Source organism: Phyllobates terribilis, unplaced genomic scaffold, assembly GCF_046119375.1.
Source record: "Phyllobates terribilis strain yellow unplaced genomic scaffold, ASM4611937v1 Scaffold_5__5_contigs__length_657084704, whole genome shotgun sequence".
In the NCBI taxonomy this organism is placed as follows: domain Eukaryota; kingdom Metazoa; phylum Chordata; class Amphibia; order Anura; family Dendrobatidae; genus Phyllobates; species Phyllobates terribilis.
In genome coordinates, this window is record NW_027362765.1 from 59,874,214 (window position 1) to 60,018,392 (window position 144,179).

General features: G+C 44.9%; 1 protein-coding gene across 1 annotated transcript; it reads right to left on the reverse strand.

Moving 5' to 3' along the window:
- Positions 1 to 3,864: 3,864 nt before the first annotated feature.
- On the reverse strand, positions 3,865 to 112,164 carry LOC141271451 (uncharacterized). The gene is made up of 22 exons (XM_073681522.1): positions 111,836 to 112,164; positions 110,005 to 110,154; positions 109,696 to 109,875; positions 109,498 to 109,621; positions 109,317 to 109,414; positions 106,727 to 106,817; positions 86,478 to 87,561; positions 80,042 to 80,084; positions 62,087 to 62,164; positions 61,850 to 61,993; positions 61,541 to 61,720; positions 61,334 to 61,457; positions 61,156 to 61,253; positions 57,765 to 57,867; positions 55,495 to 56,488; positions 10,504 to 10,558; positions 10,266 to 10,412; positions 9,957 to 10,136; positions 9,750 to 9,873; positions 9,572 to 9,669; positions 7,986 to 8,088; positions 3,865 to 6,744 (listed from the first exon to the last, which is right to left on the reverse strand). The coding sequence occupies exons 1-22, from the start codon at positions 111,932 to 111,934 to the stop codon at positions 5,834 to 5,836; spliced, it is 5,208 nt and encodes a 1,735-aa protein (XP_073537623.1). The 5' UTR covers positions 111,935 to 112,164; the 3' UTR covers positions 3,865 to 5,833.
- Between the last annotated feature and the right edge of the window lie 32,015 nt (positions 112,165 to 144,179).

Genomic DNA, 144,179 nt, shown 5'->3' on the forward strand with positions numbered 1-144,179 from the left:
TATTTCTTGTGCACTGCAGCTATTCCGCAGCGTTGATCCAGGTTAAGGCAAAAAAAAAACATGCGGTATAGGCCAATTTACATCATTGAGGAAAAATTCACTTCCCGACACCAATCTGGCAGTCAGATTAAATCCCTGGATTAATTAACTAAGCATAAGATGTAATTTTATTGTTCTCAAGAAAGGCGTCCAGGCCTCTCTTGAACTCATTAAGTGAGTTGGACATCACCACTTCCTCTCCCAGAGAGTTCCAGAGTCTCACGGCTCTGACCGTAAAGAATCCCCTTCTATGCTGGTGCAGGAACCTCCTTTCCTCCAGACGCATAGTGTGCCCCCTCGTCTTTGTCACCATCCTTGGTATAAACAGGTCAGTGCACGAGGGTCCATTGAACGTCCTGTCTGCTGCTGCTGTTCTTACAGATATTTCTAGACATAGCCCCAGGTATCAGGGGCCAAGGCAGACAGGGTATGTGACAGACTGCAGTGCATGATACAGAACAAGAGGGTCCATTGCATGTTCAACTTCTGACTGATCCTGCAGTGACAAATATTTGTAGACATAGCCCCAGATATTAGGAGCCAGGGCTATTATTTTTTTTTTATTTGCTTAAAAAGAAATCACAATTTTTCTGCTTCATTTGCTTGTTAGCACTGCAGAATACAGCCAGATCTTTTCCATATTAGAGCGATAAAAATCCAGAAATTTGTAGTGAACGTGGGAAATATCCATTTCCATTTTGTTGCAGTGTGTCAGTGAAGCTATTCAAATGAGGTTGCTGTGAAAAATAGTATTAGTAAACTACAGGCCCGCTTTTTAAAACCGTGGTTCTCCGTCAGAAGTATCACATATAACTGCATTCCAAAATCAGCCATTTATAGTGAAAGTGGAAAATATTGTCCTCCATTTATAGATTGTAGCAGTGTGTCAGTGTACACCATTTTACAGATCCTTTGCTTGTTCGCAGAATACAGCCAGATTTTTTTTTAGTTTTATTCATTACAGTATTGTGGAAGCAGAGGAACTTTTTTCAATGATCAGACGCACATGATCCATATGACTGCAATAATAATAAAGAAATTTTGTGGAGCGTGCCAAATATTCCACTCCATTTAAAGTCAGCCACCAGTGTTTTGTTTATCCAACTGACACTTGGTCGCTGACAAATACCACACTATTAAGCGACTGCCTGAAACCGTGGGCATCAGACATTATCCCATGTGACTGCCCTAATAATCCAGCAATTTTTGTGAGCGTGTCAAATATTACACTCCATTTAAAGTATTGTAGTTGTGGGTTCAAACCCATTCACAGTTGTCCGCTGACAAATAGCATATCTGTGAACAATGTCAGAGTATTACGCCACTTTTACGGACTGACAAAAAAAAAACATACAAAAAACAACCTAAATGGAAAAATTAAGAAACATTCTTTCCAGGGTAATGACTTGTATATAAGGCCAAAGAAATAAAAAAATAAAGTTATGGACTGTCGAAGACATTTATGCAACCAGAATGAACACTCATCTGTAGCTGGTGATAATACCACCTAGCGGCACCTGTCCCTATTGTAAATGCATCTAATAGTGTTATTGATAGGGAGTAGAGCAAAGTGAAAACCGCAGACGCGGTGGACAGAGCTGAGCAAAGCAAAAACCGCAGACGCGGTGGACAGAGCTGAGCAAAGTGAAAACCGCTGATGGGGTGGACAGAGCTGAGCAAAGCGAAAACCGCAGACGCGGTGGACAGGGCTGAGCAAAGCGAAAACCGCAGACGCGGTGGACAGAGCTGAACAAAGTGAAAACCGCAGACGCGGTGGACAGAGCTGAGCAAAGCGAAAACCGCAGACGCGGTGGACAGAGCTGAGCAAAGCGAAAACCGCAAACGCGGTGGACAGGGCTGAGCAAAGCGAAACCGCAGACGCGGTGGGGACAGGGCTCTGTACACACAGAACAGACTAGAAGGGAAAGGTAGAACCAGATACCCACAGGGTACTTGCAGAGAAGTAGCGAGTGGACCACAAACTCACAAACGGAAGTACAGTGACAACGAGCAGGAGTTAGGTACGAGTTCAGACTCTGCAGAAAAAGGGAAAGTACGGACATAGAGAAAAACAAAACAGGCTAGGAGAGTATTCAGACAAGAACAGACACAGCAGCAAGATACAGGAGCGGGTTCACACAGGCCTGGAAATACAGCCTCCAGGATAGGCAGAAGACAACAGGCTAGAAGATAATACAGACTGGACACAGTTCAGACACGGGAACTGATACCGAAGGCAGGAAACATAAACGTGACCTGGCATATCAGTGACCAAAGGCCAACTGACAGAACACAATGCTCAGGCAGGGATTCATTGGAGCAGCTGGGTTAAATACCAGATGGCAGACAGCAATAGGCTGAGGACTTCTCCTCTTCTCCCAGTACACAAAAGGGAAACCCGTCAGACTCTGGGGTTGGTGAGAATTTTTTAGGGCCAACCCATTTCTCACCCGAACAATCGAGGTCTCCGCCCCTCCCACAAAACAACACAGAGTTCCAGCCTATGATAATTAGGTGCAATAAATCCGGGACCAGGCTGACCTTATGGGACTCAGTACCTCGGGCTGTCTCAGTTACAACTCTGGCCACCGAATAGTCTTTAGCATCCCTGTGAATGCAGAGGACACCAACCTTCTTCCCAGGGATAAATTAGAGAGGGAGTGTGGCCCTCTTGAGGGTCACCAAACTCCCTGAATCTAGGAGTCCAATTATTTGCGGGCCATTCACTTTTACAAGACAAGCTTGGGGCCCCTAGCCGAGTGGACAGTCCACATTGCAAGCTGGATATGTGTAGAATGAACACCAGCGTCCCGTGCTACAGTCCATTTGCTCGGTGGTCAGGGGACAATGGAAGCTATATGACCTGGGCTGTGACATCTCCAGCAAATTACATCCCCCGATGAGGCCCTTGGCATGACCTCCGCCGCCTCCTTGGACTTTTGACACTCCACCCCCTTTTTAACCTCCGCCCCCGAGTATAGCGTGCGTTGACTACCCAAGGACCCGTCGACCCCATTACCTTTCCACCAGTCCGACCAAATCAACGGCGTTCTGGGGATCTCCCTGGGCAACCAGTCTGCATCGGGCTCGGAAGGGAGTGCACGAACCGGTCCATCACAACTCGCTCTACCATCTGCACTGGTGTAGAGGACTCCGACTGTAACCACTTTTGGACGAGGTGCAGCAGATCAAACATTTGAGAGTGAGGGGGATTGTCATGGTGATATGCCCATCGGTGGACCCGTAGTGCCCTGAAAAACATTGTCACCCCCAAGAGCGCCAAAATTTCTGTTTTCAATTTTGCATATTCTTTGCGCCCTGTAAGACCAAATTATAGTAGGCCTTTTGTGGCTCCCCCGTTAAATATGGCACCAGGAATTCTGCCCACTGCTCTGGCGAGAGTTTCTCCCTTTCGGCGACCCTTTCAAAAACGGATAAAAAGGCCTCTATGTTGTCACCCGGGGTCATTTTCTGCAAAGCTCTCCTCAACATCTTCCGGACAGAGAAATCATCAGCTGACATTGGGGTCGAAGCTGCCGCTGTGCCACGAATCGCCTCTGTGAGTAACTCAATCTGCTGCTGCCGGTTCTGTTGCATCAGCAGCTTACTTGTCTTCTGTTGTGCTAGCTGTTGCTGGAGCTGCTTGACCAGCTCCTTCATTTTGTCTGAATGCTGTTCCATTCTTATAGTTGCCTTTGCTCAGGACATGAAGTCTTTCCACAGCTGTCACACTTGCTTCCTGGAGATCTTGCCTGTACTTCTAGCAACAACTGTGGTAGATCAGCTCATTCGGCTGCACAAAGAGGTAGACACAAGAACAATGTCTTTTTAAGTCTTCCACTGGTTTATTAAAAGGACTGCATAAAACCAGTGCAACGTTAGCAAAACAAACACGGCCTCCCGGGCCTAACAGTGAAACAAAAACATATCGTATGGCACAGTCCTTGTTCCGACGGGAATCCGCCCGCTTCAGGAACAATCAACACAAGGTTCAGCTTTCCTTAACACGAAAACACAGCTCCAGAACTTGCACCTCCACTCACCCACACTGAATGTTCTAGAAAGATGGGTATTTATCCTCTGGACCCTACAGCTGTTCAATCATCCTAGCACTAAACATGGCTGTTTAACCCCTCTCAGCACTTAGGCTATGTGCCCACGATGCAGAAATGCTCCGGATTTTTTCCTGAACATTTCTGCATCTCCCTGGCAGAAAAAACGCATGCAGATTGTATATGTGTTTTCCTGCCAGGGACATGCGGATGTGAAGCGTTCTTCACATGCATTTCCGCATGCGGGTTGTCAAGCGCTTTCCAAGCGATTTTAGCATCACTTGGAAAGTGCTTGACAACTTGGTCACACTATATAAATCCATGCAAACTGCACGGATTTATATACTGTGACCGTAAAGAATACCAAAAAATAAAAAAATAATTTATACTTACCTTCCGATGGCCCCCGGAGTCTTGCTTCGCTCCGTCCTGGCTTGCCGTCAGCTCGCGGTACACTACACTGAAGGACCTGCCGTCACATGACTAAATGACGTCAGCGCAGGTCCTTCAGTCCACCGCGAGCTGCCGGCAAGTGAAGACAAGGAGACCGGGGGCCTTCAGAAGGTAAATATAATATTTATTTTTTATTTTATTATTTTTTTCACAGGTTCTATGGTACCTGGGTCCAGAGGAGAGTCTCCTCTCCTCTACACCCGGGTACCATCCGCACATTGAAATGCATGGAATGCGCATCTACAGATGCAGTGATACGTAATCCATGCGTTCCAATGCAAGTCAATGGCGGCGAAAACGCAGCGCTTCCGCAAAATAATTGGTAGTGCTGCGTTTTTTTAAGCAATGATAACCCGCAGCGGAAATCTCCGCAGCATGTGCACAGCACATGCGGATTATCATTGGGGAACATGGCAGGCCTTCTACCATGCATTTTTTAAGCGTTTCTGCAGGGTTTTTGCCACTGCGTAAACGCTTAAAAAACGCATCGTGGGCACACAGCCTTAGTGTGCTGGAGCATTTTCCTAGGTTTATATTACTGAAGCTAACAACCTCAGTGCTACATATCTCCCCTCTAGTACTTTGCCAGTCACTTTGTCACACTATATTAGGGGCACTGTGAGGGCGTCATACTGCATTGGTGGGAATACTTGAAGCATCATCGGGAGGTATGATTTTGACATCATATTGTATTGGGGGTATTATACTGCACAATTATAGTAGGTGGGGACTATGAGGACATTATTTTTTTTGTCTGTGCTACAATACATTTACCTCTTCCCTGTCTTTAAAAGTTAGGAGGCATGCTCTCTTTGGTGACTGCACCTGTGCGCCATAAACCCGCCATGTAATTGTTTATTTTGTAATTTTGCTTTGTGAGGGCAGGCAATTAATACTTTGACTATGGTACCCCAGGGTTTATATGTAGGCTCCTTGTCTCATCTAATTAATAGATCAGCCTTTAAATAGACAAAACTAGTTTGGGATTGGATGGTTGCTTCAGAAACTGTCTTAATCATGTATAGCTTCTTTTCTCCATTGCAGATGTCAAACTGAACAGAAGAGAGCAGCTCTGGACAATCATTTTAAGTTGTAGCTATGCAGTACATATAAATGATAATTATTCTATATACTTTGTTCATATATATCTGTTTTATTTAAATACTAATTATTTTTCAATAATATGGTGATTGGTAATCATATATATTTTCTAATCATAGTTTAGTTCTCTAAATTGTGTATTCTTTCTTTCTAACCTGTATTTTTTTCTTGTACATGTCCAAAAAGGACTAAGTTCCTATGTGAGATCTTTGATGTCTAACAAGAGATGATTTTTCTGTAAAACATTTCCCACATTCTGAACATGAAAATGGCTTCTCCCCTGTGTGAATTCTCTGATGTTTAAGAAGATGTGATTTCTCGTTAAAACTTTTCCCACATTCTGAACATGAATACGGCTTCTCTCCTGTGTGGGTGTTCTGATGAGCAACAAGATGATTTTTCTCTGTAAAACGTCTTCCACATTCTAAGCATGAATATGGCTTATCCCCTGTGTGAATTCTCTGATGTGAAACAAGGTTTGATTTCTGACAAAAACATTTTCCACATTCTAAACATGAAAATGGCTTCTCCCCTGTGTGAGTTCTCTGATGTGTAACAAGATAAGATTTCTCTGTAAAACATTTCCCACATTCTGTACATGAAAATGGCTTCTCCCCAGTGTGAATTCTTTGATGTGTAACAAGAATTGTTTTCCTATTAAAACATTTTCCACATTCTGAGCATGAAAATGGCTTCTCCCCTGTATGACTTTTCTGATGCGTAACAAGGTATGATTTCTTTGTAAAACATTTCCCACATTCTGAGCATGAAAATGGCTTCTCCCCTGTGTGAATTCTCCGATGGGTGACAAGCTGGTAATTTTTGCTATAACGTTTCCCACATTCTGAACATGAATATGGCTTTTCCTCAGTTTGAATTGTCTGATTTGTAACAAGGCTTTTGTTTTGCATATTGGTCTTTGATGCCACTGAAGAAAGGACCTGTTGAAAATGATCAGATGATGGATCTTTACTGTGAAGGGTCAGAGGTGTATCTGGGATAATGACATGCTCTTCAAATGTATTTGATGTGAAGCCATAATCATTTGCAGAAAAATCTGAAAGTATCACATATCCTTCTGATTGCTTGGTCCAGTCATCTGCCAAGAATAAAACTGATTTTATTATGTTTTCAAAAACTTGAAATTATATTAATAGTTACATTATTCTATATTCTCGTATAAGACAGTAGACAAAAAAAGGGACTATTAGATTACGATGTTAGCCCTCCAGCATGTGCTTTTTCAATTTTTCCACTTCCCTATTGAAGCCATCTTCTTGATAGGCACAGTGGAACACGAGCATATCACCAATTGTTTCAAGTTATATAATTTACTGGGTTAGTAAGTCAGTGCTATTAAGTGGTGTCCATCTCATACCCTCCCTGACAACTGCATGCAGTCTAGCACAGAGGAGGGCATGTGGGAAAAGTAGTAGCTTTGACGCAAGTGTAGAGTTTTGTGTTATTATTATAGAACTAAACAGAGCATCCAAGAAAGTAGGTAAAGTCTTTTTATATATTTTTTTAATATATTTTTTATATGTGATGGAAGTATTGATTTCCATCACAAATATACAAATATGGAAGCACTGACAGATCTGAAAAATAATTGAAAAAGTGTCCTCTACAAGCCATGATTGCCAGTCCCTGGTTCTTCCAAAGATCAACTAGCTTAAAGTCTATGGACATGTTTGCACAAAAAAATTAGTAACCAGATGTGACTAAATTTCTGAGGTTATGTTATTTTTGTTTGTATTTTGTTGCATTGAGCTTTCCTTTTTATAACAAACCTTGTTTTTCACCTCTAATTTTTCAAACTTTTTCCTTGGGAGGTATTTCTCCAGCGCTGTTCACATGGTAGGTTTTGATTTCTCATGACCTACCAAAGCACAAGCTTCACTCCCTCCTTCTCAACTTTCTTAGATTGTTATACAACCTAGTCCACACACTGCCAGACTGGTATATGATTTGTCCTCTTCCTCAACCTTCTCTCATCACCTGTGATCAGCTGTTCACATATTCACACTGTGGAGTTCTGCGCCATAAAAAAATGGCACCTGATGGTCCACAAGGAAAAACTTGCAACACATAGTCTATATTGGTTCAGTTAATGGACATAAACTGAGCACACTGTCCAAGTATCTCTTCTGCAGCAGCTTAGAAGTGTGCTATGACTGCAAAGGATAGATGTCTATACAAGTGTGAATAGCCTACTTTTCCTTTAAGGGCTAAATCTTAAATAAATGTGTACAAACAAACCCTAAATAATTAAACATAATTCTAAAAGTCAGGGACTGAGCAGAATCTGTGACTTCTCGGTATTTAGTGGTCACTACTCACCTGGGTAGTCATATGTAGGAATCTCCTCTTTACACCGCTCATCACCCCTCCCATATATCTCTATTGTATGAATATGGGGCAAATCTTCCTGCTGAAACAAATACTGTAAAAGTCACAGACAGATGGAGAAGTCGAAAAAAATAATTTCTAAGAAGAGATAAAATCACAAATGAAAGCAGTAGTTATCACATAGCTCTGAGTTTCCGGTATAAATTTAACCTGTCGCCTCCAAATTCTAACCAGCGGTCTCTATAACCTAAAAATTGTGAGAAGATCCAGACAAAATCTAATGACTATGATCAGCTTTATCCAGTCATCTCCACAAAGTATAAAACGTACACTGAATGGCCACTTTATTAGAGACACCGATAAGCTGAATGGCCATTTTATTAGAGACACTCATCTGGTAGCATACTGCATCTCCATTGGCTTTCAGAACCTCAGAAATTCATTGTATTATAAACCCCACTAAGTGATTAAATAGTTCTGTAGAAATATTGGCCCACGCCGACAGGATGGATTTTTTCAGTTTTGCACATTCGATGATGGCACTGACATGCTCTGAACAACCTGTTCTACCTCATCACAGAGATGTTCTAAAGGATTAAGAGCTGGGGACTGTGAAGGTCAGGGAGGCTAGCAAAACTGTTCCTGGAAGCAATCTATGACTATATGACCCTTGTGACATGGTTTCCTTCTACAATACGGTAATCAGTGGTCATGAAATGATAAACTTAGTTGACCACAATTCTTAGGTAAGCCCTAGTGTCCAAACATCCGTCCACAGGTATCAGATGTCCCAGTCTGAGCCCAGAAAACATTCCCAGTAACATTACTCCATCTCCACCATCCTGAAATGTTGACACCTGACAAGAAGGGTAAATGGATTCAGGCAGCTTGCTTGAGCCAAATTCTGATCCTGCCATAAGCATGGTGCAACTGAAATTTGGATTCATCTGACCAGACAATGCTTTCTACTGCTCAGTTTTGCTATTTTGCTCTCTTTTGTCCAATTATTTTTTTTACTTTCCATTTCACTTATAAAGAAGGGCACTGAAAATTGTCATCATCTGCCGTTGCCCATCTGTGCTAGGGAAGAACAAGTGCACTTAGACATGTTATTTGGACAATTGCTTCAAATATTAGGATTGTGCAGCACCAGTTCATTGGAACAATTTTTGATATCATCCTTGAGAAATTTACATCTACAAGATCTTGTTTCAATAGAGGTTCTTTCTCAATCACAACATTCCTAGTATAATCTTGACACTATTTCATTTAAAAAATCCATGAGGTATATAAAATACTGCCCGCAGCCAATCTAGCACCAATGGCCACGCCTTATTTGAAGTTGCTCAGATCACTACATTTTTCCATTCTAACAAATTCACACTGAAACTAATAATTTTCTGCTGCAATCTGGGGTCGTCGGTTTAGTTTCATTACCAGAAAGCTTCAATCTTGAATGAGCCGGTGTCTCTAATAAATTGCCCATTCAGTGGTGGATAAAACAAGAATGAACACAAGATCTTCACAGCCTTCTACACATCATAGGGGAGATCTCATTACACCTTCTCTCCATCTACCTGAGGATCCTGAGGAACATTGGGATTTTCTTGTTTACAGTCCTGTGGAAGAAGAGGACGGGGACATCTCTCTGGTGTTGTCCTCTCCCTGGATAGAACTGTAGGAAACACATACAGGGACTGAGTTCACAAACAGATAATTATAGGCAGTGTCTATAATTTTATTTTTGTCTTTTACCTGGTGATGTGAGGGGCTGGGGAACCTCTACCATGACGTCCTTGTACAGATCTTTGTGTTCTTCTAAATACTCCCACTCCTCCATGGAGAAATAGACGGTGACATCCTGACACCTTATAGGAACCTGACACATACAATGATACAGTCATCCCCTTGATCCCTTCAAATTGTTACTGTAAAATGTCCCAGCATTCCCAGCAGTGTCACCTCTCCAGTCAGCAGCTCAATCATCTTGTAGGTGAGTTCTAGGATCTTCTGGTCATTGATGTCCTCATGTACCAGGGGATAAGGTGGAAGCCTGGTGATTGGGCTCAGGGGTCTTCCCAATTCCTCAGACACAGGGGCGTGACAGCGCTCACTAGAGGTCTTCTTGACTACTGTGTAATCCTGGTTATGGAGAGACACATTAATACATCTCACCACAGACATTTCCAGAGTCCTCACCTCTCCAGTTCTGTCCATCTGTTATTCCCATAGTTAAGAATGATGTAATGTGATGTCATCAGAATCTCTCACCTCTCCAGTAAGCCGGAAGAGGATCTCTAGGGTGAGGTGGAATATCCTCTCCGCCATCTTGTCCCTGTCCCTATCCATCCTTGATGGGTCAATCAGGAAAATTTCTATTATATAGAAGATCTCCACTGAGAGGATCCGATATTGTAGGGACCTGAATGGGGAGAAGATGACGATGTAACATCATAAAGATCCCATGTAAGATGATATAATTACTGGAAATAATATGCAGAAAACCTACGGTTAGATATAAAGTGTAAATGTTGTTCTCTTTTCTTGTAATCAGTGTAACATCACTTACAAATAATGATGAGCAAATCTATTAAAAACAAATATATTTTTTTATTAATTTTACTTACTGCGACAGCTAACAGACAATTCCCTATACTCCTCCTTCTATATCTGTCCTCTGCCTTGGACACAGTCGACCACTCCCTCCTACTACAAATCCTCTTTTCCCTTGGCGTCAAAGACCGTGCTCTGTCCTGGATCTTCTCATAAACGCACATTTAACGTCTCCCACTCTCACACTACCTCATTAACCGCTCTCTCTCTATTGGTGTCCTTAAAGCTCTGTCCCAAGACTCCTACTCTTCTCAAGCTATACCTTTGGGACAACTCAAAGTCCCATGGCTTCCATTACCACCTATACACTGATGACACTCAGATCTACCTCTCTGGCAAAGACATCACCTCTCTGCTGGCCAGAATCCCAGAGTGTCTATCAATCATATCCTCCTCCTTTCGCTCCTTAAAACTCAATGTAGACAAAACTGAACTCAAACTTTCCCCCATCTCATCTAAACCCCCTACCAAATCTATTACAATTAATGACACTGTGATCTACACAGTACCTTGAAAATATGTAAGGGCAATGGAAGTATTCCTTCTTTTCCTGGAAATATGACAATCCACAATCAGATATAGAGTGCTGGTTTATTGTCAACGCGTTTCAGAGTCACACCGACTCCTTCTTCAGGAACCCATACATAAGAGCAGTATACAACAGACAAACATGGTTAAATAGTAAATACATGAAGAAATTTAAAAAAGGGCGCCAAGGTAAGGGGGAGGGGAGTACATAGTCATATGTCATGAAACAAAACAGATACAGTAAAAAAAAATCCCTGTTGCAGTGTGTGCAAACTTGGTCAAAAACTACAGAAAACATCTAACCTCTGTAATTGCAAACAAAGCTTTTTGTAGCAAATATTAAGTTCTGTTTTTCTATTGTATCAAATACTTATTTCATGCAATAAAATGCAATTTAATTATTTACAAATCATACAATGTGATTTTCTGTTTTTTTATTTTTAGATTCTGTCTCTCACAGTTGACGTGTACCTACGATAAAAATTAGAAGAATGATGAAAGGTGTCAGTAATTCCGCGCTCCTCCTTTAAATTAGATTATACAGGATCCAGTCCTTTTGTGATAGATTTATTCCTTTGACAAGCTAAAAACAGACGCATTTCGCGGACGTCCTGTCCACTTCTTCAAGTGTATAGCTTAATCGGTTCAGGACAGCCCACTGTACATAGACGTCGGCGCTGCCTGGGCTCTGTGCAGCGTCGACGTTTAAAAACGGTGGGTGGTCCCACAGCGCTCAGGACCCCCAGGGTCCTGCAAGCGCTGCGGTTCCGGTGCAGAGCGATAGCTCTGACAGGGGACATCATCAGGACCTGATTGGATCAGGTCCCAATGATGTTAACCCTTTGCTATCTTCTATATGCCGCGATCTATAGTGATCGCGGCATATAGAAGATAGTGAGAGGAGAGGGGGTCGTCAACTTACCTCTCCGACGGCCCCCTGATGCCTTCCAGGACCTGCCGTTGTTATGGCAGCTGGAGGTCACATGACCGCCTCCGGATCTGCCATATATGGTGTCCTGCTAGGCTCAGCCTGCAGCTGAACTCTAGCAGGAGACAGACAGTGTAAAACTGTCAGCAAAGATCTCATCCAATGCAATACATGTCTATTATATTGCATGAGATCAGTGATTAGAAAAATAAAAATTAATGTCCCATACAGGGACTAAGTAAAAATGTAAAAAAAAAGTCAAAAAAATGATTTCAAACGGTTAAAAAAAAAAATCACAAAATAAATAAAAATAAATAAAATATTAAACCAATAAATCCGTATATTTATGAAAAAAACAAAAAAGTACACATATTTGGTATCGCCGCGTCCGAAACAACCCGATCTATAAAACTGTCACACTAATTAACTCCTTCTGTGCACACCGTAATAAAAATAAATAAAAAACGGAGCAAAAAACTATGCTTTTTCATCATATCGCCAAACAAAAAGTGGAAAAAATGCGATCAAAAAGCAAAATGGAAATAAAAATGGTACCGCTGAAAACGTCATCTTGTTCCGCAAAAAAAAAAGCCACCATACAGCTCCATCAGCCGAAAAATAAAAAAGTTATAGCTCTCAGAATAAAGCGATGCAAAAAAAATATTTTTTCTATAAAATTGTTTTGTGTAAAAGCGCCAAAAAATAAAAAACATATGCAGTAAGTGTAGTATTGCTGTAAACATACTGACCCGAAGAATAACGCTGCCTTATCACTTTTACCACACGCAGAACGGAATAAAAAAAAACTCAAAAAACAATTCCTGAATTGTTGGTTTTTGTTAATTTTACCTCCCAAAAAACGGAATAGAAAGCGATCAAAAAATGTCACGTACCCAAAAATGGTACCAATAAAAATGTCAACTCGTCCCGCAAAAAACAAGCCGTCACATAACTCTGTCGGCCGAAATATGGAAAAATTATAGCTCTCAAAATATGGCGATGCAAAAACTAGATTTTGCAAAAAAAAAAGTGTCTCTTAGTGTGTGACAGCTGTCAATCATAAAAACCCAATATAAATCTGGTATCTCTGCAATCGCACCGACCTGAAGAATAAAGTAATCTCATCACTTATACCGCACGAGGAACGGCGTAAAAAATAAATAAAACCAATTCTTCATCTGCTACTGATTTGTTTATTATGTCTCCCAAAGATCGCAGAAAGGCTCTGCTCACATTTATCCTGCGCTCTGCGCTGAGCACTTACACCAGAGTTTCCGTGTAAATCTCTGAAATACGTGATTCAGACGGAACCCATGACGGAAGATTCCCTGTGATGAGGCAGATATAGGACACTGTGGATGCCGTCTGGCCAGTGATCCCACTGTGTCAGTTTTTTTAGGCGTGCATAAAAGTGCGGTTGGCCACAGTTTTGTGTACTTCTGAAAAAAAGGACACCACTAAACAGAGGCCAGACGGAGTCCAGAGTAACTCTGCTGCCTCATTACAGTGAATGGATCCCACAGGGGTTTCATCTGAATTACATCACTTGGAAAATCAGATGGAAACCCCGATGTAAGTGCTCAGCCTCGAGCGCCGGATAAATGTTACGTAAAATGTTCCCAATAAAAGCTTCAACTCAGTCCTCAAAGAAAGCTAGTCCCCACTCAGGTAAGTCATCTGTTAAAAATATTCCAAGTTACTGGTAGCAGAAAGGCTCTGGAAAAGTGAAATGGCCCTTGCCCCCCAAAAGAAATTCAGAAAATGTTGTGCTCCCAAATCCAAATGCCTATTCTACAATAATTTGTTCTCCAATTGTCAAATAGCGCTCCGTCCCTCCCAGATCTCGCCATATGGCTAAGCGGTACGATACAGCCACATATGGGGTATTGCCACTTTTAGAAGAAATTGTGTGACACATTTCGGCACCATTTTTACCCATTGCCCTGTGTGAAAATGTAAAATCTGAGGGTAAAACATTTTTTTGTGGTAAAAATATAATTATGTTTTCTTCACTGCCCAATGGTATAAATTTAAAAATTAAAAAATACTCACTACTTCCCTAGATGAATTCCTTGAGAGGTGTAGTTTACAAAATGGGGTCACTTGTGGGGGTTTCTGCTGTTTCGGCATGTCAGCGACTCTTCAAATGTGACATGGTGTCTGCAACCTATCCCAGCCAACATAGTGCTCCTTTCTCTTCCGAACCCTGCCGCACACCAAAGCAGTGGTTTTCCCCCACATATCGGGTATCGGCGTACTCAGGAGAAATTGCACAACAAATTTCATGGTGCAATTTCTCCTGTTATCCTTATGATAATGCAAAATTAGGGAATGAAAAACATTTTTTGTGGGAAAAATGTGAACATTTTATTTTTACGGCTCAATATTATAAACTTCTGTGAAGCACCTGGGGGTGCAAGGTGCTCACCACACATCTAGATAAGTTCTCTAAAGGGTCTAGTTTCCAAAATGGTGTCACTAGTGGGGGGTTTCCACTTTTTAGGCACATCAGGGGCTCCCCAAATGCAACATGGCGTCCCTAATTATTCAAGCAAATTTTACATTCAAAAAGTCAAATGGCGCTTCTTCCCTTCCGAACCCTGCAGTGCGCCCAAACAGTGGTTTTCCCTCACATATGGGGTATCAGCGCGCTCTTGGGAAATTGCACTACAAATTGTGTATTCCTTTTTTTCCTGTTACACTTGTGAAAATAAAAAAGTTGGGTCTAAAGTAACATTTTTGTGAAAAAAAGTTAAATGTTCATTGTTTTCTTCCACATTCCAAAAATTCCCGTGAAACACCTGAAGGGTTAATAAACTTCTTGAATGTGGTTTTGAGCACCTTGAGGGGTGCAGTTTTTAGAATGGTGTCACTTTTGGGTATTTTCTGTCATAAAGGCCCCTCAAAGTCACTTCAAATAAGATGTGGTCCCTAAAAAAATATTTTTGTAAATTTTGTTGGAAAAATGAGAAATCGCTGGTCAACTTTTAACCCTTATAGGTTCCTAACAAAAAAAAATTTTGGTTCCAAAATTGTGCTGATGTAAAGTAGACATGTGGGAAATGTTATTTATTAACTATTTTGTGTGACATATCTCTCTGATTTAAGGGCATGAAAATTCAAAGTTTGAAAATTGCAAAATTTTCAAAATTTTCGCCAAATTTCCAATTTTTTCACCAATAAACGCAAGTGATATCGAAGAAATTTTACCACTATCATGAAGTACAATATGTCACGAAAAAACAGTCTTAGAATCAGGGGAATCCGTTGAAGCGTTCCAGAGTAATTACTTCATAAAGTGACAGTGGTCAGAATTGAAAAAATTGGCCCGGTCACGAAGGCAAAAACAGGCTCTGGCGCGAAGTGGTTAAGAGAGGTTAGCAGCAGGGAACATATATACACCATGGTAAGTGCAAAAAAACTGGCACCAAAATGCCAGCAGCTTTTTTTTAACAAAACTTTACATATTCCTTAAAACAGTGTGTCTGATAGTGTCATTAGAAGGACACTCATAAAAAAGTAATGAGAGTTGTATAAAATTGAAATATACTTAAAATATCTTCCACATAAGTTATAAAGAGTAATATATATATATATATATATATATATATATATATATATATATATACACAGTACAGACCAAAAGTTTGGACACACCTCATTTAAAGATTTTTCTGTATTTTCGTGACTATGAAAATTGTACATTCACACTGAAGGCATCAAAACTAGGAATTAACACATGTGGAATTATATACTTAACAAAAAAGTGTGAAACAACTGAAAATATGTCTTATATTCTAGGTTCTTCAAAGTAGCCACCTTTTGCTTTGATGACTGCTTTGCACACTCTTGGCATTCTCTTGATGAGCTTCAAGAGGTAGTCACCGGAAATGATTTTCACTTCACAGGTGTGCCCTGTCAGGTTTAATAAGTGGGATTTCTTGCCATATAAATGGGGTTGGGACCATCAGTTGTGTTGTGCAGAAGTCAGGTGGATACACAGCTGATAGTCCTATTGAATAGACTGTTAGAATTTGTATTATGGCAAGAAAAAATCAGCTAAGTAAAGAAAAACGAGAGGCCATCATTACTTTAAGAAATGAAGGTCAGTCAGTCCGAAAAATTAGGCAAACTTTGAAAGTGTTCCCAAGTGCAGTTGCAAAAACCATCAAGCACTACAAAGAAACTGGCTCACATGAGGACCGCCCCAGGAAAGGAAGACCAAGAGTCACCTCTGCTTCTGAGGATAAGTTTATCCGAGTCGCCAGCCTCAGAAATCGCAGGTTAACAGCAGCTCAGATTAGAGACCAGGTCAATGCCACACAGAGTTCTAGCAGCAGACACATCTCTACAACAACAGTTAAGAGCAGACTTTGTGCAGCAGGCCTTCATGGTAAAATAGCTGCTAGGAAACCACTGCTAAGGACAGGCAACAAGCAGAAGAGACGTGTTTGGGCTAAAGAACACAAGCAATGGACAATAGACAAGTGGAAATCTGTGCTTTGGTCTGATGAGTCCAAATTTGAGATCTTTGGTTCCAAGCACCGTGTCTTTGTGCGACGCAGAAAAGGTGAATGGATGGACTCTACATGCCTGGTTCCCACCGTGAAGCATGGAGGAGGAGGTGTGATGGTGTGGGGGTGCTTTGCTGGTGCCACTGTTGGGGATTTATTCAAAATTGAAGGCATACTGAACCAGCATGGCTACCACAGCATCTTGCAGCGGCATGCTATTCCATCCGGTTTGGGTTTAGTTGGACCATCATTTATTTTTCAACAGGACAATGACCCCAAACACACCTCCAGGCTGTGTAAGGGCTATTTGACCAAGAAGGAGAGTGATGGGGTGCTACGCCAGATGACCTGGCCTCCACAGTCACCAGACCTGAACCCAATCGAGATGGTTTGGGGTGAGCTGGACCGCAGAGTGAAGGCAAAAGGGCCAACAAGTGCTAAGCATCTCTGGGAACTCCTTGAAGATTGTTGGAAGACCATTTCCAGTGACTACCTCTTGAAGCTCATCAAGAGAATGCCAAGAGTGTGCAAAGCAGTCATCAAAGCAAAAAGTGGCTACTTTGAAGAACCTAGAATATAAGACATATTTTCAGTTGTTTCACACTTTTTTGTTAAGTATATAATTCCACATGTGTTAATTCCTAGCTTTGATGCCTTCAGTGTGAATGTACAATTTTCATAGTCATGAAAATACAGAAAAATCTTTAAATGAGAAGGTGTGTCCAAACTTTTGGTCTGTACTGTATATATAAAGAGTAAAAAAATATATAAAACAGTTTTTCGTAATATATATAGTAATTCAAACCCGTCGTTCCTTGGAATTATATGCCATATCAAAACAACGTCCATGGTTAGTGCCTCTAGACCACGGAGGTATCTGATAGTTGGTCGACATTATTTAGTCATTTTTATATTTTTTAGGAGGGATACAACTGTATGAAAGTATTAATAAGGATTAGCATAACTAAAGTGTATGTTCATGGTGTAACTCTGACCAGTTTATGCATATGCTTCCTATCTTGTTCGCGTCCCTATTGTCAGGATGAAATATAAATATGCTTCATGTCACCAATAAAGCCAAAGCAGTGATTAAATTAAATTAACCGCATCAAGAGGAAAGGGTATGATAGTATTTTGTGCTCCTCCTAATATCTAATTTCGCATACTTTACTATCCCGGATAGTAGGGATAATGAAAATGGGTACTCAATGATCCCGTAAGTCAGTTGGATATACGACGGAATCGCCTCTTGTGCAACGCGTGTTGCAGTACCAGTCAGCAAAAGCAAATACTTTGCAATTCGCTTTTGGCATATACTCTAAAACGGTCAGCACCATTTTACACATTTCAAAGCACAGCAGAATCACATGATCTTGGGTGAGGTCTGGAAAGCACACCGCCTAGCCTAGCATAGAGGCACATGGCTCAGCACATAGGCACATGGCCCAGTCCAGCATTAGGGCACGCTATACAATCCAGCACAGAGAGGCACGTGGCCAAACCCAGCAGAGAAGCACAAGGCCCAACCCAGCAGAGCAGCACAAGGCCCAACCCAGCACAGCAGCACAAGGCCCAACCCAGCACAGCAGCACAAGGCCCAACCCAGCACAGCAGCACAAGGCCCAACCCAGCACAGCAGCACAAGGCCCAACCCAGCACAGAAGCACAAGGCCCAACCCAGCACAGAAGCACAAGGCCCAACCCAGCACAGAAGCACAAGGCCCAAACCCAGCACAGAAGCACAAGGCCCAAACCCAGCACAGAAGCACAAGGCCCAACCCAGCACAGAAGCACAAGGCCCAAACCAGCACAGAAGCACAAGGCCCAAACCAGCACAGAAGCACAAGGCCCAGCCCAGCACAGAAGCACAAGGCCCAGCCCAGCACAGAAGCACAAGACCCAACCCAGCCCAGAAGCACAAGGCCCAGCCCAGCCCAGAAGCACAAGGCCCAGCCCAGCCCAGAAGCACAAGGCCCAACCCAGCACAGAAGCACAAGGCCCAACCCAACACAGAAGCACAAGGCCCAACCCAGCACAGAGGCATGTGGCCTAACCCAGCACAGAGGCATGTGGCCTAATCCAGCACATAGGCATGTGGCCCTACCCAGCACACAGGGCCACGTGGCCTAATCCTCCTCTTCCTTTTCTTATCAATAGCTGTGCAGGAGTGTATCCATAGTGCAGACAAAAATGGAAACAACAAGAGCTTCCCCATTCTGCTTGAGATTGTGGCCTCATGCCTCATCTGATGGCTGAGGGACATCTATTCAGTGAGGTGTTGGCCACTTGACAAGAAAAAGGAGAGGCCAGAACCATCCAATCCTACCTGTGTCCATATAATGGAAGTTTAAAAGATCTAACTTGTCCTCGCTCTAGTGTACCTCTCATGCAGCGGTCATCTGTAGGGACAGGAAAAACACTGCATGCTGTGGGATTGGCCTTTTAACCTCTCTTTTTCCTGTCCCAGCAAATGTAAAGGAGGACAACATCCTGTGGTGCTGTCATGAGGTACATCCTGGAAAACAAACCCTCATCAACTCCATGTCGACTAAAAAATAAAAACATTATTTGTCTCAGGAAATGGCAGCATAACCTAAGTTAACATATTTTTAGTATCCTAGTACCTCATTATAAAACACACCCCAGACATAGACAGCAGAAAATAAGGAAAAGATGTTTCTTACCAATTATAACGTTCCTCAATGTGTAAAGAAGTGGAGGGGTCAGTAAATCTAATTTTACGGCAGTATGATAGAATAGGGAGGTACTAGACCTGTTATTAGTATCTCTCTGCGGCATGCACATTATGGACACTCTGTAGAGCACAAATATACACAGCACGAACGCATATGCAGAACATGCACACTGAGCTCTACTGTATGTATGTACATACACATATACACAGCTCTGCTACACACACAGCTCTGCTATGTACACCTACACATACATAGCTCTCCTTCCTACACACAACCACAGCTACCAAGGACATAAAGCACCCATGAAGGTCTCAATAACTTTCTCCCCTACCCTGCATTGATCAGATTGATCAGTGTCGGGCAGGACAAGAGAGAACTGTAATTCTCTCAGTGATGTGGAAGGATGCAGTGAATCACGGCGGTAACTCGTATGCCACCTCAGCGCCACCCTATTCACCCTGGTCACAGCACCGTTTCTCCTCTTGTCAGGTCATCTCGTTTGAGTTGCCTTTTGCAGCACTTCTCTGCACTGCTGCATCAGCATGTAGCTTCCATTTGACCTTAGGGGGACGTGGGTGGTTTATGCAGGAAATTAATCCTGCGGTATACTGCAGAGATAATGTTCCCCAGCCTATCCCCTGCCAGAAGGCTCTATATTAGGCAGCTCCTCCCATCACTCTTTGCCTGAACATTGGTTCCTAGTTAGTTTGTCTGCCAGTGTCCTGATTATGCATTTGTTTGTATTGATTCTACTATTATCGACCCGGTTTGTATACCCGTCCTGTCTGACCTCGGTTTTGTACTCTGATCCTGTGCTACCTGCCCTGAACTCGGACCATCTGACTACGCCTCTAGTCTTGTCCTCCTGTACCTCGTACTCACGCCTCAGACACTAAGGTCAGTTGCTGCAGTCACAGGGACTGCCTTGGAGTGGTACCTGGTGTCTATCGGCAACCCAGCCTATCCTCACCATCAGAGGCTTTAGTGAAGACCCGAAGACACTTAATCACGCCCCTCCAGAGTAATTTCAGCCCATGACGCAGTGGGCCTACACCCACCAGCATTACATTGTGTCAGTGTTCTCCTCGATTACAGGAAGCTGTCTCCAGACAAAAAAATATTGCATACGTTAGCAAGATTTTTGTCTTGCTAAAAAAAGTGCATCAAATAATTAAAAAATATATATTTTTTTACTAATTTCGGAATGCATTAACTCCACTAAAATAGTAAAAATAAAATGATTACAAGTTTTTTTATGATCATAATGGTATTGAACTGGAGTTTCATGTTACTAGGGTCACTTCTCTCAATTAACTCTGCAAAAATGAAACTCAAAAACCAATGGCGTAATTGTTTCTTTTTTCATCATTTTACCTCACTTGAAATTTTTCTATATATCTTTAGTACATTGTATTATAATGTGAATAGTTAAAAACAACAACCCATCCCGCAATGAACAAGTCTGTATACGGTTATATCAACAGAAGAAAAAAAGAGGAGGAAAAAATGAAACCACAGAATGGAAAATTGGCTGCTTTCTTAAGGCCCCGTCACACTTAGCGATGCTGCAACAATCCCGACAACGATATGACCTGTCAGGGATCGTTGCTGCGTCGCTATGTGGTCGCTAGTGAGCTTTCAAATAGGCAGGCTCACCAACGATCAGGGGAGCAGCGACATCGTGGAAAGATTCTTTCCACGATGTCCTGCTCCTGGTTACCAGCCTGCTGCTGAAGCAGGAGCAGGCTGGTAACCATGGCAAACATCGGGTTTTTAGGGGCACACGCGCACCTAGTAACCCGTTGTTTATCATGGTTACCACTCTGCTACAGTGAGCGGGAGGTTACCACTCACTTTAGCAGGCTGGTAACCATGATCAACATCGGGTTACTAGGGGCACACGCGCACCTAGTAACCCGTTGTTTATCATGGTTACCACTCTGCTACAGTGAGCGGGAGGTTACCGCTCACTTTAGCAGGCTCATAACCATGATAAACAACGGGTTACTAGGTGCGCGTGTGCCCCTAGCAACCCGATGTTTATCATGGTTACCAGCCTGATCGCTGCTCCCGCTGGTCACACACAGTGATGTGTGCTGACCAGCGGGAGGGCAACGACCAAAAAATGGTCCTGGACACTTTGCAGCGATCAGCGACCTCACAGCAGGGGCCTGATCGCTGCAAAGTGTCACACATAGCGACATCGCTGGTGAGGTCGCTGTTGAGTCACCAAAACCGTGACACAGCAGCGATCTCGCTAGCGATCTCGCTATGTGAGACGGGGGCTTTAGGGGTTAAATATTATATAAAATCGTGCTCACTGATAACAGAGAGTTAAAGGTCCTTAAAGCATACCTTTCAGCAGGATTTTGCTAAGTAAACTAGAGGCAGTGTCATGTTGTGGCTGCTGCACTGATTAATATGATACCTGAGGTGAAGAAATCCGTTTTGTGGTTCTTGTGTAATCAGTGTTTGCAGCTTTGAGCTAATGATATGCCCATGCTCCAGGGTGGGACGTAGGCAGGGTCTTTCCTTGGTGCTCTAGGCCAGATCAGTAAGATAAGACCTACCTACAGGCCGCCCTAAGCACATGTACAGGTGCATCTCACAAAATTAGAATATCATTAAAAAGACAATTTATTTCAGTTCTTCAATACAAAAAGTGAAACTCATATTATATAGTCATTATAAACAGAGTGATCTATTTCAAGTGTTTATTTCTGTTAATGTTGATGATTATGGCTTACAGCCAATGAAAACACAAAAGTCATTAAATCAGTAAATTAGAATACTTTATAACAACAGCTTGAAAAATGTTTTTAAAATCCAAAATGTTGGCTTACAGGAATGTATGTTCAGTAAATGCACTCAATACTTGGTCGGGGCTCCTTTTGCATCAATGTTTCGTGGCATGGAGGCGATCAGCCTGTGGCGCTGCTGAGGTGTTATGGAAGCCCAGGTTGCTTTGATAGCAGCCTTCAGCTCGTCTGCAGTGTTGGGTCTGGTGTCTCTCATCTTCCTCTTGACAATACCCCATAGATTCTCTATGAGGTTAAGGTCAGGCGAGTTTGCTGGCCAATCAAGCACAGTGATACTGTTGTTTTTAAACCAGGTATTGGTACTTTTGGCAGTGTGGACAGGTGCTAAGTCCTGCTGGAGAAAGAAATTTCCATCTCCAAAAATATTGTCAGCAGAGGGAAGCATGAAGGGCTCTAAAATTTCTTGGTAGACGACTGCGCTGACTTTGGTCTTGATAAAACACAGTGGACCTACACCAGCATGACATGGCTCCCCAAACCACCACTGATTGTGTTGGAACTTCACACTAGACCTCAAGCAGCTTGGATTGTGTGCCTCTTCACTCTTCCTCCAGACTCTGGGACCTTGATTTCCATATGAAATGCAAAATTTACTTTGCATTTACTTAGTGTGTCAATGACTGCCTTCTGGACATCTGTCAAGTCAACAGTCTTCCCCATGATTGTGGAGCCTACTGAAACAGACTAAGGGACCTTTTTAATTGCTTACGAAGCCTTTGCAGGTGTTTTTTGTTAAGTATTTTAATTTACTGAGATAATGACTTTTGTGTTTTCATTGGCTGTAAGCCATAATCATCAACATTATCAGAAATAAATATTTGAAATAGATCACTCTGTTTGCAATGATTCTTTATAATATATGAGTTTCACTTTTTGTATTGAAGAACTGAAATAAATTAACTTTTTGATGATATTCTAACTTAGCGAGATGCACTTGTATGTTCCTCATCATATAGACAGCCCGACAGAGAGATAAGGGAGGGCCTGTGGGCAGATCTTTTCTTGCTGATCTGGCCTAGAGCACCAATGAAAGACCCTGCCTACAGTCCCGCCCCAGATAACGGGCATATCATTAACTAAAAACGGCAAACACTTATTACACAAGAACCACAAGATGGATTTCTTCACCTTAAGTACCATATTAATCAGTGCAGCAGCCCCAACATGACACTGCCTGTAGTTTACTTAGCAAAATCCGGCTGACAGGTTCGCTTTAAGGGACAGCACAGGAATCTCAATTTTAGTTTTGCTGTAAACTAATAATAGTAAGCAGGGTTGCGGAATCGGTAAGCCAAACCACCGACTCCAACTCCGACACCACAACTAGGACTCCACAGCACTGCCTCACTACTGAGCATGTACATAAAGTGCAGCACAGATTCATCTAAACTAAAAGCCTAGATCCTTAGATCAGGAGCATAACAGACATTTATAGGACATTTCATAACTTTCCCAAATTCTTATCAAAACATTTACAGCACATCCTGTACTGAACTACTAAACCCAATTTATTATATATTTTAGGAGTCGGTCCATTTTATACTGACTCCAACCCCACCAAAATGGACACCGACTCCGACTCCACAGCTCTGGTAGGTAGTGGTGGATTGGAAAGACTGACAGGATGACAACTCTATTGTTCTCTCGATAAGACAACGTAAACATGACAAAGACATGGAAATATGGAGGCGAAAGTCTCAGAAAGTATTATCACTTAACTAAGATCCAACTTTCACAACATTGGCAGCAATCTCTTGACATATTGTCACTGATCAGCAAACCAGCTTTCCCACCTAGTTGAGTCATCTGAGCTACCATGATCATCTAAGTAGTGGAAAAGCTGCATAACAGCTCAGTTGTATGGTGTGATCTACCATGGTCATATAGCTCCTAAGTGTTGTAGAAAGGGCATCTTATGTACATTATAAAAATCAAATGCACTACATCTGAGCTTTCTTTCATGGACAGGGAGCACCACAAAGAGCAGAATACATTCGATTAACACAATGACAAAGCTTCTTACAATATGCCACAATTTTGTGTTAAAGGGGTTACTTGGACATGTTTGACCTTGTTAAAATAAAAACACCTATACTCACCTCCTGTACCCGCACCGTTCCAGCGGTTTCGGCACTTGCGTTCCTGGGTCTCATGTGACGTTCTGTCACTTGAGCCCTGTGCCCAAGCAGTGCTCACGCCACTGTCCCCTCCTTCAGAAGAATTGGAAATCAACAGAAAGTGAGGGCTGCAAGATGCTCTCTCACTTCCTCTTGATATTCGATTTTTCGTAATCGGGCACTGTGATGCCAGCGCTGATTGGGCACAGGGCTCACGAGATGAAAAGATGAGCGAGCACTAAAATACTCGGCTGCTCGTTATTCGAAATGAGCAATTCCTAATGCTCGTTTTGAGTAACGAGCATAATAGGAGTTAATGAGAAATCAAAGCATTTTTCCGGCAGACCCTACAAGCAGATCTAGGGGACAGTGAAAATGTTGAAAAGAATGGAAAAAGTGCTGAATGGTAGGAGAACAGCATGGGAAAAAACCCTGGAAGCATATCTGAGAATCAGCATATCCATATCGCTGCTGAGAACAATGGTGCCACACTTTTACTCCACTTTAAGGACTGAAAATAAAACATTCAAAAATCAACGAGAAATTGGAGTTTACAGGAAAAAAATGTTAAGAAACATTCTTTCCTGTACAACTACTGGTATATGACAAAATTTAGAAAGGATTAAAAAAAATAATTTAAGTAAACCAAAATTTCATTTTTTATTAAAAATTGGAAATTTCAGTGTAATTTATGAAGGAAGCAAAAAGTGGCAAAAATTACGGACTCAGATACACCCTGTATTATACATAAGGGAGGGCCTCATACACATTCTGTTCAAATTATCATGTAGTGGTACTCCTAAACTCATAAAGGCTGTGCACTAAGTGCAAGGCCTGCCAAGAATTACAAGCAGGGTCATCCATACACCCTTCAAGGAATCAACTGTAGTACGTCATTTAAATATTAAGAAAGTGTAGTTGTGGTACATTTACACACACAAAGGTTATGCGCACAGTGCAAAGCTTACCAAAACTTACAAAGCAGGGTCACCCATACACCCTTATTATTCCATGTAGTATTCTGAGTTGGATGGAGGGGGCACCATCCTGTATGGTGCACGGGACTGTGGGGGAATCATCCTGTGTGTGGGATGCGGCACCGTGGGGTCATCATCCTGTGTGTGGAGTGTGGCACCGTGGGGGCATCATCCTGTGTGTGGGGTGCGGCACGGTGGGGGCATCATCCAGAGTGTGGAGTGCGGCACCGTGGGGGCATCATCCAGTGTGTGGGGTGCGGCACCGTGGGGGCATCATCCAGTGTGTGGGGTGCGGTACCGTGGGGGCATCATCAAGTGTGTGTGGTGCGGCACCGTGAGGGCATCATCCAGTGTGTGGGGTGCGGCACCGTGGGGGCATCATCAAGTGTGTGGTGTGCGGCACCGTGGGGGCATCATCCAGTGTGTTGAGTGTGGCACTGTGGCGGCATCAGCCAGTGTGAGGGGTGTGGCACCATGGGGGCATCATCCAGTGTGAGGGGTGCGGCACCATGGGGGCATCATCCAGTGTGTTGAGTGTGGCACTGTGGCGGCATCATCCAGTGTGTGGGGTGCGGCACCATGGGGGCATCATTCAGTGTGTGGTGTGCGGCACCATGGGGGCATCATTCAATGTGTGGGGTGTGGCACCGTGGGGGCATCATCTAGTGTGTGGTGTGCGGCACAGTGGGGGGCATCATCCAGTGTGTTGAGTGTGGCACTGTGGCGGCATCATTCAGTGTGTGGGGTGCAGCACCATGAGGGCATCATTCAGTGTGTGGGTGTGGCACTGTGGGGGCATCATCCAGTGTGTGGAGTGTGGCACCATGGGAGTCATCATCCTGTGTGTGGGGTGCGGCACCGTGGGGGCATCATTCAGTGTGTGGAGTGTGGCACCGTGGGGGCATCATTCAGTGTGTGGTGTGCGGCACCGTGGGGGCATCATTCAGTGTGTGGTGTGCGGCACCGTGGGGGCATCATTCAGTGTGTGGGATGCGGCACCGTGGGGGCATCATCCTGCGTGTGGGGTGCGGCACCGTGGGGGCATCATCCTGTGTGTGGGGTGCGGCACTGTGGTGGCATTATACTGTGTGTACTATGTGTCGTGTCCTGTCCTTCATAGCTGGGGGGGAGGGGGGATCCACATCATAGGAAAGGAAAAAAGTTATGCATCTTACAGCACAGCAACACAGAAACACCTAAATGTTCTCAGCACTGAGGGGGTTAATAGTAATGGGGGATCTCCACATACCTCCACCTGCAGAGCCGCCACCACATATATGGCTGCTCTGTGCGCACAGGACCTGTGATGAGGTCACAGGAGGGGAGGAGTCAGGGGTCACATGATCAGGGGCCTCAGTGGATGCAGGACTCTGCTGTGCTGGTTGTCATGGTGCTGGATGAGGGGTAGTTTCTGTGTGGGGTCAGGAGGGGTTTACAGGGGGGATGTAGCAGAGCCGCGTGTGTACGAGGTGTACGGAGCGGAGCCGCGTGTGTACGAGGTGTACGGAGCAGAGCCGCGCGTGTACGAGGTGTACGGAGCGGAGCCACGTGTGTACGAGGCGTACGGAGCGGAGCCACGTGTGTACGAGGTGTACGGAGCGGAGCCGTGCGTGTACGGAGCGGAGCCGTGCGTGTACGAGACGTACGTAGCGGAGCCGCGCTTGTACGAGGTGTATGGAGCGGAGCCGCGAGTGTACGGAGCGGAGCCTTGCGTGTGCGAGGCGTACGGAGAGGAGCCGCGCGTGTACGAGGCGTACGGAGAGGAGCCGCGCGTGTACGAGGCGTACGGAGCGGAGCCGCGCGTGTACGAGGCGTACGGAGAGGAGCCGCGCGTGTACGAGGCGTACGGAGCGGAGCCGCGCGTGTACGAGGCGTACGGAGCGGAGCCGTGCGTGTACGAGGCGTACGGAGCGGAGCCGCGCGTGTACGAGGCGTACGGAGCGGAGCCGCGTGTGTGTACGAGGTGTACGCAGCGGAGCCGCGTGTGTACGAGGTGTACGGAGCGGAGCCGCGTGTGTACGAGGTGTACGGAGCGGAGCCGCGTGTGGACGAGGTGTACGGAGCGGAGCCGCGTGTGGACGAGGTGTACGGAGCGGAGCCGCGTGCGGACGAGGTGTACGGAGCGGAGCCGCGTGTGGACGAGGTGTACGGAGCGGAGCCGCGTGTGGACGAGGTGTACGGAGCGGAGCCGCGTGTGGACGAGGTGTGCGGAGCGGAGCCGCGTGTGGACGAGGTGTGCGGAGCGGAGCCGCGTGTGGACGAGGTGTGCGGAGCGGAGCCGCGTGTGTACAAGGTGTACGGAGCGGAGCCGCGTGTGGACGAGGTGTGCGGAGCGGAGCCGCGTGTGGACGAGGTGTACGGAGAGGAGCCGCGTGTGTACGAGGTGTACGGAGCGGAGCCGCGTGTGGACGAGGTGTACGGAGCGGAGCCGCGTGTGGACGAGGTGTTTACGGAGCGGAGCCGCGTGTGGACGAGGTCCGCAGAGCGAAGCCGCGTGTGGACAAGGTCTGCGGAGCGGAGCCGCGTGTGGACTAGGTCTGCGGAGTGGCGCGTGTGCGGAGCCACGCGTGTACGAGGTGTGCGGAGCGGAGCCGCGCGTGTACGAGGTGAGCGGAGCCGCGCGTGTACGAGGTGAGCGGAGCCGCATGTGGACGAGGTATGCTTAGCGGAGCCACGTGTGTATGAGGTGTACGAAGCAAAGCCATATGAGTGGAGTGGGCAAAATAAATATTTGATACATTGCCGTTTTTGCAAGTTTTCCCACCTACCTGTCTCAGACTGTAGTGGTGATGTCCCAAGTAGAACAAAAGCTGGACATTAGCGTATGGCATCTGATGTGAGACCTTTGGATGCGATATGCTAATGACACCCGGCTCCAGCTCTGCTGCAAGTGTGAGCCAAGTGTCAGTGTGCTGTGCTCCGATCCTCTCGCATGAGAGAATTGCAGCACAGCTGCGGAGTAGACTGAGAAAGCAATTTCTCCATCTACTTTATTGCCTGCGTCTGCGGGAATCGCACTTCACTCAGGTGACATCCAAGTGCAGTCTGATGTTTCACACGTAATGCTAGACTTGTGTGGGCGCATGTGATCCAATTCTTGCAACATGCTGCGATTGTTTTCTCATGTCAGGTGATTATGGAGGCCATCTCTTCTGACACGGGCTCCTTGCTCACATAGCCTTTACATAACTTGGAAATGTGTTTTGAGTCATTATCTTTTTGCAACTCAAATGATGGTTCCATAAAGTGCAAATCAGATGGGATGTCGTCGTTGCTGAATGCTGTGGTAGCCATGCTGGGTAATTGTGTTTTTAATATGGAATAATTCACTATCCTCAGGCGTAAGCAAATATTTTCCCAAGGGGCCACATGAGAAATTGGGACTGTTATGAAAGGCCGAACCAATAGGCTGAACTATTAGGGCTCGCTCACACTTGCGAATAAATCAGACAAGTGCAATCCTATAAAAGATTGGATTGCACTCTGCCCAATGTTATACTATGGGGCAGCTCACTTCTGCCATTGGTTTCTCATGCCGATTCGGTAGAACACCGTAGAAAAGGGTATGGATCTCAGATGGTAATTTAATTCAATTCCCAGAAATCTAAACAATGACGGAGACAGCCCTCTTTCTTCTTCACGAAGAAGAACCCTGCCTCCACGGGCGAAGATGAGGGTCTAATATGTCCCTTCTCCAGACTCTCAGCAATAAAATCCTTCATGGCTTGTCTCTCAGGGCCAGAAAGATTTACAGTCTGCACTATGCTAATCTGTTCCTGGGGCTGTGGGAGAGGGACCTCTCCCTGCCAGATCAGCGGACATCTATGGACCACGTCCCCTTTTGGACGCGCTACATAGATGATATTCTGCTGATCTGGCAGGGTTCTATTGAAGGCTTGAAGATATTCATGCAGTCCCTTAATGATAATGACATGAATATACGTATTACCTATACATGGGATAGGGATGTAGTGAATTTCTTGGATGTGGCTCTAACCAGAGATCAGGACAATTTTATAAAAACAAATATTTACCGTAAAAATACCTCCACGAATGTGCTGCTCCATGCGTCATCCTCCCACCCTCCTTGGGTGATACAGTCTGTTCCCATTGGACAGTTTCTGCGGCTACGCAGACTCTGCTCGGATGATATGGATTTTGCCAGACAGTCCGAAGATTTGAAAAAGAGATTCTATGAGAGGGGTTACAGTAAACGCATGGTAAAAAGGGCATATCATCGTGCCAAATATTCCAACAGACACGATTTGCTCTATAAGAAGAAAAAAATTTCAAAATCAGTAGATAGACCAAGATTTATAACTGACTATCATGGCCAATTTGGTCGTATGAGGGAATGTTTGACTAAAGCTTGGCCTATCCTCCTAACTGATCCTGTTTTGTCTAAAATTCTTCCAGATCGTCCATCCATTGCTGTGCGCCGCTCTAAAAATCTTCGTGACTGTCTGGTACACAGCCATTATCAATTTCAATCTGGGACTGCTACTATTTTTGGTGCTTCTAGTCCTGAGTGTGGAAGTTTTCCATGCGGCCGTTGTGTCGCCTGTCCGAATATCGAATGTACTAATACCTTTTCTAATGCTGCGGGTACAGTGACTTATGTCACTGGAAGTCGTATTACATGTACCTCACGGTTCATTATCTACTACGCCACATGTCCTTGTGGACTAATCTATGTGGGTCTAACTACACGGCAACTTAAAGTAAGAGTTAGGGAACATGTGTTGGGGATTTCGGCGGCAGTCGACTGTATGGATCCCTCCACACTCAGGACGATACCACGACATTTCAAACTCTGCCATAACTGTGATAGTTCACTACTGAGGGTGAGGGGGATTGACGCCTTGAGGATTGGTATTCGTGGAGGTAGACTTAGTCAACGTCTAGCTCAACTAGAATCCAGATGGATCTGGAAATTGGGCACCGTACACCCGCATGGGCTGAATGAGAGTCTCAGTTTCGCTCCGTTTCTTTGATATTCCCTCTACCTAGTACATATCATTTGTATTTTTATGTTTTTTATTTATTCTAGTTTTATTATATATTATTTCCAGTTCATCCATCATTTTGGTCTGTGAACTTTTCCTCTGGTGGGTTGTGTCCGTACTATATTCGTTCTACTATCGATAAGTGCTTGTGGAGGAGAAGAAGGATTCATGACATTGTCGTACAGCAGTCGCCAAGGCCTATATATCTTGTTTTTATATTGTGAACTTTGTCTAAATGAATTATTGCATCTTGTATCATTCCCATCCTTTAGGTGATTATGTATTGTGATGTGTGTGGTTGGGTCCTCTATATGTGTGGTTATTGTTTCTACCTGCTGGATAACATTGTTATTGTGATTTATTGACATAGCATTACTGTGATCATGCACCTTGTACTAATATATAATGCTATTTTGTCCATTATGATTATGTATTTTTGATAGGTATTTTATACAGTGATGATGTGCCAATGTCGGGAGCAATTTGACACATGTGGTGAGGTCCATGGTATGTGTAAAATTGTCCCTATATTGATATATATTGCGATGCATATAAGTATTCCTTTTGATGGGAGATCTTTACATTATGCTCTACCACTGGATGAATGTGGGTGATCTTACAATTGGATACCTTAACACATATATCCTTATTTACTATCCCTGGGATACTGTGGCAATATTTAGATGGACCTCTAGTTAGGCTTGAGGATGTTTTACCTAAGGTGCGGTACCCAGGACAGGTACGTGCAGGCGCTCTCGGTTGCTGAGGTTGGCTCGCGCTGTCCGGCGTCTCTATGCTAGGACCTGCGGGTCACGTGGGCCCGCGTGACTTATGGGAGGTCCTTCGCATGACGCCGGCATCGCGGGTTGCCGAGGCAGCGGAGACGCCGGGCGCGTCATTTGATGTCCGCCCACACCCTCCTATTGGCCAGAGATAGCTTTTTAAAGACACACCCCCGGTTTGCAACCACGCCCCCTGAAGAAGGTAATGCCGAAACGCGCGTCGGGGTGGACGCGCGGTCCACATGTGAGCATTCCTGCCGCCAGCCTTCTGTCCAGGTAGTCCTTACTTCTATATTATATGGTTACTGACATGGGTATCTTGTTTACAGTTGGGCAGCACTAGCTGACCACCAATGATACACTACTTGGACTTATACAGTAGAGATCTGCTGATCAGGAGCACTAGTGTTTATACTATATTTTGGTGGGTGTTTCACATGTGGACTTCTGTGTCCATTGAGCATGATGGTATTTTAAGATATTTTTTGTTATGTACGTTGTGCACTGTTTCTGCCATACTATGAGATGTATTCTTTTTATATCATATATTTAATAAAAGCTAGATTTTATGATTAACTACCTGCTGTGTAGCTTTGATCGTATTTTTTCCTTCGTTGTATATAGTCTGCACTTTGGTAGTTTAGCTCCGGGGTCAGGCCTTTGGTCCCCCCCTCCCTGCACATCACAGGTCCCTTTGACGTGCGCTTTTTTTCCCCTCACCTCCTGGCGTATGCGCAAAGCGCAGCTCACAGGGAGCGCGCCTTGTTTCCTCCCGGCCCGTTTGGCTGAGCACAGCGCAGCAGTGCTCTATTGCTCAGGCACCGGGGAGTCAAACGTGACTTCCCAGCGCCTGCACAATAGAGCACTGCGGCACTGTGCTCAGCCAAACGGGCCCAGGAAGAAACAAAGCTCGCTCCCCGTGAGCTGCGCTTTGTGCATGTGCCAGGAGGTGAGGGAAAAAAGCGCACGTCACAGGGCCCTGTGACGTGCGGGGAGGGGGTAAAATATGGTCAACGTGGACATAGGCTTAGATTTGGTGGAATAATAAGCAGATGGGCGGGGATAGATTGGCATCCAGGAGACACCATGCCTGTGAAATACAAAGGATATAAAACTACATGTAGCATCGGCGTCTCTGCTTCCTGACAGGCAGAGACGCCGTTCCCCTGGCCCGGCGTCTTCCGGGTCCCCTCCTGCTGGCGCACACAGCTTCCCGGGCACTGTGCTTAGGGCGCGCGCGTGCGCTCCCTCCCTCTCAAAATGGAGGTGCCCATGCAAGGTTGTAGCTTTGTGTACTAACGCTGCTTCAGCCCTCAGGTCCCGCTGCTAGCCTGACTACCAGTCCAGTCCGTCAGCCTGACTACCAGTCCGCCAGCCTGACTACCAGTCCAGTCCGCCAGCCTGACTACCAGTCCAGTCCGCCAGCCTGACTAACAGTCCAGTCCGCCAGCCTGACTAACAGTCCAGTCCGCCAGCCTGACTACCAGTCTAGTCCGCCAGCCTGACGTCCAGTCCACCAGCCTGACTACCAGTCCAGTCCGCCAGCCTGACTACCAGTCCAGCCCGACAGTCTGTTTACGGTCCTTACCCGCCAGTCTGTCTATGGGCCAGGCTTGCCTGCCTACCCAGGGAACATACGAGTTCCCTACCGTGCCTACCAGCCAGCCTACCCTGAAGCTCCTGCCAGTTACCCGTGGTGTCTGCCTGTCCGTCTACCCGGATCACCCGTCAGCCTGCCTGCCGTGCTCATCTGCTGTACCGGTCAGTCCCTGCCTTCTGACCCGTGGGAGTCACCTGTTCTCATACAAGGACTGGTCCAGAGTAGCACCTGGTCCCTCTGCTCGGTCTTTCCCTGGTCACGGAGTCGATTGAGCCGCCGTGCGACCTTGGTCAGTCCGAGTTGATACCTAGTTACGCCCCTCTGGTCCCTCCTTGCACCAGAGCACAGAGGTTCCACCACCCGGATGCGTAACACTTCATTTCTCTGCTTTCAGACCTCTACCATGGGCCATACAGGTATGTATAGATTTACTTTTCTATACTCTGTATACCCATGGTAGAGGTCTGATAAGTTTAACTCCAAAGTGGTGACAAATTCCCTTTAACACACCAGGGGGACCAGGATATGTTCTTTCTCCTTGTCTAGCCCTGCTGCATTTTTGGACTAACAAACAACCCTAACAAATTAATGGGGAGTCCCCCCAAGTTACTACATACCTGGCTAATATTGGCAAAAAACAGCTCCTAAAACACTGTCTAGATCCCAATACTCCCCCTCCACCATTACGGAACTAATACCACAAATGAAGCATTACATGGAGGTAGAACAACAAGATGCCCTATATAATAAAGAGAAGCAAGCAGGCAAATTCCTTCTAAAATGGAAACAGTTTATTATAAATTGCTGTTCAGTAGAGGACAAAAGGAAAATGGTAGAACCCTTTACATCTACAGCATGGTATATACTAGAAGATCTCAAAAATAACTTAGGTCCACTTCGTTTAACTTAAAATGGAGAAGAGAAAGGTGAGGAGAACAATCAATGGGCCAGGACTTCTCGCATAGATATAAATGCATTCATTATCCATGACGGCTTCAATGAGATATATGACATACTGTCAACTAATTCATTTTGTTGTTTGTTGTTATACCAATTAAATATGTGAATAGAGTTGTTATAGACCCAGTCTGCATACGGGCACTCTTACCTATCTATGTACCAGATTAGATGTATGTTATGTATTTGTGTCATGGAAAATCAAATAAAAATGATGTTGGAAAAAAAAAAAACGCAGGTCAGGTCTCTGTGGAGACTGCAGAAAGGGAAATGTTTCAGCCGTTCTCATGGCAGTAATCTCACCACTCAACAATCTCTCTGGATTGCCAATCAGCTATCGGATTATGTTTAACCAATCAGGGTAAACCCAGTACAATTGGAGTGGGAAGGCCCTCCAGAACATAACAAGGAATTACCTCATAATGAACAGATCCCACCCTCAGTCTTATACTATGTACAATCTGTGTCAAAGCGTTCTGTGCAAGTGGTGCTGAGTCAATGGCATAAATAGGAATGGGTTTAGCTAAAGTACAGCAAGCAAGTCAATGAGTTCTCGCAAACTCAGCATCAACCATGCTGACTTCAGCTCCACTGTCTACAAACACAGAAATTTTCTCAGTCCTGCTCTCTAGCACCACCTCTCCCAACAGGACAAACCGAGAACTACAGGTAGAAGACAAACTTACCCCTTGATCATCCAACTCCAGACTCCCAAGGGTTAGTCAAGTCTCTTTTTGCTTAGGAATCGAGGGACAAGCCCCAATAAAATGTCCCTTCTTCCCACAAAAGAAACACCCCCCCTTTTTCTTGCAGATTTTAGGGGAAACATACGACGCAGAAGCACCCCCTAACTGCATGGGTTGCTCTAACTCCACAAGTACTGGTTCACCCCCCAGGCAAAAGGGCATTGCTCTGGAAAGAGGGCTCAGGAGAAGGTGGTCTTACCCACCTATCCCGCAGGCATCTATCAACACGCATAGCCAATGACATGGCAGCCTCCAAGGACTCCAGGGTTTCGTACACTGCCAAAGCATCTTTCAACCTTTCTGTAAGGCCCTGACAAAATTGGCTTCTAAGAGCCGGGTCATTCCGTTTGGTATCGGTTGCCCACCTACGGAATTCAGAGGTATAGTCTCCACTCACTGATTCCCCTGCTGAAGGTGGCGCAGCCTGGATTCAGAAAGGGAAATTCGGTCAGGGTCATCATAGATGAGAGCTAAAGTCCCCAAAGACCCTTCAACTGACTGGAGACAAATAGAACCCTGTGGCAAAGAAAAAAAACAGGATTGAGGATCTCCTTGCAACAGTGAGATCACAATCCCCACTTTCTGCTCCTCATCTCCAGAGGAGTAAGGACGAAATTTGAAATACAATTTACAAGCTTCCTTGAATACAAAAAAACTTGTCTCTACCTCCCGAAAACCTGTCCGGGAGGGCAACTTTGGGTTCAATCTGGACCGACCTACCCGCAGAGTCCCCAAAAATAGTAGTCTGCTGCCGTTGCTGCTGAACCTCAGATCGAAGGTCAGTCACCTCTAGTGACAACCTCCGCAGCTGCTCTGCCAGCACTGAAGCGGGATCCATGAACCAGGGGAGAGGACGGAGAAAAAAAAAGTCACAATTTTTTTTTTATTACGTATACGGCCGGTGATAATGTGACGCGAGGTGAGGGAAAGCCTAAGTGCACAACAACGGGTAGAGGGGGAGGAAGCCCAAAGACTAGGGAAAGGGAGAGTGGAGACCCCTAGGCAGATCTGTCAACACCCTGGCTCCCTTAACGTCCCTAAATAGGTTCCGTACCTATCGCCGAGTAGGAAACCTAATCCCTGACTGCCCCTAGCGATAGGCCCTAGATAGGGAGGCGATGGGGTGAGCACTAGTCAGCCCCCACTGTAACTAAAGACAAACAGGTAGACAAGGGAAACACTTAGCTTGGGAAGACGCCAGAGAGATCATGCCAACTATCCTCCAAGCTAACTCCAAGAAGACACTAGCCGACTACTAGTACTTCAAGCCTGGACTGAGGAAAATAGAGCTATCACTGGTGACTCTCTGGAGAGACTGAAGGTATTTAAACAAGGGTGTGTCAATAAGCAGCAGAAGGTGCAGGTCACTAGAGGGAGAAGGACATCACTACACTACAGAGATGAAAAGATGCCTGCAGAGCCAAGTGCAATGACCTTCTACAGTTGGATCCAGAATGACTGTCTGTCACACCTGACACACCTGTGACAGGAAACCACAAAACTCTATATAGAATCTAGAACTTAAATTCAATACAAGAGACAAACTTCAAACAACGAAACTTCCTAAGGAAACAATTTTCACAGTGGTACCATAGCTGCTGTCATGTCACCTCTAAAGGAGATTCTATGCTGATTCACCACTCAGTCCTCAATTCTTACTATAGTTTAAATTATAGAAAAAACTATGGCAAGATGCTTGGCTTTTTCCTGAAAAAAGGAAAACCGTTTGGGTGCGCTGGCATCTTAAAGATATCGTGTGCGCAAACCCGAAGATGGTTTTTACTGAGATGGTAAAGAAGATCAGGAAAATGGGTCAGCTTCATCTCGTTCTAGTTCTTATTTGGAATACTAAAGAGAACATCCCATTTGCATTGAGTACGATGTGCAGTTGGTTACAAAGCATGAGAATGCCTTCCATCAACTCTGGCGGGAGGTTGAAGCTCAAAAAAGTGACCTTCATAAAGTCTCAGAACATATCAAACCCCTTTTAGGCATCAATTCTGAGAAGGGCTAGTGAAGTCATAGATTTCTGTGCTAGGTGTATGGCATGGCGTAGACACATACAATGGTCTTTGCTTTCTCTCCCCATCACAAATACCCGAATGCTCAACTTTGACCAGAAATGTTTCTGCTGGCCCGATCACCCTAGCTAGTAAAGCAAAAATCGAACCCAAATTCTAGATATGGGTGAATTTATTTATAATTCTTCAGCCAGGGCAGTAAAATATGATCACGGTCAGGAGTCCTGTGAAACTCCTTGCCACCTGGCATTCCCAGTTCTTTTCATTAGCTGGGGTTGTGCGACGTGATGTGTGCATTACATTGCAATGATGACGTTGCGCCAACACTGTTAATCAAGAGAATCAGGAATGCCGGAAGATAAGGGGATTTGTAGGGCTCCCGTTCAGCGGTGAAAAAATTCTGACCTGGCCAATGCACAGAAGTCCTGAGAATCGATTTTTCCCATTTTTAGTTAATTGCGCTCATTAATCATCATCCCCAATTAGATAAGAAATTGGTTCTGGAGTACATGAGGTATGAATTATTGCCATGAATCAACTGTTCTGGATCAACTGCTTGAATTTAAAATGCATATTCTACCACCCAACTCAACCCACAATAGAGAGAGGAACTGACAAACCAGCCACTGAAAAGCTTTTCTGGTTGATTATATTGATGTTATTCTCTTACTTTTTATGAATACATAACTCAATGCTTATTATTTTCACAGCCTGAAATATTTGCTTTATATTTTGTAAAAATCTGTTCTTAAAACAGAATTGAGAAAAATAATTGAGGTACTTTCTTCAAGCCCTCTAATCAGCAAAGGCCCTAGCTACATTTCTTAAAAAAGGATGAATTCTATACTATTATCACTGCTTTAAATAAAGCAATTTCTATGGTTATTTTTCAGCAATTCATTAAGATCCTCTAGGTCTAGAACCTCATCCTCAAATATTACTGCCTCTCCTAATACTTTCCCTGATGTAAGACTTTGTGAAAGATCTACAGAAGAGATTGAGTTTGGGAGTTCATTTTTAGATCACTGCAGTTGGTCTCTCCTTAAAGGGAACCTGTCATGTCCTGTGTAGTATGTAAACTGCCCCCAATGCATTGTTAGTGATGCAATGTGCATCATTAACATGCTTTTTCCATTAAAATTGGCACAAATATAATGTGTATAAACCATTTTATATATTTAGATCCTACCTGTTCGTTTAGCCATAGGGGTGTGATTCCTCGCATTTAGTCATGGTTGGTGCCGCCCACGCATTTGAATACTCAGTGCTCCCGAATTGCGTTGACGTAAGTATCCGGTGCTTGCGCAGTATTTCTCATCGCCAACCGTGCTTGTATCTCTGGGAGATGCTAGTGATGAGCGAACGTGCTCGCCACTACTTGGTACTCGCCCGAGCATCATGGGGCTCGACAAGCTTGGCGAGTATTTCCGGGTTGCTTGGACGGGAGTTTGGGTCCCCGCCCTGCATGCTTGGTGCTCTTTAGAGAGCCAATGAACATGCAGGGATTGCTTGCCACGCACTGTAATGCCGTAGCCATGTTGATTGTGGACATTACAGTGATTGGCTAGCGTCATCAGGTGTGTATAAGACCTGGCGCTGCTATGTTCGTCACAGTCTACCCCGGAACCAGGCAGAGTAGGGAGAGCTGCTGCTGAGTCAGGGTGAGATTTGCGTGTTTATAGTTAGTATAGGTATTCCACAACATATACACTGCTGAAAAAAATAAAGGGATCACTCAAATAACACATCCAAGATCTGAATGAATGAAATATTCTCATTAAATACTTTGTTCTGTACAAAGTTGAATGTGTTGACAACAAAATCACACAAAAATCATTAATGGAAATCAAATTTATTAACCAATGTAGACCTGGATTTGGAGTCACCCACAAAATTAAAGTGGAAAAACACACTACAGGCTGATCCAACTTTGATGTAATGTCCTTAAAACAAGTCAAAATGAGGCTCAGTATTGTGTGTGGCCTCCACGTGCCTGTATGACCTCCCTACAACGCCTGGGCATGCTCCTGATGAGGTTGCGGATGGTCTCCTGTGGGATCTCCTCCCAGACCTGGACTAAAGCATCCGCCAACTCCTGGACAGTCTGTGGTGCAACGTGATGTTGGTGGATGGAGCGAGACATGATGTTCCAGATATGCTCAATCGGATTCAGGTCTGGGGAATGGGCGGGCCAGTTCATAGCTTCAATGCCTTCATCTTGCAGGAACTGCTGACACACTCCAGCCACATGAGGTCTGGCATTGTCCTCCATTAGGAGGAACCCAGGGCCAACCGCAGCAGCATATGGTCTCACAAGGGGTCTGAGGATCTCATCTCGGTACCTAATGGCAGTCAGGCTACCTCTGGCGAGCACATGGAGGGCTGTGTGGTCCTCCAAAGAAATGCCTCCCCAGACCATTACTGACCCACTGCCAAACCGGTCATACTGAAGGATGTTGCAGGCTGCAGATCGCCCTCCACGGCATCTCCAGACTCTGTCACATCTGTCACATGTGCTCAGTGTGAACCTTCTTTCATCTGTGAAGAGCACAGTGCACCAGTGGCGGCTTTGCCAATCCTGGTGTTCTGTGGCAAATGCCAAGCGTCCTGCACGGTGTTGGGCTATGAGCACAACCCCCATCTATGGACGTCAGGCCCTCATACCACCCTCATGGAGTCGGTTTCTAACTGTTTGTGCAGACACATGCACATTTGTGGCCTGCAGTAGGTCATTTTTAAGGGCTCTGGCAGTGCTCCTCCTGTTCCTCCTTGCACAAAGGCAGAGATAGCGGTCCTGCTGCTGGGTTGTTTCCCTCCTACGGCTCCCTCCACATTTCCTGGTGTACTGGCCTGTCTCCTGGTAGCGCCTCCAGCCTCTGAACACTACACTGACAGACACAGCAAACCTTCTTGCCACAGCTCGCATTGATGTGCCATCCTGGATGAGCTGCACTACCTGAGCAACTTCTGTGGGTTGTAGAGTCCGTCTCATGCTACCACGAGTGTGAAAGCACAACCAACATTCAAAAGTGACCAAAACATCAGCCAGAAAGCATTGGTATTGAGATGTCGTCTGTGGTCCCCACCTGCAGAACCACTCTTTTATTGAGGGTGTCTTGATAATTGCCAATAATTTCCATCTATTGTCTATTCCATTTGCACAACAGCATGTGAAATTGATTGTCAATCAGTGTTGCTTCCTAAGTGGATAGTTTGATTTCACAGAAGTTTGATTCACTTGGAGTTATATGCTGTTGTTTAAGTGTTCCCTTTATTTTTTTGAGCAGTGTATATATCCATCTGAACTAACAGTCCTTTTGAGGACTAATCCAGCTGCATATATTCAGTGGTGATAGCAGGAGTTAGGCAGGCAGTGTACCTGGCAGACTGCAGTGCATATAGTGCACGATGGTCCATTGAACGTCCTGTCTGCTGTTGCTGTTCTTACAGATATTTGTAGACATAGCCCCAGGTATCAGGGGCCAGGCCAATCTTTTTTTTTTTATCTTAACTCTGGTTATTTGCTTAAAAACCAATGTGACAGACTGCAGTGCACGATCCAGCACAAGAGGGTCCATTGCATGTTCAACTTCTGATTGATCCTGCTGTGACAAATATTTGTAGACATAGCCCCAGATATCAGGTGCCAGGGCTAATTTTTTTTATCTTAATCCTGGTTATTTGCTTAAAAAGCAATCCAGAGTACACAAATTTCTGCTCCATTTGCTTGTTAGCACTGCAGAACACAGCCAGATCTTTTCCATATTACAGCGATAAAAATCCATAAATTTGTAGTGAACATGGAAAATATCCATTTCCATTTCTCTGCAGTGTGTCAGTGAAGCTATTCACATGAGATTGCTGTGAAAAATAGTATTAGTAAACTACAGGCCCACTTTTTAAAACCGTGGTTCTCCATCAGACGTATCACATATAACTGCATTCCAAAATCAGCCATTTATAGTGAAAGTAGAAAATATTGTCTTCTATTTATAGATAGTAGCAGTGTGTCAGTGTACACCATTTTACAGCTCCATTTGCTTGTTCACAGAATACAACCAGATTTTTTTAGTTTTATTCATATTACGGTATTGTGGAAGCAGAGGAACTTTTTTCAATGATCAGACGCATGTGATCCATATGACTGCCATAATAATACAGAAATTTTGTGGAGTGGGGCGAATATTCCACTCCATTTAAAGTCTGCCACCTGTGTTTTCTTGAACCAATTGACACTTGGTCGCTGACAAATACCATACTATTAAGCGACTGCCTGAAACCGTGGGCATCAGTCGTTATCCCATGTGACTGCAGTAATAATTCAGCAATTTTTGTGAGCGTGTCAAATATTACACTCCATTTAAAGTATTGCAGTTGTGGGTTCAAACCTATTCACAGTTGTCCGCTGACAAATAGCATATCTGTAAACAACGTTGTGAGAGTATTACACCACTTTTACGGACTGACAACAAAAAAAACATACAAAAAACAAGCTAAAATGGAAAAAATGTTAAGAAACATTCTTTCCAGGGTAATGACTTGTATATAAGGCCAAAGAAATAAAAAAAAATATTTATGGACTGTGGAAGACATTTATGCGATCAGAATGAACACTCATCTGTAGCTGGTGATGATACCACCTAGCGGCACATGTCCCTATTGTAAATGCATCTAACAGCGTTATCGATAGGGAATAGAATAGATTTTAATTTTTTGGGGGCAGCATCAGCAACACGCAATATAAGGCAATAATACCTGGCTGGATCGGTGTAATACTCTATCCATACTGCGATACATCACCCGTAGAAGAATTTCAGATAAGACAGTTAATATTCTATTTATATCTATATCTGGACCTCGTTTTAACTGTATGAGGCATTGTCCTCTTGTTCTGGTGTTCATTTGAACCCAGCTCTTTTATTGTATTTGTAGGAATTTTGTCTAATAAAACTGTGTCTATTTTTTCCAAATGATTGACTTTTTGGATCTTTCTATGACTCTTATTTGGTGCGTTGTAGGTTAGTAATATTCTAGAATATAGAATCTATTTGAATTGTCATTCCCATTATTAAGGAGTGTGTCTCCTATACTGTTATTGCATATGCAGAAATTTCAAGGGCTGCCAAAAATTATGACGAACTCCAATACACAGTTGAAGAGACGTAAAAAAAAATAATAAAAACACAGTAGGATCTTTCTTTAGTATAAAAACCAGACTCGCCAATATAACCTCAATGTAATCACATTGTTCAGCTCCTGGACCTCCTCCTCCTCCTTGTTCGGCCTCCATCTCCGAAATGACCACTTCAGTCACAAGCTGGAAGTACTGCAGCACTGCCTTGGCCAAGAGGCTGTGCTGAAGATAACATGCTTAATGCTTAGGTGACAAACCGCCCAGCACTGCAGAGTTGTTGAAAGCTGTAACACAGCAGCCTGATCTGTGGCTCTCACCGCTGAGCATACAGCCAGGCATGGTCGTGTGTGACAATGGGCGGAACCTGGTGGCGGAGAAATGACAGCCTGAGTATATACGGTTTCCCTCTATGCCAGTCCTTTCACCGAGCTAAAGAATATGGCTGTGGTGACATACAACTCTCACCGAGAAGCAGTGTCAGACTGAAAATCATTGGGCCCACCAGAGGATTTGATTCTGAAGGCCCACTTTTCTCCCCCGCTCAAGAGACTCATAGCAGCTGAAAAGTTTGCCAAGAAGCAGCCCTGGCTAAGAAAAGTCTGTGGGAAGTTTCCTGGACACTCTATGGCAGCTTTTTTACTGAGGGGGAAACCCACGCAAACATGGGGAGAACATACAAAATCCTTGCAGATGTTTTCCTTGGTGGGATTTGAACCCAGGACCCCAGCGCTGCAAGGCTTCAGTGCTAACCACTGACCCACTCAGTATCTTCAGCTCTTTTGTGACAAACGAATGTATTTGGGCAGCCACTCAGTCTACCGAAAAAAATTCCTGAGAAGGAAATTGTGGATGGCTTCGCTACTGGTACTGGGGGCACTGCTAATACCATGGCGTCGTGCCATAGTTCACTAGAAATATTCCAGGCTAATTGGAGCCAAGCTGATTCCCATAGAAAAGTACCAGCAACAAGCTAAGGAGATGGTGGCCTCTATCATCATCACAACCTCGACACTATGAACTCTCCTGAAGGAGAAGCCAGGGCCCACCGGAGGAGTCTCCGGTTCTCTGGTGGGCCCGTCCAACCCTGCCGAGAAGCAGCCCTGGCTAAGAAAAGTGTTATGCTGGCGTGTCCTTTAATAAAATAAAATAAAACTTGAAGGACACGTCGGAGTCCACTGGACTACAGAGGAGCTGCAGCAGCTGAGTCCCAGAGGAATGTTCAACTAAGCACAGAGAAAGAAATAAACTAGTGTGTTATGTGCACACACCAGCGGTAACTAAACAAGGTACAATGCTGGGAGTTAGCAACACTCCAGAAACGAAACTAATAAACTTCTGTACTGCAAGACACCGCTGTGCAGTGCAGGAAAGATCTGGCAGCATGAAAACGCCTGAGCACTAGATGGCGGCGTATAGAGCTGCAGATAGCTGCAGGCCAGGAACTTAAGTTCCTAAAGAGGTGGAGGATCTCTGCAGCACCCAACACATGGGTGGAAAAGTGGCAGTGTGACCACACATACAATAGCAGAGCCCTGGAATGCTGGATCGGTAGCGAGAATGCCTCCGTGGCGTGGACACCAACCGGTGAACCGACACGGTAGAGCGTGCTGCTCACAGCATTCCCCTAGCCCTGATTGATGGCTAGGATGACTAGGGAGCACACAGCAGGAACCCTTGACAACGACTCTCACACACTGCATTTACTGCCAGAGACCTCACCCCAGGATAGAAAGAGACAGACTAGGCACAGGCGCGAAGCCCACAAATACACTAGAGACACCCCCAGGACAACCAACCACGCTGTGCGAGACAGCAGGAGGCGTGGCTTAGCGGCACATGACCACAAGAGGGTGTGGCTTAGCGGCACATGACAGCAAGGGGGCATGGCTTAGCGGCACATGACCGCAAGATGGCGTGGCTTAGCAGCACAAACGCAAAAACCACACTTAGAATCACTAGAACGGAACCTAAATGCTGACAATTACTGACCAGCAGGAAAGGGCCTGGCCGGACACCGCGAGAAAGCCCTTCTCCTGCGTACCGGCCTAACAAAAAGTCTGTGGGAAGGTTCCCGGACACTTTATGTCTGCTTTTTTACTGTGGCCTGGCTCCAGTGAGATCTACCATCCCTGGACACATTCACTTGTCACATGTGTGTGGTTAGGCGGTCCTTCCCACTAAGTGTACTGGGGAGGGCACAGGTAATGTTCTGGGACCCGTGCTTATGGAAGGTGGGAACGACATCGGGAGAAATAGTGGCTGCTGGGGACCGAGTATGGAGACCCGGTCGCTGCCATGAGGTTGTGGAAAGCTTCCGCCTCCACGACCCTAAAAGGCAACATTTCAAGTGCAAGCAATGGTCCAGAAATGTGGCAGTTTAGTATTGCGGCCTGTGGGTGGGTGGTTGGCTCCATACTTGCACTTGCATTCCAAGTAACAGAAAACTAAGGAAATGGATGGCCTCATCATCTCACAATCTGCAAGGTTTGCACTATGAACACTCTTGATGGATAAGCCAGGGCCCACCGGAGGAGTCTCCAGTTCTCTGGTGGGCCCGTCACATCTGCCAAGAAGCAGCCCTGGCTAAGAAAAGTCTGTGGGAGGGTTCCCAGACACTCTATGTCTGCTTTTTTACTGTGGACTGGCTCCAGCAATCTGTAAGATTGCAATCTATGATCCCTTCACTGGCAGAGACTTCAGTTCAAAACTGTAACCATGACATGCAAAGCCATCCACAACTTGTCTACTCCATATATCTGTGACCTAGTCTCCTGGTACATACCTGCACACAACCTCCGATCCTCACAAGATCTCCTTCTCTACTCCCCTCTTATCTCCTCCTCCCACAATCGCATGCAAGATTTGTCCCGTGCATCCATTCTATTCTTGAACTCTGTACCCCAACATATCAGACTCTCGCCTACTGTTGAAACCTTTAAAAGGAAACTGAAGACCCACCTCTTTCGACAAGCCTACAACCTGCAGTAACCCTCGCTCTACCATACCGCTGCACAACTAGATGTACTCTCACCTACTGTATCCTCACCCATCCCTTATAGACTGTTTGTGCGCCCTCATGGGCAGGGTCCTCTCTGCTCTTCTACCAGTCAGTGACCTCTTTTCACATGTAAAGCGCAATGGAATAAATGGCACTATAATAATAAATAATAATAATTATACTACTTTTCCTCAGGGTCAATTGATGGCACTTTCCTGGTGACTGCCCCTAAATTGATGTGTTTTGCCAGCTTTTGGTCCCGTTTGAAGATGTTGTGTATGCGTTTGGTTTTGGCACCCATTGAATCCAATGGGTTCCGGCAATGTTCAGCAAATATTCAACAAATACATTGGCGAATATTGCATAAACAGCGATTGTAATCCGAAACGAATATTGAAATATTTCCTCTCCTCTAATCAGAAACACCCTTAACAAAAATAATGTAGGTGTTGCATCACAGTCACCCTGGTGATATGGTGGTGGAGGATGAGAAGAAGGAGGAGGGCGACATAAAATAGAACAATTCCTTAAGGGGATACCCATGTCTGGGTGTGAATGGGTGCATGGGAATAGCCCCCCAAAAAATAACCACTGGATTTGAGTTTATGTTTGATGCTATCATCTGGTGGTGTTAAGAGAAGTCTGACCCAATCCAGCCCTTGTTCATTTTTATAACAGTCAGCTTATCAGCATTTTCAGTTCACAGGCTGATGCGCCTATCAGTTTTATCAGTTATAATGCCCCCGGCGGCACTTTTCCCTCCTTGTCAGAGTACCATGTGTATCAGGGCCTGGGCGTAGGGAGAGTCTGAGAAAACTGTCTCAGACCTTTGAAAGTGTTCTCCTTGGTTGTCCAATGAACTGTCTGACTGTGACCTCTGCCGCCAGTGTTGTTAGATAGGATTTTTTTTGGTTATAATTCTTCAACAAGAGTCTGAACTTAATATCTCCAAAAATGAACTCCTTCAGTTTCCTCCCTTTACTTACCTACCTATACGTGACTTTGCAATTTCCTTTAGGTGGTGCCACCATAACTCCCACTCAGCACGTCTGCTGTTTTGGAGTCATATTTGACACACAACTTTCCTTTATTCAATGTGGAAAATCACTCACTCGCTCATGTCACCTGCACCTTAAAAACATCTCCACAATTCGACCTTTTCTCACCTTTGATACTGCACAAAATCTTACTGTCACTCTTATTCACTACTGCAACTCTCTTCTGATCAGTCTCCCTCTAAACAAACTGCCTCCTCTCCAATCCCTTCTGAATGCAGCAGCCAGGGTCGTATTGCTATCAAGCCGCTTCACCAACGCCTCTACCCTATGCTAGTCATTGCACTGGTTAGGTAGTTCCACAGTTCTGCACCAGCCTATATCTCATCCCTCATTTCTGTGTATCACCACTCCTCCGTTCTGCAACTGATCTAAGACTGAATTCTCTCGTGCCGTGCCAGTTTTCTGTAATGCCCAAAACGCATACAACGCGATAGTCATGGTAAAGGCAGGGGAACATAAAGTCGGCCATATGTGCCAGACTGTCAACAGCCAAGACTTCCCTTTTCTCACCAAGAGTACGACTGTGTCTCTTCCTCCTCCGCCTCATTATCACCCAATCCACGTTGAGATGAGACTTGGCTGAGTAGCATCACCATGTATAGTTTCTTGCTCCTCCTGCAATGCCTCTTCTTTAATTGTGAGCAGCGAGCGTTTCAATAAACAGAGAAGCGGGATGGAGACACTAATTATGGCTTCATCGCCGCTCACCATCTTGGTGGAGTCCTCAAAGTCAGACATCCATGCCCACCAATCAGCTCTTATGTGCAGAGGCTGACCTGAATGCCGACGGACGTGTTGAAGCTGGTACTCAACAACTACTCTCTGCTGCTCAAAATCATTCCAAACATCTGCAATGTTGATTTCCAACACATAGTCACATTGCACACCAGTCGGTGAGCTGGAAGCTGCAAATGCTGCTGAAGCCCTGCCAGGGTGGCAGAAGCTGTAGCTGACTTTCTGAAATGCGCACACACACGGTGTACTTTCACAAGCCGCTCTGGCAGATCCGGGTTGATTTTGAGAAGCCGCAGAACCACTAAGTTGAGCACATGGGCCAGTCATGGTACGTGTGCGAGCTTGCCTAGCTTCGGAGCCGCCACCAGGCTCTCTGCTACAGCTTTCAACAACTCTGCAACGGTGTGCGGTTTGTCGCCTAAGCATACAGTCCTGTTTATTGCTATTGGCACACACGAAGTTTAAGTAAATAATCTGGAATATGTCCTGAAAAAATGAATCAAGTGATGGAGATGGAGGCTGAAGAGGAGGAGGAGGTGCAGGAGCTGTAGAATGTGGGGGCAACCCTGATTGACCCGGGGCCCGCAATCCTCTGCGTTGGGAGGAAGTGCTCCGTCTCAGGGTCCCAGCTTCCACAATATTAACCCGGTGGAATGCGTCAGTGAGATGAATCGTCCCTGGCCACATTCACTTATCCACGTGCTTGTGGTTAGGTGGTTCTTCCCACTTAAGTGCGCTGGGGAAGGCACGGGTAATGTTCTGGGACCCGCGCTTCTGGAAGGCGGAGATGATACCAGGAGCAATAGTGGCAGCTGGGGACCGAGTATGAACACACGGCCGCCGCCACCATGAGGTTGTAGAAAGCTTCCGCCTTCACGAGCCTAAAAGGCAACATTTCAAGTACAAGCAAACAGTCCAGAAATGTGGCAGTTTAGTATTGCATCTTGTGGGTGGGTGGTTGGCTGCATACTTGCGCTTGCATTCCAAGTAACACAAAGCTAAGGAGATGGCAGATCCGACCATCAAGAATAATTTGGTTGTTGTCTAGGAGACCGAGCACAATATTAACCCAGTGATGCATCAGTGAGCTGTACCATCCTTGGCCACATTCATTTGTTCATGTGTTTGTGGCTAGGCGGTCCTTCCCACTTAAGTGCACTGGGGAGGGCACGGGTAATGTTCTGGGACCTGCGCTTGTGGAAGGAGGAGACGATACCGGCAGAAATAGTGGCGGCTGGGGACCAAGTATGGACACCCGGCCGCTGCCATGAGGTTGTGGAAAGCTTCCGCCTCCAAGAATCTAAAAGGCAACATTTCAAGTGAAAGCAAGCAGTCCAGAAATGAGGCAGTTTAGTATTGCGGCGTGTGGGTGGGTGGCTGCATACTTGCGCTTGCATTCCAAGGACTGTGGTAGGGACAACTGAACACTGCGAAGGGACAAGGACGTGGACGGTAATGGTTGCAAGTCTGCAACGACAGGTGCAAGGCGGGAGGCATCTTTGCATGCACCATGGACAGGCGATTGGCGAGCATGCATAACAGCGGAAGAGGCAGTGGTTTCACCCGCAGACACTGTTTCTGGACCTTGGTGTTCGGCCCAGCTAGTCGGATGCTTTGCTGTCATGTGCCTGAGCATGCTGCTGGTTGTCAGGCTGGTAGTTTTGGTGCTCTTGCTGATGCTGGCCTGGCAGATGTTGCAAATGGCCTTTTTGGGGTTACCTGAACAGTGTTTAAAAAAGAATCAGACTCGAGAAGACCTAACAGTTGTACTGGCAACTTCCATCTTGTTGGTGTTCCGGGGTGCAGTTGCCCACCTTGTGTTTGTGGCCACCACACTGCTTGTTCCTGCCTGTTGTGGTGCTATGCCTCCCTCCCCTTGTGTGCTGCTGTCCTTGCTCTGCATGTCCCCTTGCCAGGTTGGGTCAGCGACTTCATCGTCCATTGCTTCGTCTTGCATTTCCGCACCCTGGTCCTCCTCCTGACTTTCTGTCCATTGTGTCTCATCATTATCCACCTCTTGTGACAGTAATTGCACTTTCTCACCGTCACCTTTGGGTGATCATGGCTGCTCAAATCACTACATGCGACCTTCTGTTGCCCTGCTCAAAGCTGGCTGTCGAGAGGCCCGAATCAATTGATGGAAAATTAAACAGCTCTTGGGGCAATCTTGGACTCTAATCTCTCCTTCAAACCACATATCCAAGCTCTTTCCACTTCCGAGCAGACCAAGCGAGAGGCCAGGATCTATAAATGGAAAGATGAACAAAACAGCTATTCCGAGTGTCCAAGTGTGGGATCAGTTGTCTCAGGGCACTCAGAATGGAGGGAGGAAGGAGGATCAGGGTAAGGAAGATGCAGACTCCAAGTAAAAAAAATCTCCTGGATCCGCACACTCTTCAACCACGAATCTACAAAAACACTAGTGCACGCCCTCATCATCTCCCTTCTCGACGACTGCAACCTCCTGCTCTGTGGCCTCCCTTCTAACACTCTCGCATTCCTCCAATCTATCCTAAACTCTGTTGCCCAACTAATCCACCTGTCCCCTCACTATTCCATGGCCTCTCCTGTCTGTCAATCCCTTCACTGGCTCCCCATTGCCCAGAGACTCCAGTTCAAAACCTTCAAAGCCATCCACATCCTGTCTCCTCCATACATCTGTGACCTAATCTCCCGGTACTTACCTGCACGCAACCTCCGATCCTCACAAGATCTCTTTCTCTACTCCCCTCTTATCTCCTCTTCCCACAATCGCATACAAGATTTCTCCCATGCATCCTCCCTTCTCTGGAACTCTCTACCCCACCATTTCTGACTCTCGCATACTGCTGAAACCTTCAAAAAGCACCTGAAGACCCACCTCTTCCGACATGCGTACAACCTGTAGTAACACTGGCTCCACCATACCTCTTCATGACCAGCTCTATCCTCACCTATTGTATCCTCACCCTATTGAGCCTTCATTGGCAGGGTCCTCTCCTCTCCTGTACAAGTCGCTGTCACATTTTTGATCAAGATTATTGTAATTGTTTTTGCGATTTATACCCCTTTTTCACATCTAAAGCGCCATGGTATAAATGGCGATAAAGTAATAATAATAATGTGGTCCAGACTCACAGCTACTGAGACTGGACCATGTGGAATACAGAGTGGTGGTGGTGGCAAACTGACTGGAAGCTTTATCTGCTATCCAACCAACAACATTTTCAAACTGCTCTGGCTTCAATAGTGGTGTTCCGCGGCCCCCTAGAAATTGGGACAGGAAGGTAATTCGAAATGAAGTGGGTTTGTTGCGCTCCCTCAGCAGGGACAGTTTCATCTTGCCCACGGCCGCTGCGTGCACTATCGCCATCACCATAACGTCCACTTCCCCATCCCTTGACACACTCCTTGCCCATTTTAAATGGAGTTTAATATTTGTCATGTTGCCAAAAATGTCTGTATTATTACTGCAGTAATATAGGATCACGTCTGATGACCACAGTTTTAGGCAGTGACCTGGGAGTCAGAGATGCTTCCAGGGTTCTTCCCCATGCTGTTCCCATGTCTTTTCAGCACTGTATGAATGTGTCTGATGATATCTCACACACCACAGGGTCAGATAAGGTAGTAAAATGTTAAAATGACATTTCCAGGTGAATGCATTTTACTCCGTTGAAAGCAATGCAAAAAAGCATCAAAAACACTACGTGTGAACATAGCCCAAGGTGTGGAGGAGCATTTTTGTTTTTGTATATTTACTTTGCCTTATATACAAAGTCATTACCCTGGAAAGGATATCCTTAACATTTTTCCCAGGAAAATTCATTTTGGTTTAGTTTTTGTATGTTTTATTGTGGTCCGTAAAAGTGGCGTAATAACTCTGACAACATTGCTGACAGCAGTGACCTAGGAGTCAGAGATGCTTCCAGGGGTCTTCCCCATGCTGTTCCCATGTCATCTGAGCACTGTTCCCATCGATTTCTGCAATTTTTAGGCACTCTGCAGACTGTCCGGGGGGTGGGTGGGGAGGCGCCGGAAAAATACTCGAGTTTCCCATAGACTTACATTGGGCTCGTTGCTAGGCCCGAGCACTCGAGCATTCCAATCTGCTCGACCCAAGCAACAAGTACCCGAGCATTTTAGTGCTCACTCATCACTATTCTTAACTGATCTCATCAAGTGGCATACTGTTCCCGGCAGCAGACCAGGTGGCTGAAATGGGGCCAGTAAGCTAGGAAAACCTGTTTTCGAACAACCCTGCTTCGTTTCCCAGTTTCAAAATTATTTGCATCCTCAGGAGCAGAGAGTCATCATTCATTCTGTGCAACTGGAGCGATCATGCCACTAGATCATGAGGGCTGGGTGCAGCCTCAATTCACACATAGCAAAGACCAGAGCAGCGCATCATGTGAATGGGGTTAGGTGAGTATTTTTTTATTATTTCAGTGCATTTTAATATGAGGCGAGGAGAAGCACAAAACTATATTGAGGAGCACACTGAAATGCTCACTCTGTATTGCGAGCACTGTGGGGATTTGGAGTACTGTGGGTCCATCATACTGTATTGGTGGGTATACCGGCAGCCTGATGCTATTGTGGTAGATCGGCTCACTCGGCTGCTCATAGAGGTAGACACAAGAACATTGTTTCTTTAAATCTTTCACTGGTTTATTAAAAGTACTGCATAAAACCAGTGCAACATTAGAAAACAAACACAGCCTTCCTGGCCTAACAGGAAAACAAAAACATAACATATTGCCCACTTCAGAAACAATCAACACAAGGTTCAGCTTTCCTCAACAAGAAAACACAGCTCCAGAGCTTGCACCTCCAGACCCACCCACACTGAATGCTCTAGAAAGTATTTATCTCCTGGACTCCTCCCACTCTACAGCTCTTCAATCATCCTAGCACTAAACATGGCTGATTAACCCCTCTCACCACTTAGTGTGTTGGAGCATTTTTCTAGGTTTATATTACTGAAGCTAACAACCTCAGTGCAGCACATCAATCCTCTAGTACTTTGCCATTGACTTTGTCACATATCCCCCCCTCTGCCCAAAGCCGGGTGTTTTGGCACCTTCAGTTACCAATCAGGGAAGTGTAGACAGGGCATCTACATTACAGTGCAGCTTCCCAGGCCTGTGTTCCACATGAATGTTGAAGTCCTGTACCCCTGAGTTTCAACTCTTGGAACGCCATCTCTACTTCAAGAGACCATTTGGGCATTAATGTCTTCATGCCCTAAAGAAGGTCAGTCAGGGGTGCGTGTCTATCATGGCGAAATTTGGGATACACCGCTGATCGTAATCCCACCATTCCTAGAAATGCTCGAACCTGTTTCTTGGAGACCGGTTTCAACCAATTTTGGATTGCCATCACATTATTCATTTGTGACTTTACTTTGCCTCTTCTGACAATGTAGCCCAAGTGTTTTTCCCCATGGCACACTTCTTTGGGTTTGTGGTAACCCCCCCCCTCTCCTTCTTCAGTGCATCCAGCACAGCCTGGACTTTCTGCAGATGACTTCTCCAATTCAGGCTGAATATCACAATATTGTTGAGGTAAGCTGTGCCATACTTTTTGTGAGGGGCTAAGATCGAGTCAATGGCCCTCTGGAAGGTAGCTTAGGGCTCCTTGCAGCCCGAACGAAATTCTGGTATACTGGAAGTAACCATCAGGGGTAGCAAAGTCAGTCTTCTCCTTTGCACTTTTTCGAGAGGATTTGCCAGTAACCTTTTGTTAGGTCCAGGGTGGTGATGTATCTGGCTGACCTTAGTTTCTCTATGAGACCATCGACGCGGGCCATCGCATACGCATCACATTTTGACACATTTAGTTTCCTGTTGTTACAAAAACGCGACTCTCCCCCATGCTTCCACACAAGGACAGTGGGTCTGGACCCGCTGCTCTTTGACTCCTCAATGACGCCCAGGTTCAACTTTTTCCTCACCTCCTTCAAAATCACCTTGTGGCAGGCTCTGGGGATTCTATACAGCTGTTGGTTCACCCACACATGTGGTTCCATCAGGATTTCATGTTCAACCACCTGCGTACGTCCTGGCAACTCCAACAAACAGGTCCCAGTTCTGCTGAAGCAGTTCTTGAAACTGTTATTTCTGGGCTGGTGACAGTGTCTCTGCCACTGTGACATCCTCAGTGTCCCCTTCTGGCTTGTCCAGCCCACACGGAGTTTCAATGGGATCCCTCTGTTGCCCTGCCTTGATAGGTATCAGCACAAGAAGATTTTGGAAGTGAGAGGGGGTAGCGTTTAACTGGCAGTTGGGACAGGACTTGCGATACCATGGGATTTCCCGGTGAGATCTGGGTCAATAGAACCTCTGCATGACCCGTTCTTGAGTTTTGTCCACTCCCAGATGGCCACCTAAGACATATGAATGGGCCCTGTCCACCAACCTTTGTCTATAGGGTCCTGGTACCTACAATTGCTCTACTATCTCCTCCCTCACCTTAGTAATCAACTACAATGAGTCCCCACTCAACATGAAATAGGGAAACCTGGTGTCAGCCCTCGACTCCTGTGCTATGCAGTTTATTACGGTTACCTTATTGAATGCTTCATTTAGAGATAAGTCCCCATGTTGGGTGAACCCCACATTTTCCCTGGTCACCCCTATCTCAGGAATGTCTGCTTCATGGGATAGGATACTACTTTCTCCTCTTCTCCCAGTACACAGAAGGAAAACCTGTCAGATTCTGGGGTTGGTGAGAATTTCTTACCCGAACAATCAAGGTCTCCGCCCCTCCCCCCAAATAACACAAAGTTCCGGCCTATGATAATTAGGTGCAATAAATCCGGGACCACGCTGACCTTATGGGACTCACTACCTTGGGCCGTCTCAATTACAACTCTGGCCACCGAATAGTCTTTAGGATCCCCGTGAATGCAGCGGACGCCAACCTTCTTCCTAGGGATAAATTGGAGAGGGAGTTTTGCCCTCATGAGGGTCACCAAACTCCCTGAGTGTAGTAGTCCAGTCATTTGCAGGCCATTCACTTTTACAAGACAAGCTTGGGGCGCCTCTGTGAGTAACTCAATCTGCTGCTGCCAGTTCTGTTGCATCAGCAGCTTAATTGTCTTCTGTTGTGCTAGCTGTTGCTGGAGCTGCTTGATCAACTCCTCCATTTTGTCTGAATGCTGTTCCATTCTTAGAGTTGCCTTCGCTCAGGACATGCAGTCTGTCCACAGCTGTCACACTTGCTTTCTGGAGATCTTGCCTGCACTTCTAGTAACAACTGTGGTAGATCAGCTCATTCGGCAGCACACAGGAACACTGTCTTTTTAAGTCTTCCACTGGTTTATTAAAAGTACTGCATAAAACCAGTGCAACGTTAGCAAAACAAACACGGCCTTCCAGGCCTAACAGGTAAACACAACAAAAATAATGTATGGCACAATCCTTGTTCCTACGGGAATCTGCCCGCTTCAGGAACAATCAACACAAGGTTCAGCTTTCCTTAACACGAAAACACAGCTCCAGAACTTGTACCTCCACTCACCCACAGGGCTCTAGAAAGCTGGGTATTTATCCTCTGGACCCTACATCTGTTCAATCATCCTAGCACTAAACATGGCTGTTTAACCCCTCTCAGCACTTAGGCTATGTGCCCACGATGCAGAAATGCTCCAGATTTTTTCCTGAGCATTTCTGCATCTCCCTGGTAGAAAAAACGCATGCAGATTGTACATGTGGATTGTACATGCGTTTTCCTGCCAGGGACATGAGGATGTGAAGCGTTCTTCACATGTATTTCCGCATGCGGGTTGACAAGCGCTTTCCAAGCGATTTTAGAATCACTTGGAAAGTGCTTGACAACTTGGTCACACTATATAAATCCATGCAACCGGCGTGGATTTATATAGTGTGACCGTAAAGAATGTCAAAAAATAAAAAAATAAATCTATAGTTACCTTCCGATGGCCCCCGGAGTCTTGCTTCACTCCGTCCTGGCTTGCTGGCAGCTTGCGGTACACTACACTGAAGGACCTGCCGTCACATGACTAAATGACGTCAGCGCAGGTCCTTCAGTCCACCGCGAGCTGCCGGCAAGTGAAGACAAGGAGACCGGGGGCCATCAGAAGGTAAATATAATATTTATTTTTTATTTTATTCTTTTTTTTTTTACAGGTACTATGGTACCCGGGTCCGGAGGACAGTCTCCACTCCTCCACACCCCGGTACCATCCGCACATTGAAATGCATGGAATGCGCATCTACAGATGCAGTGATGTGGAATCCATGCGTTCCAATGCAAGTCAATGGCGGCGAAAACGCAGCGCTTCTGCAAAATAATTGGTAGTGCTACGTTTTTTTCCGCAATGATAACCTGCAGCGGAAATTTCCGCAGCATGTGCACAGCACATGCAGATTATCATTGGAGAACATGGCAGGCCTTCTACCATGCGTTTTTTAAGAGTTTCTGCAAAGTTTTTGCCGCTGCGGAAACGCTTAGAAAACGCATCGTGGGCACACAGCCTTAGTGTGCTGGAGCATTTTCCTAGGTTTATATTACTGATGCTAACAACCTCAGTGCTGCATATCTCCCCTCTAGTACTTTGCCAGTCACTTTGTCACACTATATTAGGGGCACTGTGAGGGCGTCATACTGCATTGGTGGGAATACTTGAAGCATCATCGGGGGGCATGATTCTGACATCATATTGTATTGGGGGCATCATACTGCACAATTGTAGTAGGTGGGGACTATGAGGACATTATTTTTTTGTCTGTGCTACAATACATTTACCTCTTCCCTGTCTTTAAAAGTTAGGAGGCATGCTCTCTTTGGTGACTGCACCTGTCCGCCATATAATTGTTTTATTTTGTATTTTTGTTTTGTGAGGGCCGGCAATTAATACTTTGACTATGGTACCCCAAGATTTCTAGGTAGGCTCCTTGTCTCATCTAATTAATAGATCAGCCTTTAAATAGACAAAACTAGTTTGGGATTAGATGGTTGCTTCAGAAACTGTCTTAATCATGTATAGCTGCTTTTCTCCATTGCAGATGTCAAACTGAACAGAAGAGAGCAGCTCTGGACAATCATTTTAAGTTGTAGCTATGCAGTACATATAAATGTTAATTATTCTATATACTTAGTTCATATATATATATATTTAAATACTAATTGTTTTTCAATAATATGGTGATTGGTAATCAAATACATTTTCTAATCATACTGTAGTTTAGTTCTCTAAATTGTGCATTCTTTCATTCTAACCTGTATTTTTTTCTTGTACATGTTGTCCAAAAGATAAAAAAATGGCTAAGTTCCTATGTGAGATCTTTGATGTCTAACAAGAGATGATTTCTCTGTAAAACATTTCCCACATTCTGAACATGAAAATGGCTTCTCCCCAGTGTGATTTCTCTGATGTTTAAGAAGATGTGATTTCTCGTTAAAACTTTTCCCACATTCTGAACATGAATACGGCTTCTCTCCTGTGTGGGTGTTCTGATGAGCAACAAGATGTTTTTTCTCTGTAAAACGTTTTCCACATTCTAAGCATGAAAATGGCTTCTCCCCTTTGTGAATTCTCTGATGTGTAACAAGATTTGTTTTCTGATTAAAAAATATCCCACATTCTAAACATGAAAATGGCTTTTCCCCTGTGTGAATTCTCTGATGTGTAACAAGGTTTGATTTCTGACAAAAACATTTTCCACATTCTAAACATGAAAATGGCTTCTCCCCTGTGTGACTTCTCTGATGTGTAACAAGATAAGATTTCTCTGTAAAACATTTCCCACATTCTGTACATGAAAATGGCTTCTCCCCAGTGTGAATTCTTTGATGTGTAACAAGAATTGTTTTCCTATTGAAACATTTTCCACATTCTGAGCATGAAAATGGCTTCTCCCCTGTATGACTTTTCTGATGCGTAACAAGATATGATTTCTCTGTAAAACATTTTCCACATTCTGTACATGAAAATGGCTTCTCCCCTGTGTGAATTCTCCGATGTGTGACAAGTTGGTAATTTTTGCTATAACGTTTCCCACATTCTGAACATGAATATGGCTTTTCCTCAGTTTGAATTGTCTGATTTGTAACAAGGCTTTTGTTTTGCATATTGGTCTTTGAGGCCACTGAAGAAAGGACCTGTTGAAAATGATCAGATGATGGATCTTTACTGTGAAGGGTTAGAGGTGTATCTGGGATAATGACATGCTCTTCAAATGTATTTGATGTGAAGCCATAATCATTTGCAGCAAAATCTGAAAGTATCACATATTCCTCTGATCGCCTGGTCCAGTCATCTGCCAAGAATAAAACAGATTTTATTATGTTTTTAAAAATGTAAAATTATATTAATAGTTACATTATTCTATATTCTACATTCTCGTAGAAGACAGTAGACAAAAAAAAGGGACTATTAGATTAAGAGGTTAGCCCACCAGCAGGTGCTTTTTCAATTTTTCATTTCCCTATTGAAGCGATCTTCTTGATATGCTCGTGTTCCACTGTGCCTATCACCAATTGTTTAACGTTATATAATTTACGAGGTTAGTAAGTCAGTGCTATTAAGTGGTGTCCATCTCATACCCTCCCTGACAACCGCATGCAGTCTAGCACAGAGGATGGCATGTGGGAAAAGTAGAATGGCCAAGTACAAGTAAGCTATAGCTTTGACGCAAGTGTAGGGTTTTGTGTTATTTTTATAGAACTAAGCAGAGCATCCAAGAAAGTAGGAAAAGTCTGTTATACATTTTTTATATGTGATGGAAGTATTGATTTCCATCACAAATATACAAATATGGAAGCACTGACAGATCTGAAAAATAATTGAAAAAGGGTCCTCTACAAGCCATGGTTGCCAGTCCCTGGTTCTTCCGAAGATCAACTAGCTTAAAGTCTATGGACATGTTTGCACAAAAAAATTAGTAACCACATGTGTGACTAAATTTCTGTGGTTATTATAGTTCCACCTATTTGTTATTTTTGTTTGTATTTTGTTGCATTGAGCTTTCCTTTTTATAACAAACCTTGTTTTTCACCTCTCATTTTTCAAACTTTTTCCTTGGGAGGCATTTCTCCACCGCTGTTCACATGGTAGGTTTTGATTTCTCATGACCTACCAAAGCACAAGCTTCACTCCCTCCTTCTCCACTTTCTTAGATTGTTATACAACCTTGTCCACACACTGCCAGACTGGTATATGATTTGTCCTCTTCCTCAACCTTCTCTCATCACCTGTGATCAGCTGTTCACAAATTCACACTGTGGAGTTCTGCGCCATAAAAAAATGGCACCTGATGGTCCACAAGGAAAAACTTGCAACACATAGTCTATATTGGTTCAGTTAATGGACATAAACTGAGCACACTGTCCAAGTATCTCTTCTGCAGCAGCTTAGAAGTGTGCTATGACTGCAAAGGATAGATGTCTATACAAGTGTGAATAGCCTACTTTTCCTTTAAGGGCTAAATCTTAAATAAATGTGTACAAACAAACCCTAAATAATTAAACATAATTCTAAAAGTCAGGGACTGAGCAGAATCTGTGACTTCTCGGTATTTAGTGGTCACTACTCACCTGGGTAGTCATATGTAGGAATCTCCTCTTTACACCGCTCATCACCCCTCCCATATGTCTCTATTGTATGAATATGGGGCAAATCTTCCTGCTGAAACAAATACTGTAAAAGTCACAGACAGATGGAGAAGTCGAAAAAAATTATTTCTAAGAAGAGATAAAGTCACAAATGAAAGCAGTAGTTATCACATAGCTCTGAGTTTCCGGTATAAATTTAACCCGTCGCCTCCACATTCTAACCAGCAGTCTCCATAACCTAAAAACTGTGAGAAGATCCAGACAAAATCTAATGTCTATGATCAGCTTTATCCAGTCATCTCCACAAAGTATAAAACATATACTGAATGGCCACTTAATTAGAGACACTCATCTGGTAGCATGCTGCATCTCATTTGGCTTTCAGAACCTCAGAAATTCATTGCATTATAAACCCCACTAAGTGATTAAATAGTTCTGTAGAAATATTGGCCCACGCCGACAGGATGGATTTTTGCAGTTTTGCACATTCGATGATGGCATTGACATGCTCTGAACAACCTGTTCTACCTCGTCGTAGAGATGTTCTATAGCAGTGGTCCCCAACCTTTTTTGCACCAGGGACCGGCTTGAAGCAAGATCATTTTTCCATGGCCCAGCAAGGAGGGGGTGGGGTGGGCGGGGCTTTGGTCATATGGGGGCGGGGTAATGGAGGGATTTGGAGTTTAGTGCATACTTATCATATAGTGTAGACCAGGTCCCCGCCAGGAGCTATGCCAGGAGCCCCACATAATGTGCTGTGCCAGGAGCCGCATCACTGAGGCCCCATCACGCCCTGCAGCAGGACAGGGCAGCTGTCCTGACAGCTGCTGTTCAGCTGCATTTACTTCATCCCAGGGGCGGACACAGACTGTAGTGGGCCCCTGTGCAAGAAATTTTTGGGGGCCCCCCCCGCCCTTCATAAGGCAACAAAGTTATGTAAACATAACCCCCCCATGTGCATCTCTCACCCCCCCATGTGCATCTCTCACCCCCCCATGTGCAGCTCACCCCCGTGCATCTCTCATCCCCCTCCGTGCATCTCTCATCCCCCTCCGTGCATCTCTCATCCACCCCCCGTGCATCTCTCATCCACCCCCCGTGCATCTCTCATCCACCCCCCGTGCATCTCTCATCCACCCCCCGTGCATCTCTCACCCCCCCGTGCATCTCTCATCCCCCCGTGCATCTCTCATCCACCCCCCCGTGCATCTCTCATCCACCCCCCCGTGCATCTCTCATCCACCCCCCCGTGCATCTCTCATCCACCCCCCCGTGCATCTCTCATCCACCCCCCCGTGCATCTCTCATCCACCCCCCGTGCATCTCTCATCCACCCCCCGTGCATCTCTCATCCACCCCCCCGTGCATCTCTCATCCACCCCCCCGTGCATCTCTCATCCACCCCCCCGTGCATCTCTCATCCACCCCCCCGTGCATCTCTCATCCACCCCCCCGTGCATCTCTCATCCCCCCGTGCATCTCTCATCCCCCCGTGCATCTCTCATCCCCCCGTGCATCTCTCACCCCCCCCGTGCATCTCTCACCCCCCCGTGCATCTCTCACCCCCCCGTGCATCTCTCACCCCCCCGTGCATCTCTCATCCCCCCGTGCATCTCTCACCCCCCCGTGCATCTCTCACCCCCCCCGTGCATCTCTCATCCACCCCCCGTGCATCTCTCATCCACCCCCCGTGCATCTCTCATCCCCCCGTGCATCTCTCATCCCCCCGTGCATCTCTCATCCCCCCGTGCATCTCTCACCCCCCCGTGCATCTCTCACCCCCCCGTGCATCTCTCATCTCTCCCCTCCCTCCCATGTGCATCTCTCATCTCTCCCCTCCCTCCCATGTGCATCTCTCATCTCTCCCCTCCCCCCCATGTGGATCTCTCATCTCTCCCCTCCCCCCCATGTGGATCTCTCATCTCTCCCCTCCCCCATGTGCATCTCTCATCTCTCCCCTCCCCCCCATGTGGATCTCTCATCTCTCCCCTCCCCCCATGTGCATCTCCCATTCCCCCCACTCCTAGTTAATTGTATTTAAAAAAAAATAAAACTTGTTATACTTACCCCCATGCGATCCCTGCAGAATCCTGGCGCTCGTCCAAATCGCTGACACCAGGTTCTCCTGACTTCCGGCCATGTGACGGCGCCGTCACATGACCGGAAGTCAGGGGAATCATGAAGGTGCTGCCGCAGCAGCGCAGCGCTAAGATGTCCCGGACCCGGCGCTTAGCATGCGGCCGGGGGCCCCATGAGGAGAGAGACGCACAAGAGGGGGGCTCCTACCGGCCGGGCCCCATACTGGAGTCAGGGCAGTCATGCCCTGATGGCGGCCCTGCTGGAGGGGCCCCCTCTCCCCGCGGACCGGCTGAAAAACCCCAACGGCCCGGTCCTGGTCCGCGGACCGGCGGTTGGGGACCTCTGTTCTATAGGATTAAGAGCTGGGGACTGTGAAGGTCAGGGAGGCTAGCAAAACTGTTCCTGGAAGCAATCCATGACTATATGACCCTTGTGACTTGGTTTCCTTCTACAATACGGTAATCAGTGGTCATGAAATGATAAACTTAGTTGACCACAATTCTTAGGTAAGCCCTAGTGTCCAAACATCCATCCACAGGTATCAGATGTCCCAGTATGAGCCCAGAAAACATTCCCAGTAACATTACTCCATCTCCACCATCCTGAAATGTTGACACCTGACAAGAAGGGTAAATGGATTCAGGCAGCTTGCTTGAGCCAAATTCTGATCCCGCCATAAGCATGGTGCAACAGAAATTTGGATTCATCTGACCAGACAATGCTTTCTACTGCTCAGTTTTGCTATTTTACTTAGAAAGAAGGGCACTGAACTTTGTCATCATCTGCTGCTGCCCATCTGTGCTAGGGAAGAACAAGTGCACTTAGACATGTTATTAGGACAATTGCTTCAGATATTAGGACTGTGCAGCACCTGTTCATTGGAACAATTTTTGAGATCATCCTTGACATTTTACATCTACAAGATCTTGTTGCACTAGAGGTTCTTTCTCAATAACATTCCTAGTATAATCTTGACACTATTTAATTTAAAAAATCCATGAGGTATATAAAATACTGCCCGCAGCCAATCTAGCACCAATGGCCACGCCTTATTTGAAGTTGCTCAGATCACTAAATTTTTCCATTCTAACAAATTCACACTGAAACTAATAATTTTCTGCTGCAATCTGGGGTCGTGCGTTTAGTTTCATTACCAGAAAGCTTCAATCTTGAATGAGCCGGTGTCTCTAATAAATTGCCCATTCAGTGGTGGATAAAACAAGACTGAACACAAGATCTTCACAGCTTTTTACACATCATAGGGGAGATCTCATTACACCTTCTCTCCATCTACCTGAGGATCCTGAGGAACATTTGGATTTTCTTGCTTACAGTCCTGTGGAAGAAGAGGACGGGGACATCTCTCTGGTGTTGTCCTCTCACTGGATAAAACTGGAGGAAACACATACAGGGACTGAATTCACAAACAGATAATTATAGGCAGTGTCGATAATTTTATTTTTGTCTATTACCTGGTGATGTGAGGGGCTGGGGAACCTCTACCATGACGTCCTTGTACAGATCTTTGTGTTCTTCTAAATACTCCCACTCCTCCATGGAGAAATAGATTGTGAAATCCTGACACCTTATAGGGACCTGACACATACAATAATACAGTCATCCCCTCGATCCCTTCAAATTGTTACTATATCATGTCCCAGCATTCCCAGCAGTGTCACCTCTCCAGTCAACAGCTCAATCATCTTGTAGGTGAGTTCCAGGATCTTCTGGTCATTGATGTCCTCATGTATCAGGGGGTGAGGTGGAAGCCTGGTGATTGGGCTCAGGGGTCTTCCCCATCCCTCAAACACAGGGGCGTGACAGCGCTCAATAGAGGTCTTCTTCACTACTGTGTAATCCTGGATATGGAGAGACACATTAATAAATCTCCCTACAGACATTTCCAGAATCCTCACCTCTCCAGTTTTGTCCATCTGTTATTCCCATAGATAAGAATGACGTAATGTGACGTCATCAGAATCTCTCACCTCTCCAGTAAGCCGGAAGAGGATCTCTAGGGTGAGGTGGAATATCCTCTCCGCCATCTTGACCCTGTCCCTATCCATCCTTGACGGGTCACTCAGGAAAATTCTCTTATATAGAAGATCTCCACTGAGAGGATCCGATATTGTAGGGACCTGAATGGGAAGAAGATAACGATGTAACATCATAAAGATCCCATGTAAGATGATATAATTACTGGAAATAATAAGCAGAAAACCTACGTTGAGATATAAAGTGTAAATGTTGTTCTCTTTTCTTGTAATCAGTGTAACATCACTTACAAATAATGATGAGCAAATCTATTAAAAACAAATATATTTTGTTATTAATTTTACTTACCGCCAAAGCTAACAGACAATTCCCTATACTCCTCCTTCTATATCTGTCCTCTGCTTTTGACACAGTCGACCACTCCCTCCTACTACAAATCCTCTTTTCCCTTGGCGTCAAAGACCGTGCGCTCTCCTGGATCTTCTCATAAACGCACATTTAACGTCTCCCACTCTCATACTACCTCATTAACCGCCCTCTCTCTATTGGTGTCCCTTAAAGCTCTGTCCCAAGACCCCTACTCTTCTCAAGCTATACCTTTGGGACAACTCAAAGTCCCATGGCTTCCATTACCACCTACAGACTGATGACACTCAGATCTACCTCTCTGGCAAAGACATCACCTTTCTGCTGGCCAGAATCCCAGAGTGTCTATCAATCATATCCTCCTCCTTTCGCTCCTTAAAACTCAATGTAGACAAAACTGAGCTCAATCTTTCCCCCATCTCATCTAAACCCCCTACCAAATCTATTACAATTAATGACACTGTGATCTACACAGTACCTCAAAAATATGTAAGGGCAATGGAAGTATTCCTTCTCTTCCTGGAAATAGGACAATCCACAATCAGATATAGAGTGCTGGTTTATTGTCAACGCGTTTCAGAGTCACACCGACTCCTTCTTCAGGAACCCATACATAAGAGCAGTATACAACACACAAACATGGTTAAATACATGAAAAAAATTTAAAAAAGGGCACCAAGGTAAGGGGAATGGGAGTACATAGTCATATGTCATAAAACAAAACAGATACAGTAAAAAAAATCCCTGTTGCAGTGTGTGCAAACTTGGTCAAAAACTACAGGAAACATCTGACTTCTGTAATTGCAAACAAAACTTTCTGTACCAAATATTAAGTTCTGTTTTTCTATTAAATCCAATACTTATTTCATGCAATAAAATTCAATTTAATTATTTAAAAATCATACTATGTGATTTTCGTTTTTTTCTTTTTAGATTCTCTCTCTCACAGGTGAAGTGTACCTACGATAAAAATTACAGACCTCTCCATTCTTTGTAGGTGGGAAACCTTGCAAAATCTGCAGTGTATCAAATATATATTTTCCCCACTGTATATACTGTACATATCATTCTCAAAATAAGGTTAGCGGCAAGAAAGTAAATGTATAAATACTTTAAAATAATGTGCTGGAGAATAAAAATTGTTAAAAAAAAAAAAAAGAAACGTGCCATTGTGGAAGAGTTCCAAAAAAATGGATATAATGGGATTCACCGCGGTGAGTAGAGGGTGAAAAAAGATCTTCAAGGATGCCATGCTAAATGTGAGGCTATTAATCATTGTAGGTGTCTGATGTGGAGAAAAACAAACTAAGCAGAGCAGGAAGATACTCTGCTTATAGGGAAATGTGAGATGATCACGCACAATTTTTTGCGTCTTTATATATGCTTTGTATAGAAAGAAATATGTAATAGGTAATATGTATGTCAAATATTTTTTAAAAATGAAGAACTTGGCACTCAAAATGACTCAATAAATCTTGAGAATTTAACGAAGTAAAGGTAGTACAATACACAAACGTTTCAGTCATGTGTGATCTTGATCAATGTACAGTAATTTCAGTGGTGGACATGAACTAGGGGTGCAGTGTCCAGCATCGATGTAAACCACTACGTAGTATCTTATATCTTGTGCTATTGGGCGGTGGGAACACGGCCTCCGCCACTAGTTCCAAGTGGCGCTAGATTTATTGAGTGCCAAGTTCTTCGTCTTATTGCTTTGGGGTTGGACCCTACTTGTGCACCTACCTACTACAGGAGTGCGGTAGCCTATCATATTTAAATATTTTTTAAAGGTGTTGTGAATTGATTAAAACAAAATAATGGTTAATAAAATAATATAATGCTTTAATTTATTTTATAGTACAATTATCTATTTTTTATTCAAAGTATAGTAAAAACTAGGGTCACTAATTGTGTCAAAACATTTATTAAGAAATAATTTAGATTGAGATATTCTGGGTTTTTTCTTTATATACACATTTCTGCCTGGAGAGCAAGAGCTTAAACAGGTGCTTCCCCAAAGTAAGTCATCAACTCAATCTGGGTCAAAGCCTGGGAAAGGAAATCCCCTTCTTTCTCTTTAAGGGTATGTGCACACCATACAGAAATGAAGCAGAAAATTTCTGCATCTCCCTGGCAGAAAAAACGCATGCAGATTGTGCATGCATTTTTCCTGCGGAATACATGCGGATTCACATGCGTTTCCACATGCGTTTCCGCATGTGGATTGACAAGCGCTTAACAGGCGATTTTAGCATCACCTGGAAAGTGCTTGACAACTAGGTCACACTATATAAATCCATGCAACCGGCATAGATTTATATAGTGTGACCCGAGAGAGTGGTAAAAATAAAAAATAAATGTATACTTTACCCTCTGATGGCCCGCGCTGTCCTGCTCAATCCGTTCTCCCTCGCCGGCAACTTTGAATTGAAAGACCTGCCGACGTCAGCGTCACGTGACCCATCACATGACTTTGACGTCAGCGCAGGTCCTTCAACTCACTGCAAAGTGTCGGGAACCAAGCAGGAGCGGTGCGCGAGCCGACAGAAGGTAAGTATACATTTAATTTTTTATTTTATTCTTTTTTTACAGGTTTTTTAATGGTACCTGGGTGTGGATAAGACTCTCCTCTCCTCCACACCCGGGTACCATCCGCACATTAGAACGCGCCAATAGCGCAAGTACAAATGCAGTCTTGCGGAATTGGCGCGTTCTAATGCAAGTCAATGGCGGCGAAAACGCCGCGTTTACGCAAAATTAATTGACATGCTGCGGATTTTCGAGCGCAGCGTTTACGCTGCGGAAAAATCCGCATCATGGGCACAGCACATGCGGATTTCAATTGGGGAACATTGCTGCCCTTCTACCATGCGTTTTTAATGCGTTTCCGCTGCGTTTACGCAACTGCAAAAACGCCGCGGAAACGCATTAAAAACGCATCGTGTGAACTCAGCCTAACAGAGATCTGAGGTTATCAGAGTTGTGTGTGTAGGAAACACTGTTCATACAACCCAATGGAGGACAAGACAAAGTAACTGCGCTCAGAGGGAAGAAGCTCCAGGAACATGGGTTCAGGTCATAGGGGTGTCTTCCAAATTACTTGCCTAATGACTACATGACAGCCATGCTTACGCTCCCTAACCTACTGTCTCCTTCCCCATTATCCTGTAGAATGTAAGCGAGCCCGCATGGACAGGGCCCTCTCCTTTCAGTACCAGTCTGTCATTGTAAATTATGGTGAATAAACGAACATTTTTATTTGTATTTGGCATGTAACCCCTTTTCGTGTACAGCACCATGGAATCAATGATGCTCTAAAAATAAATAATTTTTATAAATTTACCAGTCAGCAAAAGCAAATACTTTGAAATTCGCTATGGGCATATACTCTAAAATGGCCAGCACCATTTTACACACAGCAGAATCACATGACTTCGGGTGAGGTCTGGCAGGCACACCGCCTATCCTAGCACAGAGGCACATGGCTCAGCACATAGGCACATGGCCCAGTCCAGCATAAGGGCACGCTATCCAATCCAGCACAGAGAGGCACGTGGCCAAACCCAGCACAGAGGGCCACGTGGCCCAACCCAGCACACAGGGCCACGTGGCCCAACCCAGCACACAGGGCCACGTGGCCCAACCCAGCACACAGGGCCACGTGGCCCAACCCAGCACACAGGGCCACGTGGCCCAACCCAGCACACAGGGCCACGTGGCCCAACCCAGCACACAGGGCCACGTGGCCCAACCCTCCTCTTTCTTTTCTTATCAATAGCTGTGCAGGAGTGTATCCAAAGTGCAGAAAAAAAGGGAAACGACGAGAGCTTCCCCATTCTGCTTGAGATTGTGGCCTCATGCCTCATCTGATGGCTGAGGGACATCTATTCAGTGAGGTGTTGGCTACTTGACAAGAAAAAGGAGAGGCCAGAACCATCCAATCCTACCTGTGTCCATATAATGGAAGTTTAAAAGATCTAACTTGTCCTCGCTCTAGTGTACCTCTCATGCAGCTGTCATCTGTAGGGACAGGAAAAACACTGCATGCTGTGGGATTGGCCTTTTAACCTCTCTTTTTCCTGTCCCAGCAAATGTAAAGGAGGACAACATCCTGTGGTGCTGTCATGAGGTACATCCTGGAAAACAAACCCTCATCAACTCCATGTCTACTGAAAAATAAAAACATTATTTGTCTCAGGAAATGGCAGCATAACCTAAATTAACATATTTTTACGGTCCTAGTACCTCACTATAAAACACACCCCAGACATAGACAGCAGAAAATAAGAAAAAGATGTTTCTTCGTCCCTGAAGGTGTAAAGAAGTGGAGGGGTCAGTAAATCTAGTTTTACAGCAGTGGGATAGAATAGGGAGGTACTAGACCTGTTATTAGTATCTCTCTGCAGAATGTGTGCATAAGGCTGCGTGCCCACTATGCGTTTTTCATGCGGAATTTTGCAGCGGAAACGCTTTAAAAACGCTTGGTAATCCATACCCCATGGTCCCTAATGAAAATCCGCATGTTCTGTGCCCATGCTGCAGAATTTTCCGCAGCGGATTTTCCTTGCGGAAAAATCCGCGGCATGTTCATTATTTGTGCGTTTCTGCAAGCGGATTTGAGGTCACAAGGCAAGTGAAATGAGCATGTAAAACGCTGCAAAAATGCATCAAAAAAGCGAGTAAAATCCGCAAGCGTTTTTTACTGCAGAAACGCTGCAGAAATTTTCTGCTTCAATTCTGCATCGTGGGCACATAGCCTTATACTCCTGTAGCTTTACAGCATGCACATTATGGACAGTGTGTAGCGCACACATATACACGACACGGATGCACATGCAGAAAATGAACACTGAGCTCTGCTGTATGTGTCTACACCCACCAGCTTGTAAGTCAAATGTGGCGGGCAACACCCTAATGTTCACAGGGGATCACCCCAAAGAATATGAATAGCCAAGTACAAAGGAAGAAAAAGATATGCATAGATGGGGATCCACCCAGAAATAATTAACACTTTGATAATATCAAACCTTTATTAGCACATAAATATAGACAACCACCACCATATAAAAACATTTAAAGGGATTGTCCACTACTTTATATATTCCCCCAGTGTTTCTCTAAATACCTTGTGGTGCCTTTTCGGCCTGTGAGTGGCGCTATCACTGGCCGCTCACAGGCATCACGTGACCCCCGGCTGCAGCAGACTCTGACATCCGCTGATGTCACGTCAAGTTCCGGCTGCAGCAGGGGGTACTCACTTCTGCGTTCCACGGTGGTTGCTGGGCTGTGAGCGGGGTTACCCCGCGCGTTACACCCAGCATCCACCTCGCTCTCTCCCTCTCCTCATTCATTGGGAAAGCGCGCGGTGGATGCTGGGTGTGACGCACGGGGTAACCCCGCCCACAGCCCAGCATCCACCGCGGGGAGCGCGTCACTGATGTCACGCCTCACTTGACATGACATCAGTGACGGGTCCCGTGATGCCTCTGAGCGGCCAGAGATAGCGTCGCTCAGAGGCAGAAAAGGTAAAGCGAGGTATTTACAAAAACACTTCTGGGCCCCAGGGGGATACATTGGGGGGTTCATATAAAGTAGTGGACAACTTCTTTAAAACAGCCAAATTGGTCCAAAAGAAACAACCCAAACTAAAGAGAAATAGTTAGGCAAATGCCCATCCCTCACCAAATCGGCACTTGAAATCATCAATGATGAAATAATAGGAGGCCAAGACGACCCTATATAAATATTACACTTTTAAATACATCAGGCATGTGGAGACCATCATCCAGTAAAATGATCAAAGCATATATGGCATTAATCCCAAAACAGTATACATAACAGGTATGACCCTGACATGACAAGAGAATATAATACCAATAAAAGTTGAATACACATATACCCAAACATGTATTACAGGGAAGTGGCATTATACTGGAGAGGGCAAGATGAAACTTATAAATAAGTAGTCATAGCATGATCAAAAACCCCTTGTCTACCCAATGGAGTCGCCAGCAAGAGGCCCAGCTAGGTTCAAAGCAAGTCACCTGTCCGAATGATACATAGAGGGAGGGGGCATTAGAACCCCATGCAAATCGCTACATTAACCTGTAGCTTCCTCAGGAGAGAAAAATATGTTCTCTTGTCATGTCAGGGTTATATCTGTTATGTATACTGTTTTGGGATTAATTTGGTGAGGGATGGGCGTTTGCCTAACTATTTATCTTTAGTTTGGGCTGTTTCTTTTGGGCCAATATGGCTGTTTTAAATGTTTTTATATGGTGGTTGTCGTCTATATTTATGGGATAATAAAGGTTTGATATTATCAAAGTGTTAATTATTTCTGCGTGGGATCCCCATCTATGCATATCTTTTTCTTCCTTTGTACACTCATCAGCGTTACAATGTGTCAGTGTTCTCCTCGATTACAGGAAGCTGTCTCCAGACTATTGTTCTCTTGATAAGACAAAGTAAACATGATAAAGACATTGACATATGGAGGAGAAAGTCTCAGAAAGTATTATCACTGAACTAAGATCCAACTTTCACAACATTGGCAGCAATTTCTTGACATATTGTCACTGATCAGCAAACCAGCTTTCCCACCTAGTTGAGTCATCTGAGCTACCATGATCATCTAAGTAGTGGAAAAGCTGCATAACAGCTCAGTTGTATGGTGTGATCTACCATGGTCATATAGCTCCTAAGTGTTGTAGAAAGGGATTCTTATTTTTCATTATACAACTCAAATGCACTACATCTGAGCTTTCTTTCATGGACAGGGAGCACCACAAAGAGCAGAATACATTCGATTAACACAATGAAAAAGCTTTTTACATTATGCCAGAAGTTTGTGTTAAAGGGGTTGTCCACTACTTGGACAACTCCTTCTCATTCCCTATGTTTGACTCTGTTAAAATAAAAACACCTATACTAACCTCATGTACCAGCGCCATTCCAGTGGTGTCGGCACTCGCGTTTCCAGGGCTCACGTGACGTTATGTCACTTGAGCCCTGAGCCCAATCAGTGCTGACTTCACTGTCCCCGCCTTCAGATGTATTGAACATCAACAGGAAATTAGGGCTGCAGCTGCTGTCTCACTTGCTCTTGATAGTAGATTTTTCTGAAGGCAGGGACAGTGACACCAGCGCTGATTGGACATAGGGCTCGCGTGATGTAGAGATGAGAGAGCACTAAAATGCTTGGATGCTTGTTACTCAAATCAAGCAATTCCTAATGCTCGTTTCAAGTATAATGGGAGTCGATGAGAAATATGAGCATTTTTCCGGCAGACCCTACAAGGAGGTCTGGGGGATAGTGAAAATGTTGAAATGGATGGAAAAAGTGCTGAATGGAAGGAGAACAGCATGGGGAAGAGCCCTGGAAGCATTTCTGACTCCCAGATCGCTGCTGAAAACAATGGTGCCACACTATTACACCACTTTAAGGACTAACGATAAAACAGTCAAAATCGATGAGAAATTGGAGTTTACAGGAAAAAATTTTTAAGAAACATTCTTTCCTGTACAACTACTTGTATATAAGACAAAATTTAAAAAGTATTAAAAAAATATAAAGTAAATCAAATTTGAATTTTTTATTAAAAATTGGAAGTTTCAGTGTAATTTATGAAGGAAGCAAGAAGTGCCAAAAATTAGGGACTCAGATACTCCCTGTATTAGACATAAAGGAGGATCTCATACACATTCTGTTCAAATTGTCATGTTGTGCTACTCCTAGACTCATAAAGGCTGCGCACTAAGTGCAAAGCCTGCCAAGAATTAAAAGCAGGGTCATCCATACAACCTTCAAGGAACCAACTGTAGTACCTCATTCAAATATTAAGAAAGTGTGGTTGCAGCAATTCTACACTCAAAGGTTCTGCGCAGTGTCACTCATACACCCTTCACTGAAGGGTCTCATAACACTGAAGAAGTGCTAACATGCTTTTTTAATGAAAATCGGCGCTATAATCATATGTCAAAAGCACTTTATATAGTTATATCTTACTTGCTCGTTCAGTTATAGGGGTGTTCATTACTGTATTCAGTCATGGTGGTCGCAGCCCACTCAATTTGAATTCTGTCCCAGTGTTTGCGGCGACATCACCTGAATCCTCGCATTCAAATCCCGCGCTTGCGCACTGTTTAGTCTGAGCCACGTGTGTGTGTGTTTCATAATCCACGCTTGTGCAATGTGTCTCTGTAAGCCGCGCTTGTGCATGGTCCATCAGCTCCATGCGCGTGCGCAGTGATGAGCGGCTCCCCACATGCACACGGGGAGCCACGGTGCAGTGAAGTTGTGAACTAAACACAGCTTCACTGCGCACAGGTGATGAGCCGCTCGTCGCGGCGCAAACGCGGCTTAAAAATACACATTGCGCAAGTGTGGCGCCCGTGCGGATTCAGTCGCCACAGAGGTACTGCATCTCACCCAGAGGTGTGTTATCACACTCTCAGGTAAGGATAGAGTGCTGCCCGGGACCCTAACACCTGCACTTCAGTAGGGCAGGGCGAGATTGCTCCTACGGGAGAGCACAGTCCCTGGTCCCTGGCTGGAGTGGAGGGGAACCATGTAGTGGGTGTGGGTGGAGGACGTAGATCAGGGGAGCACTTGTGAGGGAGTGATATAAAAGGGGGAACCATCTTGAAAGATAAGTTCAGTCAGTGAGAGAGCGTGGTGTTGGAGGAGGAAAGTGAGGGGAGCAGAGGCTCTGCAAGAGCTCTGCTCCAGAGCGGGCCTGAGGAGAGGCCCAGGACTGAAGGAAGAGGAGAGGGAGCAGGAGAAAGGCTCCAGGAACAGAAGGGATCCCAGGGGTATGGGAAGTGCTGGAGGCGACCCGTACGCCCAAATCTGCCAGGCGGTGGAGGGATCGAGCCGCAAAGGGGACCGGCCCCTAAACTAGTGGAGAACTACAAGGCTCAGCTAGAAACCAGAGGCTGCTGTACTTGCAAGGTGCAGTGGCCACATCCGCAATTATATCACTGAAAAGGTGGCCACAGAGGGTCCAGGGGACTGCAGGTCGCCCGACAAGACCTGAGGCTACCGGATTGGGACACTGATTGCGAGGCGCAGGGCAGGAGGGCGAGAGCCAGCGCAGGAAAACGACTGAGGAAGGCACATAGAAAGGGGTCCTGTCAGGCACTCTTGAACTACCTGAGGGATTGCTGAACCCCTGCCTGGTGAACGCAGCACGACGTGGGAGGTTGTAGTCCGGAACCTGTAACCTAAGTAACTTAACAACTGTGAGAAAACTCAGAAGACTGCACCCCACTGTCTCTGTGATATTGTCTGCGCCATCACCCCCTGCACTACAATGCCCAGCATCACCTACCCTGCCCTGGAGCTAAGCTCTACCTGTGGAGAGCCACACCAGCTTTGCTGCACTATCAGCAGCTCCAGAGGATCTGCTTCGCAGCAGCGGCTCCTTTTAGCCGCATACCACAGGTGGCGTCACGAACTTTGTACATAAATCCCCTATAAAATCCCCTTTTTAATGACCGCCCTGGGTCACGGACCGGGTCACCGGCACTGTGACATCTCCCCTAGCGACGACCGGCCCGGCACAGATTACCCCACGGTCCAGGGGGCGCGTCACAAGCACAGATTATGACACACACAGCGCAAGCCTGGCTCAGGCTAAACAGTGCGCAAACGCGGGATTTGAATGTGAGGATTCAGGTGTTGTTGCCACAAACACAGGGACAGAATTCAAATTGAGTGGACGGCGACCACCATGACTGAATACAGTAATGGACACCCCTATGACTGAACGAGCAAGTAAGCTAACTATATAACGTGGTTTTGACATATGATTATAGCGCCGATTTTCATTAAAAAAGCATGCACATTGCATCACTAACTATGACCTGGGGACAGTTTACATGGTACAAGTGACATGACGGGTTCCCTTTAAGATTATTGTACTTGTTTTTATTATATATACCCCTTTCACATGTAAAGCTCCATGGAATAAGTGGCGCTATAATAATAATAAATAATAATATTAATACTCTATAGATGAATAATTGAATTGAGAAAAAAATTTCAACGCTCTTTTTGGCGTGTTTTATACCACAAATCACATAATACTTAATGGGTGAGTAACTGAAGCCAGATACATTTTTCAACCCTTTTTTGGAGTGTTATACAACACCGAAATGTACCACATAGCACGTAATGCCTGTCTGCAATTTTATCCTTCTTCTAAATCTTGCTAGATTTCCAAAACTTTAACATGCATAAAACAGAATACATAATCTTTCCCCCATCTCAACTCAACCCCCCCCCCCAACAGACCTATCCATCAAAGTCAATGGCTGCTCACTCTCCCCAGTCCCACAAGCTTGCTGCCTTGGGGTAACCCTTGACTCTATTCTCTCCTTCAAACCACATATCCAAGCTCTTTCCTCTTCCTGCCAACTCCAACTCAAAAATATTTCCTGGATCCGTACATTGCTTAATCAAGAATCTGCAAAAACCCTAGTGCACGCCCTCATCATCTCCCTTCTCGACTACTGCAACCTCCTGCTCTGTGGCCTCCCTTCTAACACTCTCGCACCCCTCCAATCTATCCTAAACTCTGCTGCCTGACTAATCCACCTGTCCACCCGCTATTCCCCGGCCTCTCCTCTCTGTCAATCTCTTCACAGCCCAGAAACTCCAGTTCAAAATCCTAACCATGGCATACAAAGCCATCCACAATCTGTCTCCTCCATACATTTGTGATCTTGTCTCCCAATACTTACCTGCACGCAACCTCCGATCCTCACAAGATCTCCTCTACTCCCCTCTTATCTCTTCTTCCTACAATCACATACAAGATTTCTCCCGTGCATCCCCCCTACTCTGGAACGTTATTGTCATGATACAGCTGTCAGGTGACCAGGGATCAGGGGCTCCTACCCTGACCCTAACACTAGGGGGCGCTCTAGCTCACCCTATTCCCCAGGATACCTCTGAAGGTGAGGATGACGAGGCCTCCGCCCTCGCCCTAACTCCTGAGTTAGCCCTCTGCTTGCTCTCTTCCCCCACCCGGGGAAGAGGGGCGCTACTTTGCACCAAGTACACCCATCCGACAAACTAGGCAACACAGACAGCGATACACAGAAAACTCCAGGAACACAAAATATTCTCTCACATATAACAGAAGGAAGCACTGGGGTGTGTAGGTTGGTGGAATAAACCAAAATGGAGAAGGATAAGGAAGAACCATCCAGACAACAATCACAAGTTATTCCTTCCAAACTCCTTCTCATAGAACTCCTCACTCTTCTTTAACCGTGCTGCAAATACTAGCTCTGACAAGGATTTAATATCAGAGCCCAGTTTATAAAGGGAAAGGGAGTGGCTAACCGAGCTCAGCTGTGAGCACAGGGAAATCCAATATGCCCACTTAACCCCTGTTCTGACGGAAGAAATAAATACATTTAAAATGACAAAGAAGTGCTTCTTCTCAGAGTTGGAGCAGGAGCCATCTGGTGCTGAGGTCTCCTGGCTCGGTAACCCTGTGACAGTTATACCTCAACATATCAGACTCTCGCCTACCGTGGAAACCTTCAAAAGTTACCTAAAGACCCACCTCTTCCGACAAGCCTACAACCTGCAGTAACCCTTGTCTCACCACACCGCTGCACGACCAGCTCTACCCTCACCTACTGTATCTTCACTCATCCCTTGTAGACTGTGAGCCCTCGCGGGCAGGGTCCTCTCTCCTCCTGTACCAGTCGCTGACTTGTATTGTTTAGAATTACTATAGTTATTTTTATATAACACTGAAATGTACCACAGAGCACATAATACTCTATGGATGAAAATATTGTAAATTTTTTCACCCCTCAAAAAAAAAATGTGGTCACGTGCAACAGATATATATTTAACATCAGACTGCAAAGCCCTAAGCCCTGCCTAGAGGCTGAATTCTGCCACTCTCCCTGCTCCTGCAACTGTCCCTCCCTAGGCTAAATGCAGAACGTATCTGATACAAACAGCAAAGCAAAGATTAGCCCTTACAAGGACTGTTAATATGATAGCTCAAAATCAGCACCAGTATCAACGCAAGAGGACTCTGATTCATTCAACTGTGCACACACAGCCCTGGACAAGCACTCTCTCCCTCCAATAAGAACTTTCCCTGAGCTGTGCAATGGCGTCAGCATGCCGACACCGTTCTGTCTCTGATGATGTACTACGACCAGCCAATCACAGTAATGCCACTACCAAGATGGTTACGCCATTATAGTGACTCGCAGGTAATCTCCGCATACTTATTGGTTGTGTAACAGGCGCCAATAATGCGAGGCGGGGATTCGAGTTTGAAATTGGAGCACCAGCTAATGCTTGCTGAGTACATCCGAGCACCCAGATACCAGAGTATCACCGAGCACGTTCACTCATCACTATTAACAACCTCATGAGAGCCCCAGGAACGCGAGTGCTGACAACACTGCATCCGGCATGCTGATACTATGGAAAATGTGAAGCTAGATGGAAGGCCCCCTGCCTCCCGACTCATGGGCCCCATAGCAATTGCGTGGTCTGCTATTATTAGCGGTCTGCCACTGTACATCACTATATCATCATGGCTGCACTGATCCACACACAGCACAGAGCAGGACACGTACATATGCTGCACTCAGCAAAGGAGCAAGGCGAGGGGAGGATTCTATTTATTACTTCATGTAGTATTCTGAGTGGGATGGAGGGGGCACCATCCTGTATGGTGCGCGGCACCGTGGGGACATCATCCTGTGTGTGGGGTGCGACACCGTGGGGGCATCATCCTGTGTGTGGGGTGCGACACCGTGGGGGCATCATCCTGTGTGTGGGGTGCGACACCGTGGGGGCATCATCCTGTGTGTGGGGTGCGACACCGTGGGGGCATCATCCTGTGTGTGGGGTGCGACACCGTGGGGGCATCATCCTGTGTGTGGGGTGCGACACCGTGGGGGCATCATCCTGTGTGTGGGGTGCAGCACCGTGGGGGCATCATCCTGTGTGTGGGGTGCAGCACCGTGGGGGCATCATCCTGTGTGTGGGGTGCGACACCGTGGGGGCATCATCCTGTGTGTGGGGTGCAGCACTGTGGGGGCATCATCCTGTGTGTGGGGTGCGGCACCGTGGGGGCATCATCCTGTGTGTGGGGTGCGACACCGTGGGGGCATCATCCTGTGTGTGGGGTGCAGCACTGTGGGGGCATCATCCTGTGTGTGGGGTGCGGCACCGTGGGGGCATCATCCTGTGTGTGGGGTGCAGCATTGTGGTGGCATCATCCTGTGTGTGGGGTGCGGCACCGTGGGGGCATCATCCTGTGTGTGGGGTGCGGCACTGTGGTGGCATTATACTGTGTGTACTATGTGTCGTGTCCTGTCCTTCATAGCTGGGGGGAGGGGGGATCCACATCATAGGAAAGGAAAAAAGTTATGCATCTTACAGCACAGCAACACAGAAACACCTAAATGTTCTCAGCACTGAGGGGGTTAATAGTAATGGGGAATCTCCACATACCTCCACCTGCAGAGCCGCCACCACATATATGGCTGTTCTGTGTGCACAGGACCTGTGATGAGGTCACAGTCATGTGACCTGATTCATATGGGAGGAGCCATTCTAGAGTTTGCAGGAAGTGATGCGTAACATGTGACCCCCCGACTCCTCCCCTCCTGTGACATCATCACAGGTCCTATAAGCACAGAGCAGCCATATTTGTGGGGTTGTGTGTAGATGGAGTTGCTCTTTTGTGCTCCTCTTTAGCCTCCGCTGTAGACGCTTCACTGTTGAGGAGGATATCGGAGTTGCTGGAGTGAGGGCCTCAGTAATCTCCTCCTCTGTAGACAGTTCAGCACTGCCACCAGTAGATGGCGGTGGTTCCAGGCTCCTCATACACTCTGCTGTGTTGTCTCCTCTTCTGGCTTTTTTATGCTTTTTTATGGAATTGCTCATGTTTGTAATGGAGCAAACATCACAGGTCAGACATTCAGGGGTGGACCTACCGCCCGTGCAGCCCGTTCATTGAACGGGGCCCCTAGGGAGAGGGGGCCCCTCCAGCCTACAGCAGGGCCACCATCAGGGCATGACTGTCCTGACTCCAGTATGGGGCCACCCTCTTGTGCGTCTCCTCATGGGGCCCCCACAGGGCCGGCGTCAGCACCCGGGCAAATGCCGGGGCCCTCAGCAGGCAGGCGGGGGGGGCCCTCACTAGCGCGCGGGGTGCCCGACATGGGACCCGTGAGCGGAGGAGAGCGGTGCCAGCGCCCGCTCCACCCCCACTTGCTCAGGGCACCAGCACCCGGCACAATACTTACCCCTCCCCGTGCCTCCGCAGCAGCTCCTGCATCCTCCGCGGCTGCTGCACTGTGACGTCTCAGGTCAGAGGGCGCGGTGACGTCTTTACACCGCGCTCTCTCCTGAGCTGTCACAGCACAGAGCCGGGATGAGGCCGGTGACGCTGAGGAGTCCGGAGCAGCGGCAGCAGGTGAGACATGAGGTGAGTATTTGATTTTTTTTTTTTTTTATTGTATGCAGGCATGTGGCAGTGTAAGGGAGGGGGATGAGGTGGGGGTGTGTGACATCCTTCATGGGGCATTATAAGGTAGGGGGGGTGTGTGACATCCTTCATGGGGCATTATAAGGTAGGGGGGGTGTGTGTCATCCTGCATGGGGCATTATAAGGGAGGGGGGTGTGTGACATCCTGCATGGGGCATTATAAGATAGGGGGGGGTGACATCCTGCTCGGGGCATTATAAGGAAGGGGGTGTGTGTGTGTGTCATCCTGCATGGGGCATTATAAGGGGGGGTGACATCCTATATGGGGGGGAACAGCCCGCATGGGGCATTATGTGGAGCGAACAGCCTGCGTTGGGGGCATTATGTGTGGGGAACAGCCTGCATGGAGTGTTATATGGGGGCCAGTATTCTGTATGGAGTGTTATATGGGGGCCAGTATTCTGTATGGAGCGTTATATGGGGGCCAGTATTCTGCATGGAGCGTTATATGGGGGCCAGTATTCTGTATGGAGCGTTATATGGGGGCCAGTATTCTGTATGGAGCGTTATATGGGGGCCAGTATTCTGTATGGAGCGTTATATGGGGGCCAGTATTCTGTATGGAGCGTTATATGGGGGCCAGTATTCTGCATGGAGCGTTATATGGGGGCCAGTATTCTGCATGGAGCGTTATATGGGGGCCAGTATTCTGCATGGAGCGTTATATGGGGGCCAGTATTCTGTATGGAGCATTTTATGGGGGCCAGTATACTGTGTGGAGCGATTCGCTGGTTTCTGAGCTATTGTGGAATTTACAATAGATATCACTCATGTAATGTAAGAAGTGAAATCTTTGCATTGTACTATATATATATATTTCTCTTCGGTATCTGTGCATCATGAATCGTGGTATGTGTTAAAGGGGCCCACTGAGACTCTTTCGCCCGGGGCCCACAAAAACCTGGAGCCGGCCCTGGGCCCCCGGCCCCATGCTGAGCGCTAAGCGCCTGGACATCTCAGCGCTGCTTTCCTCTGTGTAGCAGTGCAGCGCTGCTGTGGCAGCACCTTCATGATTGCCCTGACTTCCGGTCATGTGATGGCGCCGTCACATGGCCGGAAGTCAGGAGAACCTGGTGGCAGCGACGTGGACGAGCACAAGGATTCTGCAGGGATCGCATGGGGGTAAGTATAACAAGTTTTATTTTTTATAAATACAATCAATTAACTAGGAGTGGGTGGGGGGGTGAGAGATGCACAGGGGGGGATGAGAGCTGCACATGGGGGGGCTATGTTTACATAACTTTGTTGCCCTATGAAGGGCTTGGGGGGGAGGGGCAAAAATTTCTTGCACAGGGGCCCACTACAGTCTTTGTCCGCCCCTGCAGACACTAATGTTTTTTACACTGTTATATATTTTATGGATTTGGGCAAAATTCTTTTTTTTCCAGATTAATAACACGTACATTTTTATTGTTGCTTTTTGTAATATAATAAATTCCCCTCATTGCTGATTATTCAGTTTCCCAGAATGTGACATTTCCTCTTTGTACACAGTCCTGTCCGCCGCACCGACATTGTGAAGAGTGGGCGGAGAACCGCAGGGAGAGGCGTAAAAGAGCGCCCCCGACAGTCATCATAGTGTACAACACAGGAGTGACAAATTATTACAGAGATGTCCTGGGTCACTGGAGAACACTGCTGATAATAAATATATATATATATATATATATACAGTACAGACCAAAAGTTTGGACACACCTTCTCATTTAAAGATTTTTCTGTATTTTCTTGACTATGGAAATTGTACATTCACACTGAAGGCATCAAAACTATGAATTAACACATGTGGAATTATATACTTAACAAAAAAGTGTGAAACAACTGAAAATATGTCTTATATTCTAGGTTATTCAAAGTAGCCACCTTTTGCTTTGATGACTGCTTTGCACACTCTTGGCATTCTCTTGATGAGCTTCAAGAGGTAGTTACCGGAAATGGTCTTCCAACAATCTTGAAGGAGTTCCCAGAGATGCTAAGCACTTGTTGGCCCTTTTGCCTTCACTCTGCGGTCCAGCTCACCCCAAACCATCTCGATTGGGTTCTGGTCTGGTGACTGTGGAGGCCAGGTCATCTGGCGTAGCACCCCATCACTCTCCTTCTTGGTCAAATAGCCCTTACACAGCCTGGAGGTGTGCTTGGGGTCATTGTCCTGTTGAAAAATAAATGATGGTCCAACTAAACGCAAACCGGATGGAATAGCATGCTGCTGCAAGATGCTGTGGTAGCCATGCTGGTACAGTATGCCTTCAATTTTGAATAAATACCCAACAGTGTCACCAGCAAAGCACCCCCACACCATCACACCTCCTCCTCCATGCTTCACGGTGGGAACCAGGCATGTAGAGTCCATCTGTTCCCCTTTTCTGCATCGCACAAAGACACGGTGGTTGGAACCAAAGATCTCAAATTTGGACTCATCAGACCAAAGCACAGATTTCCACTGGTCTAATGTCCATTCCTTGTGTTCTTTAGCCCAAACAAGTCTCTTCTGCTTGTTGCCTGTCCTTAGCAGTGGTTTCCTAGCAGCTTTTTTACCATGAAGGCCAGCTGCACAAAGTCTCCTCTTAACAGTTGTTGAAGAGATGTGTCTGCTGCTAGAACTCTGTGTGGCATTGACCTGGTCTCTAATCTGAGCTGCTGTTAACCTGCAATTTCTGAGGCTGGTTACTCGGATAAACTTATCCTCAGAAGCAGAGGTGACTCTTGTTCTTCCTTTCCTGGGGCGGTCCTCATGTGAGCCAGTTTCTTTGTAGCGCTTGATGGTTTTTGCAACTGCATTTGGGGACACTTTCAGAGTTTTGCCAATTTTTCGGACTGACTGACCTTCATTTCTTAAAGTAATGATGGCCACTCGTTTTTCTTTACTTAGCTGCTTTTTTCTTGCCATAATACAAATTCTAACAGTCTATTCAGTAGGACTGTGTATCCACCAGACTTCTGCACAACACAACTGATGGTCCCAACCCCATTTATAAGGCAAGAAATCCTGCTTATTAAACCTGACGGGGCACACCTGTGAAGTGAAAACCATTTCCGGTGACTACCTCTTGAAGCTCATCAAGAGAATGCCAAGAGTGTGCAAAGCAATCATCAAAGCAAAAGGTGGCTACTTTGAAGAACCTAGAATATAAGACATATTTTCAGTTGTTTCACACTTTTTTGTTAAGTATATAATTCCACATGTGTTAATTCATAGTTTTGATGCCTTCAGTGTGAATGTACAATTTTCATAGTCATGAAAATACAGAAAAATCTTTAAATGAGGTGTGTCCAAACTTTTGGACTGTACTGTAAGTCTAAGTTAAAATGTTTAATCTGCCTGAAACCACAAAAAGGAATTTATTTACAGAAAGCAAAAAACTCACATAAAGGCCTAAAGTTTATAGCCCCTGCCTAGCAGCTACAGGTAAAGTGATATCTGCGAAATCCACAATATACTCATTTCACAAATGACCTACACTAAAAAGCAAGTGTCTGACATTGCCATTTAATTCTTAAGGAGTAGGAACAGCATCTGCAATGGTCAAAAATACTGACAGCCGCCACACAGGAACTTTATAACTTTTTTTTTCACCTGGGCTACTAGGTTACCCGGTAGCCCAAATAAAAAAAAAAAAAAAACAGAACTGTCTGAGCCTGCAGAGCATGAAAATACTATGCAGACCAAAAATTTGCTTCTACAGTGATGGAAAATTCAACAAAAATAAATTACATAAACTGTGTTCCTAAAAGAATTTTGAGAGTCCAGATTACAGATTCATACACATTTGAATATTGAGACTAAATGTAGAGATCCAGGATATGAAGAAAGGTGTGTATGCAGGTCACAGAACAATTCTGCAAAATAATTCACAACAAATATTACTTGATACTGCAACAGGAAAACATCAAATCAGAACTGCTAAGTACATATTAGTAATTGAGGCATCCAGAGAATCGCAAAATTCCTTTCTTGATTTCTTTCAACTTTGCCAAAAAAATGTAACATTGTACCTAATTCTGTCATAGGAAATTGCACAAAAATAGTTTCCTATCTGTAATTTGTCTTCAATCAGTAAAAAAATGATTTGTAAATGAGGACTCCGCTAGGTTATGAGAGCATCTTAGTGTGGTACACTGATTATTCCCCAACAGTCATGATCCATATCTGTGACTTAAAAAGACAGTGATTGTAAGACCCCAGGGACATAAATCAACAAATTAATGGGAATCCTGCAGAGCCAGAGGATTGAGAGATGAAAGAAACATATAGTTAAAACATGAGTATATTAGGACGTTAGGCAAAAGGAAGCGGTGAGGTGAAGGGCAGCACTGTTTCAGGAATTAATGGGTCCTTTCTGCCATTTTATCAATGACCTCATCACAAAAGTACATTCTCATCCTTATTTTATCGACGAGAAAACCGGTTCTTGAAAGCTTTTATTGTTTTGGCCATCATGGGAGCGACCTTTTTCATTTGTGGTTTACGTGTATTATGTCCGGGCTGGACAACACTGCTTGGTGTGGACACTGTATTGCTAGTACTTGGGTCTGTCAAATGAGCGGGGTTCCTCAGATGGCACACTGCTATAACTGCTACTGACTGGCATGTAGGGTTTAATCCTTGCTTTTTCACTGACAACTGCTGCTCCTGTTCCAAACTTTTATTGCCTTCTACGTATATCACGTGGGGGTTTCACTTCTGTATTCACAAATGCCATCTTGGCTTGTCGGACTTTAGGCTTGTTTGCATGTGAAGAGCGGATATTCTGAGCCTGTGCTCTCGAGCTTCGTGGAGACAGAGATACAGCTCTCTCCAGCTCTCATACTCATCTGGAATCTCATTTCTGAAATCTCTTTGACAGTGATTTCTCCAGAGTTGATCTGAGTCCTCAATCAGTACATGATTACAATCTTCTATCCAGTACAACTGCTCTAGTGTGCATTTTTCCAAAACTGTCTCAAGCATTGAATAAGGTACACCTCCTACCTCATAGATTGAGTCTTTGTTGTTACCAGTGCTGTGGAGTCGGTAAGCCAAACCTGTGACTCCGACTCCTCAATTTCCCTTACACCGACTCCACGACTCCGACATATATTGCTTATATTTAAGTGAAAAATTTATTGTAGTACAATGTGAACATCAGACATTTAATCATTTTTATGATACAATAATCAAGATATTTAGATAGAATATAATGATGGATAGCTGGAGAGATAGATGGAGGGATAGAGTGTGATAGACAGATGACAGCTACAGAAAGCAAATAGCACATTGCACGTATCGCACATATAGTTCACACACATTGTACAGAGAGCACATAATAATCCCCTACAATATTAGGATTAGTTACCTTCCTGTGAAAGAGATGAGCAGTAGTACTTTCACTTTCTCCAGCTCGGGGCCCAGGAATCGGATCCTGTGCAGGGCAGACACCCCTCCCCCTCCTCTCTCTGGTGAAGACGGCAGAAGACAGGACAGAGGAGTGGAGATTGCCCCCTGCAGTCTGGAGCCAGTGCAGGACGGGAGCACTGCAGCATACAAGTGAGTTTTGATAGGTGCGTGCCCCTGCTTCTGGGGGGGGGGGCAGCTGCCCCTCGCTGGCTACGGCCATGATCCACACTCAGCGTTTTTGCGGATCATTTTTTTGCAGTAAAATGCAGTGTCTCTGGGCATCCCAGCAAAGTCAATGGGTTTCAAGATATGACATTCAGACACATGGTTTTGTGAGGATCCGTTTTTGGGCTCAAAAACAGAGCCTCATAAAGAATGAGCATGTCAGTTTGTTCGGCGTTTTTCTAATCTGCTTTTGCTATTGAAAACATTATCTATGAGCTCAAAAACCTTTCAGGTGATGCGGTTTTTAAAAAAGCTGATCTGCTTTTGCAGCTGAAAAACGTATCAAAAAACGCAGCAAAAACGCTGTGTGTGAATGTAGCCTTAGATCAGGAATAGAACAGCCATTTATAGGACATTTCATAACTTTCCCAAATTCCTATGAAAAAATATTCCCCACAAACTGCATTGATCTACTGCACCCAATTTATTATATATTTTAGGAGTCGGTCCATTTTATACCGACTCTGACTCCACCAAAATGAGCACCGACTCCATGACTCCGACTCCACAGCCCTGGTTGTTAGCCAGGACTCGGATGCACTGCTTGTACAGGGACATCATCTTTGGCAAGTAAGCGAATTTAGATCCAGAATACACCTGCATCTTGGAGTTCAATCTGTGTCCAGTAAATCCGTTACCTTCATCCTCCTCTTGAGATTACAGTGGAGCTTTCCTCTTATGAGGCATGGAGGGAACAGTGTCAATAGATGGAAGAGGTCGATAATTTGGTTGGATAGATGGCAATGGTATATCAGGTAGAACAGGGACTTGTTCTATCTTGGACTCTTTATTTTCCTTTTTTTCAGGCATTTGCTGTTTCGTTTTGCTTTTCTCTCTACGATCTACTTTACTCTCACTCTGTTTCTTGTTGCTCTTTTCAGGTGTAGAAGTCTATGTAGATGTTGGCTTTACAGTAGGTTTCTTCTTTTTCTTATGGTTCTGGGGCTGGTCATAGCTGAGATAGGACTCAAAAGACATTGTTGGCTGCTCAAATCATCGTCATCAGGTTCAGTTTCTGGAGGTGGCAGAGAGATCTTAATACATTTCTTATCTTGTGTTCCTGAGTCATTTGAATGAGTTTTACTCTTGACTTTTTCCTTGGTTACCAGATTTTTTTCAGATACCTTTCCCTTCTCAACAGGATCCAAGCCTATTTTATGTTTGTCAGGTTTTGATTTCTATCTACTATTTGTGATTGGAGGCCCTTGTGATGATGACTTCCTGCTTCAACCATGGGGCTAATTTTTAGAAACCTTATGCACATTGTGCAGTGGACAAATCTGAAATGTATGTACAGTGGTCCTACCAAACTAATATTTGTCATTGGAGGCCCTAGTCACAGGTTGTGCCACAGTGTGACTGAGATAGGGGATACATATTCAATAGAAATTTACACTGACTGTTGATGACCGACTGATGGCCCTCTGAAAACTTGAATTGAGGGCCACAACTACTACAGTACTCCATCGTACATAATGTTTGACAAGGGAGGCACTTGTCATGGAATCTTCCTGCACCTATGACACAGCCCCCAGGAGTAATTTTTGGAAATACGATGCTGCACATTCTGCACTGGTCCAAGTAGTACAGTATCAAGAAGTTTTCTCTTCCTATATAATCGGTAGAATATTGACTATCAAAATCTCTGAGCCATTTGGAAAAGCTTTTCCAACCCATCCTGGAGGGGGGCACCATATATCCTTTGACTTGCACAAGTAATATATTTGATATTGCATTTTGGCTTGTTACATGCAATTTAGGTTAGGCTTGGTAGTTGTTCTTGTGTGTCTGTAAAAGTGGCATAACTCTGCGACAAACTTATTCCCAGAAACCATATGCGAGTCAGAAATGCATGCAGGCACATTCTCCGGGCTCTTCCCATTCTGTTTCATCACTTTCCCATCCATTTCAGCCTTTTCCTCAGGTCCCCAGACCCCTTTGTAGGGTCCAGCAGAAAATTACTCGCATTTCCCATTGACTTACATTGTACTCGCTATTCTGAACAAATACGCAATTATTACAAAGTACTCGTTACGAGTATAGCTATTATGAATATTACGGTATTCGCTCATCACTAGTGGCCACATCAAATATTGATTTACTTTTACATTTCACTTTCATTTGTTCACTTATTTTTATCAATTAATAAAATATAATTAACACTTCTATTTCTTAAACCATTCTTACTGTGCCACAACTGCCAAAAACTTTTGTACAGTACTCTAAGGCTACTTTGGTGCGTTTACTGTTCTAGCAAAGTGGATGGGATTTATAGAGCTCTCATGACCACTGAGCTTCTTTTTAACGCTGCATAAACTGACTTGCGGTGCGTTTTTCAAATGCGCAGCATGTCAATTTCTCTTGCAGGTACGCGTTCCTTCCTGTGCGGATTTTCCCCTTAGACTTGCATTAGGTGCGGAAGTTCTGCAGGTAAAAAATGCACATGCGCTTTTAGTGCATTTCCACTGCGGAAATGCCTCAAAAACGCAAGTAATCTGCACCTAAGTATGTCAATAAAGTTTTGTCAAAGCCAAATACCAGGAAGTATCAAAGACAAGGCAGCTTTATTTAAAGCATGACACAGCAAACAGACAAAAAAACTCGGCGATAAAAACACAATAAAAGAAACACAAGTAACCTAATTTAAATAATAGGTGCAGAATTTCTGCAACATCAAAAACGCACCAAAAGCTCATTATGGGAACATACTCTTAATGTTAATTTAACATACATTGTAAATAATACACCTGTACATGAACAAACTAATTACTTTTCAATAACAAATAATCACTAGTGTTTGAATACAATTACTAATAGCAGTCTAAATAGTTTTCTCTTTTAGACATGTGACTTTTCCTTAGGCTAAGGGTATGTGCCCACGATCAAGTAATGCTGCGGGTTTGACATTGCGTATTTAACCAACAGCGACCAGACGTTACATCATAGTGGATGGGATTTCTAGAAATTCCATGTCCACTATGCATTCATCTGAGGCTGCGGATCACGTACGGACACTGACATGCGGCGCATCTTTCAGGACTGCAGCATGTTAATTTCTCTTGCGCAGTTGCTAGTGTCCGCAAGAGAAATTTGACCACTAGATTTCAATACCATCTATTGAATGAGGTAAATCCGCATTGTTGAGTGAACTCATACAGATTTACCAGCGTTCAATAAAATGCAGCATTTTAGACACAGCAAAAATATGCTGCGTCCAAAGCGCTGCTACGTCCGGATCGTGGGCACATACCCCAAAGGCTCTTTCACACGTCAGTGTCTCCGGTATGTGTGGTGACAGTTTCCACACATCCTGGAGACATTGACACACGTAGACCCATTCAAATGAATGGGTCTGTGCATATGTCAGCGTGTTTCCACGGACCATGTGACCCGTACTGGCGCCTGGGTATCAGCGGTTCAGTTAGCGTTGTTCCCAAGTGCCGGGTGCAGAATGCTGCCCTCATCATTGTCCCCTGCTTGCGCTGTGATCAGCACCAGCAGGGGACAATGTTGAGAGTAGTAGTGTCTGCTCCCGCTGTGTCCAACTCTAAAAATACGAATAAAATAAAAATATCCTTATAGTCCCCCGTCCTTAGTGTCCCCCGCTGTAATCCATGCGACCGCTTACGCTGAGGAGCCGGGGAGAATGACTCGCTGCAGCAAGCGGGCCCCAGAGCTGCGCTGAGCTCAGTGAGAGACAGGACACTGCTCACTGAGCGCAGCTCCAGGGTTTGCTTGCTGGAGCAAGTCATTCTCTCCGGCATGAGCAATCGCATGGATTATAGTGGGGACACTTAGGACAGGTGAGTATAAGGATTTTTTTTATTTTATTCTTATTTTTACAGTTGGACACAGCGGGAGCAAACTACTACTCTCAACATTGTCCCCTGCTGGTGCTGATCACAGGGGACAATGATGAGGGCAGCGTTCAGCACCCAGCGCTTGGGAACAGTGCTAACTGTACCGCTGATTCCTAGGCGCCGGTACGTGTGATCCTGATCGGATATCTCCGGTACTGTTTTTTCCAGTACTGGAAATATCCAGACTTGTGAAACTACCCTAACTTGTATTTCTTCTTGGATAGCAATAAAATTATAAGAATAAATCGTCTACTTCCGTGTGTGTATTTTATGATGTCTAAAAAGGTCTGATTTCGTTTTAAAACATTTCCCACACTCTGAACATAAAAATCTACTTTCCACTGTGTGAATTTTCTGATGTGTAACTAGTCGGTGTTTCTCTTTAAAACCTTTTCCACATTCTGAACATGAGTATGGCTTCTCACCTGTGTGAATTCTCTGATGCGTAACGAGATGTGATTTCTTGTTAAAGCATTTCTCACATTTGGAGCAGGAAAATGGTTTCTCCCCTGTGTGAATTCTCTCATGTGTGACAACATGGCATTTATGTGTAAAACATTTCCCACATTCTGAACATGAAAATGGTTTCTCCCCTGTGTGAATTCTCAGATGTGTATCAAGATGTGATTTCTGAACAAAACATTTCCCACACTCTGAACATGAAAATGCTGTTTCCACTGCGTGAATTCTCTGATGTATAACAAGTCTGCGTTTCTCTGTAAAACCTTTTCCACATTCTGAACATTGATAAGGCTTCTCCCCTGTGTGAATTCTCTGATGGCTAACAAGATCTGTCCTCCTTTTAAAACATTTACAACATTCTGAACATGAAAATGGCTTTTCCCCTGTGTGTGTTCTCTGATGTCTAACAAGATCTGAATTCTTGACAAAACCTTTTCCACATTCTGAACATGAAAATGGTTTCTCCCCTGTGTGAATTCTCTGATGTCTCACAAGATCTGATTTCCATAAAAACCATTTTCCACATTCACAACATAAAAATGGCTTTTCCCCTGTGTGAATTTTGAGATGTGCTGCAAGATGTGATTTCTGAACAAAACATTTACCACATTCTGAGCAAGATAATGGCTCCTCCACTATATGAGCTCTGATATGTTCAACAGCTATTCCTTCACTTTTGTTTTGCACATTGGTCGTTGTTGAAGCAGAAGAAAGGATCCACGGAAAAGAATCAGATGATAAATCTTTACTGTGAAGGGCTTGAGGTGTATTTAGGATAATGGAACTTTCTTGACGATTATCTTTTATGATACCATGAGCATCTTCTGCAAAATCTAAAAATATCATATAGTCCTCTGAGCTTCTGGTATAATTATCTGCCAAGAATAATAGTGATTGTTATTTTTCAATAACAGTGCTTTGAAATTATACTATTATTACTATTATACACTCTATAACATTAAATTTGCAACACCAAGAAGGAAAAGTCCTGGAACTATGAAATGGTATGCAATTAAAGAAAAAATGAAAACAACATTTTCAAAATATCTAATTTGTTTAGGATTGCGCAGAAAAACACAGTTTCTCACCTTTGCTGCTATCAATGAGGATTAATGGTTGTCTGAATTAAGTCCTGCCACACTTAATCACTTGGGAATGCAAATCATCAAGATCTGTTGCTGGCAGCTCCTTTTTCCATTTCTGACCAATGTCATCGCAGATGTGATTAATTGGAGACAGGTAGTGAGATACTGCAGGCCATGGCAGCATGTTTAAGCCAAGTAGACTAGTTCACAGTAGCATGAGCAACATGTGGCCCGGAGCTGTTGTGTTAAAAAAAAAAAGGCCCCTGGGATATTTTCATGCTCCCTTTTGAAGACCTCTTTATGGCTTTACCCACGTGGTCTCCAAACCAATTTCAAGCTATCATTACATCCAAGACAAAAGGGGGGCTCATCGCTGATGAAGATAGACCTGCATTCCAGCCTCCATTGTCACCTTGCTCTGCAACATGATAGCCTTTGAGAGTAGTAGCATGAGGTAAGTTGAACACCTGTAGCTTGAAGTTTCGCTTGAAGTCCAATGTCGGCAAATGCCTACAGATGGATTGTGTAGACACTGTTTGATGCCTTACGCTTGGTACCTCTAATTTCACTTGCATTACAGAATAGATCCCTTCATTAAATTCTTCCAATTATGGCAAGACTAGTTGGGCAACACCATGAATAGCCCTTCAAAAGGAAACTTCACACCAGACCTACTCCTCATATTATTGTGTGAAATGAGATAGTATACGTTACCCTGACCCATCTAGTCTTCATATCAGGTACACTAACAGCTTGGGATTACATTTATTTTCTCGTTTAACTAGGAATACGACCATTTCTCCAAACTGTCCCAGGAGCTTTTTTTCAACATGACAAGCCATACATTGCTTATACTACAGTGAGCAGCCTACTTGACCTAGACATGATACTATGACCTGCAGCGTCTCAACAGTTGTCTCCCATCAAAAATATCTTCGATGCCCTTGGTCAGCAATTGCACAGAGAGCTGCCAGCAGTGGATCTTGATGATTTGCCCAAATGTATTTAGAGTGGCCGAACATTCCTTAAACAACTATTAATAACCTCATTGGTAGCAGCCAAGGTATGTAAGTGTAGATATTTCTGCAAGTGGCACCCATATTCGACACTGAATAAATCAAGATGTTTTGAATATTTTATTTTAATTTTTTCATCACTTGCAGATCATTAACATGTCTATTAGTTCTGTGATTTCCAGAAATACATGACTTTTCCATCTTGTTGCAATTTCAATGTTGTATATTTTATGACATTCCCATATACCATAAATTGTAACCCAATTCAATTATCAATCCACTAACACAATAGACCACAAAGCAGGGACTAATAGATTATGATGTCAGGCCACCAATCTTTCATTTTTTCACTTCTGTTGAAGCCATCTTCTCTGTATGTTCATGTTTCATTTCACCTGTCATCAGTCAAAAATCCTTGTCTCAGTGTGTCTTGGATGCAGTGTGTGACAGCTCAGTCATCCAACCTAGTGCAGGGGTGTGCTGAGTTGTCGGTATTTTGATAGACAGCTTAGCCGTCCAATCTGAGACTGGGACATGCTGAGCTTCCTTCAGGTGTTCCTTGTTCTAAGTGATTACCCAGCTAATTAGCTAAGCTGTCAGTCCCAGGTCTCTGCCAACCGTAGCATTTGCTTGGTGGTGCTGTTTGCCTTGTATTCCTGTGCTCTGTTTGTTGATCTATTGCTGCCTGACCTTGGACCTCGTTCTGACCATCCGTTTGCTTAGCCCATTTGCTTTGATCTGCTATCTTCCTGGTATTTTGACCTCGGACTGTGACCTGACTACGCCTTTGTCTTTCACATGTAGTTTACAACGTGCTCTCTTGCTAGCAGACCCCATAACGTTTGACTACCTTGCTTCACAGCTTGTCTGTCAGTATTGTTTTCAATCCATTGTTTTCAGTTACATAATCAGTGAAAAATTATGAAGGGGAGTGCATCTCAGTGCTATTAGATGATGTCTGTTTCATACACTCTCTGCCAGCTGCATGCGGTCTACAACAGAGCACAACATATGGAAAGAGTAATATACTCATGTGTGACATGCAGAAGTAGTGCTGATTCTTTAAAAGCATTCAGCAACTATTAGAAGTAACACAAGCACAGGAGACAGGAAGTGTTGTGCTCCAGAAGCATCCACCCACCAGAGGGGTTAACACAGTCACAGGAGAAGAGGAGTGTTTTAGCAGAGCCTAAGGGGGAGGGGAAGCACAGGGGGAAGTTGTTTACTGGCTGGCTGGAGCTGAAGAGAAAGGTGGCTTATGATCTGTATCCATTTCAGTTAGACTCCCTGAGCTGCTAACAGTGTGGAGTATTATCGGCCAGGAAGATAAGGACTGGAAGGAAGCCTGTCATTGAGATCATCTCCCTCATCACACCCATCCCCCCTCCGACTTCATGCAGGATAAAGAATGCTGTCTACTATTGAGTTCTTGTGAAGGAAAAGCCTGTGGTTGTGTATGCGTTAAAACTGTGCTGAACTGTGCTACCGGATAATAGACTGTGTACTGCTATGCTGCAAAGGAGACTGTACTGTTATTACTGGGGCCTGTTGCTCAAAGAGACATTTATTTGCATTTCACTGGCTGTGCCTCGTCAAATGTTACTGTTCTACCGTTTATGAAGACTCTTGTCAGATGTGTGTGGTGAGAAACTGAATCTATCGTGTGCCTAAGAGAAGCTGCCGCCTATGGTCGCCCTGAGTAACGGTTCCCCCAGTATTCCAACGAATTCATGCAACCGGTCTCGCCCCTATCTGAACTTACGCGGCATGCATGTAACACATGTACAAACCATAACTTTGGAGCAAGTGTAGAGTTTTGTGCAGTCATAGCCAAAAGCTTGGATACATGCATAATTTTGCTGTTTTAGTGTTTTTCAATCATTTTATGGTTACTAAAGTACATTTATCAGCATTTTAGAACTCTTTATAAACTTTTAATAATTATATCAAGTTTATGCAAAGGCTCATTTTCATTATGCTGGATCTACTTTTGGTCCATGTGTCATTTTTATTGTACTTTTTTTTTCTTACACTGACGAGCAAAAGGCTAACAATGTTTTATACTTTTGACTTTCAGGCTCCATATCTCATTATCCACTACGGCTTCAAATGTGAGACTACTGTCTTTTTATAGACAATCATTGTGGCTATCTCATACAGTAGTGTTAAAAATAATAGCAGTGTGTTCAAAAACATGAGTTAAGTACAAAATCTTTATACTAGTTTTTATTTCCATGCATTGGGAACATTGTATTTTCTAATTCAAAACATGAAGAGAAATGTAAATAATTTTTAACTACTTTTCAGAAAATAAAAAATTAACATTGGGCTGTTCTAAAAATTGCAGTGTCTGCATGTATCTTTACAAAATCCCAATATGTACTCTTTTTTTGAGGATTTAGCATTCCTGTGAATCACTAACCTAATATTTAGTTGTATACCCACAGTTTTTTTTTTTAGAACTGCTTCACATCTATGTTGCATAGAGTCAACCAATTTCTGGCACCAGTCAACTGTTATTCCAGCCCAGGATGCTTTGACTACATCCCACAATTTTTTGGCATTTTTCGGCTTTGCCTCAGAAACTGCATTTTTGATGTCACCCCACAAGTGTTCTAACGGATTAACGTCCGGGGATTGGGCTGGCCACTCCTTAACCTCAATTTTGTTGGACTAGAACCAAGATTTTGCTTGTTTACTAGTGTGTTTAGGGTCGTTGTCTTGTTGAAACACCCATTTCAAGGGAATATCATCTTCAGCGTAAGGCAACATGACCTCTTCAAGTACTTTAATATATGCAAACTGGCCCATGATTCTTGGTATGTGGTAAATAGGTCCGGTATCATAGTAAGAGAAACATGTCCATATCATGATGCTTGCACTACCATGCTTCACTGTCTTCAGAGTGGACTGAGGCTTGAATACAGAGTTTGGGGGTTGTCTGACGAACTGTCTGTGGCCGTTGGACCCAAAAAGAACAATTTCTATCAGCCTATCATTGTCTGCACTTCTTTACACGTTTTACCCTCTCGAATCAACTTTTTAATCAAAGTACTCTGTTCGTCTGAATAATGTCTCGAGCGACCCAAATTTCTCAGACTTTCAAGGAGAAATGCATGTACAATATGTGCTGGCTTCACCCTTAAATAAGGGCCACCTGATTCACACCTATTTCTTCACAGAATGATTGACCTCACTAATTGAACTCCACACTGCTATTATTTTGAACACATCCTCTTTCAATTAATTATTCATACACAGGCTCAAAAACATGCAGATCATGAATGCAGAGTCTGTAGGTTTTCTTAGAATCTACTGCACCAACAGGTAAATTGTTTGACATGTGGTAATATAATTTATACCAAAAACAGTGATTAATCTGGTTAGTTATATTGGACTGCTATTATTTTGAACACTACTGTACATAATTTTGACTTGCAACTATTTAGCATATGATTAGTTATGCAGATTCTTGCCACGTCACTGCATTGTTACTGTTTTGCTACTGGTGGTGGAAAAATCTTTTTCTTTTGTATAACTACAAAATACAATCTTTTCTTACATTCCTTAACCCCTTAACCCCCGAGGGTGGTTTGCACGTTAATGACCAGGCCAATTTTTTCAATTCTGCCCACTGTCACTTTATGAGGTAATTACTCTGGAACGCTTCAACGGATCCCCCTGATTCTGAGATTGTTTTTTCATGACATATTGTACTTCATGATTGTGGTAAGATTTCTTCGATATCACTTGCGTTTATTTGTGAAAAAAAACGGAAATTTGGCGAAAATTTTGAAAATTTTGCAATTTTCAAACTTTGAATTTTTATGCCCTTAAATCAGAGAGATATGTCACACAAAATAGTTAATAAATAACATTTCCCACATATCTACTTTACATCAGCACAATTTTGAAACCAACATTTTTTTTTGTTAGGGAGCTAAAAGAGTTAAAAGTTGACCAGCGATTTCTCATTTTTCCAACAAAATTTACAAAACCATTTTTTTAGGGACCACATCACATTTGAAGTCACTTTGAGAGGTCTTTATGACAGAAAATACCCAAAAGTGACACCATTCTAAAAACTGCACCCCTCAAGGTGCTCAAAACCACATTCAAGAACTTTATTAACCCTTCAGGTGCTTCACAGGAATTTTTGGAATGTGGAAGAAAAAAATGAACATTTAACTTTTTTCACAAAAATGTTACTTTAGACCCAATTTTTTTTATTTTCACAGGGGTAACAAGAAAAAATGGACCCCAAAATTTGTTGTGCAATTTTCCCTGGGCACGCAGATACCCCATATGTGGGGAAAAAACACTGTTTGGGCGCACGGCAGGGCTAGGAAGGGAAGGAGCGCCATTTGACTTTTTGATTGTAAAATTTGCTTGAATAATTAGCGGACGCCATGTTGCGTTTGGAGAGCCCCTCATGTGCCTAAACATTGGAGCTCCCCCACAAGTGACCCCATTTTGGAAACTAGACCCCCCCAAGGCACCTATCTAGATGCATAGTGAGCACTTGGAACCCCCAGGTGCTTCACAAATTGATTCGTAAAAATGAAAAAGTGTTGTTTTTTTTCCACTTTTTCATTTTTACGAATCAATTTGTGAATTTCCTAGGGGTTCCAAGTGCTCACTATGCATCTAGATAGGTGCCTTGGGGGTCTAGTTTCCAAAATGGGGTCACTACAATGTTTAGGCACATGAGGGGCTCTCCAAATGCAACATGGTGTCCGCTAACAAATTGAATGGAAAATCGGCTCAAATTGTTAGCGGACACCATGTCGCGTTTGGAGAGCCCGTGATGTGCCTAAACAGTGGAGCTCCCCCACAAGTGACCCCATTTTGGAAACTATACCCCTCAAGGATTTTATTAAGGTGTATAGTGAACATTTTGAACCCAGAGGTACGACACAGAATTTGTTAACATTAGGTCATCATATTGAATAAGTTGTCATTAGTCTTGAGCGCAAGTGCTCGCTACTTGAGTTTGCATCGGGTACTCAGGTATGCACCATGTACTGCGTGTGCTCGAGTGACATGCTCGAGTCCCTGCCCCGCATGTTTCACGGTTATTAGACACCCAAAAAAAAACATGCGGGGATCGCTCGTGCATGGCAGGCAATCCCCGCAAAGTTTTTTTGGCCGCGAAGCATATGGGGCGGAGACTCGAGCATGTCACTCAAATACCCACGATACTCAATGCATACCCGAGCACCCGATGCAAACTCAAGTAGCGAGCACTTGGACTCAACACTAGTCGCTATATCGTCATCTTTTTTTCTTACTTTTGAAAAAAATCCCAACCCCATCACAACCCTAACCCCAAACCCAGCCCTAACCCTAGCCCAACCCTAACCCGAGAGTTTACTTTTTACGCCGTTTCTCGTGCGGTATAAGTGATTAGACGACTTTATTCTTCGGGTCGGTGCGATTACAGTGATACCAGAATCATATGGTGGTTTTATGACTGACAGCTGTCACACACTAAAAGTCGCATTTTTTGTAAAATCTAGTTTTTGCATCGCCATATTTTGAGAGCTATAATTTTTCCAGATTTTGGCAGACAGTCATGTGACGGCTTGTTTTTTGCGGGATGAGTTGACGTTGTTATTGGTGCCATTTTCAGGCACGTGACATTTTTTGATCGCTTTCTATTCCGATTTTTGGGAGGCAGAATAAACAAAAACCAACAATTCAGTAATTGTTTTTTTTGTTTTTTTTTATTCTGTTCCGCGTGTGGTAAAATTGATAAGGCAGCTTTATTCTTTGGGTCAGTACGTTTACAGCGGTACCACATTTATATTGTTTTTCTATATTTTGCACTTTTACATAATAAAAGCAATTTTATAGAAAAAATTATTTTTTAGCATAGCTTTTTTCTGAGAGCTATAACTTTTTTATTTTTCGGCTGATGGAGCTGTATGGCAGCTTGTTTTTTGCGGGACGAGATGGCGTTTTCAGCGGTACCATTTTTATTTATATTCGTCTTTTTGATCGCGTGTTATTCCATTTTTTGTTTGGCGGTATGATGATAAAGCATTGTTTTTTGCTTCGTTTTTTTTTTTACCGTGTTCACTGAAGGGGTTAACTAGTGGGACAGTTTTATAGGTCAGGTTGTTCCGGACACGGCGATACCAAATATGTGTACTTTTATTTTTATTTTTAGTAATAATATTTATTGATGGGTACATTATATTTTTATTTTTGGTGGATTATTTTTTTTTAATATTTTTACAATTTTTTTTTTTTTTTTTTCACTTTATGACAGTTTTTACACTTTTTTACTCTGTCCCACTCTGGGACTTTCACTTTTTTTATTCTGATCGCCTGCATGGCACAGGAATGCAGCACCATCCCTGTGCCATGCAGGCTGTCAGCGCTGGACAGGGAGAAGATAGTTTGGAGATGCACTGCGCATGTCCAAACAATGTTCCTGTTGTCTGGTGACCCGGATGTTGTCATGACGACATCGGGTCGTCATGGCAACATCCTGGAAGCCACGGCAGACAGCGCTGGAGGCCGGAAGAGGAGGTAAGTATCTGCGATCACCTCCCCTTGCCACCGCAATGCTGCGATCGACTTCGATCGCAGCATTGCGGGAGTTAATGTGCTGGGAGCGGTGCAGGACCGCTCCCTGCACATAGTACCGGGTGTCAGCTGTGACAATCAGCTGACACCCGGCGGCGATCGCGCCCGCACAGCCTGTGTGAGCGCGCGATCACGATGAAATACTAATACGGGTCTGGCTCTTAAGTCCCAGGGCACAGACGCGTATTAGTACGTCTAATGTGGTTAAGGGGTTAATAAATCAGTGTGTTATTAGGTTGATTCCCAGGCGAAAGGTCACTGGTACGAATCGAGTAGCAGCCATGAAAAATATTTCCCAAGAAAAGAGAAATGGCAACATCCGGCATACATACATACATACAGTGGGGAAAATAAGTATTTGATACACTGCCGATTTTGCAAGTTTTCCCACCGACAAAGAATGGAGAGGTCTGTATTTTTTACCATAGGTACACTTCAACTGTGAGGGACAAAATCTAAAAATAAAAACCAGAAAGTCAAATTGTATGATTTTTAAATAATTAATTTGCATTTTATTGCATGAAATAGGTATTTGATCATCTACCAATTAACAAGAATTCTGGCTCTCACAGACTTGTTAGGATTTTTTTAAGAAATCCTCCTACTCTGCACTCATTACCTGTATTAATTGCACCTGTTTGAACTCGTTACCTGTATAAAAGACACCAGTCTACACACTCAATCAATCACACTGCAACCTCTCCACCATGGCCAAGATCAAAGAGATGTCTAAGGACACCAGGGACAAAATTGTAGACCGGCACATGGCTGAGATAGACTACATGACAATAGACAAGCAGCTTGTTGAGAAGGCAACAACTGTTGGCACAATTATTAGAAAATGGAAGAAACACAAGATGACTGTCAATCTTCCTCAGTCTGGGGCTCTATGCAAGGTCTCGTCTTGTGGGGCAAGGATGATTCTGAGAAAGGTCAGGAGTCAGCCCAGAACTACACGGGAGGACCTGGTCAATGACTTGAAGAGAGCTGAGACCACAGTTTCAAACATTACCGTTGGTAACACACTACATTGTCATGGATTAAAATCCTGCAGGGCAAGCATGTCCCCCTGCTAACGCCAGCACATGTCCAGGCCCGTTGGAAGTTCGCAAATCATCAGCAAGGGCAACTAAGGAGTGGCTCCTTAAGAAGCATTTCAAGATCTTGGAGTGGCCTAGCCAGTCTCCAGACCTGAACCCAATAGAAAATCTTTGGAGGGAGCTGAAACTCAATGTTGCCCAGCAATAGCCCTGAAACCTGAAAGATCTGGGAGAAGATCTGTATGGAGGAGTGGGCCAAAATCCCTGCTGCAGTGTGTGTGCAAACTTGGTCAAGAACTACAGGAAACATCTGTTTTTCTATTGTATCAAACACTTATTTCATGCAATAAAATGCAAATTATGTAAAAATCATACACCTCTCACCGTTGAAGTGTACCTATGATAAAAATTACAGATCTCTCCATTTTTTGTAGGTCCGAAAACTTGAAAAATACACACACACACACACTGCTCAAAAAAATAAAGGGAACACTCAACACATCCTAGATCTAGATGAATGAAATATTCTCATTGAATGTGCTGACAACAAAATCACACAAAAATCATCAATGGAAATCAAATTTATTAACCAATGGAGGCCTGGATTTGGAGTCACCCCCAAAATTAAAGTGGAAAAACACACTACAGGCTGATCCAGATTTGATGTAATGTCCTTAAAACAAGTCAAAATGAGGCTCAGTATTGTGTGTGGCCTCCACGTGCCTGTATGACCTCCCTACAACGCCTGGGCATGCTCCTGATGAGGTTGTGGATGGTCTCCTGTGGGATTTCCTCCCAGACCTGGATTAAAGCATCCGCCAACTCCTGGACAGTCTGTGGTGCAGTGGATGGAGCGAGACATGATGTCCCAGATGTGCTCAATCTGATTCAGGTCTGGGGAACGGACGGGCCAGTCCATAGCTTCAATGCCTTCATCTTGCAGGAACTGCTGACACACTCCAGCCACATGAGGTCTGGCTTTGTCCTGCATTAGGAGGAACCCAGGGCCAACCACACCAGCATATGGTCTCACAAGGGGTTTGAGGATCTCATCTCGGTACCTAATGGCAGTCAGGCTACCTCTGGCGAGCACATGGAGGGCTGTGCGGCCCTCCAAAGAAATGCCACTCCACACCATTACTGACCCACTGCCAAACCGGTCATGCTGAAGGATGTTGCAGGCAGCAGATCGCTCTCCATGGCGTCTCCAGACTCTGTCACGTCTGTCACATGTGCTCAGTGTGAACCTGCTTTCATCTGTGAAGAGCACAGGGCGCAAGTGGCGACATTGCAAATCCTGGTGTTCAGTGGCAAATGCCAAGCGTCCTGCACGGTGTTGGGCTGTGAGCACAACCCCCATCTGTGGACATCGGGCCCTCATACCACCCTCATGGAGTCGGTTTCTAACCGTTTGTGCAGACACATGCACATTTGTGACCTGCTGGAGGTCATTTTGCAGGGCTCTGGCAGTGCTTCTCCTGTTCCCCCTTGCACAAAGGCAGAGGTAGCGGTCCTGCTGCTAGGTTGTTGCCCTCCTACGGCCCCCTTCACGTCTCCTGGTGTACTCGCCTGCCTCCTGGTAGCGCCTCCAGCCTCTGGACACTACGATTACAGACACAGCAAACCTTCTTGCCACAGCTTACATTGATGTGCCATCCTGGATGAGCGGCACTACCTGAGAAACTTCTGTGGGTTGTAGAGTCTGTCTCATGCTACCACGAGTGTGAAAGCACAACCAACATTCAAAAGTGACCAAAACATCAGCCAGAAAGCATTGGTACTGAGATGTGGTCTGTGATCCCCACCTGCAGAACCACTCCTTTATTGAGGGTGTCTTGATAATTGCCAATAATTTCCATCTATTGTCTATTCCATTTGCACAACAGCATGTGAAACTGATTGTCAATCAGTGTTGCTTCCTAAGTGGACAGTTTGATTTCACAGAAGTTTGATTTACTCGGAGTTATATTCTGTTGTTTAAGTGTTCCCTTTATTTTTTAAGCAGTGTATATATCCTCCATCCTGGTATACATACAGCGGTGGCCAAAAGTATTGGCACCCCTGCAATTCTGTCAGATAATACTTAGTTTCTTCCTGAAAATGATTGCAATCACAAATTCTTTGGTATTATTATCTTCATTTAATTTGCTTGCAAGGAAAAAACACAAAAGAGAATGAAGCAAAAATCAAATCATTGATCATTTCACACAAAACTCCAAAAATGGCCCAGACAAAAGTATTGGCACCCTCAGCCTAATACTTGGTTGCACAACCTTTAGCCAAAATAACTGCGAACAACCGCTTCCGGTAACTATCAATGAGTTTCTTACAATGCTCAGCTGGAATTGTAGACCATTCTTCTTTGGCAAACTGCTCCAGGTCCCTGATATTTGAAGGGTGCCTTCTCCAAACTGCCATTTTGAGATCTCTCCACAGGTGTTCTATGGGATTCAGGTCTGGACTCATTGCTGGCCACCTTAGAAGCCTCCAGTGCTTTCTCTCAAACCATTTTATAGTGCTTTTGGAAGTGTGTTTTGGGTTGTTGTCCTGCTGGAAGACCCATGACCTCTGAGGGAGACCCAGCTTTCTCACACTGGGCCCTACATTGTGCTGCAAAATTTGTTGGTAGTCTTCAGACTTCATAATGCCATGCACACGGTCAAGCAGTCCAGTGCCAGAGGCAGCAAAGCAACCCCAAAACATCAGGGAACCTCCGCCATGTTTGACTGTAGGGACCGTGTTCTTTTCTTTGAATGCCTCTTTTTTTTTCCTGTGCACTCTATGTTGATGCTTTTTCCCAAAAAGCTCTACTTTTGTCTCATCTGACCAGAGAACATTCTTCCAAAACGTTTTAGGCTTTCTCAGGTAAGTTTTGGCAAACTCCAGCCTGGCTTTTTTATGTCTCGGGGTAAGAAGTGGGGTCTTCCTGGGTATCCTACCATACAGTCCCTTTTCATTCAGACGCCGATGGATAGTACGGGTTGACACTGTTGTACCCTCGGACTGCAGGGCAGCTTGAACTTGTTTGGATGTTAGTCGAGGTTCTTTATCCACCATCCGCACAATCTTGCGTTGAAATATCTCGTCAATTTTTCTTTTCCGTCCACATCTAGGGAGGTTAGCCACAGTGCCATGGGCTTTAGACTTCTTGATGACACTGCGCACGGAAGACACAGGAACATTCAGGTCTTTGGAGATGGACTTGTAGCCTTGAGATTGCTCATGCTTCCTCACAATTTGGTTTCTCAAGTCCTCAGACAGTTCTTTGGTCTTCTTTCTTTTCTCCATGCTCAATGTGGTATACACAAGGACACAGGACAGAGGTTGCGTCAACTTTAATCCATGTTAACTGGCTGCAAGTGTGATTTAGTTATTGCCAACACCTGTTAGGTGCCACAGGTAAGTTACAGGTGCTGTTAATTACACGAATTAGAGAAGCATCACATGATTTTTCAAACTGCCAATACTTTTGTCCACCCCCTTTTTTAGGTTTGGTGTGGAATTGTATCCAATTTGGCTTTAGGACAATTCTTTTTGTGTTTTTTCATTGAAGACAAATTAAATGAAGATAATAATACCAAAGAATTTGTGATTGCAATCATTTTCAGGAAGAAACTGAGTATTATCTGACAGAATTGCAGGGGTGCCAATACTTTTGGCCACCACTGTATATGCCCTCCATCCTGGTATATACGTTCCCCTTCCTGGCCCAATCCTGGTATATATATCCCCCATCCTGGTATATACAGTGCAGCTCATCATTATTGCATTATTGGGGCACCCCTTCATTATTTTCATAGACTACAATATCTTCAGAAATAAATGGAAATGTATCAAAGTTATATCCTCAAGATTTTTTAATTAGTGGTCCAAAGTAATACAACAATAAAACATTGTTTTCCAACTTCCATGTTGCAATTTCAAAGAAGAAACAGAATAAACAGCATGTGCAGCAATAAAGGCACCCCTAATTAATGCTTGGCTGCACACCCTTTGGCATTGCTGACAGCCTTCACACATTTCTTGTAGCCATCTATAAGCTTCTTGAACTTCTCAGCTGGAATTTTCTCCAACTCTTCCTTTGCAGTTTGTTCAAGCTCTTGAATGTTTGCAGGGTTCTTTTTCGCAATGGCAAATTTCAGCTCACCCCAAAGATTTGCAATGGGATTGAGGTCAGGACTCATTGCTGGCCATTTTAAAACAGTCCATTTTTATAATTTTTCAACCATTCCTGTGTACTTTTGGATGTGTGTTTTCGTTCACTGTGTGCTGGAGGACCCATGATGTGTGACTCAAACCAAATTAATTTATTTACAATGGGTAGGATATTTTGATCTAAAATCTCATGATAATTCTCTGATTTCATGATTCCTGTGATATAGTCAAGGCCACCAATACCAGATGCAGTAAAGCAACCCCATGGCATTATGGATCCTCCACCATGCTTAACTGTTGGTAAGGTGTTCTTTTCCTTGTAAGCTTCATTGAGCAGTCTGTAAACAAACTGTTGCTTTGCATTGCCAAAAAGTTCTATTTTTGTTTCATCTGTCCACAGAACATTTTCCCAGAAGGATTGTGGTTTGCGAAGGTACTCTTTGGCAAAGATCAGTCTTTCCTTTTTTTGTCTTTTCTTCAGCAATGGTTTCTTCCTTGGCCTTCACCCATAAAGCTCTGCTTGGTTTTGTGTACAGAGTATGGCACTTGTTGAAACCATGAATCCAGACTGTTCCAGGTTGGCCTAAAGGTCTTTGTATTTTTGATGTGATGTTTTTTCCACCATTCGCACCAACCTTCGAAGACATCTCTTGTCAATTTTCCTCTTTCTCCCATGTCCAGGGAGGTTCTTGATGGTTCCATGCTTGGCAAACTTCTTAATAACATAGCGCACTGTTGAAACTGGGATTTCAAGGTCTTTGGAGATGGCCTTATACCCTTTGGAAGTCTTGTGTTTGCTAATAGCAGTTCTGATGTTATCAGACAGCTCCTTTGTTTTCACCATTGCGAAAAAGGAACAGGGTCTACCATGTGGCTTTATAAAACACTGAAGTAATCATTCTTTGGCTAATTCATGTCACATGGGTACCGACAATTAAATCATAGGTGAATCTTTTTTGAGATTTACCACAGGCGAGTCAAAATGTTTTTCCGTACTAAATTAATGCAAAAGGTGCCAATATCAGTGTCACAGCAAGCTTTAGGATTTTCTATTTTTTTCCTTCCTCTATTTTTTCTTTTAAATTATTGTTTATCATTTGCGCTTTTGTATTTAACAGAAGTGATCTTTACAAAAAAACTTTCACTTGATTCATTTTTTTCAGGAAATATTCCACATTATGTACTTTATGGGTGCCAATAACGATGAGCAGGAACGTATGCCCTTTATCCTGGGCCCCATCTTTGTATATACAGTACAGACCAAAAGTTTGGACACACCTCATTAAAAGATTTTTCTGTATTTTCTTGACTATGAAAATTGTACATTCACACTGAAGGCATCAAAACTATTAATTAACACATGTGGAATTATATACTTAACAAAAAAGTGTGAAACAACTGAAAATATGTCTTATATTCTAGGTTCTTCAAAGTAGCCACCTTTTGCTTTGATGACTGCTTTGCACACTCTTGGCATTCTCTTGATGAGCTTCAAGAGGTAGTCACCGGAAATGGTTTTCACTTCACAGGTGTGCCCTGTCAGGTTTAATAAGTGGGATTTCTTGCCTTATAAATGGGGTTGGGACCATCAGTTGTGTTGTGCAGAAGTCAGGTGGATACAAAGCTGATAGTCCTACTGAATAGACTGTTAGAATTTGTATTATGGCAAGAAAAAAGCAGCTAAGTAAAGAAAAACGAGTGGCTATCATTACTTTAAGAAATGAAGGTCAGTCAGTGCGAAAAATTGGGAAAACTTTGAAAGTGTCCCCAAGTGCAGTTGCAAAAACCATCAAGCGCTACAAAGAAACTGGCTCACATGAGGACCGCCCCAGGAAAGGAAGACCAAGAGTCACCTCTGCTTCTGAGGATAAGTTTATCCGAGTCACCAGCCTCAGAAATCGCAGGTTAACAGCAGCTCAGATTAGAGACCAGGTCAATGCCACACAGAGTTCTAGCAGCAGACACATCTCTTCAACAAATATTAAGAGGAGACTTTGTGCAGCAGGCCTTCATGGTAAAATAGCTGCTAGGAAACCACTGCTAAGGACAGGCAACAAGCAGAAGAGACTTGTTTGGGCTAAAGAACTCAAGGAATGGACATTAGACCAGTGGAAATCTGTGCTTTGGTCTGATGAGTCCAAATTTGAGATTTTTGGTTCCAACCACCATGTCTTTGTGAGACGCAGAAAAGGTGAACGGATGGACTCTACATGCCTGGTCCCCACCGTGAAGCATGGAGGAGGAGGTGTGATGGTGTGGGGGTGCTTTGCTGGTGACACTGTTGGGGATTTATTCAAAATTGAAGGCATACTGACCCAGCATCTGAACCAGCATCTTGCAGCGGCATGCTATTCCATCCGGTTTGCGTTTAGTTGGACCATCATTTATTTTTCAACAGGACAATGACCCCAAACACACCTCCAGGCTGTGTAAGGGCTATTTGACCAAGTAAGAGAGTGATGGGGAGCTATGCCAGATGACCTGGCCTCCACAGTCACCAGACCTGAACCAAATCGAGATGGTTTGGGGTGAGCTGGACCGCAGAGTGAAGGTAAAAGGGCCAACAAGTGCTAAGCATCTCTGGGAACTCCTTCAAGATTGTTGGAAGACCATTTCCGGTGACTACCTCTTGAAGCTCATCAAGAGAATGCAAAGAGTGTGCAAAGCAGTCATCAAAGCAAAAGGTGGCTACTTTGAAGAACCTAGAATATAAGACATATTTTCAGTTGTTTCACACTTTTTTGTTAAGTATATAATTCCACATGTGTTAATTCATAGTTTTGATGCCTTCAGTGTGAATGTACAATTTTCATAGTCATGAAAATACAGAAAAATCTTTAAATGAGAAGGTGTGTCCAAACTTTTGGTCTGCACTGTATATCCCCCATCCTGGTATATACGTTCCGTATCCTGGGCCCCTTCCTGGTGTGTGTGTGTACATATATATATATATATATATTAGTATCCCCCGTCCTGGTATATATGTCCCTTGTCCTGGACCCCATCTTGGTATATATGTCCCTTATCCTGGGCCCAATCCTGGTGTGTGTGTGTGTATTATATATATATATATATATATATATATATATATATATATATATATATATATATATCTCTATCTATATATATATATATATATCTATATCTATATATATATATATCTATCTATCACACACACGGTACAGACCAAAAGTTTGGACACCCCTTCTCATTTAAAGATTTTTCTGCATTTTCATGACCATGAAAATTGTACATTCACACTGAAGGCATCAAAACTATGAATTAACACATGTGGAATTATATACTTAAAAAAGTGTGAAACAACTGAAAATATGTCTTATATTATAGGTTCTTCAAAGTAGCCATCTTTTGCTTTGATGACTGCTTTGCACACTCTTGGCATTCTCTTGATGAGATTCAAGAGATAGTCACTGGAAATGGTTTTCACTTCACAGGTGTGCCCTGTCAGGTTTAATAAGTGGGATTTCTTGCCTTATAAATGGGGTTGGGACGATCAGTTGTGTTGTGCAGAAGTTAGGTGGATACACAGCTGATAGTCCTACTGAATAGACTGTTAGCTGCTTTTTTCTTGCCATAATACAAATTCTAAGTAAACAAAAACGAGTGACCATCATTACTTTAAGAAATTAAGGTCAGTCAGTCCGAAAAATTGGGCAAACTTTGAAAGTGTCCCCAAGTGCAGTTGCAAAAACCATCAAGCATTAAAAAAAAACTGGCTCACATGAGGACCGTCCCAGGAAAGGAAGACCAAGAGTCACCTCTGCTTCTGAGGATAAGTTTATCCGAGTCACCAGCCTCAGAAATCGCAGGTGAACAGCAACTCAGATTAGAGACCAGGTCAATGCCACACAGAGTTCTAGCAGCAGACAGATCTCTACAACAACTGTTAAAAGGAGACTTTGTGCAGCAGGCCTTCATGGTAAAATAGCTGCTAGGAAACCACTGCTAAGGACAGGCAACAAGCAGAAGAGACTTGTTTGGGCTAAAGAACACAAGGAATGGACATTAGACCAGTAGAAATCTGTGCTTTGGTCTGATGAGTCCAAATTTGAGATCTTTGGTTCCAACCACCGTGTCTTTGTGCGACGCAGAAAAGGTGAACGGATGGACTCTAAATTGAAGGCATACTGAACCAGCATGGCAACCACAGCATCTTGCAGCGGCATGCTATTCCATCCGGTTTGCGTTTAGTTGGACCATCATTTATTTTTCAACAGGACAATGACCCCCAACACACCTCCAGGCTGTGTAAGGGCTATTTGACCAAGGAGAGTGATGGGGTGCTACGCCAGATGACCTGGGCTCCACAGTCACCAGACATGAACCCAATTGAGATGGTTTGGGGTGAACTGGACCGCAGAGTGAAGGCAAAAGGGCCAAGTGCTAAGCATCTCTGGGAACTCCTTCAAGATTGTTGGAAGACCATTTCTGGTGACTACCTCTTGAAGCTCATCAAGAGAATACCAAGAGTGTGCAAAGCAGTCATCAAAGCAAAAGGTGGCTACTTTGAAGAACCTAGAATATAAGACATATTTTCAGTTGTTTCACACTTTTTTGTTAAGTATATAATTCCACATGTGTTAATTCATAGTTTTGATGCCTTCAGTGTGAATGTACAATTTTCATAGTCATGAAAATACAGAAAAATCTTTAAATGAGAAGGTGTGACCAAACTTTTGGTCTGTACTGTGTATATATTATATTATATAATGTATATCTCTATATCTCCCATCCTGGTTTTTGTCCCTCGTTCTGCCGCTGTTTTTTAATGCATAGGAAAAAATAAACAATTATACTCACCTTCCTTCCTCTCCCCCACCACACGACATCCTCTTCTGAAGCCAGCAGCTGACCTCAGCGTGCAATCAACAGGAGCGCATGACGTCATTGCCATGCGCCCCCAGTCAGCCGATGGCTTCTGATTGGCCAGCAGCGTATATTGCTGCGCACGGATCTGACGGGTCTCTGTGCCACAATACACTTCAGTTGAATGTGCGTCCTAAGAAGCACATCCAGTTCAAGTATGCGCTGGTGTTGGTGGGCCCCTCTCCTGTATGTGCCCGGTCGCAACCTCTGCGACCACGGTCATTACGTCCCTGCCCAAGATGGAAGCAGCCAGTGACTGAGTGTAATAGAGGCAAGAGAGCCTTTAAGAGAATTCTTACAGGATGCTTCAAAAGATGGAGAGAGATTGCCATCTGCTGGTCAGGCACAGTCAAGCGGAACCAAGATGTGCAAGGGAAGTTGAAGGGGGAGCAGATTTAGGTGCTGGACCCAGTCAGGTGACTTCCAGGAAGGAGTTCCTGGGTATAAGAGGCCAGCGCGCCAAGCCTGAGGTGGTTTTGGCGTCAAGCAGCAGAGAGGAGCAGACGTGCTCCCTACGTGCTTAGAAGCCCCGCGTGGCAGGCCTAAGCCAGAGGCCAGCGAGGTGTCACAGCCGGACACCGGTGGATGAGCTCCGGATCCTTCACAGATATGACCTGAGTGCTGTGCCTACTGAGGAGAGTCGGAATCTGCTTGTGGTGCTGAGTTAGTTCACGGAACCCAACGTCGCCCGCCGACAAACGAAGTCTGGACCCCCCTATCCACGGTTTGAGAGACTGTCTCCAACGGCCAGGAAGAGAGGAGTTGGGAGACGGCTACGCCAGGAAAGTCACGCTAGTGAAAGCAGAGGAGCTGCATACGTGAACAGGGCCGTCACTTCTATTGCTCACTCACGGTACAGGGGCCAGTTGGGTTTAGGTACTCAGGTTGGGAGGGGAACGGTTGTGGTGGAAGAAACTAAACGTGATTTAATTCACTTTGTCCAGAAAAGACTTTCGGCCTAGCGGGAATAACCGGTGACCCCTGCTAGGGCCATATACAGAGTTAAAGAACTGACGTGGTGACTCCCATGATTGGGTGCACCACACTACCTTGAGAGATTTTGCATTTTATTAATATTTCAAATTACCGTTCATTACTCCTGTTGCCATTCCCTTGTTTAGAATACCTGTTATATTTATATATAAACGGTTTTATATTTATCTCTGACTGTCCTCGCTTTGTGTCTCTGTCCTTGCATTCCGGCACCTGCATTACATAAAAGTAGAATCTGTGACTTCTCGGCATTTAGTGGTCACTACTCACCTGTTGGGTTATCTGTAGGAATCTCCTCTTTACACCGCTCATCACCCCTCACATATGTCTCTGTAGTATTAATATGGATCAGATCTTTACCCTGAAACACATATTTTACAGGTCACAAACAAATGAAGAAGTCGTAAGAAATGATTTAGAAAAAACAGAATGGATCATAAATAAACATGATGACAACAAATGCCATTAATAGCAGTAGTTATCACATAGCTGCAGGTCTCCTGTAGAAATCCAACCTGCCGGCTCCTAATTCTAACCAGCAGTCTCCATAACCATAAAATTGTGAGAAGATCCAGACAACATCTAATGTCTATGATCAGCTTTATCCTGTCATCTCCACCAAGTATAAGACATACACTGAATGGCCACATTATTAGAGACTTCCATCCATGTATTAGAGCATTGGAGCTTCAGAACCTCAGCAGATCATCCAGTCACAGATTCCATTAGAAGGTGAAATAGTTCTGCAGGAATATTGGTCCATGTCAATAGGACAACTTCTATTAGTTACCACAAATTAGATGGAGGCACTGACATGCTCTAAACAACCAATTCTACGTCCTCCATCAAATTCTCTATTGGATTAAGATCTGAGGATTATGCATGGTGCAGCAGAAATCTGGATTCAGCAGACCAGGTAATGGTTTCCACTGTCCAATGATATCATTTTTGTGTTCTTTTGCCCACTTAATTTTTTTCAGTTTCCCCCTGTTAAATCTGCTGTTATGGCCCATCTGTGCTAAGAAACGACAAGTTCAAACACATTAGTTGAACACCATCATTATATTCAGCTGCAGTTTACATCACTGTGCACCACCTGTTCTTGATATATTGCTCCATGAGTTGTTTATGTCCACAGGTTCCACTTTTACAGGATATTTTTCTTCAATCACAACAATCTCAGTGTACTCTTGCTGGGGTCTGACTGGGACAGAAGAGCACAATACCGCAATAGAAATAAGAGATGGTGACAGTGATGGTAGTGCTCACCTGGGTGACTTTGTATCTACACAACACCAATAAGAGCCTTGGAATCCGCAGTTGCAGCCCCATGGCTTGAGGAAAAATTCTTCCAAAAAGCAATTCACTAAAGTGGAGAGGTCACAGTACCTGGGCTGCGCTTGCGTAAATCTTAAATGGTATAAAATGAAGGTTTATATTACACCTGTGATAAAATCCTTAATTTTATACTATCAAGGACTCTTCATTTCCACAAGCGCAGTGCAGGTACCGTGACCTCTCCACTTTTCTTCACTTTAGTAGCTCAGTAAAATTGTGACGCCAGTCACTACTCAATGTGATGCTAGTCACTACTCATGGACTTACCAAGAGACAGGATAGTCAAAAGGTCTGGGGTCAGTACCAAGAGGGCTCATAATAGACAAAAGCATAGTCAGGTAACAGTCTGAGGTCAGACTATCAGGATGGTAGGGGATCAAGACAAAGGGGTAAGTCAAACACATGGTCAAAAAGGTAAATCCAAGGTCAGCAACGGAGATCAGAAAACAACTCAGAGTACAGAGCAAACACACAAACCACTTGAGCAAAGCTACAGTTGACCAAGGTCTGACAATTGTCAGAATGCTACATAGCCCTGTAATCACCCAAAATAGATGACACCTGGAGGACATGCCACAGACCCAGCTAGACAGGAAAGCTGGGCTGTCAATCACAATACTCATACCTCGGCCTCAGATTGGGCGGTAGACCTGTCACTCACAATCCTGACAGTTCAGCCAGCCCTCAATCCCATAGGGCAGCAGAGCTGTCATTCACAGCGTCCCTAGGACACCATGATTGGTGGAATCAGGACAGTACCCCTTCTTCTAGGGGGGCTACCAGACCACCCCACCCAGGCTTCCCAGGAAACAAATGATGGAAGGCCCTGACCAGATGATGGGCCTTCATGGCTCGAGTTAGCACTCAGGATCTCTCTTCTGGTTCATATCCCTTTCAATGGACGAGATACTGGAGGGAATTAGGTTCTTTCCGAGAATAAACAATCTTTTTTACCTCATACTCTAAACTGTTATTGACAGAAACCTGGAGGAGGCGTGGATGAGTGAGACAAAACCGAAAGGATTAACACATTTGGGATGCGAAAAGACAGAGGGAGTTTTAATCTAAAGGCCACTAGATTAATTGCTAGTGATGAGCGAACATACTCGGATAACATGTTATCCGAGACTGCTCGGGTGTTATCCGACTATCTTGGGCATGCTCGGATAATATGTTCGAGTCACTGTGGCTGCATGTTTTGCGGCTCTTAGACATATTATCCCTAGTGCACCGTGAGCAGTGGAATTGTGACAATACTCTTGACACCTTTGTGCGTAAAACCTCATGAGATTGTCAGTTTCTGAAATACTGGTCCTGGCTAATCTAGCGCTGATGAATGTGATTTGCTGAAAGTTACTCAGATCCCGCGATTTTCGCATTCTTATGTAGATTCATAAGTAGGGAAATAATGAATTGTTCATTCAGTGTATAATACTGGTAAATAAAACAAGACTGAATACAAGACTTTCACAGCCTTCTACATATCATTGTGAAGATTTCATGACACCTTCTCTCCATCTACCTGATAACCCTGAGGAACATCAAGATCTTCTTGTTTACAGTCCTGAGGAAGAAGAGGATGTGGACATCTCTCTGGTGTTGTCCTCTCACTGGATAGAACTGGAGGAAACACATACAGGGACTGAATTCATTCTTTATATATAGATAATTATAGGCAATGTGTATTTAGTCCTGTCTATTACCTGGTGATGTGAGAGGCTGGAGAACCTCCATCATGACGTCCTTGTACTGATCTTTGTGTCCTTCTAAATACTCCCACTCCTCCATGGAGAAATAGATGGTGACATCCTGACACCTTATAGGAACCTGACACACAGAATGATACCGTCATCCCCCCAATCCCTTCATAGCATTACTGTATAATGTCCCAGCAGTGTCACCTCTCCAGTCAGCAGCTCAGTCATCTTGTAGGTGAGTTCTAGGATCTTCTGGTCATTGATGTCCTCATGTATCAGGGGGTGAGGTGGAGGCCCTGTGATTGGGCTCAGGGGTCTTCCCCATCCCTCAGACACAGGGTCCTGACAGCGCTCACTAGATGTCTTCTTCACTACTGTGTAATCCTGGTTATGGAGAGACACATTAATAAATCTCACTACAGACATTTCCAGAGTCCTCACCTCTCCAGTTCTGTCCATCTGTTATTCCCATAGATAAGAATGATGTAATGTGACGTCATCAGAATCTCTCACCTCTCCAGTAAGCCAGAAGAGGATCTCTAGGGTGAGGTGTAATATCCTCTCCGCCATCTTGTCCCTGTCCCTATCCATCCTTGATGGATCGCTCAGGAAAAGTCTCTTATATAAAAGATCTCCACTGAAAGGATCTGATATTGTAGGGACCTGAATGGGGAGAAGATGACGATGTAACATCATAAAGATCCCATGTAAGAAATCTCCGGAGCTGTTACCGGCTTCACATGATCACTACATCCAGTCATGGCCCCGTCCTGCCCCCGGTATAACACACAATCACATTATAGTCACATACAGAGATTTATTACAGAATATTTCCAATCCAGCACCAAAAACACAGAACAAATCTAATAGGAAAATCTAAAATATCTGAATATTTATTAAATATTTCATAAAAACAAGACACAAAGTTATAAAGTCCACAGAGATCAGGATGGCACAACCGGGAACGTCAGTAACAGATAATGATAGAACATTAACTCCTTCATGACCTTGGACGTATAGGTACGTCCAGGGTCATGTCCCTGCATTTCATGTGGGCTCTGGCGCTGAGCCTGCACCTTCCTGGCACATGTGCCTCTAACAGCCATGGGAGGAATCACGATCCACCCGTGCCTGTTGACATGTTAAATGCCGTTGTCAATCTCTAACAGAAGCATTTGACAATAGCGACCCAGAAGCGTGTCATTGTCACATAATCGCGGGGTGCCGATGTGTTGTCATGACAGCCGGGGGTCTGCAGAAAACCCCCATACCTGTCATTGAGAACCTCATATGATTGCCAGCCCGTGCCCGGCATTCATAGGAGATCATCATTTAAGCTACACATGAAGCCCTGCTATGTGTTGCACAAGCAACTGGATGATCGCAGCTTCAAGTCTCCTAACGGGACTATTGAAGCAAGTAAAAAAAAAGGTTTTAAAAAATCTAAAAAAAAAAAAATCTAAAAGTTCAAATCACCCCCCTTTTGTCCTATTCAAAATAAAACAAAAAATAAATAAAAAATTCACGTTTGTTATCGCTGCCTTCGGAAACATCCGATCTATCAAAATATAAAACTAAATTAATCCAATTGGTAAATGGTGTAATGAGAAAAAAAAATTGTTGTTGCTGCAACATTGCAATAAAAGGTGATCAAAACACCTGATCTACCACAAAATAATATCAATAAAAATGTCAGCTAGGCATGCAAAAAATTAGATCTCACCCCGAAAAATTAGCCTCAGATCCCAAAAATTGGACACGCTACGGGTCTCAGAAAATGGTGACTTTTTTTTCCTACAAACATTGGATTTTTTTTTCACCACTTAAATAAAAAAGAACCAATACATATTTGGTATCTATGAACTCGTAATGACATGGAGAATAATAATGGATGGTCAGTTTTGGCATTTAGTGAACACGATAAAAAAAAATATCCAAAAAACAATTTGGGAATTGAACTTGGAATTTTTTTCCCATTTTCCACTACACTATATGGTAAAATCAATGGTGTCGATCAGAAGTACAACTTGTCCGGCAAAAAAACAAGGCCATATTGCTGAAAAAATAAAAATGTTATGGGAAGAAAGGGAGCAAAAAACTAAAACGCGAAATTGCCCTGGAGGAAGGGGTTAATATCTCCTGATAGTGACAACATGGAGCGGGCGACGGCCATAATGGAGACTGTACAGTAACAGAGCAGCGAGCGACGTCAGGAGGGAAGTGACCCAATCTAATCCAATACAGACAGACCCTGATATAGAGACACAGACGGGAACACGTTCTGTCTCCTGGAATGTGACCGCAGCACTGAGGGGGTTAATAGTAATGGGGAATCTCCACATACCTCCACCTGCAGAGCCGCCACCACATATATGCCTGTTCTGTGCGCACAGGACCTGTGGTGAGGTAAGTCATGTGACCAGACTCGTATGGGAGGAGCCATTTTAGAGTTTGCAGGAAATGATGTATACAAATTGTCTCTTCGGAGAGGAAGAGGACTAGAACTCTAGTGCCACCTATTGGAAGTAGAAATTCTAAAAGTGAATATCGACCCTTTAACGAGCCTTATCACATGACTTAGGATAAAAACTGAACCAGAATCTCAGTTTGCGGACACAGTGTTTCAGTGTACTGCTCCTCCTCATCTTGGCACACCAGGCTTGGCTTGTCACTCTCCAGAAGGAGAAACGTTATCCCTTGGATCCCAGGAAATGATGTGTAACATGTGACCCTCCTGACTCCTCCCCTCCTGTGACCTCATCACAGGTCCTGTAAGCACAGAACAGCCATATAGCTAGTGTTGTGCTTAGATTGTGGTTGCTCCTGTGACGTCTCCTTCCAGCAGCTCCACTCATCATAGAAACTCCATTCTAGTCATATTGTAGCGGTGGCTCAGTGGGAGCTTCAGACTGTATTTGGTCACTGTGAAGATATACTTTATTGAGGGAACTTTAGGGGCATCATAATATTTTAGTGGAATGGTAGGGTCAGTATTGGGAGGCATTAAACATAGTCTAATGATGCCTCATGCTATATTTGGGGGGCATTGTATCAAGCTCATACATTTAAAATTTTAATCAGCTTAAAGGGCTTGTCCGATACTAGGACAACCCCTTCTCCAGGGGCGTACATAGGAATCATGGGGCCCCATAGCAGAAGTTCTAATTGCCCCCCCCCCCCCCCACAAAAAAATGTAAATTATTGTTGGGGTCACAGAATAGCAGATCTCATAACTTTCCAGCCTTTACAAAGTTATTTTCCTCCTGCTGAAGTCCCAGATCTCTCATAAAGTATGATGCCAACAAAAGTGCCTGCCAAACACAGTATTATACGCCCATGGTGAATTCCTCCACATGCACAGTATGATGAACCTACTGTACCCCATCTCAACTCCCAAGGCAAAGCATGGTGACCCCCACACAGCCCTCCATGCAGTATAATGGGCCTACATGCAATATAATGGCCCGCACTAGCCCTCCAAACAGTATAATGGCCCCCACACAAACCTTCACATGATCCTCCACGCAGTATAGTGCACTGTGATGTGGGGCATCCTGATCTGTGTGTCTGCAGTGTGAAATTAGTGGCCCACCCTGCGCCCTGTGTGACCCCAGTATAGGAGCAGTGCAGTGTAGGCAGGGGGCAGGGGGGCTGTAGAAGCTGCCGTGAGTCTGCAGGCAATAGTGGATGATGCAGTCAGGCATATGCAGCAGAATGGCAGCGGCTACAGTGCTAGGAGAAGCTCGGCTCTGCTGCCCCCAGTGTCATCCTCCTGATTCTGGGACATGCCGCTTCCGGTTGCTCCTGGTGCTGGATGCTCAGAGCCTTGCTGGGTCCTGTAGTCCGCCGCACTGTCTCACCTGCTGCAGCTCCTTCTCTATCTCCCTGGCTTTCATCACGATGGGTCCCAGCACCGTATACACCAGCGCCCGGACCTGCAGTGACCTGTGTCAGATGCTGAGGAGGAGTGATGGGAGAGTGAGTGTCACATGATGCTCCCTCCTCCCGTCATTGCTTTCAACTGTATCGGCATCTGCCCGCCGATACAGTTAAATGCAGAGTGGGGGTGTGGCGCTGACTGGCCAGAGAAGGGTAAGGGCAGATGCAGGAGTGGCAGCGGGGCCCCCTGGCTCACGGGCCCCATAGCAGTCACGTGGCCTGCCGCCACTGGCGGTACGCCACTGCCCTTCTCATTCCCCATTATTGGCCCCGATAAAATAAAAACACGTATACTCATCTGCCGTGCCATTGCCCTTCCAGAAGTGTCGTCACTCGCGTTCCCGGAGTTCACGTGCAGTTGTTAACACACGTGAGCCCTGTGCCCAATCACCGCTGGCGTCACTTTCTCCTTCAGACGTATACATAATCAAGACAGCTGCATCTGGCCGCTCACTTCCTCTTGATTACTAATACGTCTGAAATTGGTGATTGGACTCAAGGCTCACATGTCATAACAACCACACGAGAGCCCTGGGAACATGAGAGTCGGCACTACTGGAACAGCGCCAGCACTGGAGGTGAGTATAGGTTTATTTTATCAGGTCTATGGTGACACAGCCTTTATTCTTAATTATGCCAGACGTATTGTTCAGTATTTCAAAGGACATGAGCCATTGTCTCATATGAGCCTGTACATTTATTCCCTGCAGATAAATAATCTACACCTTGAAGGACAAAAATGCAGGTTAATTGAACAATCAAACAATGAGGAATTACTTCCCTCCTTATTACCCCAATCCTGTGGGAGAATGTCCTGAATTGGAGCTGTGGGTATAAAGTATTTGCTTCCCTTTGCAGAGGGACTCTACAGTATCAGCCAAAGAGAGGAACCATGGCTCCAACTGGTGGAATACAGATCTACTCCACTGCCCATCACTAAACCCACAAAGACGTTTGGAGAACTCAGGTTGGGACCCTCCAGTCACCTGGCCATGTACCTCAATGAACTGTCAGTTTCCTAAGCTTTGCACTACCTCCTCTCTGTGGGTGATTGCCAAAGGCGGGGTGCTACTGATTGGGGTAGTGGGCCCTGGATGCCCAAAAGTAGCAGAGGTTCTAATCCCTGGCGAGCCATCGGAAGGGTGAGATTCTGTCATTTGCACCATCTTGTGTATTTGCTGGAACTGTACTACTGTACTATATGTTATTGCCGGCTGGAGCTGGATGCACGTTCTACTGTCGTGATATCAGTCATCTGGAGGAGCATGGACTGTGACAACAGACTATACTGGTGGGAGATACAAAAGCTGTGGGCCAAGCAAAACTTGGGAGACACTGGGTATCGCCTGGTACAGGGGCACTGGAAGTACTGGCCCCAGGTTGGGATCTTGTAGCCTGGGGGCATTGTATTTTGGCCATCTACCCGGAGTTGCTGTAAGATCATGGACATAAGGAATAAAAAATAATTGCATCGTTAACTTGCCTAGGTGATTATTACAACCCACAACCGCAGATCTTCACAGGGCCAAACATGGGGAATGAGAATGGGTTGTCCAAATAGTGGACAACTCCTTTAATGCTGCAAGCTTTCAATCTACAAAAAATGCCCGAGAATTAAGAAAGAGGTAGATATAAAGTGAAAACAGGTCCTGTTTTGGCTGTTATGGCCTCATCCTGTATTGGGGGTACTGTCAGGGGACACTCTAAAAGCATCACTGGGAGGCACTGTGGGGGCATTATGATATATGCAAGGGCACCGTAGCAGGCAATATAGTGTGCATGGGGGGATTTGGAGGCATCATACTATGTGGGGGATTCTACTGTGGGAACATTATGTTGTCTGAGAGAATGCACCTTAGGCCACGTTTAGTATTCGGTCAGTATTTTACATTAGTATTTGTAAGCCAAAATCAGGCGTGGAACAATCAGAGGAAAAGTGTAATAGTAACATGTCACCACTTCTGTATTTATCACCCACTCCTGGTTTTGGCTTACACATACTGAGGTAAAAAACTCACCAAATACACAATGTGTGAATGTGGCCTTAGGGGCATCATACTATGCATGTGGGAGTATCTTTGGAGGTGTCACACTGTGTGTAGATACATTGGGGGGGAAGACAAATATATTTTCTGGGGGACAAAGAGTGGGTTAGTGGGGGAATTAGTAGTGTTGCTACATGGCCCACATGACTTTGTATACTCCAGGCCTCAACTAGATAGAGTAGAGAGATATGGGGATGATACTAAACCTCTTGCTGTTGGATTTTCGTTTTCTGACCATTTACCAATTACAAAAAAAAGCTGCAGGGGTGGAGATATGGACAGAACCCCGTTGCAAAAGGAAGTCATATGGATATATACATTGAATACACTTGTACCACATGGATTAAGATTCGCTTCGTTTAAAAGGTGGGGAAAGCAGCTGGGTGAGTATCCCAAAATGAACTGGAATTCTCAAGGAAATGTCATTGGAATTTAAAAAAAACAACAAAAACAAGCAGACAGGAAATTAAAGAGAAAACGAAAGGGAATTTTTAATTAAAATGTACTAGAATAGTGATTAGATTAATTAAATAGACATTTAGTATGAAATTCACCTTCGGTTTTGGACCGCCCCTTTAATTCTGCACAATACAAATTTTTTCGCTTTATAAAAATCAGTTGATTATATGGTTAAGTTTACATGAGCGTATAAAAAATCATATGATTTTCATCCAGAAGAAAAGACTATTTGTATCATCTGTATTGTCATCCATATGGCATCCATTTTTATATATTAGAAGTAATAATAATATAATCTTTATTTATATAACGCCAACATATTCCGCAGCACTTTACAATTCAGAGAGTGACTATAATTTACAAGAACAAATACAGTTTCCTATATTAGTAATGGAAATGTATCAGTCCGAATCGGATGCTATACGTATGATTCTTTTTTTTTTTGAGCATCCATAGACTTCAATAGGCGAATGTTATCCAACACACAGAAGAGACCAGTATGTGCTGTGGTCTTTTTCACACGGATATTTGGTCTGTATTAGGCCACGGTCCCACTATCAGAATTTTTCCAGAGCCCCACTATCAGTATTTGGCCACAGCCCCACTATCAGTATTTGGTCAGTATTCGATAAGTATTTTATAGTGGGACTGTGGCCTCACACTTAAGATCAGTGCAAAGGGGGAGGTGAGGGTTAACCCTCACAAATATGGGAGGAGTCAGCAGAGTATGTGGTGGAGCAGTAGAAGAGCAGTTTGGGGAGCACATAGAATATTCCATAAGAAAGCTGCATTTAGTGGAGGTGAGAGATCACTTCACTGTTGGAGTCATAGGCGGATTATAATGAAGGCAATCTGGGAAACCGCTCAGGGCCCGGGGTCCATGGCCAGTTTGCCCTTATTATAATGTTTTCTGCAGGGCAGAGGCAGGGGACCGCTTTGTACCTACATGCTGTTAGACGCCGGCCGGTCACATGACAGGGAGGTTGACACGCCCACTGCACTGCATCTGTGGCTGCGTCTCCTGGACTGACGTCACACAGCGGCGCCTGGGGCTGCTTCACTTCATACTGCCGGAGAGGAGCTCGTGCATCAGACCTCAGTGGATGGCGGTAAATGAGGTTGAGGCACCTTCGGGCGACCTCATGTGGTGGTCAGAGGTGTCTCCCAGGCAGCTGCATTTTGCCACCCCCAGAGAGGGATTCGACCATTCTCTGAGCTGGCTGTGGAACTGACAGTGAATCAGAGAAGGGAGCTATGTAAGGGCTCATATTGTATATAAGGAGCTATTTGGGGCTCATACTGTATATACGAGACTATTTGGGGGCTCATACTGTATGTAGGAGGCTATTTGGGGGCTCATACTGTATATAACGAGCTATGCGGGGGCTCATACTGTATATATGAGGCTATTTGGGGGCTCATACTGTATGTAGTAGGCTATTTGGGGGCTCATACTGTATATAAGGAGCTATGCGGGGGCTCATACTGTATATACGAGGCTATTTGGGGGCTCATACTGTATGTAGGAAGCTATTTGGGGGCTCATACTGTATATAGGGAGCTATGTGGGGCTCATACTATATATAGGGAGCTATGTGAAGCTCATACTGTATATAGGAGGCTATTTGGCGGCTCATACTGTATATAGAGAGCTATGTGGGGCTTATACTCTGCATAGGGAGTTATGTGGGGACTCATACTGTATCTAGGGGCTTTGTGGGGACTCATACTGTGTATAGGTGGATGTCGGCATACTTAATTCTGCTCAATATTAAGTCATACAATTAATATTTTTTTTATTATTATTTTGTTAATATTAATATTGAACAGAATTAATTTCAGCTTATTGGTTCGGCCTCCTCAACAGTCATGGTCTCTCATGTGGCCCCTCGGGAACATAAATCTCCCACCCCTGCTCTGCTATATATAGTGCTATGGTATGTATTGGGTTGAACATAATGGATAAAATTTTCCGTCATTTTCCGTCTATAGATGTGATCAGAACATCTGTGTGTTACTCACATGACCTATTACATGATCTATCAAAGAGGATCATGTGACATGTCACATGATACATCTGGTACCTGGGGGGGGCAACAACTTCTAAACTGCCCAGGGCCCTGGCTACTCTTAATCCACCCCTGGTTGGAGTCATTTACTAGGAATACAAGTGTTATCTCCTATCAGCCCAAGCTGCCAAGAGAAGACTCGTTGAGATGCAGATGCTGATAATTAGCTGCTCTCACTGAGTGTAAACTTCAGTCTGAGCAAGCATGCAGTCCTGGTGCTGTGAGCTAATCAGCAGTGCAGATACACAATGCCAACTCCTAGCGGCTCACAGAAAACGACATACATTTTTTAAATTTATTTCCTTTTCTGTGAGCCATTTTTCATTTTAGAGTAGGTACTCGCAAGTATGAGAACCCTTGATGTGGGTTGCGAGCTTGCATATTTTGGTCAAAATATCGACCAATACCTCATGTAATGTGATTATCTTGTACATTATTTTTCATCTTTTTATTGCACATTTTCCAGTCTTTGCAGGATTCATCCAGGCCCGTTATTGTTGGTCAGGTGAATTGGGGCGTCTGTCTTGTGGGGTGCACTTATGTAGTGCCAGGCAGCTCGCTTGATTTATAATTATGGGTGTCATTAATAAACTGTTAGTCAGACTATGTGCATCACACCTACAGTGGGTACGGAAAGTATTCAGACCCCTTTCAATTTTATTTTTCACTCTTTGTTTCATTGCAGCCATTTAGTAAATTCTAAAAAGTTGATTTTTCCCCTCATTAAAATACACTCTGCACCCCTTCTTGACTGAAAAAAAAAACAGAATTGTAGAAATTTTTGCAAATTTATTAAAAAAGAAAAACTAAAATATCACATGGTTATAAGTATTCAGACCCTTTGCTCAGACACTTGTAGCACCCCGAGGGCTCGGCTGCTACAGGGGTATTGCACCTCGAACCAGAGGTGTGATATTGCACTCCCGGGTAAGGATGGAGTGTGGACTAGGGCTCGTTAGGCTGCATGCACCACACACACCCCATTTCCGAGGGACAGCTCAACGGTGCTCCCACAGAAGTGCAGGCACGACAGCTTCTGTCCCTGGCTGCAGTGGGGAGGGGGAGGAATACCCAGTGGTGTAGGAGCAGATAGGGGTGGGTCTCTGGGCATAGGTAGGAGCCCATTGGTTGCTAGTCACCTGGGCTCGGGTGTTAGAAGGAGGTATATAAGGTGGGCATCATCTTAGGACAGTCAGTCAGTTCAGTCAGGAGGAGAAGAAAAGAGGAGTTCAGCCAGACAGGGAGCAGAGCTGCTGCATGGGCTCTGCTCCACGGGCAGGCCTTGTCAGGAGGCCGGGGCCTGAGAGAGAGAGAGAGGAGAAGGAACAGCAAAGGAAGTAAGAAAGGAAACAAGGAACTGGAACACAGAGAAAGGCCCAGAGACACGAAGGCAGAAGGAACCCCAAAGGCCCAGGAGATTGCGGGTGAAGGGTTGGCAGAGCAGGGTACCGGGACCCAAATTGGTGGAGGCAACAGATTCCTCAGCCAAGGACCGGAGGTTGTGACCACATCTTGGTGCGACCCCTCACTACATCCACCAGGAAAGCATACCACATAGGGTCAGGGAAACCGGAGATAGGTTTCGCCAAGAGAAGGCCCGAGGAAGCTGGACAAAGGTGGGTCACTGGTGAGGACGGCCAGAGAAGGGAAGAGAAGGGAGCCCTGTGCCACGCTCTGGAATTGCCTGGGAGTTGGTCGAGCCCCTTGCCTGGTGAACGCAGCACGGCTCAGGCGGTCCTTCATGTGCACAAGTGACCTGGATGAGAACTGTGAGTAAAGCATTGGAAACTGCAACCACACGTCTCTGTGTTTCATCGCCGCACCAGCACCATTAGTACTGGGACACGCACACCATCACTCCCATCTTCCACACTAGCTGCCCTGAGGCGTTACTTCTCCCGTGGGGAGTTATCCCATACTCGGCTGCGCAAACAACATCAGCCTCAGCGGTCTGCAGCGCAGCGGCGGTCCCCACTGACCGCAATCCACGGGTGGCGTAGTCGGACATTTGTTATTACACTAAGACTGCCACTGGTTTGACCCCCCTGGGCACGGACCGGGTCAACGCCACGGAGGCTACAACCCCCAGCATCCCACCAGAGGCCCGGTTCCGGGTTCGCCACGCGGCCCAGGGGTCGAGTCACACTCATATTTGTCACATGCTGTCCATTTCCTTGTGATCCTCCTTGAGATGGTTCTACTCCTTCATTGGAGCTGCGTTTAATTAAACTGATAGGACGTGATTTGGAAAGGCACACACCTGTCTATATAAGACCTCACAGCTGACAGTGCATGTCAGACCAGATGAGAATCATGAGCTCAAAGGAACTGTCCAAGGAGCTCAGAGACAGAATTGTGGCAAGGCACAGATCTGGTCTGATGAGACGAAGATAGAACTTTTTGGTGATAATTCTAAGCGGTATGTATGGAGAAAACCAGGCACTGCTCATCACCTGTTCAATACAATCCCAACAGGATGCTGATGACGGCTCTGATTCAGTAAATGCACTCAATACTTGGTCGGGGCTCATTTTGCATCAATTACTGCATCAATGCGGCGTGGCTTGGAGGCGATCAGCCTGTGGCACTGCTGAGGTGTTATGGAAGCCCAGGTTGCTTTGATAGCAGCCTTCAGCTTCTCTGCATTGTTGGGTCTGGTGTCTCTCATCTTCCTCTTGACAATACCCCATAGGTTCTCTATGGGATTCTCTATGGGGTTAAGGTCAGGTGAGTTTTCTGACCAATCAAGAACAGTGATACTGTTGTTTTTAATCCAGGTATTGGTACTTTTGGCAGTGTGGACAGGTGCCAAGTCCTGCTGGAGAATGAAAGTTCCATTTCCAAAAATCTTGTCGGCAGAGGAAGCATGAAGTGCTCTAAAATTTCCTGGTAGACGGCTGCTCTGATTTTGGTCTTGATAAAACACAGTGGACATACACCAGCAGATGACATAGCCCCCCAAACCATCACTGATTGTGGAAACTTCACACTAGACCTCAAGCAGCTTGGATTGTGGCCTCTCCATTCTTCCTCCAGACTCTGTGACCTTGATTTCCAAATGAAACGCAAAATTTACTTTCATCTGAAAAAAACACCTTGGACCACTGAGCAACAATCCAGGTCTTTTTCCCCTTGGCCCAGGTAAGACTCTTCTGCCGTTGTCTATTGGTCATGAGTGGCTTGACGCAAGGAATGCGACACTTGTAGCCCATGTCCTGGATGCGTCTGTGTATAGTGGTTCTTGAAATAATTATTCCAGCAGCAGTCCACTCCTTGTGAATCTACCCCAAATGTTTGAATGGCCTTTTCTTAACAAAGCCTTCAAGGCTGTGGTTATCCCGGTTGCTTGTGCACCTTTTTCTACCACACTTTTTCCTTCCACTAAACTTTCCATTAATATGCTTGGATACAGCACTGTGTGAACAGCCAGCTTCTTTAGCAATGACCTTTTGTGGCTTACCCTCTTTGTGGAGTGTGTCAATGACTGCCTTCTGGACATCTGTCAAGTCAGCAGTCTTCCCCATGATTGTGGAGCCTACTGAAACAGACTAAGGGACCTTTTTAAATGCATAGGAAGCCTTTGCAGGTGTTTTTTGTTAATTATTCTGTAAGCCATACTATATGATATGAGTTTCATTTTTTGGATTGAAGAACTGAAATAAATTAACTTTTTGATAATATATTTGTGAGATGCACCTGTATATGCAAGACAATGGTGGGTGCATTATACTATATGGAAGACTCTGGGGAGTGCATTATATTTTATTAAGGACTGTAGGGAATGTATTATACAATATGGAGGACTATGGGGAGTACATTATGCTATATGGAGGACTATTGGGTATGCATTATACAATATGGAGAACTATGGGGCACATTATACTATGTGGAGGACTATGGGGTGCATTATACTATATGAAGGACTATGGGGTGCATTTTACTATGTGGAAGACTATGGGGTGTATTATACTAAACGAGCAAAATGCTGCCTATTCATCAAGTGATTGGATTGTTTAAGCCGGAACAAAAATCATTGTTCTCAGCAGCACATCGCCCGGTGAAAACTGCAGATGTTCTGCTGATAATATGATACTGTATGGGAACAGCTTAATCTAATAGTGATCGTTCTGTATCCATCATTCTTCATCAGCCGGTGTAAAAAGGCCTGGAAACAAGCGTTGAACGACTTCAATATTGTCTATCATGCTGGTTTAACGGACAGAACTCAGCGCATTAAAATACAACTGAAATGTTTTTTGTGTGATGGTGCAGTATGTTAGCATTTGGGGCCCCACTTTAAACTTTTGTCCAGGGCCCCACTTTGTCTAAAACCGGCCCTGTACTGAACATACATTTCAGTAGACCAACATTTCGGATTTTAAAATCATATTTCAACTGGTGTCATAAAGTATTCTAATTTAATGCGATAATGACTTTTGTGTTTTCATTGGCTGTAAGCCAATCATTGCTTTCAACTGTATTGCCATCTATGATGCCGATACAGTTGAATGCACGATGCGGGGGAGGGGAGCCTGCATTGGCATCGGGCCTCCCTGACTGTGTTGCATTCACACCTGGAGTGACATTATAACCGACCGAGCATGTTTAAAAAAAAAACAAAAAACGACACAAGATTGAAATTTTGTTTTTTTTTCTTTGTGTGTTTTTGGGCGTGCACCTTTTTTTTCCTTACTCCCTTTAGTATGGGATCAGTTGCAGAGCTCGCAGAGCAGTTCTGCTGTCTGTCTCTGGAGGTGAATGACCTCCGCTGTGAGGTTCAGCAGCGGTTACAGGTCGCCAATGTGGGGGTTTCTGCTGGTAGACCTGTCCAGTCTGAACCCAAGGTTGCCCTCCCGGACAGGTTTTTAGGAGGTAGGGACAAGTTTTTTGTGTTTAACTTGTTCCCGACCGCCCACTGTACATAAACGTCGGCACTGCCTGTGCTCTGTGCAGCGCCGACGTTTAAAAACGGTGGGTGGTCCGCAGCGCTCAGGACCCCCAGGGTCCTGCTAGCGCTGCAGTACCGGTTCAGAGCGATAGCTCTGACATGTGGCATCATGGGGACCTGATTGGATCAGGTCCCCATGATGTTAACCTGTTCCTATCTTCTAGATGCCACGATCCATAGCGGTAGTCGGCGATCGGGACCCCCCACATAACTTACCAGTGGCGGGGATCCCGGTGCTGTGACCTCTGACATCATCGAGACCTGATTGGCTCAGGTCTCGATGATGTCAGCGTCACACCAGCCAATCAGAGAGATCACCAGGGAAGTTTGTTTTAGCAACAAACTTTCCCGGGTGATCTGCCTGATAAATACATTGTTTCTCCTCCGATCTCAGTGAGAGAGCAGAGGAGAAACACTGTGACAAGAGCTGTCAGCCTTGCCACTGTGAAAGTGAAAAATCAAAATCAAAAAAGAAAGTAAGGTTAGGGTTAGTCAGTCTGTCAGATCAGTCAGTCCTGTCAGATCAGTCAGTCCAGTCAGTCAGTCCTGTCAGATCAGTCAGTCCTGTCCGATCAGTCAGTCCTGTCAGTCAGTCAGTCCTGTCAGATCAGTCAGTCCTGTCAGTCAGTCAGTCCTGTCAGATCAGTCAGTCCTGTCAGTCAGTCAGTCCTGTCAGATCAGTCAGTCCTGTCAGTCAGTCAGTCCTGTCAGATCAGTCAGTCCTGTCAGTCAGTCAGCCCTGTCAGTCAGTCCCGTCAGATCAGTCAGTCCAGTCAGATCAGTCAGTCCTGTCAGATCAGTCAGTCCTGTCAGTCAGTCAGTCCTGTCAGATCAGTCAGTCCTGTCACTCAGTCAGTCCGGTCAGTCCAGTCCGGTCAGTCCAGTCCAGTCCCGTCCGTTCAGTCCGGTCCGTTCAGTCCGGTCCTTTCAGTCCAGTCAAAAAATATAAAAATAAAATGGCCCGTCAGACTTATACCGCAGAGGAGGTGTATGCCCTGCTGTGTTCTGATAGTGATGACAGTGCAATCTCAGATGGAGATGTGGATTTTGAGGGCTTTAATAGCGGTGACACTGAGAGCTCAGAAATGAGCAGTGATTCTGGTCCATCCTCAAGCCCAAGGACCAGTACAGCAATAGGGGCAAATAGCGCTACTGGAGAAACGTCTCCAAATCAGGGTACACTGCCCAGTACAAGCGCTGTCCCTGCTACTAGTGAATTGGCGCACGAGAGTGTACAAGGGGCTTTGCCACATGATCTAGCATTTCCCAGATGGGAAGCTTCGGATTCGGCTGCTCCATTCAGCCCTGATTTCAACGCCATTCCTGGTATAAATGTGGAGGTGGAAGATTTTGGACCAATTCATTTTTTTAATTTGTTTTTTACAGACAGCTTGCTAGAGCATATTGTCATGCAAACAAATTTATATGCATCCCAATTCATAAGCCAGAATCCCCGATGTTACTATGCTAGGGCAAATTTATGGACACCAACTAATGTTCCGGAAATAATTTTTTTTTTAGGACTTACATTTGCCATGGGGCTTGTTAAAAAAAACAGCATTCGATCCTACTGGTCCAACCACCCTGTTCAAGCCACCCCTATGTTTTCAGTCGTTCTGCCTAGGACCCGTTATGAAATGCTCATGCGGTTTTGGCATTTTAACGACAATAGTCAATGCCTGCCCAGAAATGCCCCAGAACATGACAGGTTATATAAAATTAGACCCATCATTGAAAATTTGTCAGAAAAATTCTTAAGGCTCTACACCCCAACACAAAATATTTTTATAGATGAGTCCCTTGTAAAATTCAAAGGAAGACTGCACCTCAAGCAATTTATCCCATCTTAAAGGGCAAGGTTTGGAATAAAGATCTATAAAATGTGCGAAAGTTCAACCGGATACACATCCGCTTTTCGCATATATGAGGGGAAAGATAGCCAACTAAACCCACCAGGATGCCCTACTTATCTGGGGACATCTGGAAAAATTGTTTGGGAGCTGATAAGTCAATTTTTTCAAAAAGGCTACAATCTATATGTGGACAATTATTACACCAGCATACCCCTATTTAAAAGTCTGGTTGAACACAACATCGGGGCTTGTGGGACCATCCATAAAAACCATCAGGGGTTTCCACAACCATTGGTCAACCAAAAGTTTCAAAAGGGGCAGTCAGGGGCTGTACGCAACGGAGAGCTGCTTGCCCTGAAATATAGGGATAAGAGGGACATTTTTGTCCTCAGCTCGATCCACACAGATGCCACAAGGGCCACTGTAGAACTAGGATCCACCACTCCAAAGCAAAAACCTGTGTCAGTCATTGACTACAACAAACACATGGGGGGTGTGGACCTTGCAGGCCAGGTTCTACAGCCATACCAGGTATCAAGAAAGTCCTATACCTGGTATAAAAAGTTGGTTATTTATTTGTTTCAGGTGGCCATATACAATTCTTTTGTGTTGTACAAAAAAGCAGGAAATTCAGATCCTTTTCTTGATTATCAAGAAAAGGTAATTGAAAATCTTGTCTTTCAAAGTGTTAGCCCCGCTCATCCATTAGAATCTGAGGATTTGAAAAGACTCACTGAGCAACATTTTATTGCACTTATTCCAGCAATGGAAACAAGAAGGAACCCCCAGAAAAGATGTCGTGTATGTACTAAGAGAGGAATGAGGCGTGATACCCGCTACTATTGCCCACAATGCCCATCACTGCCAGCCTTATGCGTCACTGACTGCTTTAAAATCTTCCACACAGAACCACATTTTTAAACTGTAAAAATGTATCCCAATTTGTCATTCAAACATTTGGTTCATTTAGTGAATGACACATTCGAGTAGAGCTCACTTAATTTCCAGGGGGGGTTCTCCAGAATCTAAACCTTCCATTGCGTGCTTGTTTCTGGAAATCATCCATTGAGTTAAAATGGTCACTACACCCATAGATGAATTCCCAGAGGGGTGTCATTTCCAAAATGGGGTCACTTCAGGGGGGATTCTTTAGTTCTGGTACTTAGCGCCTCTGAAAAGTGCCAGAACAGCAGAATCCCCCCTGAAGTGACCCCATTTTGGAAATGACACCTCTCTGGGAATTCATCTATGGGTTTAGTGACCATTTACCTATCTACTTATTTTCCCCTCACTAGATTAATTTATACAGAGGAGTAGATTGTAAAATTCGGTCACTTGTTGGGGGTTTCCTCTGTTTAGGCACCTCAGGGGCTCTCCAAATGCAGAGCAAATTTCCATTCCAAAAGTCAAATGGCGCTCCTTACCTTCCGAGCCATGCCGTGTGCCCAAACAGTGGCTTTGCACCACATATGGGGTATCAGCGTGCTCAGGAGAAATTGCACAACACAGTTTGGGGTCCATTTTTTCTGGCTGCCCTTGTGAAAATTAAAAATTTGAGGCTAAAGTAGCAGTTTTGTGTTAAAAATGTGTTTTTTTATTTTCACACTTCAACATTATAAAATTCTGTGAAGCCCCTGGGGGTTCAAGGTGCTCACCACACATCTAGATAAGTTCCTTGAGGGGTCTAGTTTCCAAAATGGGGTCACTTGTTGGGAGTTTCCTCTGTTTAGGCACCTCAGGGGCTCTTCAAATGCAACATGGCGTCCGCTATCGATTCCAGCCAAATTTCCATTCCAAAAGTCAAATGGCGCTCCTTACCTTCCGAGCCATGCCGTGCGCCCAAACAGTGGTTTTGCACCACATATGGGGTATCAGCGTGCTCAGGAGAAATTGCACAACACATTTTGGGGTCCATTTTTTCTGGATGCCTTTGTGAAAATTAAAAATTGGAGGCTAAAGTAGCAGTTTTGTGCAAAAAAGTTAAATGTTCATTGTTTTCTTCCACATTCCAAAAATTAAACTTCTTGAGTGTGGTTTTGAGCACCTTGAGGGGTGCAGTTTTTAGAATGGTATCACTTTTGGGTATTTTCTGTCATAAAGGCCCCTCAAAGTCACTTCAAATAAGATGTGGTCCCTAAAAAAATGTTTTTGTAAATTTTGCTGTAAAAACGAGAAATCGCTGGTCAACTTTTAACCCTTATAGCTTCCTAACAAAAAAAAAATTTGGTTCCAAAATTGTGCTGATGTGAAGTAGACATGTGGGAAATGTTATTTATTAACTATTTTGTGTGACATATCTCTCTGATTTAAGGGCATGAAAATTCAAAGTTTGAAAATTGCAAAATGTTCAAAATTTTCACCAAATTTCCAATTTTTTCACAAATAAACGCAAGTGATATCAAAGAAATTTTACCACTATCATGAAGTACAATATGTCACGAAAAAACAATCTCAGAATAAGGGGAATCCGTTGAAACATTCCAGAGTAATTACCTCATAAAGTGACAGTGGTCAGAATTGAAAAAATTGGCCCGGTCAGGAAGGCAAAAACAGGCTCTGGTGCAAAGTGGTTAAGGAGGCATGCAAATTGTACTTCAAACTTAGTCCCTACTCCTCTGGTAGTGAGGAGCAACGGGTTGGTATTGTGATCTCTCTACTGCAGGGTGATCCTCAGTCGTGGGCGTTTTCATTACCGCAGGACTCGATTTGTCTGTGGAGGGTTTTTTTGGAGCTCTTGCCCTCATCTATGATGACCCTGACCGAGTCGCCTTGGCTGAGTCTAAGCTACGTCGCCTTCAGCAGCGGATTCGGTTAGTGGAGACGTACAGTTCGGAATTCCGTAGATGGGCAACGGATTCCAAATGGAATGACTCAGCCCTTAAAAGTCAATTTTGTGAGGGGCTTACTGAAAGGTTGAAAGATGCTTTGGCTGTATATGATACTAGTGTTGATCGAGCACTAAAATGCTCGGGTGCTCGAAGCTCGGGCCGAGCTCGCCGTGATACTCGGGTGCTCGACCCGAGCAACGAGCCCAATGTTAGTCTATGGGAGACCCGAGCATTTTTGCGCTGGCACCCCCGGCAGTCTTTTAAAAGCCTAGCAAGTGCCCAAAACGATAGTGACAGTGCTCAAATGACATGGGGACAGCATGGGGATCGCCCCAGGAAGCATTTCTGACCCCCAGGTCACTGCTGTCAACAAAGTGGTCAGAGGTATTAAGCCACTTTTACGGGCTCACAATAAAACGTTCAAAAACGAAACTGAAACTTTTTTCCTGTGAAATATGTTAAGGAATTTCTTTTCCAGGGTAAAGACTTGTGTATAAGGTAAAATAAATAGCCAAAAACAAAAATACTCCTCCACACCTTGGGCTATGTTCACAAGTAGCATTTTTTATGCGTTTTTGCACTTTGTATTGCTTTCAACTGTGACAAATGCATTCACCGGGAAATGTCATTTTAACATTTTACAACCTTCTCTGGCCATGTGCTGTGTGACACATGCATAAAGTGCTGAAAATACATGGGAACAGCATGGGGAAGACCCCTGGAAGCATCTCTGACACCCAGGTCACTGTCTAAAAGTGTGCCCATCATAAGTGATCCTTGCCGCATCAGAAGATGCAGACTTGCAACTATCCTAGTCCCAGGGCAGTGTTCAATTGTACCTCCCCCATTCCTTGCAATACAAGCGCAAGTATGCAGCCTGCCACCCACCCACCCCCAGGCTGCAATACTATACTGCTTGCTTGCACTCGAAATTGGGCTTTTTAGGCATGTGGAGGCGGAATCTGGCCACCACGTCATGGCTACGTTGGCGGCCTGGAATCCATACTCAGTCCCCAGCTGCCCGGCGGCCGAGTGTTCATGCTCGGTCCCCTGCCGCCCCGCGGCCGGGTGTCCACACACAGTTCCCAGCCGCCTGGGGGCAGCCGGGTGTCCATAAACAGTCCCCAGCCGCCCCTATTTCTCCTTGGAACATCCCCCCACACACTTTTCTTAGCCCGGCCTGCTTTAGGGCAGCATTAGACGAGCCCACCAGAGAACCAGACTCCTCCGGTGGGCCCTGGCTTCTCCATTAGGGGAGTTGAGAGTGCCAAGGTGAGGAGCATGATGAAGATGACAGAAGTTAGCATCTGCTATGTTTTCTTTTAATGCAAGTGTAAGTGTGCAGCCTGCCACCCACCCACCCCCAGACTGCAATGCCATACTGCTAGCTTGCACTTGAAATGGGGCCTTTTAGTTTGGAGGAGGCCGAAGCTGGCCACTACCTCATGGCTGCTTCGGCAGTGAGGTATCCATACTCAGTCCCCAGCCGCCCCTATTTGTCCTGGTGTGCCTTATACATAAGATTAAGCGCGTATACCAAAACATTACCTGTGCCCTCCCCAGTGCATTTAGTGGGAAGGAGAGCCTATTCCGCTGTAGTGTGTGCATGCCAAACCCCTGTTCATGGTACATGCGAAGATGCCTCCCACCCTGCACCTGTCATTGCAGACTTGCAACTATCCCAGGGCACTGTTCAATTGTACCTCTCCCATTCCTTGCAATGCAAGTGCAAGTATGCAGCCTGCCACCCACCCACCCCCAGGCTGCAATACCATACTGCTTGCTTGCACTTTAAATTGGGCCTTTTAGGCATGTGGAGGCGGAATCTGGCCACCACGCCATGGCTGCGTCGGCGGCCTGGTATCCATACTCAGTCCCCAGCCGCCCGGTGGCCTGGATGTCCCCGCTTGCTCCCCAGCCTCCAGGGGGCGGCCGAGTGTCCATACTCGGTCCCCAGCAACCCCTATTTGTCCCGGTAACCTTTCCCACACTTTTCTTAGCCTGGCCTGCTTTAGGGCAGCATTGGCCGAGCCCACCAGACAACCAGACTCCTCCGGTGGGCCCTGGCTTCTCCATCAGGGGAGTTGAGAGTGCCAAGGTGAGGAGCATGATGAGGATGATAGAAGTTAGCATCTGCTTTGTTTTGTTGGAATGCAAGCACATGTATGTAGTAGCGGCTAGGCCTGAGGTGGTCAGCGTTTTGGTGCATATCCTACCTCCTCCGAGGATTGCTGGATGTTTTCCTGCTACTATCCAAGTTCTATGACTCCCGTTAAAACAAAGCTTCAGGTGATAAATGATGGATGAGGTAGTGGCAAAGGAGAAACAGCAGGAGGCACAGGGACCATTCACATCAATATCAGGCCAGTCAACAAGATATGTCTTGTAGGATATGTTTCTGTAACATAAGGAACGGTTCGGCTACACAGTTATAGGGCATACAGTGAGTGCAATGCCTACCAAAAATTTCGAGACACTCCAATGCCCCTTGGAAATGACATGGAGGTCAGAGGGCCTTAACTAAACCTTTTTTTCCATTTATAGCAACTGGGTCTCCTGTGCACTGTTGGCCTAAGCAGTGAATGGAAGGCTTTCCAAAAATTATGAGGAACTGCAATGCCCCTTACAAGAGCCATGCAGTACAGCATATTGCAAACATAAGTCCCATTATTGAGGAGTGGGTCTCCCATAGGATTTGCTTATGCCTTCCAAGCAAAAGCTTCCAAAAATTAGGACGGAGCAACTTGCAATGCCCCTTACAAGACCCATGCAGTACAGCATATTACAAACATAAGTCCCATTATTGGGGAGTGGGTCTCCCATAGGATTCGCTTATGCCTTCCAAGCAAAAGCTTCCAAAAATTAGGACGGAGCAACTTGCAATGCCCCTTACAAGAGCCATGCAGTACAGCATATTACAAACATAAGTCCCATTATTGGGGAGTGGGTCTCCCATAGTATTTGCTTATGCCTTCCAAGCAAAAGCTTCCAAAAATTAGGACGGAGCAACTTGCAATGCCCCTTACAAGAACCATGCAGTACAGCGTATTACAAACATAAGTCCCATTATTGGGGAGTGGGTCTCCCATAGTATTTGCTTATGCCTTCCAAGCAAAAGCTTCCAAAAATTAGGATGGAGCAGCTTGCAATGCCCCTTACAAGAACCATGCAGTACAGCATATTACAAACATAAGTCCCATTATTGGGGAGTGGGTCTCCCATAGGATTTGCTTATGCCTTCCAAGCAAAAACTTCCGAAAATTAGGACGGAGCAACTTGCAATGTCCCTTACAAGAGCCATGCTGTACAGCATATTACAAACATAAGTCCCATTATTGGGGAGTGGGTCTCCCATAGGATTTGCTTATGCCTTCCAAGCAAAAGCTTCCAAAAATTAGGACGGAGCAACTTGCAATGCCCCTTACAAGAGCCATGCAGTACAGCATATTACAAACATAAGTCCCATTATTGGGGAGTGGGTCTCCCATAGGATTTGCTTATGCCTTCCAAGCAAAAGCTTCCAAAAATTAGGACGGCGCAACTTGCAATGCCCCTTACAAGAACCATGCAGTACAGCATATTACAAACATAAGTCCCATTATTGGGGAGTGGGTCTCCCATAGGATTTGCTTATGCCTTCCAAGCAAAAGCTTCCGAAAATTAGGACGGAACGACTTGCAATGCCCCTTACAAGAGCCATGCAGTACAGCATATTACAAACATAAGTCCCATTATTGGGGAGTGGGTTTCCCACAGTCTTTGCTTATGCCTTCCGAGCAAAAGCTGACAAAAATAAGGACGGAGGAACTTGCAATGCTGGCACCCTGGTGGTATAGTGGTGGTGGAGGCTGAGGATAAGGAGAAGAACATAAAACAGCCGAAATGAGGAAGCGTATACCCATGTGTGGGTGTGAAGCGGTGCATGTGAATACACCTCCCGAAATAACACAGTGGATTTGACTTTATGTTACTCTGCTGTCATTTGGTGGTGATGAGAAGTCTGGCCCAATCCAGCCCTTGTTCATTTTGATAAGGGTCAGCTTGTCAGCATTGTCAGTTGACAGGCGAGTGCGCTTATCAGTTATAATACCCCCAGCGGCACTAAAAACACGCTCCGATAACACGCTAGCAGCAGGGCAGGCCAGGACCTCCAAGGCATACAGAGCGAGTTCATTCCAAGTGTCCAGCTTGGATACCCAATAATTAAAAGGCACAGAGGAATCACGGAGGATGCTGGTACGGTCGGCAAGGTACTCCCTCACCATCTTTTGAAACTTTCCACTCCTTGTGAGAGTACCCCGCGCCACAGGGCCTGTAAGCTGGGCGGGTGTCAGAAATCTGTCCCAGAACGTTGACAGTGTTCCCCTGCCTCTGCTGGATTGGAGTTGCATCTCTCTCGCCTGTACGCCTTGGTTGGGCAACGAACTGTGACCTCTGCCGCTAGTGTGTTCAGATGGGAATTTTTTTAAGAGTTCAGCAGCAAGGGCCTTCTGGTACTGCCCCATTTTTGTAGACCTCTCCACCTCAGGAATAAGAGAGTGAAAGTTCTCCTTGTAGCGGGGGTCTAAAAGTGTCACCAACCAGTAATGACTGTCACCCAACATTTTGACAACGCGAGGGTCACGGTTAAGGCAGCGTAACATAAAGTCAGCCATGCATGCCAGACTGGTAACGGGCAAGATTTCCATGTCCTCACCAAGATGTCGACTGACCATGCACTCCTCCTCCTCCTCCTCCTCCCCCCTGTCCTCAGGCCACCCATGCTGAACCGACGGTATGACACTTGTACAGGTACTACCGTCTACAGCGCATGATAGCAGCTCCTGTTCTTCCTCCTCCTCCTCCTCCTCCTCTCCCTCATTGTCCCCCAATGCATGTTGGGATGAGATGAGGCTGGGCTGTGTATAATCGCCCACTACGGCTTCTTGATCCATCTCATCATACTCTGGCTGCAATGCCTCCTCTTTTTGCAGAGAGCGTTGCAAAAGACAGACAAGTGGTATGCTGACACTAATGATGGCATCATCGCCACTCACCATCTTGGTGGCCTCCTCAAAGTTTGTCAGGATGGTACATATGTCAGACATCCAGGTCCACTCCTAAGGTCTTATGTGTGGAGTCTGACCTGAATATCGACGGCCTTGTTGCATCTGGTACTCCACAACTGCTCTCTTCTGCTCACAAATCCTTTGCAACATGTGGAGGGTAGAGTTCCAACGTGTGGGGACATCACACACCAGTCGGTGTGCCGGAAGCTGCAAACGCTGCTGCAACACAGCAAGGGCGGCGGAAGCTGTAGCCGACTTGCGAAAATGAGCTGACAGGCGGCGTACTTTCACGAGCAGATCTGGCAACTCGGGGTACGATTTAAGAAACCGCTGAACCACGAGGTTAAGCACATGAGCCAGGCATGGTACGTGTGTGATCTCACCTCGCCTCAGAGCCGCCACCAGGTTTCGGCCATTGTCACACACGACCATGCCGGGATGTAGGTTCAGCGGTCTCAGCCACAGATCTGCCTGCTCTTTCACAGCTGTCCACAATTCACAAGCAGTGTGAGGTTTATCACCTAAGCTTATGAGTTTCAGCACAGCCTGTTGCCGCTTGGTGGAGGCAGTACTGCAGTGCTTCCAGCTTGTAACTGATGTGGTGATATCTGAGATGGAGGCTGAACATGAGGAGGAGGAGGAGGATGATGCGCAGGAGCTATACACTGTGGGGGCAACTATGACTGACATAGGGCCCGCAATCCTCGGTGTGGGGAGGACGTGTTTCGTCCCAAGGTCCGACTGGGTCCCGGCTTCCACTATGTTTACCCAGTGTGCCGTCAGAGAGATGTACCGTCCCTGGCCACAAGCACTTGTCCACGTGTCCATTGTCAGGTGGACTCTCCCAGTAACTGCGTTGTTGAGGGCACGGCAGATTCTTTGGGACACGTGCTTGTGTAGTGCGGGGATGGCACACCGGGCAAAATAGTTTCGGCTGGGGACCAAGTACCGAGTGACGGCAACCGCCATAAGATTGCGGAAGGATTCTGTCTCCACCAGCCTAAAAGGCAGCATTTCCAACGCAAGCAGTCGTGAAATGTGCGAATTTAGGACTGTGGCCTGTGGAGCATTAGCTGCGAATTTCCGCTTTCGTTCAAAGGTCTGGGATATGGACAATTGAACGCTGCGGTGGGACGTGGACGTGGACATTGATGCTGTTTCTTGAGAAACTGCCATAACAAGTGAAGACTGAGAGGAGGGGGCTTCTTTACATGCAGTATGGACAGGGGATTGCCTTGCACACACAACAGGGGGTTCTATTGCACGCACAACAGTGGAAGAAGCAGTGGTGACACCCGCTGACACTGGTCGTGGACCCTGGGTTTCGCCCCACAAAGTCAGGTGCTTTGCTACTGTAGCGCCCCGAGGGTTCGGCCGCTACAGGGGTATTGCACCTCAACCAGAGGTGTGATATTCCACTCCCGGGTAAGGATGGTGTGTGGACCAGGGCTCGGCAGGCTGCATGCATCACACACACCCCATTTCCGGGGGACAGCTCAACGGTGCTCCCATTAGACAGTAATGCAGGCACGACAGAATCTGTCCCTGGCTGGAGTGGGGAGGGGGGAGGAAAACCCAGTGATGTAGGAGCAGATAGGGTTTGGGTTACTGGGCATAGGTAGGAGCCCATTGGTTGCAAGTCACCTGGGCTCATACACTAGAGGGAGGTATATAAGGTGGGCACCAGCTTAGATCAGTGTTCAGTCTGAGAGAGGAAGTGACAGAGCAGGGCCTCTGTGGAGCTCTGCTCCGGAGGCGGGCCTAGCCTGTGAGGCCCAGCCAGCACTGGAAGAGAAGAGGAGTTCAGCCCGAGAGGGCTGACAGGGAGCTGTGGCTCAGTCTGGGCCCAGCTCCACGAGGCAGGCCTGGAGAGGAGGCCAGAACCAGCAGAGAGGACAGAAACAGAGAGGAACAGAAAGGGAAGTAAGAAGGAACAGAACACTAAGAGAGGCCCAGAGACACGAAGGCAGAAGGAACCCCAAAGGCCCAGGAGATTGCGGGTGACGGGTTGGCAGAACAGGGTACCGGATCCCAAGTTGGTGGAGGCGACTAATCCTCAGCCAAGGACCGACGGTCGTGATCATATCTTGGTGCGACCGCTCACTACACCTACTAGAAAGGCACACCACATAGGGTCAGGGAGGTGAGCACGAAGCCCTCCCAAAAGAAGGCCCGCGGGAGCTGGACAGACGTAGTGTCACTGGTGGGGCACGGCCAGAGAAAGGAATAGAAGGGAGTCCTGTGACACACTCTGGAATTGCCTGGGGGTTGACCGAGCCCCCGCATCTGGTGGACACAGCACGGCTTGGGCAGTCATTGTCGGCGGAGTGACTTGGAATATAAAGAACTGTGAGTAAAGAACTTGAATTGCAACCCCACGTCTCTGTGCTTCATCGCCGCACCAGCACTACTAGTGCTGGGACGCCCATGCACTATCACCCCCCACCATCTACTACACTCCCCTGGGGCTGCACTCTTCCCGTGGGGAGTCACACTACCTCAGCTGCATACACCATCAGCCCCAGCGGTCTGCCTTGCAGCGGCGGTTCACACTGACCGCAATCCACGGGTGGCGTAGTCGGACAATTAACCATAAAAACCCCATAAATAGACTGCCACTGGTTTGACCACCCTGAGCCACGGGACCGGGTCGCCGCCACGGAGACTACAACCCCCCAGAAGCCCGGTTCCGGGTTCACCTCGGCCCAGGGGGCGAGTCACTGCCATGTGCCTGATCATGCTGGTGGTGGTCAGGCTGGTAGTTTTGTCACCCCTGTTGATGCTGGCATGGCAGGTGGAACATATGGCCTTTTTGGGGTTATCAGAAGAGTCTTTAAAAAAATTCCAGACTCTGGAAGACCTACCGCTTGTACTGGCAACGTCCCTCGTGTTGGTGTTACGGGGAACGGTTGCCCGCCTTCTGTCTGCGGCCACCACACTGCTTCTTCCTGCCTGTTGGGGTACTCTGCTTCCCTCCCCCTGTGTGCTGCTGGCCTCACTCTGCATGTCCTCCTGCCATGTTGGGTCAGTTACTAGATCATCCACCACCTCCTCCTCTTCCACTTGCGCACCACGATGCTCCTCCTCACTTCCTGGCAATTGTGTCTCGTCATCGTCCACCTCTTGTGATAAATTGCCAGCGTCGACTTCCTGTGGCCGTGGCTGTTCAAATATTTGGGCATCGCTACATGGGATCTCCTCTTCCACCACTTCAAGCGTATCAGGCGAGGGGCACAAATCTGGAAATGGACCAGTGAACAGCTCTTCAGAGTGTCCAAGTGTGGGATCAATTGCTGTCTGACGACACTCGGCATGGTGGGAGGAAGGAGCATCAGGGTGAGGAGGACTCACGGCTACTAAGAGTTGACCGTGTGGAAGACAGACCGGAGGTGGTGGTGCCCAGGTAACTGGAAGTATTATCTGCTATCCAATTAATAACCTGTTCACACTGATCAGTTCTCAATACTGGTGTTGTTCTGTGCTTCCCTAGTAATTCGGTCAAGAAGTGGGAGCAAGAAGATGTGGCTGTGGGTTGTGGCACATTTTCACCTTGGCCACGGCCCCGTCCTCTGCACGAACCATCACCAGAACATCCACTTCCACGTCCCTTGCCATGCGCCTTGCCCATTGTAAAGGAAGTAAAATAGCTTACACTTGCACTACCAATGGAAAAAGGGTAATAAAAAGTAGATTAGAACCGTGGAAGAGCAAAACCACAGTTCTATTTCTCTGGCCTACACCCGACTCTTTTAAACAATCTGAACAATCAGGGAGAAACTATTACTGTTTTTCTTTACGTAAAATATACCAAAATCTGAATAATAGAGATTTTTTACCGTGGGATGGCAAAACCACAGTTATTGTTTACTGGGGTATACCAAACTTTTTTAAATATATAGATTTGCGGCTGAACAGTGAGCGACACACTCAAACTGTGTTTTTTTAGATAACAAAGGCCCAAAACTGGATAGTACAGAGATTTGACCCGTGGAACTGCAAAACCACACTGGGATTTGTTTGGCATACACCAGACTATTTTCAACAGATATATTTTTGTGTCACAACAGTCAGGAGACACTACTGTTTTTCTTTGCGTAAAAAATACCAAAACCTGAATAATAGAGTTTTTTAACATGGGATGGCAAAACCACAGTTATTGTTTACTGGGGTATACCAGACTTTTTTAAATATATAGATTTGCGGCTGAACAGTGAGCGACACACTCAAACTGTGTTTTTTTAGATACAAAGGCCCAAAACTGGATAGTACAGAGATTTGACCTGTGGAACTGCAAAACCACACTGGGATTTGTCTGGCCTACACCAGACTATTTTCAACAGATATATTTTTGTGTCACAACAGTCAGGAGACACTACTGTTTTTCTTTATGGAAAATATATCAAAACCTGAATAATAGAGATTTTTTACCGTGGGATGGCAAAACCACAGTTATTGTTTACTGGGGTATACCAGACTTTTTTAAATATATAGATTTGCGGCTGAACAGTGAGCGACACACTCAAACTGTTTTTTTTTAGATACCAAAGGCCCAAAACTGGATAGTACAGAGATTTGACCCGTGAAACTGCAAAACCACACTGGGATTTGTCTGGCCTACACCAGACTATTTTCAACAGATATATTTTTGTGTCACAACAGTCAGGAGACACTACTGTTTTTCTTTACGGAAAATATACCAAAACCTGAATAATAGAGATTTTTTACAGTGGGATGGCAAAACCACAGTTATTGTTTACTGGGGTATACCAGACTTTTTTAAATATATAGATTTGCGGCTGAACAGTGAGCGACACACTCAAACTGTGTTTTTTTTAGATACCAAAGGCCCAAAACTGGATAGTACAGAGATTTCACCCGTGGAACTGCAAAACCACACTGAGATTTGTCGAGCCTACACCAGACTATTTTCAACAGATATATTTTTGTGTCACAACAGTCAGGAGACACTACTGTTTTTCTTTACGGAAAATATACCAAAACCTGAATACTAGAGATTTTTTACCGTGGGATGGCAAAACCACAGTTATTGTTTACTGGGGTATACCAGACTTTTTTAAATATATAGATTTGTGGCTGAACAGTGAGCGACACACTCAAACTGTGTTTTTTTAGATACCAAAGGCCCAAAACTGGATAGTACAGAGATTTGACCCGTGGAACTGCAAAACCACACTGGGATTTGTCTGGCCTACTCCAGACTATTTTCAACAGATATATTTTTGCGTCACAACAGTCAGGAGACACTACTGTTTTTCTTTACGTAAAAAATACCAAAACCTGAATAATAGAGATTTTTTACCGTGGGATGGCAAAACCACAGTTATTGTTTACTGGGGTATACCAGACTTTTTTAAATATATAGATTTGCTGCTGAACAGTGAGCGACACACTCAAACTGTGTTTTTTTATATACCAAAGGCCCAAAACTGGATAGTACAGAGATTTGACCCGTGGAACTGCAAAACCACACTGGGATTTGTCGGGCCTACACCATACTATTTTCAACAGATATATTTTTGTGTCACAACAGTCAGGAGACACTACTGTTTTTCTTTACGGAAAATATACCAAAACCTGAATAATAGAGATTTTTTACCGTGGGATGGCAAAACCACAGTTTTTGTTTACTGGGGTATACCAGACTTTTTTAAATAGATATATTTGTGGCTGAACAGTGAGTGACACACTCAAACTGTTTTTTTTTTAGATACCAAAGGCCCAAAAGTGGATAATACAGAGACACGCTTTTTTTTTGGGGGGGGGGGACACCAAAAGGTTAATAAGACGGGTATTTGTACAGTGTGAAGGAGGAAAAAAAAATGAGGATTTAGATGAAAAAAAAAAGGATTTTTCCTGTCCCCTGAGACCTGGAGCTAAGTCCAGCAATTTCAGGAACAGGAGCAGCACACAGGACTGTAATGCAGCTTTTGCTGGTATAACCACTGCATCTCCTATACCGCCTGCCTGCCTGATATCTGGGATGGATATTAGTCCTGAGAAGGACTGTTTGTTTGATCTGGCAGCCTTTACAGACCCTACACTAACTATTTCGCAGTTTATATCTCTCCCTAAATCAGCAGCGCTGTCCCTACACTGTCTGATCCGGAGCGACTGTGTCCAAGATGGCGGCGCCCGGTTTTAAATACTCGAGGTGACGCTGTGCGGCCAGCCAATAACTGTAATGCCCACAACCAACATGGCTGCGGCATTACAGTGACTGGCTGGCAATCACTGCATGTTCATTGGCTCTGTAAAGAGCGCCAAACATGCAGGGCGGAGACCCGAGCTCTCGACCGAGTAACCCGGAAATGCTCGGTGCTCGCCGAACATCCCGAGTAGCGTGATGCTCGGGCGAGTACCGAGCAGTGTCGAGCATGTTCGCTCAACACTATATGATACCCCTCAGTCTTTGGAGGCTGCCATGTCTTTGGCCATACGTCTGGATAGGCGCCTTTGGGATAGACGGGTGTAACCTTCTTCTCCGGGGCCTTCTTGTCGGGGTTGTGTACCTTTGCCAAGGGAGCGGTCTGGGGGTGAACCAGTACTGTGGAAGGTGGAGGAACCTATGCAGTTAGGGGGTGTCTCTACATCATACTTCTCCCTGGAGAATCACAAGAAACGACAGCAGAGGTGGTGCTAGAGAGCAAAAACGAGAAAATGTCTGTGTTTGTTGATATTGGAGCCGGGGTCAGCATGGTTGATGCTGAGTTTGTGAAAACTCATGGTCTTGCTTGCTGTACTTTAGCTGAACCTATTCCCATCTTTGTCACTGACTCAGGGCCACTTGCACAGAAAGTATTTACTCAGATTGTACATAATGTAAAACTAAGGGTGGGGTGAGTTCATTGTGAAATAATCCCTTGCTATGTTTTGGAAAATCTCCCTTCTCCGATTGTTTTAGGTATCCCCTGGTTTGTTAAACATAATACGTTGGTGGATTGGCAAGCCGGGGAGATTACTGCCATGAGAACTGTCTGAATGTTTCTATTGCAGCTGTCTCTACGGGGATACTGCCTGCTTTTCTGTCTGGTTTTGAGGACATTTTTTCTGAAAAGGGGTGTCAGGATTTGCCTCCTCATCGTGCTTATGACTGTCCTATTAACCTGACCCCCAGAGCTAAACTACCAAAGTCCAGACTATACAGGGTGGGCCATTTATATGGATACACCTAAATTAAATGGGAATGGTTGGTGATATCAACTTCCTGTTTGTGGCACATTAGTATATGGGAGGGGGAAAACTGTTCCAGATGGGTGGTGACCATGGCGGCCATTTTGAAGTTGGCCATTTTGGATCCAACTTTATTTTTTTCAATGGGAAGAAGGTGATGCGACACATCAAACTTATTGATAATTCATAAGAAAAACAATGGTGTGCTTGATTTTAACGTACCTCTATTCTTTCATGAGTTTTTTACAAGTTTATGACCACTTATAAAATGTGTTCAAAGTGCTGCCCATTGTGTTGGATTGTCAATGCAACCCTCTTCTCCCACTCTTGACACACTGATAGCAACACCACAGAAGAAATGCTAGCACAGGCTTCCAGTATCCGTTGTTTCAGATGCTGCATATCTCGTATCTTCAGAGCATAAACAATTGCCTTCAGATGACCCCAAAGATAAAAGTCTAAGAGGGTCAGATCGGGAGACCTTGGTGGCCATTCAACTGGCCCACGACGACCAATCCACTTTCCAGGAAACTGTTCATGTAGGAATGCTCGGACCTGACACCCATAATGTGGTGGTCCACCATCTTGTTGGAAAAACTCAGGGAACGTGCCATCTTCAGTGCAAAAAGAGGGCAACATATCATCATGTAGCAATTTCAGATATCCAGTGGCATTGAGGTTCCATTGATGAAGAATGGCCCCACTATCCTTGTACCCCATATATCACACCATACCATCAAGATACGAGATGTGCAGCATCTGAAACAACGGATATTGGAACCCTGTGCTTGCATTTCTTCTGCCGTGTTGCTATCAGTATGTCAAGAGTGGGAGAAGAGGGTTGCATTGACAATCCAACACAATGTGCAGCATTTTAAACACATTTTAAAAGTGGTCATAAACTTGTAAAAAACTCATGAAAAAATAAAGTTACGCTAAAACCGAGCACACCATTGTTTTTCTTATGAAATTCTCAATAAGTTTGATGTGTCATATGATCCTCTTCCCATTGAAAAAAATAAAGTTGCATCCAAAATGGCCGACTTCAAAATGGCCACCATGATCACCACCCATCTGGAAAAGTTTTCCCCCTCCCATATACTAATGTGCCACAAACAAGAAGTGGATATCACCAACCATTCCCATCTAATTTAGGTGTATCCATATAAATGGCCCACCCTGTATAATCTTTCTGGCCCTGAGAGACAAGGATTCACTGACTGAGGACCAATAACTCAAAATATATTATAACCACCAACATACACAAAAATCACTGACTGAGGTGGAATAGCAATAATTAAAAAAAAATAAAAAAAATTTCAGCTGACCCTGATTTTGAGAAAAAGGAGAAAGCACTCCAATTAAATATTGAAAAATTTACCTAATTTATAAAAAGTAGAAAACATTGCCAGTTCCTAAGGGATTTGGCGGATTTTAAGGAAAATAAGGCCTATGATCCCCAAAATCTAACTGGAGGTGATATTTCATCCTCAGATTACGAGACCTCGGACAGTGAGAGATCTGGGCCCAATTTTGGGAGAGGAGCGAGAGGTAAAAGTAGGAACAGAGGTAGGGGCAGAAATTTTGAAAGAGGAAGAGGGAGATTTGAGTATAATACCCGGTCAAGGGACAATCAAATATGTGTAGCAACGGATCAGAGATACGGGGATGCGCCTTCTGGATCCAATTTGGGAGCATCTTCCTCCTCTTTTTTAGCCCAGGGGCCCCCGTTAACAATGGGCAGTGTGTTCAGAGAGAAAAAGATCTAATGCATGAGCAAGGAGGTTTGGTTGTACCTCTGTACTCTAATACAGCTGGTCTTCAATGACATCAACTAGGAATGGACGTCTAAAGTATCCTTATGGGTACGGTTTATAGACAACGTCCTCGATTTGTGGACCGGAACTATTGACCAATTTGACAGGTTTGTTTCAGTTTTTAACACAAACAGTGTGGGCTTGAGACTTACCTCCTCTATCCATGAATGACAAATTTCTTTTTTGGATGTCTCTATCAGTATTGACCATAGTGGCCGCCTAGTGACAAACCTTTTTAGGAAATCAAAGGCTACAAATAGCCTTCTACAATGGAAAAGCCACCATCCTCCACCTCTCAAACGTGGAATTCCCAAGCGGCAATTCCTGCGCCGTAGACGTAATTGCTCATCTCTGGAGGGGTTTGAGAGGGAAGCGTGTGAACTGAGTGAGAGGTTCAAAAAACGAGGTTATCCCTCGTATGTTGTGGACCAGGCATACCATCATGCAAGGGCAGCTAATAGGACATCCTTATTGGTCCCTAAAGAGAGAAATGAGGACAATGGTGTAGTACGTCTAATAGGGACCTTTGATGACAAATCTAAGAGAGTAATGAATGTCCTCCGTACTTTCTGGGATGTTCTGAATTTGGATCCAGACCTTAGGGGTGTTATCACCCCTCACCCTTTAGTGATGTATCGCAGGGGACGAAATTTAAAAGATCGTCTGGTCCATAGCCATCTACAACCAGATAAGGCGGACCCTACGTGGCTAAATCGTACAAATTTGGTCGGTACGTTTAGATGTAGGGCTTGCAAGGCCTGTGATTCCATAGTGAAGAAAACATCATTCACCAGTGATACTACTGGTAAAGTCTACCAGAATAGAGAATTTATCAACTGCCGAACGGAGGGCATTGTATATCTGGCAAAATGTGACTGCCCCAAAACATATGTAGGGAAAACTATTAGACAATTTCGTGTTAGAATTCTCGAACACCTGGGGGACATTCGGAGGAAAGAAGATACACCTATCTCTAGGCACGTGTGGGAAGTACATGATGGTGACATTAAGGCTATTGGATTTCAGGGTATTGAAAAAATCAGGACATCTCAAAGGGGGGGTGATCATGACAACAAAATTCAAAGGAAAGAAACCCAGTGGATTCACAGATTAAAAACTGTTGCTCCAATGGGTTTAAATGAATGTATGTCCTTTACTGCATTCATATAATAACTGTTTAAGTTTGGGAGTTTATGGTTGGTAATGATATTTAATAGCAATGAGCTTTTGGGTATACAGCACGAGTACCTCTATACTTGTCGACTGACTAACCATACTTATTAAAACTGACATCCTTTAGTCTCCTCAATCCTGGTGAATTTTAATTAAAAAGATGCTATACTGTTTCTATTGGATTTTCTGGCTTTCTGATGTAAGCATCCACGTCAATAATGGGTTAAAAGTTTGTTTATGTTACCAGCTGACCATCAGGATGCAGTCCGCCTATCTGTGCTGTGGTATCTATGATGACTCTGTCCCCCCCTGTGACGTTGAATCCTTGCATGTGATGTGGCAGCTCCTTATTGGCCCCAAGGGAGGGGGTCTGTGAGTGGCCCATTCTTGGTCGGGTCAATGGAAGGGGGGAGGAGTATCATCTATAAGAGTTCGGCGTCCGTGTTGCCGCATGTGGCTCTCATAACAGCCGGGAGCAGAGACTCCTGCAAATGTATTAGCAAGCAACATAGTGCCTGAGCCTCCTGATGTGCCCATAAAAATATTAGATGGGTGAAACGCATAGAGACGTACTTGTATGTTTTGGGGCATGTATGTGGAGATAGGGATGTACATGCTAAGAGGCTGCTGTGATATCCTGAGTTATAAATAAAGGGGCAGCAAGTCTTAAAGGGACAGCGTAATGACAGATGATTCATTAGGTCTGTAAGTGAACTAAAAAGAGCTGTGTCCTATATAGATGTAGAGCTGTGCCCTATGTAGATGTAGAGCTGTGCCCTATGTAGATGTAGAACTGTGTCCTATGTAGATGTAGAGCTGTGCCCTATGTAGATGTAGAGCTGTGTCCTATGTAGATGTAGAGCTGTGCCCTATGTAGATGTAGAGCTGTGCCCTATGTAGATGTAGAGCTGTGTCCTATGTAGATGTAGAGCTGTGTCCTATGTAGATGTAGAGCTGTGCCCTATGTAGATATAGAGCTGTGCCCTATGTAGATGTAGAGCTGTGTCCTATGTAGATGTAGAGCTGTGTCCTATGTAGATGTAGAGCTGTGTCCTATGTAGATGTAGAGCTGTGTCCTATGTAGATGTAGAGCTGCCATCGAGTCATCTGTGATTCAACAGAAATTTAAAGGCAGTAAACTGATATCGCATACCAATTGCTTTTAGACAAGAGCACAATATAGATAGAATTGTGTTATCTGTATCCTCTATTAGTGGATTGTAGTTTATAAAAAAAGATTAGAGGGGAAAAAAAAAAATCCATCCTTTTTAGTATAACTACGACAATACACAAGATGAGAAGGGGTCTATATTTTCTG

Excerpts from the sequence above, each read along its gene's own strand:
- LOC141271451 (XM_073681522.1), bottom strand. The coding sequence starts at position 111,934 with ATGGCTCCTCCCATACGAGTCTGGTCACATGACTTACCTCACCACAGG. Across the intron at positions 61,721-61,849 it reads TCTTCCGGCTTACTGGAGAG|GATTACACAGTAGTGAAGAA; the intron begins GTGAGAGATTCT and ends CTCCATATCCAG. Across the intron at positions 9,874-9,956 it reads TTGAGCTGCTGACTGGAGAG|GTTCCTATAAGGTGTCAGGA; the intron begins GTGACACTGCTG and ends TGTATGTGTCAG.